This window comes from Aegilops tauschii, chromosome 5, assembly GCF_002575655.3.
Source record: "Aegilops tauschii subsp. strangulata cultivar AL8/78 chromosome 5, Aet v6.0, whole genome shotgun sequence".
In the NCBI taxonomy this organism is placed as follows: Eukaryota; Viridiplantae; Streptophyta; class Magnoliopsida; order Poales; family Poaceae; genus Aegilops; species Aegilops tauschii.
The window spans coordinates 563,813,978-563,948,693 of NC_053039.3; the positions used below are offsets into that span (position 1 = coordinate 563,813,978).

Consider the following 134,716-nt stretch of genomic DNA (forward strand, 5'->3'; position numbering starts at 1 on the left):
CGTACACGGCGCCGCACCAGAGGCGGTACTCTTTCGTATCTGCTCAACTTATTTATCGCAGCAAGAAAATAGATCGCCACTGCTTTACTCTGATTTCTTGCCTTGGTTGCGAAGTTGCCGTTGTCCGGTTTGCACCTTCAGATCCGCCATGGCACGCTCAACACTATACTCCCAATGCTTATGGTTTTCCCCTTTTATATTCCACACTAGTTAAATCACAGTAGACTAAATTTCAAAATTTGGTCAGTCGATTTTTCAGAGCTCGCTGGAGTTCGCCGGTGCAATCGAAGGGGCTCGGGTGGTTGTGGGGCCTCGTCGAACGAAGAAAACTCGACGCGGGTGGGGGTTGGGGCGGGGTTGGGGGGTGGGGGTGGCGGAGGAACATAGGCGGTGGGGGCCGGTGGTCCGGCCGGCGGCGCGTGCGGTGTTCTGTATGGGAAGAATCAAAGACGAGGAAGAAGAAGGGTTAGGAGACGTAGGATCTTCATCCAACCGCCTGAAATGGTCGAGAGACAGCTGGGAATTGCATTCTTAATGCGCTCTGGTTCATCATGTGTGGGCACCGCGCAACCAACATTTTATTATCCAAAATCTGCTTGCTCTTCTTTACCATGTTCCTCTTCCGTTCTTCTTTAATATGTACTCTCTCCGTTCCTAAATACAAGCCTTTGTATAGATTCCACCATGGACTAAATATGGAGAAAAATGAATGAATCTACACTCTAAAATGTATCTGGATACATCTGTATGTGATCCATAGTGGAAATCTCTACCAAGACTTATATTTTGGAACGGAGGGAGTATGATAGTAGTACAGTATGTTCCTTGTACTGAAGATGAGCAGGGACATTTGCAGTGTAGAGGTCTATACGGTCGGTTGTGATGGACACTTTGAGCCTCTTTGATTCGTAGGATCTTGTAAACATAGGAATATGATTTGTAGTGGCCTGCCCACTTGAATCCTATAAGCATAGCAAGGAAATGCGGGGAGTTGTGTCGTCTTTGAGAGTTACACTGATATTAACAGTACCGCACCTTCACTTGAAGAGGGCTGGTATCCGAAGCCTTTCTAGCTGTACCGGCAATACTAGCACATATATTCTAGCAAGTTCCACTTTGCTGATGTTACTCTGATGCTTAAGGTTTTCCCGTTATATCTACACTATGATCTGTGTAGCTGCTTTGTGTCGCACTAGCAGCAGTCCACTCTTGAAGCTAAACACTGCAATGACTTACAAAATTGGCACCAAGGCATTGAGTGCCATTCTGGATGCAATGAAACTCATAGGCTCCCCACCTGTTGATTCTTGTTCAGAATATGATCCTAATGACTATTCTAACCTCGAGGAGTGAAAGGCAGATGGCATGTCCTGTTCACCCATCAAGGTGCCTGTTCTAATTTGGCAATGTTTTATTGGTTGCGGGTATCTTGCATATGTTGTCTTGCATTTCTTCTACTTTGTTGCACCGCCATCTGCTTAGTTTACTCATCATATATGTCGAGATGCCATGCCCATCCATTATCAATACATATTCCATCTGTCATCATACCATGTTTTTCCACTCAAATGTTGTTCTTGTGCATCAGACATCAAAAAGGAAGAGGGTGATTGCCGAACTTGAAGGAGCACCAGCAAAGTCCTTGTGAAACGTGGTGGTGCCGGAGAAATCACACAGCACCCCACTTATATTGGCCATACAACAAGTGACACAAAACGTAGGACCGACTCCAGCAGACTGTACCCATACTTCACTGGCCACACCACTAGCCCCACCACACAGGACCTGCACTCCAGCAAAAGGTATACCGATTTCATTTGCCATAGCACCAGCTGTACCACAGAAAAATCCCACTCCAGCAAAAAGTATAGCAAGTCCACCGGCCGAAGACCTATCCCAACTGTAGAGATGGCCAATTCCTGCAGATTGGAACCCCATTCCATTTATTCCCAGTTTAAAAGACAATGCTTTCAATGTTGTTAGGGACTACGTGCATAAAATCCCATCATGGGAAGATTATTGTGAAGACAAACACCTTTTTCACATCTTCCTGTCCAACTTACGTGTAAGTGCTATTATTCATGGTTATTATTTTCCTGTTTTCTGCTGATTGAACACATCAATGATTTACATTACATTGTTGTAACTAGGCGAGGGTCAATCTGGATAGTCATGACGAGCAAAGCTTGCTTGTGCTTTTCACTGAAGCATTGCAGGAGTATCGGTGTTACCTGAGGAAATCACACTTTGATGGCAAGTCTATAAACGAATTTCTGGTGAAGTCTCCTGTGCTAAATTTAGAAGACATTGAATGGAAAAACCTTGTTATGCACTGGTCTCGTTCCCAGGATGAGGTACTGTCTATGAAATCACATGACAATTTGAACTTCTACTTTTCCGCATGTGCCTTATGGATCTTTTTTGCAGGAAATCTACTGGAAGAAGAATTCCGGTTTGACAAGAACAACTGGATATCACAAATATGCTGCCCGCTGCTTTGCTCTTGTTAGTACCTGTTGTGCTGTATCATTGTACTTGCATACATACCTGGTTCATTATGTGACAACATTATGGATGATAGCTTGCTTATCAATTGTTCGCTCCAAATTATCTGATCTGTATGAATGGTTACATTAGTATAGAATATATCCAATGCCAATGTTTTTTAGCTCTGCATTGTTCGTGTAAGTACATGTTGTCCTTTATTAGTGTACTTATAATGACAGGTAGTTGTTCATGTACCATCACTCTGCAGCTTATTTTCCTTTGCCCTCCATTTTCTACACATCAGATCTATATTTACTCTTACCATAAGGTTGGTACTGAAGAAGTTTAGCTGTGCATTGCTCTTGGCTGTACCTTTTGCCTGTATCGCCGCACTTACATTTATAGCTACTTGGTTATGTAGCATCACTCTTCATCTTATATTAAATATTCTCCATTTTTTCGTATATTATCACATCTATATTTACTCTTAACAAAATGTAGAATAAAGGCAATGCTTTTGAAGAAGATTCTGTGGTAAACTTCTTGAATTGCCCCCCCCATCAGCATGGACAATGCCTTTATAGAGCCTGTCTTCACCAATAATGTAAATTTGTCCATCTGAAGCCTTCAAACTATGTTGTATATATTTTGTTAGGCATGACTGCAACAGCTATTTATTTTTGGTGTTTGCATCAAATTGCTTGTTTAATGTTTATTATGTAGTTCATAAACAAAAGTTTGTCCTTTCTCAATTTAAGTTTTCAGTTGTACAACCAAGTTCCTTTTTCATACCATGTAAATTAAACTATATAGAGCAAGTGATCTTCTTTTGCACTGCATGTATGCTTCTGTTCTTCATCCGTAATCCAGTGGTGTGGTGAACCTACCCACTACAGCACAATGTCATATTCTGCAATGTCTTAACTATGAACAATGTCATATCATTCTACTATTATTTAAACTGTCTCTTTATTTGCCAATCTGAAATGGTATAAATTGACAGCACACTAACCATTGATACTTATGAGTTCTTGATCTGTAATCCAGTGGTGTCGTGAAGCTGCCAACTCCTTCACAATGTCATTTCCTGCCATGTCTTGACCTGAACAATACCATATTGTGTTAATGCAATTTTAAACTCTGTCACTTTATTCATCAGTAAGAAATGTGATGAATTGTCAGCACTGATAATTTTATGTGCAAAACCTGTCATCTGTCTGCTTGTTTATCTTTGAGAGTAAAGAAGATATAAGTGTTGAACAAGCGCAGTCTCATCATCTTGCTCAACTGCTTGCGCTGCAGCTCCCCAGCAGGGCTAACCTTTCTTGAACTCTATTGAAGTGCTGTCGGTTTTGTATATTATTTTGTCGGCGTGTTTATTTGCACTGGTGGCGATCTTTGATGCCCAGTGTATGTAATCTGCTGTCTGCTTGTGCTTTGTTATCATAGTGGCGAACTTTGATGCCCAGTGGATGTAATATGCCGTAATTTCTTTATTGTATAGTCTAGGTTTTTTCATATTCACGATGCTGCAGTTATTTTACTGTATATATCCTGCCTTCGCAGTAAACCGGCCAAACCGTAAAATTACGGTACATAATTGGGTCGTCATGCAATCACGATGTAGGTTGGGCCTGAAACGTGCCGAATAGCTCACGGGCCGGCAGCAGCCCGAAATGAACCCCGGCCCATGATTGTGCGAATCAAATCACGGGCTTTTAACAGGCCAAAATTGTCTCGGTCCTTGTTTGGCCCAATCAGATATCGGCTGCGAGCAGGCCGGATGCAAACCGGGCCGTAGTTAGGCCCAACTATATGACGGGCTTTTAACAGGCCAAAATTAATATAGGGCTAAAATGTTAAACGGGCCTTTAACATGCAAAAACTAATATCAGGCCGAATTACTAAGTGGGCCTTTAGCAAGTGGGCCCAAAAGCATAGTGTCCAGTTGACGGGCCGAATCTGATATGGGCCATAATTGAGCCCAAAGCCTCTTAAAGGGCCGGACCTGATCTGGGCCATAATTTGGCCCAGAACGTGGTAGGCTTTTAACGGGCCGGATCTCATATGGGCCACTATTAGGCGCGGAGCGTGGCAGGCCATTAATGGACCGGATCAAATATGGGCCGGCCCATTAATGTCGGTGAAATCTCGTCGGCCTACAGCTGGGCCGGCCCATTAATGTCGGCGAAATCTCGTCGGCCTTTAGCTGGGCCGGCCCATTATGATCCGCAAGAATCTTGTGGGCCTTTAACTGGGCCAGCCCATTATGCCACACAAAAATCTTGTGGGCCTTTACTTGGGCCGGCCCATTATGGCCCGCAAAATCTTGTGGGCCTTTAGCTGGGCCAGCCCATTATGGTCCGCAAAATCTCATGGGCCTTTAGCTGGGCCGGCCCATTATGGTCCGCAAAATCTTGTGGGCCTTCAGTTGGGCCTTCCCATTTAAACTTGATGGGTCAGCCCACGTGTCAACATATCATAGGCGCGTGTCGCCCATTGGATGAGTGACACCTGTGCCAACGCGGACCTGACACGTGTCTCCACCAGCCAATGATGATTTTACACGTGCAAAATCCCCATTGGTCGGGGCTGTTAACGGGTTATCGGATCCAAAACCCGACCCGATAGCTTGACGGTGTTCCGTTACGGTGGATGCCACGTGTCGGTCACCCTTGACGAAAGCACTTCTGTGACGCGCGATTTATCGTCATGGAAGTGGACACTTCCGTGATGATAATTTTGGTAATGTCATGGAACACTTCTACGACAGCATAGGTATGACTATCTTGATTCTGTCATAAATTTGTCATGGATGTACATGCATGACAAAAAACGCGACCTACTGCGACAAACACGTATCATCACGGAAGTGTATTTTTTTGTAGTGTAGATGAGTTTGTTAAGCGGTAACATGATAAAATTAGACTAATGAAGCATGTTTTTCTGCGTTATGACCAAACCACAGTTAAGTTTAAGGAACAAAGACAATAATAAATTGAAGGAATACACTACATGTAGAAGGACTGAAACAGAAAACTAATCCAGAAACGTGTAATAATAGATTAAAAAGGCTAAAAGTTACCACAGAAAGGTTGTATCTGCAATAACAAAGATGAGAAAGCGTGTGGATCTAAATTTAAAAAGGCAGTATTGAGGACCTGTTTGATAGAGAAGGGAAACTAACGGGCCTTTCTGTAAGAATAGCAGCACACAAGAGTGCAAGAAAGAAGGCTCCAGGGACTTGCGTGGAAAATCTTAAAAAATTGGACCATTTCTTGATTTGTGCATGTCATCCTTGCGCAGGGGCCATGCTAATCTTCTATGTATCGTTCCAATTTTATCAGATGTCCCCGAAGGGACGATTCTAGCCGCCGACTCTCCCTGGCTAGCCGATTCGGGACTAAACAAATGAGCGATTTTTTTGCCCACGGCGCTGTCCAGCCGAACCTAAACGCCATCGTGCGTGCGGTGGGCCGCCAGTTGCAAGCCGAATCTCTCTTGATGTGGCCCAAATTAATGGAAGAGCATAACGGGCCCTCGTATTTTTTCATGAAGGAATAACGAACAGTGCTTGGGCACTAAAAATAATACTATAGTTGTTGCCGCACGTGGGGGGAGGGCACATGCACGTTTAGGAAAGGAGGGATCAACAAATCCTTTTGGTTGTTCACAATTTATGAAAGGTGGATCATGCAAATCGACAAACCTTTTTAAAAAGCAAACTTGTGTGTGAAGGAGATTAGACGATCAAGTTGTTGCCACAAGCACACATTGCAAAGACCATAGTGCCAAAAGGTTCATGCTAAGCTAGCTTACTGAGTCTTTGGTGTGACTAGATATATAAAATGGTATGCAACATATATACTTTTCTACATGAAGATTGAGATTTCACCAGTAGTGACCTACGTAATTCACCAACCACTAGTTATTTTACACTAAAGATAGAAAGGTTTGAAGAAGGGATTCCTTCGGGTGATACCAGAATCCAACACTAGTGTCCGGGAGAGTTTTCTCACAAGTCTTAGATGAGTTTGTTAGGTGGTAACATGATCAAATTAGACTAATGAAACATGTTTTTTTGTGATATGACCAAATGACAATTAAGGTTAAGGAAGAAAGACAATAATAAATTGAAGGAATACACTACATGTAGGAGGGTTGAAACGGAAAACTAATCCAGAAACGTGTAATAATAGATTAACAAGGTTAAAAAGTTACTATAGAAAGGTTGTATCTGTAATAACAAAGAAGAGAAAGTGTGTGGATCTAAATTTTAAAAGGCAGTATTTAGGACCTCTCTGGTAGAGAAGGGAAACTAAAGGGCCTTTCTATCAGAATAGCAGCAGACACAAGTGCAAGAAAGAACGCTCCAGGGACTTGCGCGGAAAATCTCAAAAAAAATTGGACCATTTCTCGATTTGTGCGTGTCATCCTTCTGCAGGGGCCATGCTAATCTTCTCTGTATCGTTCCAATTTTATCGGATGTCCCCAAAGGGACGATGCTAGGTGCCGCGCAATGCCTTATAAACCAGTCCGACTCTCCCCGGCTGGCCGATGTGGGACTGAACCAACGAGCGTTTGTTTTGCCCACGGCGCTGTCCAGCGAAACCCAGATGCCATCGGGCGCGTGGTGGGCCGCCAGTTGCAAGCCTGATCTCTCTTGATGTGGCCCAAATTGATGGAAGAGCATAACGGGCCCTCGTGTTTTTTCATTAAGGAATAACAAACAGTGCTTGGGCACTAAAAATAATACTATAGTTGTTGCCGCACGTGGGGGGAGGGCACATGCACATTTAGGAAAGGAGGGATCAACAAATCCTTTTGGTTGTTCACAATTTATGAAAGGTGGATCATGCAAATCGACAAACCTTTTTAAAAAGCAAACTTGTGTGTGAAGGAGATTAGACGATCAAGTTGTTGCCACAAGCACACATTGCAAAGACCATAGTGCCAAAAGGTTCATTCTAAGCTAGCTTACTGAGTCTTTGGTGTGACTAGATATATAAAATGGAATGCAACATATATACTTTTCTACATGAAGATTGAGATTTCACCAGTAGTGACCTACGTAATTCACCAACCACTAGTTATTTTACACTAATGATAGAAAGGTTTGAAGAAGGGATTCCTTCGGGTGATACCAGAATCCAACACTAGTGTCCGTGAGAGTTTTCTCACAAGTCTTAGATGAGTTTGTTAGGTGGTAACATGATCAAATTAGACTAATGAAACATGTTTTTTTGTGATATGACCAAATGAAAATTAAGGTTAAGGAAGAAAGACAATAATAAATTGAAGGAATACACTACATGTAGGAGGATTGAAACGGAAAACTAATCCAGAAACGTGTAATAATAGATTAACAAGGTTAAAAAGTTACTACAGAAAGGTTGTATCTGTAATAACAAAGAAGAGAAAGTGTGTGGATCTAAATGTTAAAAGGCAGTATTGAGGACCTCTCTGGTAGAGAAGGGAAACTAAAGAGCCTTTCTGTAAGAATAGCAGCACACACAAGTGCAAGAAAGATCCCTCCAGCGACTTGCTCGGAAAATCTCAAAAAAAATTGGACCATTTCTCGATTTGTGCATGTCATCCTTGCGCAGGGGCCATGCTAATCTTCTCTCTATCATTCCGATTTTATCGGATGTCCCCAAAGGCACGATGCTAGCTGCCGCGCTCTGCCTTATAAACCAGTCCGACTCTCCCCGGCTGGCCGATGTGGGACTGAACCAACGAGCGTTTGTTTTGCCCACGACGCTGTCCAGCCAAACCCAGACGCCATCGGGCGCGTGGTGGGCCGCCAGTTGCAAGCCTGATCTCTCTTGATGTGGCCCAAATTAATGGAAGAGCATAACTGGCCCTCTTGTTTTTTCATTAAGGAATAACAAAAAGTGCTTGGGCACTAAAAATAATACTATAGTTGTTGCCGCATGTGGGGGGAGGGCACATGCACATTTAGGAAAGGAGGGATCAACAAATCCTTTTGGTTGTTCACAATTTATGAAAGGTGGATCATGCAAATCGACAAACCTTTTTAAAAAGCAAACTTGTGTGTGAAGGAGATTAGACGATCAAGTTGTTGCCACAAGCACACATTGCAAAGACCATAGTGCCAAAAGGTTCATGCTAAGCTAGCTTACTGAGTCTTTGGTGTGACTAGATATATAAAATGGTATGCAACATATATACTTTTCTACATGAAGATTGAGATTTCACCAGTAGTGACCTACGTAATTCACCAACCACTAGTTATTTTACACTAAAGATAGAAAGGTTTGAAGAAGGGATTCCTTCGGGTGATACCAGAATCCAACACTAGTGTCCGGGAGAGTTTTCTCACAAGTCTTAGATGAGTTTGTTAGGTGGTAACATGATCAAATTAGACTAATGAAACATGTTTTTTTGTGATATGACCAAATGACAATTAAGGTTATGGAAGAAAGACAATAATAAATTGAAGGAATACACTACATGTAGGAGGATTGAAACGGAAAACTAATACAGAAACGTGTAATAATAGATTAACAAGGTTAAAAAGTTACTATAGAAAGGTTGTATCTGTAAGAACAAAGAAGAGGAAGTGTGTGGATCTAAATTTTAAAAGGCAGTATTGAGGACCTCTCTGGTAGAGAAGGGAAACTAAAGGGCCTTTCTGTCAGAATAGCAGCACACACAAGTGCAAGAAAGAACGCTCCAGGGACATGCGCGGAAAATCTCAAAAATATTTGGACCATTTCTCGATTTGTGCGTGTCATCCTTGCGCAGGGGCCATGCTAATCTTCTCTGTATCGTTCCAATTTTATCGGATGTCCCCAAAGGGACGATGCTCGCTGCCGGGCTCTGCCTTATAAACCAGTCCGACTCTCCCCGGCTGGCCGATGTGGGACTGAACCAACGAGCGTTTGTTTTGCCCACGGCGCTGTCCAGCCAAACCAAGACGCCATCGGGCGCGTGGTGGGCCGCCAGTTGCAAGCCTGATCTCTCTTGATGTGGCCCAAATTAATGGAAGAGCATAACTGGCCCTCTTGTTTTTCATTAAGGAATAACAAACAGTGCTTGGGCACTAAAAATAATACTATAGTTGTTGCCGCATGTGGGGGGAGGGCACATGCACATTTAGGAAAGGAGGGATCAACAAATCCTTTTGGTTGTTCACAATTTATGAAAGGTGGATCATGCAAATCGACAAACCTTTTTAAAAAGTAAACTTGTGTGTGAAGGAGATTAGACGATCAAGTTGTTGCCACAAGCACACATTGCAAAGACCATAGTGCCAAAAGGTTCATGCTAAGCTAGCTTACTGAGTCTTTGGTGTGACTAGATATATAAAATGGTATGCAACATATATACTTTTCTACATGAAGATTGAGATTTCACCAGTAGTGACCTACGTAATTCACCAACCACTAGTTATTTTACACTAAAGATAGAAAGGTTTGAAGAAGGGATTCCTTCGGGTGATACCAGAATCCAACACTAGTGTCCGGGAGAGTTTTCTCACAAGTCTTAGATGAGTTTGTTAGGTGGTAACATGTTCAAATTAGACTAATGAAACATGTTTTTTTGTGATATGACCAAATGACAATTAAGGTTAAGGAAGAAAGACAATAATAAATTAAAGGAATACACTACCTGTAGGAGGATTGAAACGGAAAACTAATCCAGAAACGTGTAGTAATAGATTAATAAGGTTAAAAAGTTACTACAGAAAGGTTGTATCTGTAATAACAAAGAAGAGAAAGTGTGTGGATCTAAATTTTAAAAGGCAGTATTGAGGACCTCTCTGGTAGAGAAGGGAAACTAAAGGGCCTTTCTGTAAGAATAGCAGCACACACAAGTGCAAGAAAGAACACTCCAGGGACTTGCGCGGAAAATCTCAAAAAAATTTGGACCATTTCTCGATTTGTGCGTGTCATCCTTGCGCAGGGGCCATGCTAATCTTCTCCGCATTGTTCCAATTTTATCGGATGTCCCCAAAGGCACGATGCTAGCTGCCGCGCTCTGCCTTATAAACCAGTCCGACTCTCCCCGGCTGGCCGATGTGGGACTGAACCAACGAGCGTTTGTTTTGCCCACGGCGCTGTCCAGCCAAACCCAGACGCCATCGGGCGCGTGGTGGGCCACCAGTTGCAAGCCTGATCTCTCTTGATGTGGTCCAAATTAATGGAAGAGCATAACGGGCCCTCGTGTTTTTTCATTAAGGAATAACAAACAGTGCTTGGGCACTAAAAATAATACTATAGTTGTTGCCGCACGTGGGGGGAGGGCACAAGCACATTTAGGAAAGGAGGGACCAACAAATCCTTTTGGTTGTTCACAATTTATGAAAGGTGGATCATGCAAATCGACAAACCTTTTTAAAAAGAAAACTTGTGTGTGAAGGAGATTAGACGATCAAGTTGTTGCCACAAGCACACATTGCAAAGACCATAGTGCCAAAAGGTTCGTGCTAAGCTAGCTTATTGAGTCTTTGGTGTGACTAGATATATAAAATGGTATGCAACATATATACTTTTCTACATGAAGATTGAGATTTCACCAGTAGTGACCTACGTAATTCACCAACCACTAGTTATTTTACACTAAAGATAGAAAGGTTTGAAGAAGGGATTCCTTCGGGTGATACCAGAATCCAACACTAGTGTCCGGGAGAGTTTTCTCACAAGTCTTAGATGAGTTTGTTAGGTGGTAACATGATAAAATTAGACAAATGAAACATGTTTTTTTGTGATATGACCAAATGACAATTAAGGTTAAGGAAGGAAGACAATAATAAATTGAAGGAATACACTACATGTAGGAGGATAGAAACGGAAAACTAATCCAGAAACGTGTAATAATAGATCAACAAGGTTAAAAAGTTACTACAGAAAGGTTGTATCTGTAAGAACAAAGAAGAGAAAGTGTGTGGATCTAAATTTTAAAAGGCAGTATTGAGGACCTCTCTGGTAGAGAAGGGAAACTAAAGGGCCTTTCTGTAAGAATAGCAGCACACACAAGTGCAAGAAAGAACGCTCCAGGGACTTGCGCGGAAAATCTCAAAACAATTTGGACCATTTCTCGATTTGTGCGTGTCATCCTTGCGCAGGGGCCATGCTAATCTGCTCCGCATCGTTCCAATTTTATCGGATGTCCCGAAAGGCACGATGCTAGCTGCCGCGCTCTGCCTTATAAACCAGTCCGACTCTCCCCGGCTGGCCGATGTGGGACTGAACCAACGAGCGTTTGTTTTGCCCACGGCGCTGTCCAGCCAAACCCAGACGCCATCTGGCGCGTGGTAGGCCACCAGTTGCAAGCCTGATCTCTCTTGATGTGGTCCAAATTAATGGAAGAGCATAACGGGCCCTCGTGTTTTTTCATTAAGGAATAACAAACAGTGCTTGGGCACTCAAAATAATACTATAGTTGTTGCCGCACGTGGGGGGAGGGCACATGCACATTTAGGACAGGAGGGATCAACAAATCCTTTTGGTTGTTCACAATTTATGAAAGGTGGATCATGCAAATCGACAAACCTTTTTAAAAGCAAACTTGTGTGTGAAGGAGATTAGACGATCAAGTTGTTGCCACAAGCACACATTGCAAAGACCATAGTGCCAAAAGGTTCATGCTAAGCTAGCTTACGGAGTCTTTGGTGTGACTAGATATATAAAATGGTATGCAACATATATACTTTTCTACATGAAGATTGAGATTTCACCAGTAGTGACCTACGTAATTCACCAACCACTATTTATTTTACACTAAAGATAGAAAGGTTTGAAAGAAGGGATTCCTTCGGGTGATACCAGAATCCAACACTAGTGTCCGGGAGAGTTTTCTCACAAGTCTTAGATGAGTTTGTTAGGTGGTAACATGATCAAATTAGACTAATGAAACATGTTTTTTTGTGATATGACCAAATGACAATTAAGGTTAAGGAAGAAAGACAATAATAAATTGAAGGAATACACTACATGTAGGAGGATTGAAACGGAAAACTAATCCAGAAACGTGTAATAATAGATTAACAAGGTTAAAAAGTTACTACAGAAAGGTTGTATCTGTAATAACAAAGAAGAGAAAGTGTGTGGATCTAAAATTTAAAAGGCAGTATTGAGGACCTCTCTGGTAGAGAAGGGAAACTAAAGGGCCTTTCTCTAAGAATAGCAGCACACACAAGTGCAGGAAAGAACGCTCCAGGGACTTGCACGGAAAATCTCAAAATAATTTGGACCATTTCTCGATTTGTGCGTCTCATCCTTGCGCAGGGGCCATGCTAATCTTCTCTGTATCGTTCCAATTTTATCCGATGTCCCCAAAGGGACGATGCTAGCTGCAGCGCTCTGCCTTATAAACCAGTCCGACTCTCCCCGGCTGGCCGATGTGGGACTAAACCAACGAGCGTTTGTTTTGCCCACGGCGCTGTCCAGCCAAACCCAGACGCCATCAGGCGCGTGGTGGGCCGCCAGTTGCAAGCCTGAGCTCTCTTGATGTGGCCCAAATTAATGGAAGAGCATAACGGGCCCTCGTGTTATTTCATTAAGGAATAAGAAACAGTGCTTGGGCACTAAAAATAATACTATAGTTGTTGCCGCACGTCGGGGGAGGGCACATGCACGTTTAGGAAAGAAGGGATCAACAAATCCTTTTGGTTATTCACAATTTATGAAAGGTGGATTATGTAAATCGACAAACATTTTTAAGAAGAAAACTTGTGTGTGAAGGAGATTAGACGATCAAATTGTTGCCACAAGCACACATTGCAAAGACCATAGTGCCAAAAGGTTCATGCTAAGCTAGCTTACCGAGTCTTTGGTGTGACTAGATATATAAAATGGTATGCAACATATATACTTTTCTACATGAAGATTGAGATTTCACCAGTTGTGACCTACGTAATTCACCGACCACTAGTTATTTTACACTAAAGATAGAAAGGTTTGAAGAAGGGATTCTTTCGAGTGATACCAGAATCCAACACTAGTGTCCGGGAGAGTTTTGTCACAAGTCTTAGATGAGTTTGTTAGGTGGTAACATCATCAAATTAGACTAATGAAACATGTTTTTTTGCGATATGTCGGAATCACAGTTAAGCTTAAGGAACAAAGACAATAATAAATTGAAGGAATAAACTACATGTAGGAGGACTGAAACGGTAAACTAATCTAGAAACATGTAATAATATATTAGAAAGGCTAAAAAGTTACTACAGAAAGGTTGTATCTGCAATAACAAAGACGGGAAAGCACGTGGATCAAAATTTAAAAAGGCAGAACTGAGGACCTCTCTGATAGAGAAGGCAAATTAAAGGGCCTTTGTGTAAGAATAGCAGCACACACAAGTGAAAGAAAGAACGCTCCAGTGACTTGCGTGGAAAATCTCAAAAAAAATTGGACCATATCTCGATTTGTGCGTGTCATCCTTGCGCAGGGGCCATGCTAATATTCTCTGTATCATTCCAATTTTATCGGATGTCCCCGAAGGGAGCTGCCGTGCTCTGCCTTAAAAACTAGTCCGACTCTCCCCGGCTGGCCGGTGTGGGACTAATCCAACGAGCGTTTGTTTTGCCCATGGCGCTATCCAACCAAACCCAGACGCCATCGGGCGCGTGGTGGGCGCGAGTTGCAAGCCGGATCTCTCTTCATGTGGCCCAAATTAATGGAAGAGCATAACGGGCCCCCGTGTTTTTTCATTAGGGAATAACGAACGGTGCTTGGGCACTAAAACTAATACTATAGTTGTTGCCGCACGTGGGGGGAGGTCACAGGCACGTTTAGGAAAGGAGGGATCAACAAATCCTTTTGGTTGTTCACAATTTATGAAAGGTGGATCATGCAAATCGACAACCCTTTTTAAAAAGAAAACTAGTGCGTGAAGGAGATTAGACGGTCAAGTTGTTGCCACAAGCACACATTGCAAAGACCATAGTGCCAAAAGGTTCATGCTAAGATAGCTTACTGAGTCTTTGGTGTGACTAGATATATAAAATGGTATGCAACATATATACTTTTCTACATGAAGATTGAGATCTCACCACTAGTGACCTACGTAATTCACCAACCACTAGTTATTTTACACTAAAGATAGAAAGGTTTGAAGAAGGGATTCCTTCGGGTGATACCAGAATCCAACACTAGTGTCCGGGAGAGTTTTCTCACAAGTCTTAGATGAGTTTGTTAGGTGGTAACATGATCAAATTAGACTAATGAAACATGTTTTCTTGTGATATGAACAAATGACAATTAAGGTTAAGGAAGAAAGACAATAATAAATTGAAGGAATACACTACCTGTAGGAGGATTGAAACGGAAAACTAATCCAGAAACGTGTAATAATAGATTAATAAGGTTAAAAAGTTACTACAGAATGGTTGTATCTGTAATAACAAAGAAGAGAAAGTGTGTGGATCTAAATTTTAAAAGGCAGTATTGAGGACCTCTCTGGTAGCGAAGGGAAACTAAAGGGCCTTTCTGTAAGAATAGCAGCACACACAAGTGCAAGAAAGAACGCTCCAGGGACTTGCGCGGAAAATCTCAAAAAAATTGGACCATTTCTCGATTTGTGCGTGTCATCCTTGCGCAGGGGCCATGCTAATCTTCTCTATATCGTTCCAATTTTATCGGATGTCCCCAAAGGGACGATGCTAGCTGCCGCGCTCTGCCGTATAAACCAGTCCGACTCTCCCCGGCTGGCCGATGTGGGACTGAACCAACGAGCGTTTGTTTTGCCCACGGCGCTGTCCAGCCAAACCCAGACGCCATCGGGCGCGTGGTGGGCCGCCAGTTGCAAGCCTGATCTCTCTTGATGTGGCCCAAATTAATGGAAGAGCATAACGGGCCCTCGTGTTTTTTCATTAAGGAATAACAAACAGTGCTTGGGCACTAAAAATAATTCTATAGTTGTTGCCGCATGTGGGGGGAGGGCACATGCACATTTAGGAAAGGAGGGATCAACAAATCCTTTTGGTTGTTCACAATTTATGAAAGGTGGATCATGCAAATCGACAAACCTTTTTAAAAAGAAAACTTGTGTGTGAAGGAGATTAGACGATCAAGTTGTTGCCACAAGCACACATTGCAAAGACCATAGTGCCAAAAGGTTCATGCTAAGCTAGCTTACTGAGTCTTTGGTGTGACTAGATATATAAAATGGTATGCAACATATATACTTTTCTACATGAAGATTGAGATTTCACCAGTAGTGACCTACGTAATTCACCAACCACTAGTTATTTTACACTAAAGATAGAAAGGTTTGAAAGAAGGGATTCCTTCGGGTGATACCAGAATCCAACACTAGTGTCCGGGAGAGTTTTCTCACAAGTCTTAGATGAGTTTGTTAGGTGGTAACATGATCAAATTAGACTAATGAAACTTGTTTTTTTGTGATATGACCAAATGACAATTAAGGTTAAGGAAGAAAGACAATAATAAATTGAAGGACTACACTACATGTAGGAGGATTGAAACGGAAAACTAATCCAGAAACGTGTAATAATAGATTAACAAGGTTAAAAAGTTACTACAGAAAGGTTGTATCTGTAATAACAAAGAAGAGAAAGTGTGTGGATCTAAATTTTAAAAGGCAGTATTGAGGACCTCTCTGGTAGAGAAGGGAAACTAAAGGGCCTTTCTCTAAAAATAGCAGCACACATAACTGCAAGAAAGAACGCTCCAGGGACTTGCGCGGAAAATCTCAAAAAAAATTGGACCGTATCTCGATTTGTCCGTGTCATCCTTGCGCAGGGGCCATGCTAATCTTCTCTATATCGTTCCAATTTTATCGGATGTCCCCAAAGGGACGATGCTAGCTGCCGCGCTCTGCCTTATAAACCAGTCCGACTCTCCCCGGCTGGTCGATGTGGGACTAAACCAACGAGCGTTTGTTTTGCCCACGGCGCTGTCCAGCCAAACCTAGACGCCATCGGGCGCGTGGTGGGCCGCCAGTTGCAAGCCTGATCTCTGTTGATGTGGCCCAAATTAATGGAAGAGCATAACGGGCCCTCGTGTTTTTTCATTAAGGAATAACAAACAGTGCTTGGGCACTAAAAATAATACTATAGTTGTTGCCGCACGTGGGGGGAGGGCACATGCACGTTTAGGAAAGGAGGGATCAACAAATCCTTTTGGTTGTTCACAATTTATGAAAGGTGGATTATGTAAATCGACAAACCTTTTTAAGAAGCAAACTTGTGTGTGAAGGAGATTAGACGATCAAGTTGTTGCCACAAGCACACATTGCAAAGACCATAGTGCCAAAAGGTTCATGCTAAGCTAGCTTACCGAGTCATTGGTGTGACTAGATATATAAACTGGTATGCAACATATATACTTTTCTACATGAAGATTGAGATTTCACCAGTAGTGACCTACGTAATTCACCGACCACTAGTTATTTTACACTAAAGATAGAAAGGTTTGAAGAAGGGATTCTTTCGAGTGATACCAGAATCCAACACTAGTGTCCGGGAGAGTTTTCTCACAAGTCTTAAATGAGTTTGTTAGGTGGTAACATGATCAAATTAGACTAATGAAACATGTTTTTTTGCGATATGTCGGAATCACAGTTAAGCTTAAGGAACAAAGACAATAATAAATTGAAGGAATAAACTACATGTAGGAGGACTGAAACGGTAAACTAATCTAGAAACATGTAATAATATATTAGAAAGGCTAAAAAGTTACTACAGAAAGGTTGTATCTGCAATAACAAAGACGGGAAAGCACGTGGATCAAAATTTAAAAAGGCAGAACTGAGGACCTCTCTGATAGAGAAGGCAAATTAAAGGGCCTTTGTGTAAGAATAGCAGCACACACAAGTGAAAGAAAGAACGCTCCAGTGACTTGCGTGGAAAATCTCAAAACAAATTGGACCATATCTCGATTTGTGCGTGTCATCCTTGCGCAGGGGCCATGCTAATATTCTCTGTATCATTCCAATTTTATCGGATGTCCCCGAAGGGAGCTGCCGTGCTCTGCCTTAAAAACCAGTCCGACTCTCCCCGGCTGGCCGGTGTGGGACTAATCCAACGAGCGTTTGTTTTGCCCATGGCGCTATCCAACCAAACCCAGACGCCATCGGGCGCGTGGTGGGCGCGAGTTGCAAGCCGGATCTCTCTTCATGTGGCCCAAATTAATGGAAGAGCATAACGGGCCCCCGTGTTTTTTCATTAGGGAATAACGAACGGTGCTTGGGCACTAAAACTAATACTATAGTTGTTGCCGCACGTGGGGGGAGGTCACAGGCACGTTTAGGAAAGGAGGGATCAACAAATCCTTTTGGTTGTTCACAATTTATGAAAGGTGGATCATGCAAATCGACAACCCTTTTTAAAAAGAAAACTTGTGCGTGAAGGAGATTAGAAGGTCAAGTTGTTGCCACAAGCACACATTGCGAAGACCATAGTGCCAAAAGGTTCATGCTAAGATAGCTTACTGAGTCTTTGGTGTGACTAGATATATAAAATGGTATGCAACATATATACTTTTCTACATGAAGATTGAGATTTCACCAGTTGTAACCTACGTAGTTCACGGACCACTAGTTATTTTACACTAAAGATAGAAAAGTTTGAAGAAGGGATTCTTTCGGGTGATACCAGAATCCAACACTAGTGTCCGGGAGAGTTTTCTCACAAGTCTTAGATGAGTTTGTTAGGTGGTAACATAATCAAATTAGACTAATGAAACATGTTTTTTTGCGATATGACCAAATGACAATTAAGGTTAAGGAAGAAAGACAATAATAAATTGAAGGAATACACTACATGTAGGAGGATTGAAACAGAAAACTAATTCAGAAACGTGTCATAATAGATTAACAAGGCTAAGAAGTTACTACAGAAAGGTTGTATCTGTAATAACAAAGAAGAGAAAGTGTGTGGATCTAAATTTTAAAAGGCAGCACTGAGGACCTCTCTGATAGAGAAGGGAAACTAAAGGACCTTTCTGTAAGAATAGCAGCACACACAAGTGCAAGAAAGAACGCTCCAGGGACTTGCGCGGAAAATCTCAAAAAAAATTGGACCATTTCTCAATTTGTGCGTGTCATCCTTGTGCAAGGGCCAGGCTAATCTTCTCTGTATCGTTCCAATTTTATCGGATGCCCCCAAAGGGACCATGCTAGTTGCCGCGCTCTGCCTTATAAACCAGTCCGACTCTCCCCGGCTGGCCGATGTGGGACTAAACCAACGAGCGTTTGTTTTGCCCACGGCGCTGTCCAGCCAAACCCAGACGCCATTGGGCGCGTGGTGGGCGCCAGTTGCAAGCCGGATCTCTCTTCATGTGGCCCAAATTAATGGAAGAGCATAACGGGCCCTCATGTTTTTTCATTAGGGAATAACGAACGGTGCTTGGGCACTAAAAATAATACTATAGTTGTTGCCACACGTGGGGGGGGGGGGCACATGCACGTTTAGGGAAGGAGGGATCAACAAATCCTTTTGGTTGTTCACAATTTATGAAAGGTGGATTATGCAAATCGACAAACCTTTTTAAAAAGCAAACTTGTGCGTGAAGGAGACTAGACAATCAAGTCGTTGCCACAAGGACATATTGCAAAGACCATAGTGACAAAAGGTTCATGCTAAGCTAGCTTACCGTGTCTTTGGTGTGACTAGATGTATAAAATGGTATGCAACATATATACTTTGCTACATGAAGATTGAGATTTCACCAGTTGTGACCTACGTAATTCATCGACCACTAGTTATTGTACACTAAAGATAGAAAGGCTTGAAGAAGGGATTCATTTGGGTGATACCAGAATCCAACACTAGTGTCCGGGAGAGTTTTCTCACAAGTCTTAGATGTGTTTGTTAGGCGGTGACATGATAAAATTAGACTAATGAAACATGTTTTTTGCGCTATGACCAAACCACAGTTAAGGTTAAGGAACAAAGACAATAATAAATTGAAGGAATGCACTACCTGTAGAAGGACTGAAACAGAAAACTAATCCAGAAACGTCTAATAATAGTTTAAAAAGGCTAAAAAGTTGCCACAGAAAGGTTGTATCTTCAATAACAAAGTAGAGAAAGCGTGTGGATCTAAATTTAAAAAGGCAGTATTGAGGACCTCTCTGATAGAGAAAGGAAACTAAAGGGCCTTTCAGTAAGAATAGCAGCACACACAGGAGTGAAAGAAAGAAGGCTCCAGGTACTTGCGTCGAAAATCTCAAAAAAAATTGGACCATTTCTTGATTTGTGCGTGTCATCCTTGCGCAGGGGCCATGCTAATCTTCTCTGTATCGTTCCAATTTTATCGGATGTCCCAGAAGGGACGATGCTAGCTGCCGCACTCTGCCTTACAAACCAGTCCGACTCTCCCCGGCTGGCCGATGTGGGACTAAACCAACGAGCGTTTGTTTTGCCCATGGCGCTGTCCAGCCAAACCCAGACGCCATCGGGCGTGTGGTGGGCCGCCAGTCGCAAGTCGGATCTCTCTTCACGTGGCCCAAATTAACGGAAGAGCATAACGGGCCGTCGTGTTTTTTCATTAGGGAATAACGAACGGCGCTTGGGCACTAAAAATAATACTATAGTTCTTGCCGCACGTGGGGGGGGGGGCACATGCACGTTTAGGGAAGGAGGGATCAACGAATCCTTTTGGTTGTTCACAATTTATGAAAGGTGGATTATGCAAATCGACAAACCTTTTTTTAAAAGCAAACTTGTGCGTGAAGGAGACTAGACGATCAAGTCGTTGCCACAAGTACATATTGCAAAGACCATAGTGCCAAAAGGTTCATGCTAAGCTAGCTTACCGTGTCTTTGGTGTGACTAGATGTATAAAATGGTATGCAACATATATAGTTTACTACATGAAGATTGAGATTTCACCAGTTGTGACCTACGTAATTCATCGACCACTAGTTATTCTACACTAAAGATAGAAAGGCTTGAAGAAGGGATTCTTTTGGGTGATACCAGAATCCAACACTAGTGTCCGGGAGAGTTTTCTCACAAGTCTTAGATGAGTTTGTTAGGCGGTGACATGATAAAATTAGACTAATGAAACATGTTTTTTGCGCTATGACCAAACCACAGTTAAGGTTAAGGAACAAAGACAATAATAAATTGAAGGAATGCACTACCTGTAGAAGGACTGAAACAGAAAACTAATCCAGAAACGTGTAATAATAGATTAAAAAGGCTAAAAAGTTGCCATAGAAAGGTTATATCTGCAATAACAAAGATGAGAAAGCGTGTGGATCTAAATTTAAAAAGGCAGTATTGAGGACCTCTCTGATAGAGAAAGGAAACTAAAGGGCCTTTCAGTAAGAATAGAAGCACACACAGGAGTGCAAGAAAGAAGGCTCCAGGTACTTGCGTGGAAAATCTCAAAAAAAAATTGGACCATTTCTCGATTTGTGCTTGTCATCCTTGTGCAGGGGCCATGCTAATCTTCTCTGTATCGTTCCAATTTTATCGGATGTCCCAGAAGGGATGATGCTAGCTGCCGCGCTCTGCCTTATAAACCAGTCCGACTCTCCCCGGCTGGCCGATCTGGGACTAAACCAACGAGCGTTTGTTTTGCCCATGGCGCTATCCAGCCAAACCCAGACGCCATCGGGCGCGTGGTGGGCCGCCAGTTGCGTGCCGGATCTCTCTTCATGTGGCCCGAATTAATGGAAGAGCATAACGGGCCCTCGTGTTTTTTCATTAGGGAATAACGAACGGTGCTTGGGCACTAAAAATAATACTATAGTTCTTGCCGCACGTGGGGGGGGCACATGCACGTTTAGGGAAGGAGGGATCAACGAATCCTTTTGGTTGTTCACAATTTATGAAAGGTGGATTATGCAAATCGACAAACCTTTTTTAAAAAGCAAACTTGTGCGTGAAGGAGACTAGACGATCAAGTCGTTGCCACAAGTACATATTGCAAAGACCATAGTGCCAAAAGGTTCATGCTAAGCTAGCTTACCGTGTCTTTGGTGTGACTAGATGTATAAAATGGTATGCAACATATATAGTTTACTACATGAAGATTGAGATTTCACCAGTTGTGACCTACGTAATTCATCGACCACTAGTTATTCTACACTAAAGATAGAAAGGCTTGAAGAAGGGATTCTTTTGGGTGATACCAGAATCCAACACTAGTGTCCGGGAGAGTTTTCTCACAAGTCTTAGATGAGTTTGTTAGGCGGTGACATGATAAAATTAGACTAATGAAACATGTTTTTTGCGCTATGACCAAACCACAGTTAAGGTTAAGGAACAAAGACAATAATAAATTGAAGGAATGCACTACCTGTAGAAGGACTGAAACGGAAAACTAATCCAGAAACTTGTAATAATAGATTAAAAAGGCTATAAAGTTGACACAGAAAGGTTATATCTGCAATAACAAAGATGAGAAAGCGTGTGGATCTAAATTTAAAAAGGCAGTATTGAGGACCTCTCTGATAGAGAAAGGAAACTAAAGGGCCTTTCAGTAAGAATAGCAGCACACACAGGAGTGCAAGAAAGAAGGCTCCAGGTACTTGCGTGGAAAATCTAAAAAAAAATTGGACCATTTCTCGATTTGTGCGTGTCATCCTTGCGCAGGGGCCATGCTAATATTCTCTGTATCGTTCCAATTTTATCGGATGTCCCAGAAGGGACGATGCTAGCTGCCGCGCTCTGCCTTATAAACCAGTCCGACTCTCCCCGGCTGGCCGATGTGGGACTAAACCAACGAGCGTTTGCTTTGCCCATGGCGCTATCCAGCCAATCCCAGACGCCATCGGGCGCGTGGTGGGCCGCCAGTCGCAAGTCGGATCTCTCTTCACGTGGCCCAAATTAATGGAAGAGCATAACGGGCCGTCGTGTTTTTTCATTAGGGAATAACGAACGGCGCTTGGGCACTAAAAATAATACTATAGTTCTTGCCGCACGTGGGGGGGGGGCACATGCACGTTTAGGGAAGGAGGGATCAACGAATCCTTTTGGTTGTTCACAATTTATGAAAGGTGGATTATGCAAATCGACAAACCTTTTTTAAAAAGCAAACTTGTGCGTGAAGGAGACTAGACGATCAAGTCGTCGCCACAAGTACATATTGCAAAGACCATAGTGCCAAAAGGTTCATGCTAAGCTAGCTTACCGTGTCTTTGGTGTGACTAGATGTATAAAATGGTATGCAACATATATAGTTTACTACATGAAGATTGAGATTTCACCAGTTGTGACCTACGTAATTCATCGACCACTAGTTATTGTACACTAAAGATAGAAAGGCTTGAAGAAGGGATTCTTTTGGGTGATACCAGAATCCAACACTAGTGTCCGGGAGAGTTTTCTCACAAGTCTTAGATGAGTTTGTTAGGCGGTGACATGATAAAATTAGACTAATGAAACATGTTTTTTGCGCTATGACCAAACCACAGTTAAGGTTAAGGAACAAAGACAATAATAAATTGAAGGAATGCACTACCTGTAGAAGGACTGAAACAGAAAACTAATCCAGAAACGTGTAATAATAGATTAAAAAGGCTAAAAAGTTGCCACAGAAAGGTTATATCTGCAATAACAAAGATGAGAAAGCGTGTGGATCTAAATTTAAAAAGGCAGTATTGAGGACCTCTCTGATAGAGAAAGGAAACTAAAGGGCCTTTCAGTAAGAATAGAAGCACACACAGGAGTGCAAGAAAGAAGGCTCCAGGTACTTGCGTGGAAAATCTCAAAAAAAATTGGACCATTTCTCGATTTGTGCGTGTCATCCTTGCGCAGGGGCCATGCTAATCTTCTCTGTATCGTTCCAATTTTATCGGATGTCCCAGAAGGGATGATGCTAGCTGCCGCGCTCTGCCTTATAAACCAGTCCGACCCTCCCCGGCTGGCCGATGTGGGACTAAACCAACGAGCGTTTGTTTTGCCCATGGCGCTCTCCAGCCAAACCCAGACGCCATCGGGCGCGTGGTGGGCCGCCAATTGCGTGCCGGATCTCTCTTCATGTGGCCCAAATTAATGGAAGAGCATAACGGGCCCTCGTGTTTTTTCATTAGGGAATAACGAACGGCGCTTGGGCACTAAAAATAATACTATAGTTCTTGCCGCACGTGGGGGGGGGCACATGCACGTTTAGGGAAGGAGGGATCAATAGATCCTTTTGGTTGTTCAAAATTTATGAAAGGTGGATTATGCAAATCGACCAACCTTTTCAAAAAGCAAACTTGTGCGTGAAGGAGACTAGACGATCAAGTCGTTGCCACAAGTACATATTGCAAAGACCATAGTGCCAAAAGGTTCATGCTAAGCTAGATTACCGTGTCTTTGGTGTGACTAGATGTATAAAATGGTATGCAACATATATAGTTTACTACATGAAGATTGAGATTTCACCAGTTGTGACCTGCGTAATTCATCGACCACTAGTTATTGTACACTAAAGATAGAAAGGCTTGAAGAAGGGATTCTTTTGGGTGATACCAGAATCCAACACTAGTGTCCGGGAGAGTTTTCTCACAAGTCTTAGATGAGTTTGTTAGGCGGTGGAATGATAAAATTAGACTAATGAAACATGTTTTTTGCGCTATGACCAAACCACAGTTAAGGTTAAGGAACAAAGACAATAATAAATTGAAGGAATGCACTACCTGTAGAAGGACTGAAACAGAAAACTAATCCAGAAACGTGTAATAATAGATTAAAAAGGCTAAAAAGTTGCCACAGAAAGGTTATATCTGCAATAACAAAGATGAGAAAGCGTGTGGATCTAAATTTAAAAAGGCAGTATTGAGGACCTCTCTGATAGAGAAAGGAAACTAAAGGGCCTTTCAGTAAGAATAGCAGCACACACAGTTGTGCAAGAAAGAAGGCTCCAGGTACTTGCGTGGAAAATCTCAAAAAAAATTGGACCATTTCTCGATTTGTGCGTGTCATCCTTGCGCAGGGGCCATGCTAATCTTCTCTGTATCGTTCCAATTTTATCGGATGTCCCAGAAGGGACGATGCTAGCTGCCGCGCTCTGCCTTATAAACCAGTCCGACTCTCCCCGGCTGGCCGATGTGGGACTAAACGAACGAGCGTTTGCTTTGCCCATGGCACTATCCAGCCAATCCTTGACGCCATCGGGCGCGTGGTGGGCCGCCAGTCGCAAGTCGGATCTCTCTTCACGTGGCCCAAATTAATGGAAGAGCATAACGGGCCGTCGTGTTTTTTCATTAGGGAATAACGAACCGCGCTTGGGCACTAAAAATAATACTATAGTTCTTGCCGCACGTGGGGGGGGGGGCACATGCACGTTTAGGGAAGGAGGGATCAATAGATCCTTTTGGTTGTTCAAAATTTATGAAAGGTGGATTATGCAAATCGACAAACCTTTTTAAAAAGCAAACTTGTGCGTGAAGGAGACTAGACGATCAAGTCGTTGCCACAAGTACATATTGCAAAGACCATAGTGCCAAAAGGTTCATGCTAAGCTAGCTTACCGTGTCTTTGGTGTGACTAGATGTATAAAATGGTATGCAACATATATAGTTTACTACATGAAGATTGAGATTTCACCAGTTGTGACCTGCGTAATTCATCGACCACTAGTTATTGTACACTAAAGATAGAAAGGCTTGAAGAAGGGATTCTTTTGGGTGATACCAGAATCCAACACTAGTGTCCGGGAGAGTTTTCTCACAAGTCTTAGATGAGTTTGTTAGGCGGTGGAATGATAAAATTAGACTAATGAAACATGTTTTTTGCGCTATGACCAAACCACAGTTAAGGTTAAGGAACAAAGACAATAATAAATTGAAGGAATGCACTACCTGTAGAAGGACTGAAACAGAAAACTAATCCAGAAACATGTAATAATAGATTAAAAAGGCTAAAAAGTTGCCACAGAAAGGTTATATCTGCAATAACAAAGATGAGAAAGCGTGTGGATCTAAATTTAAAAAGGCAGTATTGAGGACCTCTCTGATAGAGAAAGGAAACTAAAGGGCCTTTCAGTAAGAATAGCAGCACACACAGTTGTGCAAGAAAGAAGGCTCCAGGTACTTGCGTGGAAAATCTCAAAAAAAATTGGACCATTTCTCGATTTGTGCGTGTCATCCTTGCGCAGGGGCCATGCTAATCTTCTCTGTATCGTTCCAATTTTATCGGATGTCCCAGAAGGGACGATGCTAGCTGCCGCGCTCTGCCTTATAAACCAGTCCGACTCTCCCCGGCTGGCCGATGTGGGACTAAACCAACGAGCGTTTGTTTTGCCCATGGCGCTGTCCAGCCAAACCCAGACGCCATCGGGCGCGTGGTGGGCCGCCAGTCGCAAGTCCGATCTCTCTTCACGTGGCCCAAATTAATGGAAGAGCATAACGGGCCCTCGTGTTTTTTTATTAGGGAATAACGAACGGCGCTTGGGCACTAAAAATAATACTATAGTTCTTGCCGCACGTGGGGGGGCACATGCACGGTTAGGGAAGGAGGGATCAACGAATCCTTTTGGTTGTTCACAATTTATGAAAGGTGGATTATGCAAATCGACAAACCTTTTTAAAAAGCAAACTTGTGCGTGAAGGAGACTAGACGATCAAGTCGTTGCCACAAGTACATTTGCAAAGACCATAGTGCCAAAAGGTTCATGCTAAGCTAGCTTACCGTGTCTTTGGTGTGACTAGATGTATAAAATGGTATGCAACATATATAGTTTACTACATGAAAATTGAGATTTCACCGGTTGTGACCTACGTAATTCATCGACCACTAGTTATTGTACACTAAAGATAGAAAGGCTTGAAGAAGGGATTCTTTTGGGTGATACCAGAATCCAACACTAGTGTCCGGGAGAGTTTTCTCACAAGTCTTAGATGAGTTTGTTAGGCGGTGACATGATAAAATTAGACTAATGAAACATGTTTTTTGCGCTATGACCAAACCACAGTTAAGGTTAAGGAACAAAGACAATAATAAATTGAAGGAATGCACTACCTGTAGAAGGACTGAAACAGAAAACTAATCCAGAAACGTGTAATAATAGATTAAAAAGGCTAAAAAGTTGCCACAGAAAGGTTATATCTGCAATAACAAAGATGAGAAAGCGTGTTGATCTAAATTCAAAAAGGCAGTATTGAGGACCTCTCCGATAGAGAAAGGAAACTAAAGGGCCTTTCAGTAAGAATAGCAGCACACACAGGAGTGCAAGAAAGAAGGCTCCAGGTACTTGCGTGGAAAATCTCAAAAAAAATTGGACCATTTCTCGATTTGTGCGTGTCATCCTTGCGCACGGGCCATGCTAATCTTCTCTGTATCGTTCCAATTTTATCGGATGTCCCAGAAGGGACGATGCTAGCTGCCACGCTCTGCCTTATAAACCAGTCCGACTCTCCCCGGCTGGCCGATGTGGGACTAAACCAACGAGCGTTTGTTTTGCCCATGGCGCTGTCCAGCCAAACCCAGACGCCATCGGGCGTGTGGTGGGCCGCCAGTCGCAAGTCGGATCTCTCTTCACGTGGCCCAAATTAATGGAAGAGCATAACGGGCCCTCGTGTTTTTTCATTAGGGAATAACGAACGGCGCTTGGGCACTAAAAATAATACTATAGTTCTTGCCGCACGTGGGGGGGGGGCACAAGCACGTTTAGGGAAGGAGGGATCAACGAATCCTTTTGGTTGTTCACAATTTATGAAAGGTGGATTATGCAAATCGACAAACCTTTTTTAAAAAGCAAACTTGTGCGTGAAGGAGACTAGACGATCAAGTCGTTGCCACAAGTACATATTGCAAAGACCATAGTGCCAAAAGGTTCATGCTAAGCTAGCTTACCGTGTCTTTGGTGTGACTAGATGTATAAAATGGTATGCAACATATATAGTTTACTACATGAAGATTGAGATTTCACCAGTTGTGACCTACGTAATTCATCGACCACTAGTTATTGTACACTAAAGATAGAAAGGCTTGAAGAAGGGATTCTTTTGGGTGATACCAGAATCCAACACTAGTGTCCGGGAGAGTTTTCTCACAAGTCTTAGATGAGTTTGTTAGGCGGTGACATGATAAAATTAGACTAATGAAACATGTTTTTTGCGCTATGACCAAACCACAGTTAAGGTTAAGGAACAAAGACAATAATAAATTGAAGGAATGCACTACCTGTAGAAGGACTGAAACAGAAAACTAATCCAGAAACGTGTAATAATAGATTAAAAAGGCTAAAAAGTGGCCACAGAAAGGTTATATCTGCAATAAAAAAGATGAGAAAGCGTGTGGATCTAAATTTAAAAAGGCAGTATTGAGGACCTCTCTGATAGAGAAAGGAAACTAAAGGGCCTTTCAGTAAGAATAGCAGCACACACAGGAGTGCAAGAAAGAAGGCTCCAGGTACTTGCGTGGAAAATCTCAAAAAAAAATTGGACCATTTCTCGATTTGTGCGTGTCATCCTTGCGCAGGGGCCATGCTAATCTTCTCTGTATCATTCCAATTTTATCGGATGTCCCAGAAGGGACGATGCTAGCTGCCGCGCTCTGCCTTATAAACCAGTCCGACTCTCCCCGGCTGGCCGATGTGGGACTAAACCAACGAGCGTTTGTTTTGCCCATGGCGCTGTCCAGCCAAACCCAGACGCCATCGGGCGTGTGGTGGGCCGCCAGTCGCAAGTCGGATCTCTCTTCACGTGGCCCAGATTAATGGAAGAGCATAACGGGCCCTCGTGTTTTTTCATTAGGGAATAACGAACGGCGCTTGGGCACTAAAAATAATACTATAGTTCTTGCCGCACGTGGGGGGTGGGCACATGCACGTTTAGGGAAGGAGGGATCAACGAATCCTTTTGGTTGTTCACAATTTATGAAAGGTGGATTATGCAAATCGACAAACCTTGTTTATAAAGCAAACTTGTGCGTGAAGGAGACTAGACGATCAAGTCGTTGCCACAAGTACATATTGCAAAGACCATAGTGCCAAAAGGTTCATGCTAAGCTAGCTTACCGTGTCTTTGGTGTGACTAGATGTATAAAATGGTATGCAACATATATATTTTACTACATGAAGACTGAGATTTCACCAGTTGTGACCTACGTAATTCATCGACCACTAGTTATTGTACACTAAAGATAGAAAGGCTTGAAGAAGGGATTCTTTTGGGTGATACCAGAATCCAACACTAGTGTCCGGGAGAGTTTTCTCACAAGTCTTAGATGAGTTTGTTAGGCGGTGACATGATAAAATTAGACTAATGAAACATGTTTTTTGCGCTATGACCAAACCACAGTTAAGGTTAAGGAACAAAGACAATAATAAATTGAAGGAATGCACTACCTGTAGAAGGACTGAAACAGAAAACTAATCCAGAAACGTGTAATAATAGATTAAAAAGGCTAAAAAGTTGCCACAGAAAGGTTATATCTGCAATAACAAAGATGAGAAAGCGTGTTGATCTAAATTCAAAAAGGCAGTATTGAGGACCTCTCTGATAGAGAAAGGAAACTAAAGGGCCTTTCAGTAAGAATAGCAGCACACACAGGAGTGCAAGAAAGAAGGCTCCAGGTACTTGCGTGGAAAATCTCAAAAAAAATTGGACCATTTCTCGATTTGTGCGTGTCATCCTTGCGCACGGGCCATGCTAATCTTCTCTGTATCGTTCCAATTTTATCGGATGTCCCAGAAGGGACGATGCTAGCTGCCACGCTCTGCCTTATAAACCAGTCCGACTCTCCCCGGCTGGCCGATGTGGGACTAAACCAACGAGCGTTTGTTTTGCCCATGGCGCTGTCCAGCCAAACCCAGACGCCATCGGGCGTGTGGTGGGCCGCCAGTCGCAAGTCGGATCTCTCTTCACGTGGCCCAAATTAATGGAAGAGCATAACGGGCCCTCGTGTTTTTTCATTAGGGAATAACGAACGGCGCTTGGGCACTAAAAATAATACTATAGTTCTTCCCGCACGTGGGGGGGGGGGGCACAAGCACGTTTAGGGAAGGAGGGATCAACGAATCCTTTTGGTTGTTCACAATTTATGAAAGGTGGATTATGCAAATCGACAAACCTTTTTTAAAAAGCAAACTTGTGCGTGAAGGAGACTAGACGATCAAGTCGTTGCCACAAGTACATATTGCAAAGACCATAGTGCCAAAAGGTTCATGCTAAGCTAGCTTACCGTGTCTTTGGTGTGACTAGATGTATAAAATGGTATGCAACATATATAGTTTACTACATGAAGATTGAGATTTCACCAGTTGTGACCTACGTAATTCATCGACCACTAGTTATTGTACACTAAAGATAGAAAGGCTTGAAGAAGGGATTCTTTTGGGTGATACCAGAATCCAACACTAGTGTCCGGGAGAGTTTTCTCACAAGTCTTAGATGAGTTTGTTAGGCGGTGACATGATAAAATTAGACTAATGAAACATATTTTTTGCGCTATGACCAAACCACAGTTAAGGTTAAGGAACAAAGACAATAATAAATTGAAGGAATGCACTACCTGTAGAAGGACTGAAACAGAAAACTAATCCAGAAACGTGTAATAATAGATTAAAAAGGCTAAAAAGTGGCCACAGAAAGGTTATATCTGCAATAAAAAAGATGAGAAAGCGTGTGGATCTAAATTTAAAAAGGCAGTATTGAGGACCTCTCTGATAGAGAAAGGAAACTAAAGGGCCTTTCAGTAAGAATAGCAGCACACACAGGAGTGCAAGAAAGAAGGCTCCAGGTACTTGCGTGGAAAATCTCAAAAAAAATTTGGACCATTTCTCGATTTGTGCGTGTCATCCTTGCGCAGGGGCCATGCTAATCTTCTCTGTATCATTCCAATTTTATCGGATGTCCCAGAAGGGACGATGCTAGCTGCCGCGCTCTGCCTTATAAACCAGTCCGACTCTCCCCGGCTGGCCGATGTGGGACTAAACCAACGAGCGTTTGTTTTGCCCATGGCGCTGTCCAGCCAAACCCAGACGCCATCGGGCGTGTGGTGGGCCGCCAGTCGCAAGTCGGATCTCTCTTCACGTGGCCCAGATTAATGGAAGAGCATAACGGGCCCTCGTGTTTTTTCATTAGGGAATAACGAACGGCGCTTGGGCACTAAAAATAATACTATAGTTCTTGCCGCACGTGGGGGGTGGGCACATGCACGTTTAGGGAAGGAGGGATCAACGAATCCTTTTGGTTGTTCACAATTTATGAAAGGTGGATTATGCAAATCGACAAACCTTGTTTATAAAGCAAACTTGTGCGTGAAGGAGACTAGACGATCAAGTCGTTGCCACAAGTACATATTGCAAAGACCATAGTGCCAAAAGGTTCATGCTAAGCTAGCTTACCGTGTCTTTGGTGTGACTAGATGTATAAAATGGTATGCAACATATATATTTTACTACATGAAGACTGAGATTTCACCAGTTGTGACCTACGTAATTCATCGACCACTAGTTATTGTACACTAAAGATAGAAAGGCTTGAAGAAGGGATTCTTTTGGGTGATACCAGAATCCAACACTAGTGTCCGGGAGAGTTTTCTCACAAGTCTTAGATGAGTTTGTTAGGCGGTGACATGATAAAATTAGACTAATGAAACATGTTTTTTGCGCTATGACCAAACCACAGTTAAGGTTAAGGAACAAAGACAATAATAAATTGAAGGAATGCACTACCTGTAGAAGGACTGAAACAGAAAACTAATCCAGAAACGTGTAATAATAGATTAAAAAGGCTAAAAAGTTGCCACAGAAAGGTTATATCTGCAATAACAAAGATGAGAAAGCGTGTTGATCTAAATTCAAAAAGGCAGTATTGAGGACCTCTCTGATAGAGAAAGGAAACTAAAGGGCCTTTCAGTAAGAATAGCAGCACACACAGGAGTGCAAGAAAGAAGGCTCCAGGTACTTGCGTGGAAAATCTCAAAAAAAATTGGACCATTTCTCGATTTGTGCGTGTCATCCTTGCGCACGGGCCATGCTAATCTTCTCTGTATCGTTCCAATTTTATCGGATGTCCCAGAAGGGACGATGCTAGCTGCCACGCTCTGCCTTATAAACCAGTCCGACTCTCCCCGGCTGGCCGATGTGGGACTAAACCAACGAGCGTTTGTTTTGCCCATGGCGCTGTCCAGCCAAACCCAGACGCCATCGGGCGTGTGGTGGGCCGCCAGTCGCAAGTCGGATCTCTCTTCACGTGGCCCAAATTAATGGAAGAGCATAACGGGCCCTCGTGTTTTTTCATTAGGGAATAACGAACGGCGCTTGGGCACTAAAAATAATACTATAGTTCTTCCCGCACGTGGGGGGGGGGGGGGGGCACAAGCACGTTTAGGGAAGGAGGGATCAACGAATCCTTTTGGTTGTTCACAATTTATGAAAGGTGGATTATGCAAATCGACAAACCTTTTTTAAAAAGCAAACTTGTGCGTGAAGGAGACTAGACGATCAAGTCGTTGCCACAAGTACATATTGCAAAGACCATAGTGCCAAAAGGTTCATGCTAAGCTAGCTTACCGTGTCTTTGGTGTGACTAGATGTATAAAATGGTATGCAACATATATAGTTTACTACATGAAGATTGAGATTTCACCAGTTGTGACCTACGTAATTCATCGACCACTAGTTATTGTACACTAAAGATAGAAAGGCTTGAAGAAGGGATTCTTTTGGGTGATACCAGAATCCAACACTAGTGTCCGGGAGAGTTTTCTCACAAGTCTTAGATGAGTTTGTTAGGCGGTGACATGATAAAATTAGACTAATGAAACATATTTTTTGCGCTATGACCAAACCACAGTTAAGGTTAAGGAACAAAGACAATAATAAATTGAAGGAATGCACTACCTGTAGAAGGACTGAAACAGAAAACTAATCCAGAAACGTGTAATAATAGATTAAAAAGGCTAAAAAGTGGCCACAGAAAGGTTATATCTGCAATAAAAAAGATGAGAAAGCGTGTGGATCTAAATTTAAAAAGGCAGTATTGAGGACTTCTCTGATAGAGAAAGGAAACTAAAGGGCCTTTCAGTAAGAATAGCAGCACACACAGGAGTGCAAGAAAGAAGGCTCCAGGTACTTGCGTGGAAAATCTCAAAAAAAATTTGGACCATTTCTCGATTTGTGCGTGTCATCCTTGCGCAGGGGCCATGCTAATCTTCTCTGTATCATTCCAATTTTATCGGATGTCCCAGAAGGGACGATGCTAGCTGCCGCGCTCTGCCTTATAAACCAGTCCGACTCTCCCCGGCTGGCCGATGTGGGACTAAACCAACGAGCGTTTGTTTTGCCCATGGCGCTGTCCAGCCAAACCCAGACGCCATCGGGCGTGTGGTGGGCCGCCAGTCGCAAGTCGGATCTCTCTTCACGTGGCCCAGATTAATGGAAGAGCATAACGGGCCCTCGTGTTTTTTCATTAGGGAATAACGAACGGCGCTTGGGCACTAAAAATAATACTATAGTTCTTGCCGCACGTGGGGGGTGGGCACATGCACGTTTAGGGAAGGAGGGATCAACGAATCCTTTAGGTTGTTCACAATTTATGAAAGGTGGATTATGCAAATCGACAAACCTTGTTTATAAAGCAAACTTGTGCGTGAAGGAGACTAGACGATCAAGTCGTTGCCACAAGTACATATTGCAAAGACCATAGTGCCAAAAGGTTCATGCTAAGCTAGCTTACCGTGTCTTTGGTGTGACTAGATGTATAAAATGGTATGCAACATATATATTTTACTACATGAAGACTGAGATTTCACCAGTTGTGACCTACGTAATTCATCGACCACTAGTTATTGTACACTAAAGATAGAAAGGCTTGAAGAAGGGATTCTTTTGGGTGATACCAGAATCCAACACTAGTGCCCGGGAGAGTTTTCTCACAAGTCTTAGATGAGTTTGTTAGGCGGTGAAATGATAAAATTAGACTAATGAAACATGTTTTTTTCGCTATGACCAAACCACGGTTGAGGTTAAGGAACAAAGACGATAATAAATTGAAGGAATGCACTACCTGTAGAAGGACTGAAACAGAAAACTAATCCAGAAACGTGTAATAATAGATTAAAAAGGCTAAAAAGTTGCCACAGAAAGGTTATATCTGCAATAACAAAGATGAGAAAGCATGTGGATCTAAATTCAAAAAGGCAGTATTGAGGACCTCTCTGATAGAGAAAGGAAACTAAAGGGCCTTTCAGTAAGAATAGCAGCACACATTGGAGTGCAAGAAAGAAGGCTCCAGGTACTTGCGTGGAAAATCTCAAAAAAAATTTGGACCATTTCTCGATTTGTGCGTGTCATCCTTGCGCAGGGGCCATGCTAATCTTCTCTGTATCGTTCCAATTTTATCGGATGTCCCAGAAGGGACGATGCTAGCTGCCGCGCTCTGCCTTATAAACCAGTCCGACTCTCCCCGGCTGGCCGATGTGGGACTAAACCAACGAGCGTTTGTTTTGCCCATGGCGCTGTCCAGCCAAACCCAGACGCCATCGGGCGTGTGGTGGGCCGCCAGTCGCAAGTCGGATCTCTCTTCACGTGGCCCAAATTAATGGAGGAGCATAACGGGCCCTCGTGTTTTTTCATTAGGGAATAACGAACGGCGCTTGGGCACTAAAAATAATACTATAGTTCTTGCCGCACGTGGGGGGGGGGGGGCACATGCACGTTTAGGGAAGGAGGGATCAACGAATCCTTTTGGTTGTTCACAATTTATGAAAGGTGGATTGTGCAAATCGACAAACCTTGTTTATAAAGCAAACTTGTGCGTGAAGGAGACTAGACGATCAAGTCGTTGCCACAAGTACATATTGCAAAGACCATAGTGCCAAAAGGTTCATGCTAAGCTAGCTTACCGTGTCTTTGGTGTGACTAGATGTATAAAATGGTATGCAACATATATATTTTACTACATGAAGACTGAGATTTCACCAGTTGTGACCTACGTAATTCATCGACCACTAGTTATTGTACACTAAAGATAGAAAGGCTTGAAGAAGGGATTCTTTTGGGTGATACCAGAATCCAACACTAGTGTCCGGGAGAGTTTTCTCACAAGTCTTAGATGAGTTTGTTAGGCGGTGACATGATAAAATTAGACTAATGAAACATGTTTTTTGCGCTATGACCAAACCACAGTTAAGGTTAAGGAACAAAGACAATAATAAATTGAAGGAATGCACTACCTGTAGAAGGACTGAAACAGAAAACTAATCCAGAAACGTGTAATAATAGATTAAAAAGGCTAAAAAGTGGCCACAGAAAGGTTATATCTGCAATAACAAAGATGAGAAAGCGTGTGGATCTAAATTTAAAAAGGCAGTATTGAGGACCTCTCTGATAGAGAAAGGAAACTAAAGGGCCTTTCAGTAAGAATAGCAGCACACACAGGAGTGCAAGAAAGAAGGCTCCAGGTACTTGCGTGGAAAATCTCAAAAAAAATTTGGACCATTTCTCGATTTGTGCGTGTCATCCTTGCGCAGGGGCCATGCTAATCTTCTCTGTATCATTCCAATTTTATCGGATGTCCCAGAAGGGACGATGCTAGCTGCCGCGCTCTGCCTTATAAACCAGTCCGACTCTCCCCGGCTGGCCGATGTGGGACTAAACCAACGAGCGTTTGTTTTGCCCATGGCGCTATCCAGCCAAACCCAGACGCCATCGGGCGCGTGGTGGGCCGCCAGTCGCAAGTCGGATATCTCTTCACGTGGCCCAAATTAATGGAAGAGCATAACGGGCCCTCGCGTTTTTTCATTAGGGAACAACGAACGGCGCTTGGGCACTAAAAAAAATACTATAGTTCTTGCCGCACGCGGGGGGGGGGGGGGGGGGCACATGCACGTTTAGGGAAGGAGGGATCAACGAATCCTTTTGGTTGTTCACAATTTATGAAAGGTGGATTATGCAAATCGACAAACCTTTTTTAAAAAGCAAACTTGTGCGTGAAGGAGACTAGACGATCAAGTCGTTGCCACAAGTACATATTGCAAAGACCATAGTGCCAAAAGGTTCATGCTAAGCTAGCTTACCGTGTCTTTGGTGTGACTAGATGTATAAAATGGTATGCAACATATATAGTTTACTACATGAAGATTGAGATTTCACCAGTTGTGACCTACGTAATTCATCGACCACTAGTTATTGTACACTAAAGATAGAAAGGCTTGAAGAAGGGATTCTTTTGGGTGATACCAGAATCCAACACTAGTGTCCGGGAGAGTTTTCTCACAAGTCTTAGATGAGTTTGTTAGGCGGTGACATGATAAAATTAGACTAATGAAACATGTTTTTTGCGCTATGACCAAACCACAGTTAAGGTTAAGGAACAAAGACAATAATAAATTGAAGGAATGCACTACCTGTAGAAGGACTGAAACAGAAAACTAATCCAGAAACGTGTAATAATAGATTAAAAAGGCTAAAAAGTTGCCACAGAAAGGTTATATCTGCAATAACAAAGATGAGAAAGCGTGTGGATCTAAATTTAAAAAGGCAGTATTGAGGACCTCTCTGATAGAGAAAGGAAACTAAAGGGCCTTTCAGTAAGAATAGCAGCACACACAGGAGTGCAAGAAAGAAGGCTCCAGGTACTTGCGTGGAAAATCTCAAAAAAAATTTGGACCATTTCTCGATTTGTGCGTGTCATCCTTGCGCAGGGGCCATGCTAATCTTCTCTGTATCATTCCAATTTTATCGGATGTCCCAGAAGGGACGATGCTAGCTGCCGCGCTCTGCCTTATAAACCAGTCCGACTCTCCCCGGCTGGCCGATGTGGGACTAAACCAACGAGCGTTTGTTTTGCCCATGGCGCTATCCAGCCAAACCCAGACGCCATCGGGCGCGTGGTGGGCCGCCAGTCGCAAGTCGGATATCTCTTCACGTGGCCCAAATTAATGGAAGAGCATAACGGGCCCTCGCGTTTTTTCATTAGGGAACAACGAACGGCGCTTGGGCACTAAAAATAATACTATAGTTCTTGCCGCACGTGGGGGGGGGCACATGCACGTTTAGGGAAGGAGGGATCAACGAATCCTTTTGGTTGTTCACAATTTATGAAAGGTGGATTATGCAAATCGACAAACCTTTTTTAAAAAGCAAACTTGTGCGTGAAGGAGACTAGACGATCAAGTCGTTGCCACAAGTACATATTGCAAAGACCATAGTGCCAAAAGGTTCATGCTAAGCTAGCTTACCGTGTCTTTGGTGTGACTAGATGTATAAAATGGTATGCAACATATATAGTTTACTACATGAAGATTGAGATTTCACCAGTTGTGACCTACGTAATTCATCGACCACTAGTTATTGTACACTAAAGATAGAAAGGCTTGAAGAAGGGATTCTTTTGGGTGATACCAGAATCCAACACTAGTGTCCGGGAGAGTTTTCTCACAAGTCTTAGATGAGTTTGTTAGGCGGTGACATGATAAAATTAGACTAATGAAACATGTTTTTTGCGCTATGACCAAACCACAGTTAAGGTTAAGGAACAAAGACAATAATAAATTGAAGGAATGCACTACCTGTAGAAGGACTGAAACAGAAAACTAATCCAGAAACGTGTAATAATAGATTAAAAAGGCTAAAAAGTTGCCACAGAAAGGTTATATCTGCAATAACAAAGATGAGAAAGCGTGTGGATCTAAATTTAAAAAGGCAGTATTGAGGACCTCTCTGATAGAGAAAGGAAACTAAAGGGCCTTTCAGTAAGAATAGCAGCACACACAGGAGTGCAAGAAAGAAGGCTCCAGGTACTTGCGTGGAAAATCTCAAAAAAAATTGGACCATTTCTCGATTTGTGCGTGTCATCCTAGCGCAGGGGCCATGCTAATCTTCTCTGTATCATTCCAATTTTATCGGATGTCCCAGAAGGGACGATGCTAGCTGCCGCGCTCTGCCTTATAAACCAGTCCGACTCTCCCTGGCTGGCCGATGTGGGACTAAACCAACGAGCGTTTGTTTTGCCCATGGCGCTATCCAGCCAAACCCAGACGCCATCGGGCGCGTGGTGGGCCGCCAGTCGCAAGTCGGATATCTCTTCACGTGGCCCAAATTAATGGAAGAGCATAACGGGCCCTCGCGTTTTTTCATTAGGGAACAACGAACGGCGCTTGGGCACTAAAAAAATACTATAGTTCTTGCCGCACGCGGGGGGGGGGGGGGGGGCACATGCACGTTTAGGGAAGGAGGGATCAACGAATCCTTTTGGTTGTTCACAATTTATGAAAGGTGGATTATGCAAATCGACAAACCTTTTTTAAAAAGCAAACTTGTGCGTGAAGGAGACTAGACGATCAAGTCGTTGCCACAAGTACATATTGCAAAGACCATAGTGCCAAAAGGTTCATGCTAAGCTAGCTTACCGTGTCTTTGGTGTGACTAGATGTATAAAATGGTATGCAACATATATAGTTTACTACATGAAGATTGAGATTTAAACCAGTTGTGACCTACGTAATTCATCGACCACTAGTTATTGTACACTAAAGATAGAAAGGCTTGAAGAAGGGATTCTTTTGGGTGATACCAGAATCCAACACTAGTGTCCGGGAGAGTTTTCTCACAAGTCTTAGATGAGTTTGTTAGGCGGTGACATGATAAAATTAGACTAATGAAACATGTTTTTTGCGCTATGACCAAACCACAGTTAAGGTTAAGGAACAAAGACAATAATAAATTGAAGGAATGCACTACCTGTAGAAGGACTGAAACAGAAAACTAATCCAGAAACGTGTAATAATAGATTAAAAAGGCTAAAAAGTTGCCACAGAAAGGTTATATCTGCAATAACAAAGATGAGAAAGCGTGTGGATCTAAATTTTAAAAGGCAGTATTGAGGACCTCTCTGGTAGAGAATGGGAAACTAAAGGGCCTTTCAATAAGAATAGCAGCACACACAGGAGTGCAAGAAAGAAGGCTCCAGGTACTTGCATGGAAAATCTCAAAAAAAAATTGGACCATTTCTCGATTTGTGCGTGTCATCCTTGCGCAGGGGCCATGCTAATCTTCTCTGTATCGTTCCAATTTTATCGGATGTCCCAGAAGGGACGATGCTAGCTGCCGCGCTCTGCCTTATAAACCAGTCCGACTCTCCCCGGCTGGCCGATGTGGGACTAAACCAACGAGCGTTTGTTTTGCCCATGGCGCTGTCCAGCCAAACCCAGACGCCATCGGGCGCGTGGTGGGCCGCCAGTTGCAAGTCGGATCTCTCTTCACGTGGCCCAAATTAATGGAAGAGCATAACGGGCCCTCGCGTTTTTTCATTAGGGAACAACGAACGGCGCTTGGGCACTAAAAAAAATACTATAGTTCTTGCCGCACGCGGGGGGGGGGGGGGCACATGCACGTTTAGGGAAGGAGGGATCAACGAATCCTTTTGGTTGTTCACAATTTATGAAAGGTGGATTATGCAAATCGACAAACCTTTTTTAAAAAGCAAACTTGTGCGTGAAGGAGACTAGACGATCAAGTCGTTGCCACAATTACATATTGCAAAGACCATAGTGCCAAAAGGTTCATGCTAAGCTAGCTTACCGTGTCTTTGGTGTGACTAGATGTATAAAATGGTATGCAACATATATAGTTTACTACATGAAGATTGAGATTTCACCAGTTGTGACCTACGGAATTCATCGACCACTAGTTATTGTACACTAAAGATAGAAAGGCTTGAAGAAGGGATTCTTTTGGGTGATACCAGAATCCAACACTAGTGTCCGGGAGAGTTTTCTCACAAGTCTTAGATGAGTTTGTTAGGCGGTGACATGATAAAATTAGACTAATGAAACATGTTTTTTGCGCTATGACCAAACCACAGTTAAGGTTAAGGAACAAAGACAATAATAAATTGAAGGAATGCACTACCTGTAGAAGGACTGAAACAGAAAACTAATCCAGAAACGTGTAATAATAGATTAAAAAGGCTAAAAAGTTGCCACAGAAAGGTTATATCTGCAATAACAAAGATGAGAAAGCGTGTGGATCTAAATTTTAAAAGGCAGTATTGAGGACCTCTCTGGTAGAGAATGGGAAACTAAAGGGCCTTTCAGTAAGAATAGCAGCACACACAGGAGTGCAAGAAAGAAGGCTCCAGGTACTTGCATGGAAAATCTCAAAAAAAAATTAGACCATTTCTCGATTTGTGCGTGTCATCCTTGCGCAGGGGCCATGCTAATCTTCTCTGTATCGTTCCAATTTTATCGGATGTCCCAGAAGGGACGATGCTAGCTGCCGCGCTCTGCCTTATAAACCAGTCCGACTCTCCCCGGCTGGCCGATGTGGGACTAAACCAACGAGCGTTTGTTTTGCCCATGGTGTTGTCCAGCCAAACCCAGACGCCATCGGGCGTGTGGTGGGCCGCCAGTCGCAAGTCGGATCTCTCTTCACGTGGCCCAAATTAATGGAAGAGCATAACGGGCCCTCGTGTTTTTTCATTAGGGAATAGCGAACGGCGCTTGGGCACTAAAAATAATACTATAGTTCTTGCCGCACGTGGGGGGGGGCACATGCACGTTTAGGGAAGGAGGGATCAACGAATCCTTTTGGTTGTTCACAATTTATGAAAGGTGGATTATGCAAATCGACAAACCTTTTTAAAAAGCAAACTTGTGCGTGAAGGAGACTAGACGATCAAGTCGTTGCCACAAGTACATTTGCAAAGACCATAGTGCCAAAAGGTTCATGCTAAGCTAGCTTACCGTGTCTTTGGTGTGACTAGATGTATAAAATGGTATGCAACATATATAGTTTACTACATGAAAATTGAGATTTCACCAGTTGTGACCTACGTAATTCATCGACCACTAGTTATTGTACACTAAAGATAGAAAGGCTTGAAGAAGGGATTCTTTTGGGTGATACCAGAATCCAACACTAGTGTCCGGGAGAGTTTTCTCACAAGTCTTAGATGAGTTTGTTAGGCGGTGACATGATAAAATTAGACTAATGAAACATGTTTTTTGCGCTATGACCAAACCACAGTTAAGGTTAAGGAACAAAGACAATAATAAATTGAAGGAATGCACTACCTGTAGAAGGACTGAAACAGAAAACTAATCCAGAAACGTGTAATAATAGATTAAAAAGGCTAAAAAGTTGCCACAGAAAGGTTATATGTGCAATAACAAAGATGAGAAAGCGTGTGGATCTAAATTCAAAAAGGCAGTATTGAGGACCTCTTCGATAGAAGAAGGAAACTAAAGGGCCTTTCAGTAAGAATAGCAGCACACACAGGAGTGCAAGAAAGAAGGCTCCAGGTACTTGCGTGGAAAATCTCAAAAAAATTGGACCATTTCTCGATTTGTGCGTGTCATCCTTGCGCACGGGCCATGCTAATCTTCTCTGTATCGTTCCAATTTTATCGGATGTCCCAGAAGGGACGATGCTAGCTGCCGCGCTCTGCCTTATAAACCAGTCCGACTCTCCCCGGCTGGCCGATGTGGGACTAAACCAACGAGCGTTTGTTTTGCCCATGGTGCTGTCCAGCCAAACCCAGACGCCATCGGGCGTGTGGTGGGCCGCCAGTCGCAAGTCGGATCTCTCTTCACGTGGCCCAAATTAATGGAAGAGCATAACGGGCCCTCGTGTTTTTTCATTAGGGAATAACGAACGGCGCTTGGGAACTAAAAATAATACTATAGTTCTTGCCGCACGTGGGGGGGGGGCACATGCACGTTTAGGGAAGGAGGGATCAACGAATCCTTTTGGTTGTTCACAATTTATGAAAGGTGGATTATGCAAATCGACAAACCTTTTTTAAACAGCAAACTTGTGCGTGAAGGAGACTAGACGATCAAGTCGTTGCCACAAGTACATATTGCAAAGACCATAGTGCCAAAAGGTTCATGCTAAGCTAGCTTACCGTGTCTTTGGTGTGACTAGATGTATAAAATGGTATGCAACATATATAGTTTACTACATGAAGATTGAGATTTCACCAGTTGTGCCCTACGTAATTCATCGACCACTAGTTATTGTACACTAAAGATAGAAAGGCTTGAAGAAGGGATTCTTTTGGGTGATACCAGAATCCAACACTAGTGTCCGGGAGAGTTTTCTCAGTAGTCTTAGATGAGTTTGTTGGGCGGTGACATGATAAAATTAGTCTAATGAAACATGTTTTTTGCGCTATTACCAAACCACAGTTAAGGTTAAGGAACAAAGACAATAATAAATTGAAGGAATGCACTACCTGTAGAAGGACTGAAACAGAAAACTAATCCAGAAACGTGTAATAATAGATTAAAAAGGCTAAAAAGTTGCCACAGAAAGGTTATATCTGCAATAACAAAGATGAGAAAGCGTGTGGATCTAAATTTAAAAAGGCAGTATTGAGGACCTCTCTGATAGAGAAAGGAAACTAAAGGGCCTTTCAGTAAGAATAGAAGCACACACAGGAGTGCAAGAAAGAAGGCTGCAGGTACTTGCGTGGAAAATCTCAAAAAAAAAATTGGACCATTTCTCGATTTGTGCGTGTCATCCTTGCGCACGGGCCATGCTAATCTTCTCTGTATCGTTCCAATTTTATCGGATGTCCCAGAAGGGACGATGCTAGCTGCCGCGCTCTGCCTTATAAACCAGTCCGACTCTCCCCGGCTGGCCGATGTGGGACTAAACCAACGAGCGTTTGTTTTGCCCATGGCGCTGTCCAGCCAAACCCAGACGCCATCGGGCGTGTGGTGGGCCGCCAGTCGCAAGTCGGATCTCTCTTCACGTGGCCCAAATTAATGGAAGAGCATAACGGGCCCTCGTGTTTTTTCATTAGGGAATAACGAACGGCGCTTGGGCACTAAAAATAATACTATAGTTCTTGCCGCACGTGGGGGGCACATGCACGTTTAGGGAAGGAGGGATCAACGAATCCTTTTGGTTGTTCACAATTTATGAAAGGTGGATTATGCAAATCGACAAACCTTTTTAAAAAGCAAACTTGTGCGTGAAGGAGACTAGACGATCAAGTCGTTGCCACAAGTACATTTGCAAAGACCATAGTGCCAAAAGGTTCATGCTAAGCTAGCTTACCGTGTCTTTGTTGTGACTAGATGTATAAAATGGTATGCAACATATATAGTTTACTACATGAAAATTGAGATTTCACCAGTTGTGACCTACGTAATTCATCGACCACTAGTTATTGTACACTAAAGATAGAAAGGCTTGAAGAAGGGATTCTTTTGGGTGATACCAGAATCCAACACTAGTGTCCGGGAGAGTTTTCTCACAAGTCTTAGATGAGTTTGTTAGGCGGTGACATGATAAAATTAGACTAATGAAACATGTTTTTTGCGCTATGACCAAACCACAGTTAAGGTTAAGGAACAAAGACAATAATAAATTGAAGGAATGCACTACCTGTAGAAGGACTGAAACAGAAAACTAATCCAGAAACGTGTAATAATAGATTAAAAAGGCTAAAAAGTTGCCACAGAAAGGTTATATCTGCAATAACAAAGATGAGAAAGCGTGTGGATATAAATTTTAAAAGGCAGTATTGAGGACCTCTCTGGTAGAGAATGGGAAACTAAAGGGCCTTTCAGTAAGAATAGCAGCACACACAGGAGTGCAAGAAAGAAGGCTCCAGGTACTTGCATGGAAAATCTCAAAAAAAAATTAGACCATTTCTCGATTTGTGCGTGTCATCCTTGCGCAGGGGCCATGCTAATCTTCTCTGTATCGTTCCAATTTTATCGGATGTCCCAGAAGGGACGATGCTAGCTGCCGCGCTCTGCCTTATAAACCAGTCCGACTCTCCCCGGCTGGCCGATGTGGGACTAAACCAACGAGCGTTTGTTTTGCCCATGGTGCTGTCCAGCCAAACCCAGACGCCATCGGGCGTGTGGTGGGCCGCCAGTCGCAAGTCGGATCTCTCTTCACGTGGCCCAAATTAATGGAAGAGCATAACGGGCCCTCGTGTTTTTTCATTAGGGAATAGCGAACGGCGCTTGGGCACTAAAAATAATACTATAGTTCTTGCCGCACGTGGGGGGGGGGGCACATGCACGTTTAGGGAAGGAGGGATCAACGAATCCTTTTGGTTGTTCACAATTTATGAAAGGTGGATTATGCAAATCGACAAACCTTTTTAAAAATCAAACTTGTGCGTGAAGGAGACTAGACGATCAAGTCGTTGCCACAAGTACATTTGCAAAGACCATAGTGCCAAAAGGTTCATGCTAAGCTAGCTTACCGTGTCTTTGGTGTGACTAGATGTATAAAATGGTATGCAACATATATAGTTTACTACATGAAAATTGAGATTTCACCAGTTGTGACCAACGTAATTCATCGACCACTAGTTATTGTACACTAAAGATAGAAAGGCTTGAAGAAGGGATTCTTTTGGGTGATACCAGAATCCAACACTAGTGTCCGGGAGAGTTTTCTCACAAGTCTTAGATGAGTTTGTTAGGCGGTGACATGATAAAATTAGACTAATGAAACATGTTTTTTGCGCTATGACCAAACCACAGTTAAGGTTAAGGAACAAAGACAATAATAAATTGAAGGAATGCACTACCTGTAGAAGGACTGAAACAGAAAACTAATCCAGAAACGTGTAATAATAGATTAAAAAGGCTAAAAAGTTGCCACAGAAAGGTTATATGTGCAATAACAAAGATGAGAAAGCGTGTGGATCTAAATTCAAAAAGGCAGTATTGAGGACCTCTTCGATAGAAGAAGGAAACTAAAGGGCCTTTCAGTAAGAATAGCAGCACACACAGGAGTGCAAGAAAGAAGGCTCCAGGTACTTGCGTGGAAAATCTCAAAAAAAATTGGACCATTTCTCGATTTGTGCGTGTCATCCTTGCGCACGGGCCATGCTAATCTTCTCTGTATCGTTCCAATTTTATCGGATGTCCCAGAAGGGACGATGCTAGCTGCCGCGCTCTGCCTTATAAACCAGTCCGACTCTCCCCGGCTGGCCGATGTGGGAATAAACCAACGAGCGTTTGTTTTGCCCATGGTGCTGTCCAGCCAAACCCAGACGCCATCGGGCGTGTGGTGGGCCGCCAGTCGCAAGTCGGATCTCTCTTCACGTGGCCCAAATTAATGGAAGAGCATAACGGGCCCTCGTGTTTTTTCATTAGGGAATAACGAACGGCGCTTGGGAACTAAAAATAATACTATAGTTCTTGCCGCACGTGGGGGGGGGCACATGCACGTTTAGGGAAGGAGGGATCAACGAATCCTTTTGGTTGTTCACAATTTATGAAAGGTGGATTATGCAAATCGACAAACCTTTTTTAAACAGCAAACTTGTGCGTGAAGGAGACTAGACGATCAAGTCGTTGCCACAAGTACATATTGCAAAGACCATAGTGCCAAAAGGTTCATGCTAAGCTAGCTTACCGTGTCTTTGGTGTGACTAGATGTATAAAATGGTATGCAACATATATAGTTTACTACATGAAGATTGAGATTTCACCAGTTGTGCCCTACGTAATTCATCGACCACTAGTTATTGTACACTAAAGATAGAAAGGCTTGAAGAAGGGATTCTTTTGGGTGATACCAGAATCCAACACTAGTGTCCGGGAGAGTTTTCTCACTAGTCTTAGATGAGTTTGTTGGGCGGTGACATGATAAAATTAGACTAATGAAACATGTTTTTTGCGCTATTACCAAACCACAGTTAAGGTTAAGGAACAAAGACAATAATAAATTGAAGGAATGCACTACCTGTAGAAGGACTGAAACAGAAAACTAATCCAGAAACGTGTAATAATAGATTAAAAAGGCTAAAAAGTTGCCACAGAAAGGTTATATCTGCAATAACAAAGATGAGAAAGCATGTGGATCTAAATTTAAAAAGGCAGTATTGAGGACCTCTCTGATAGAGAAAGGAAACTAAAGGGCCTTTCAGTAAGAATAGAAGCACACACAGGAGTGCAAGAAAGAAGGCTCCAGGTACTTGCGTGGAAAATCTCAAAAAAAATTTGGACCATTTCTCGATTTGTGCGTGTCATCCTTGCGCACGGGCCATGCTAATCTTCTCTGTATCGTTCCAATTTTATCGGATGTCCCAGAAGGGACGATGCTAGCTGCCGCGCTCTGCCTTATAAACCAGTCCGACTCTCCCCGGCTGGCCGATGTGGGACTAAACCAACGAGCGTTTGTTTTGCCCATGGCGCTGTCCAGCCAAACCCAGACGCCATCGGGCGTGTGGTGGGCCGCCAGTCGCAAGTCGGATCTCTCTTCACGTGGCCCAAATTAATGGAAGAGCATAACGGGCCCTCGTGTTTTTTCATTAGGGAATAACGAACGGCGCTTGGGCACTAAAAATAATACTATAGTTCTTGCCGCACGTGGGGGGCACATGCACGTTTAGGGAAGGAGGGATCAACGAATCCTTTTGGTTGTTCACAATTTATGAAAGGTGGATTATGCAAATCGACAAACCTTTTTAAAAAGCAAACTTGTGCGTGAAGGAGACTAGACGATCAAGTCGTTGCCACAAGTACATTTGCAAAGACCATAGTGCCAAAAGGTTCATGCTAAGCTAGCTTACCGTGTCTTTGTTGTGACTAGATGTATAAAATGGTATGCAACATATATAGTTTACTACATGAAAATTGAGATTTCACCAGTTGTGACCTACGTAATTCATCGACCACTAGTTATTGTACACTAAAGATAGAAAGGCTTGAAGAAGGGATTCTTTTGGGTTATACCAGAATCCAACACTAGTGTCCGGGAGAGTTTTCTCACAAGTCTTAGATGAGTTTGTTAGGCGGTGACATGATAAAATTAGACTAATGAAACATGTTTTTTGCGCTATGACCAAACCACAGTTAAGGTTAAGGAACAAAGACAATAATAAATTGAAGGAATGCACTACCTGTAGAAGGACTGAAACAGAAAACTAATCCAGAAACGTGTAATAATAGATTAAAAAGGCTAAAAAGTTGCCACAGAAAGGTTATATCTGCAATAACAAAGATGAGAAAGCGTGTGGATCTAAATTTTAAAAGGCAGTATTGAGGACCTCTCTGGTAGAGAATGGGAAACTAAAGGGCCTTTCAGTAAGAATAGCAGCACACACAGGAGTGCAAGAAAGAAGGCTCCAGGTACTTGCATGGAAAATCTCAAAAAAAAATTAGACCATTTCTCGATTTGTGCGTGTCATCCTTGCGCAGGGGCCATGCTAATCTTCTCTGTATCGTTCCAATTTTATCGGATGTCCCAGAAGGGACGATGCTAGCTGCCGCGCTCTGCCTTATAAACCAGTCCGACTCTCCCCGGCTGGCCGATGTGGGACTAAACCAACGAGCGTTTGTTTTGCCCATGGTGCTGTCCAGCCAAACCCAGACGCCATCGGGCGTGTGGTGGGCCGCCAGTCGCAAGTCGGATCTCTCTTCACGTGGCCCAAATTAATGGAAGAGCATAACGGGCCCTCGTGTTTTTTCATTAGGGAATAGCGAACGGCGCTTGGGCACTAAAAATAATACTATAGTTCTTGCCGCACGTGGGGGGGGGGGCACATGCACGTTTAGGGAAGGAGGGATCAACGAATCCTTTTGGTTGTTCACAATTTATGAAAGGTGGATTATGCAAATCGACAAACCTTTTTAAAAATCAAACTTGTGCGTGAAGGAGACTAGACGATCAAGTCGTTGCCACAAGTACATTTGCAAAGACCATAGTGCCAAAAGGTTCATGCTAAGCTAGCTTACCGTGTCTTTGGTGTGACTAGATGTATAAAATGGTATGCAACATATATAGTTTACTACATGAAAATTGAGATTTCACCAGTTGTGACCTACGTAATTCATCGACCACTAGTTATTGTACACTAAAGATAGAAAGGCTTGAAGAAGGGATTCTTTTGGGTGATACCAGAATCCAACACTAGTGTCCGGGAGAGTTTTCTCACAAGTCTTAGATGAGTTTGTTAGGCGGTGACATGATAAAATTAGACTAATGAAACATGTTTTTTGCGCTATGACCAAACCACAGTTAAGGTTAAGGAACAAAGACAATAATAAATTGAAGGAATGCACTACCTGTAGAAGGACTGAAACAGAAAACTAATCCAGAAACGTGTAATAATAGATTAAAAAGGCTAAAAAGTTGCCACAGAAAGGTTATATGTGCAATAACAAAGATGAGAAAGCGTGTGGATCTAAATTCAAAAAGGCAGTATTGAGGACCTCTTCGATAGAAGAAGGAAACTAAAGGGCCTTTCAGTAAGAATAGCAGCACACACAGGAGTGCAAGAAAGAAGGCTCCAGGTACTTGCGTGGAAAATCTCAAAAAAAATTGGACCATTTCTCGATTTGTGCGTGTCATCCTTGCGCACGGGCCATGCTAATCTTCTCTGTATCGTTCCAATTTTATCGGATGTCCCAGAAGGGACGATGCTAGCTGCCGCGCTCTGCCTTATAAACCAGTCCGACTCTCCCCGGCTGGCCGATGTGGGACTAAACCAACGAGCGTTTGTTTTGCCCATTGTGCTGTCCAGCCAAACCCAGACGCCATCGGGCGTGTGGTGGGCCGCCAGTCGCAAGTCGGATCTCTCTTCACGTGGCCCAAATTAATGGAAGAGCATAACGGGCCCTCGTGTTTTTTCATTAGGGAATAACGAACGGCGCTTGGGAACTAAAAATAATACTATAGTTCTTGCCGCACGTGGGGGGGGGGGGCACATGCACGTTTAGGGAAGGAGGGATCAACGAATCCTTTTGGTTGTTCACAATTTATGAAAGGTGGATTATGCAAATCGACAAACCTTTTTTAAACAGCAAACTTGTGCGTGAAGGAGACTAGACGATCAAGTCGTTGCCACAAGTACATATTGCAAAGACCATAGTGCCAAAAGGTTCATGCTAAGCTAGCTTACCGTGTCTTTGGTGTGACTAGATGTATAAAATGGTATGCAACATATATAGTTTACTACATGAAGATTGAGATTTCACCAGTTGTGCCCTACGTAATTCATCGACCACTAGTTATTGTACACTAAAGATAGAAAGGCTTGAAGAAGGGATTCTTTTGGGTGATACCAGAATCCAACACTAGTGTCCGGGAGAGTTTTCTCACTAGTCTTAGATGAGTTTGTTGGGCGGTGACATGATAAAATTAGACTAATGAAACATGTTTTTTGCGCTATTACCAAACCACAGTTAAGGTTAAGGAACAAAGACAATAATAAATTGAAGGAATGCACTACCTGTAGAAGGACTAAAACAGAAAACTAATCCAGAAACGTGTAATAATAGATTAAAAAGGCTAAAAAGTTGCCACAGAAAGGTTATATCTGCAATAACAAAGATGAGAAAGCATGTGGATCTAAATTTAAAAAGGCAGTATTGAGGACCTCTCTGATAGATAAAGGAAACTAAAGGGCCTTTCAGTAAGATGAGAAGCACACACAGGAGTGCAAGAAAGAAGGCTCCAGGTACTTGCGTGGAAAATCTCAAAAAAAATTTGGACCATTTCTCGATTTGTGCGTGTCATCCTTGCGCACGGGCCATGCTAATCTTCTCTGTATCGTTCCAATTTTATCGGATGTCCCAGAAGGGACGATGCTAGCTGCCGCGCTCTGCCTTATAAACCAGTCCGACTCTCCCCGGCTGGCCGATGTGGGACTAAACCAACGAGCGTTTGTTTTGCCCATGGCGCTGTCCAGCCAAACCCAGACGCCATCGGGCGTGTGGTGGGCCGCCAGTTGCAAGTCGGATCTCTCTTCACGTGGCCCAAATTAATGGAAGAGCATAACGGGCCCTCGTGTTTTTTCATTAGGGAATAACGAACGGCGCTTGGGAACTAAAAATAATACTATAGTTCTTGCCGCACGTGGGGGGGGGGGGCACATGCACGTTTAGGGAAGGAGGGATCAACGAATCCTTTTGGTTGTTCACAATTTATGAAAGGTGGATTATGCAAATCGACAAACCTTTTTTAAACAGCAAACTTGTGCGTGAAGGAGACTAGACGATCAAGTCGTTGCCACAAGTACATATTGCAAAGACCATAGTGCCAAAAGGTTCATGCTAAGCTAGCTTACCGTGTCTTTGGTGTGACTAGATGTATAAAATGGTATGCAACATATATAGTTTACTACATGAAGATTGAGATTTCACCAGTTGTGACCTACGTAATTCATCGACCACTAGTTATTGTACACTAAAGATAGAAAGGCTTGAAGAAGGGATTCTTTTGGGTGATACCAGAATCCAACACTAGTGTCCGGGAGAGTTTTCTCACTAGTCTTAGATGAGTTTGTTGGGCGGTGACATGATAAAATTAGACTAATGAAACATGTTTTTTGCGCTATTACCAAACCACAGTTAAGGTTAAGGAACAAAGACAATAATAAATTGAAGGAATGCACTACCTGTAGAAGGACTGAAACAGAAAACTAATCCAGAAACGTGTAATAATAGATTAAAAAGGCTAAAAAGTTGCCACAGAAAGGTTATATCTGCAATAACAAAGATGAGAAAGCGTGTGGATCTAAATTTAAAAAGGCAGTATTGAGGACCTCTCTGATAGAGAAAGGAAACTAAAGGGCCTTTCAGTAAGAATAGAAGCACACACAGGAGTGCAAGAAAGAAGGCTCCAGGTACTTGCGTGGAAAATCTCAAAAAAAAAATTGGACCATTTCTCGATTTGTGCGTGTCATCCTTGCGCACGGGCCATGCTAATCTTCTCTGTATCGTTCCAATTTTATCGGATGTCCCAGAAGGGACGATGCTAGCTGCCGCGCTCTGCCTTATAAACCAGTCCGACTCTCCCCGGCTGGCCGATGTGGGACTAAACCAACGAGCGTTTGTTTTGCCCATGGCGCTGTCCAGCCAAACCCAGACGCCATCGGGCGTGTGGTGGGCCGCCAGTCGCAAGTCGGATCTCTCTTCACGTGGCCCAAATTAATGGAAGAGCATAACGGGCCCTCGTGTTTTTTCATTAGGGAATAACGAACGGCGCTTGGGAACTAAAAATAATACTATAGTTCTTGCCGCACGTGGGGGGGGGGGGCACATGCACGTTTAGGGAAGGAGGGATCAACGAATCCTTTTGGTTGTTCACAATTTATGAAAGGTGGATTATGCAAATCGACAAACCTTTTTTAAACAGCAAACTTGTGCGTGAAGGAGACTAGACGATCAAGTCGTTGCCACAAGTACATATTGCAAAGACCATAGTGCCAAAAGGTTCATGCTAAGCTAGCTTACCGTGTCTTTGGTGTGACTAGATGTATAAAATGGTATGCAACATATATAGTTTACTACATGAAGATTGAGATTTCACCAGTTGTGCCCTACGTAATTCATCGACCACTAGTTATTGTACACTAAAGATAGAAAGGCTTGAAGAAGGGATTCTTTTGGGTGATACCAGAATCCAACACTAGTGTCCGGGAGAGTTTTCTCACTAGTCTTAGATGAGTTTGTTGGGCGGTGACATGATAAAATTAGACTAATGAAACATGTTTTTTGCGCTATTACCAAACCACAGTTAAGGTTAAGGAACAAAGACAATAATAAATTGAAGGAATGCACTACCTGTAGAAGGACTAAAACAGAAAACTAATCCAGAAACGTGTAATAATAGATTAAAAAGGCTAAAAAGTTGCCACAGAAAGGTTATATCTGCAATAACAAAGATGAGAAAGCATGTGGATCTAAATTTAAAAAGGCAGTATTGAGGACCTCTCTGATAGATAAAGGAAACTAAAGGGCCTTTCAGTAAGATGAGAAGCACACACAGGAGTGCAAGAAAGAAGGCTCCAGGTACTTGCGTGGAAAATCTCAAAAAAAATTTGGACCATTTCTCGATTTGTGCGTGTCATCCTTGCGCACGGGCCATGCTAATCTTCTCTGTATCGTTCCAATTTTATCGGATGTCCCAGAAGGGACGATGCTAGCTGCCGCGCTCTGCCTTATAAACCAGTCCGACTCTCCCCGGCTGGCCGATGTGGGACTAAACCAACGAGCGTTTGTTTTGCCCATGGCGCTGTCCAGCCAAACCCAGACGCCATCGGGCGTGTGGTGGGCCGCCAGTTGCAAGTCGGATCTCTCTTCACGTGGCCCAAATTAATGGAAGAGCATAACGGGCCCTCGTGTTTTTTCATTAGGGAATAACGAACGGCGCTTGGGAACTAAAAATAATACTATAGTTCTTGCCGCACGTGGGGGGGGGGGCACATGCACGTTTAGGGAAGGAGGGATCAACGAATCCTTTTGGTTGTTCACAATTTATGAAAGGTGGATTATGCAAATCGACAAACCTTTTTTAAACAGCAAACTTGTGCGTGAAGGAGACTAGACGATCAAGTCGTTGCCACAAGTACATATTGCAAAGACCATAGTGCCAAAAGGTTCATGCTAAGCTAGCTTACCGTGTCTTTGGTGTGACTAGATGTATAAAATGGTATGCAACATATATAGTTTACTACATGAAGATTGAGATTTCACCAGTTGTGACCTACGTAATTCATCGACCACTAGTTATTGTACACTAAAGATAGAAAGGCTTGAAGAAGGGATTCTTTTGGGTGATACCAGAATCCAACACTAGTGTCCGGGAGAGTTTTCTCACTAGTCTTAGATGAGTTTGTTGGGCGGTGACATGATAAAATTAGACTAATGAAACATGTTTTTTGCGCTATTACCAAACCACAGTTAAGGTTAAGGAACAAAGACAATAATAAATTGAAGGAATGCACTACCTGTAGAAGGACTGAAACAGAAAACTAATCCAGAAACGTGTAATAATAGATTAAAAAGGCTAAAAAGTTGCCACAGAAAGGTTATATCTGCAATAACAAAGATGAGAAAGCGTGTGGATCTAAATTTAAAAAGGCAGTATTGAGGACCTCTCTGATAGAGAAAGGAAACTAAAGGGCCTTTCAGTAAGAATAGAAGCACACACAGGAGTGCAAGAAAGAAGGCTCCAGGTACTTGCGTGGAAAATCTCAAAAAAAAAATTGGACCATTTCTCGATTTGTGCGTGTCATCCTTGCGCACGGGCCATGCTAATCTTCTCTGTATCGTTCCAATTTTATCGGATGTCCCAGAAGGGACGATGCTAGCTGCCGCGCTCTGCCTTATAAACCAGTCCGACTCTCCCCGGCTGGCCGATGTGGGACTAAACCAACGAGCGTTTGTTTTGCCCATGGCGCTGTCCAGCCAAACCCAGACGCCATCGGGCGTGTGGTGGGCCGCCAGTCGCAAGTCGGATCTCTCTTCACGTGGCCCAAATTAATGGAAGAGCATAACGGGCCCTCGTGTTTTTTCATTAGGGAATAACGAACGGCGCTTGGGCACTAAAAATAATACTATAGTTCTTGCCGCACGTGGGGGGCACATGCACGTTTAGGGAAGGAGGGATCAACGAATCCTTTTGGTTGTTCACAATTTATGAAAGGTGGATTATGCAAATCGACAAACCTTTTTAAAAAGCAAACTTGTGGGTGAAGGAGACTAGACGATCAAGTCGTTGCCGCAAGTACATTTGCAAAGACCATAGTGCCAAAAGGTTCATGCTAAGCTAGCTTACCGTGTCTTTGTTGTGACTAGATGTATAAAATGGTATGCAACATATATAGTTTACTACATGAAGATTGAGATTTCACCAGTTGTGACCTACGTAATTCATCGACCACTAGTTATTGTACACTAAAGATAGAAAGGCTTGAAGAAGGGATTCTTTTGGGTGATACCAGAATCCAACACTAGTGTCCGGGAGAGTTTTCTCACAAGTCTTAGATGAGTTTGTTAGGCGGTGACATGATAAAATTAGACTAATGAAACATGTTTTTTGCGCTATGACCAAACCACAGTTAAGGTTAAGGAATAAAGACAATAATAAATTGAAGGAATGCACTACCTGTAGAAGGACTGAAACAGAAAACTAATCCAGAAACGTGTAATAATAGATTAAAAAGGCTAAAAAGTTGCCACAGAAAGGTTATATCTGCAATAACAAAGATGAGAAAGCGTGTGGATCTAAATTCAAAAAGGCAGTATTGAGGACCTCTTCGATAGAAGAAGGAAACTAAAGGGCCTTTCAGTAAGAATAGCAGCACACACAGGAGTGCAAGAAAGAAGGCTCCAGGTACTTGCGTGGAAAATCTCAAAAAAAATTGGACCATTTCTCGATTTGTGCGTGTCATCCTTGCGCACGGGCCATGCTAATCTTCTCTGTATCGTTCCAATTTTATCGGATGTCCCAGAAGGGACGATGCTAGCTGCCGCGCTCTGCCTTATAAACCAGTCCGACTCTCCCCGGCTGGCCGATGTGGGACTAAACCAACGAGCGTTTGTTTTGCCCATGGTGCTGTCCAGCCAAACCCAGACGCCATCGGGCGTGTGGTGGGCCGCCAGTCGCAAGTCGGATCTCTCTTCACGTGGCCCAAATTAATGGAAGAGCATAACGGGCCCTCGTGTTTTTTCATTAGGGAATAACGAACGGCGCTTGGGAACTAAAAATAATACTATAGTTCTTGCCGCACGTGGGGGGGGGGCACATGCACGTTTAGGGAAGGAGGGATCAACGAATCCTTTTGGTTGTTCACAATTTATGAAAGGTGGATTATGCAAATCGACAAACCTTTTTTAAACAGCAAACTTGTGCGTGAAGGAGACTAGACGATCAAGTCGTTGCCACAAGTACATATTGCAAAGACCATAGTGCCAAAAGGTTCATGCTAAGCTAGCTTACCGTGTCTTTGGTGTGACTAGATGTATAAAATGGTATGCAACATATATAGTTTACTACATGAAGATTGAGATTTAAACCAGTTGTGACCTACGTAATTCATCGACCACTAGTTATTGTACACTAAAGATAGAAAGGCTTGAAGAAGGGATTCTTTTGGGTGATACCAGAATCCAACACTAGTGTCCGGGAGAGTTTTCTCACAAGTCTTAGATGAGTTTGTTAGGCGGTGACATGATAAAATTAGACTAATGAAACATGTTTTTTGCGCTATGACCAAACCACAGTTAAGGTTAAGGAACAAAGACAATAATAAATTGAAGGAATGCACTACCTGTAGAAGGACTGAAACAGAAAACTAATCCAGAAACGTGTAATAATAGATTAAAAAGGCTAAAAAGTTGCCACAGAAAGGTTATATCTGCAATAACAAAGATGAGAAAGCATGTGGATCTAAATTTAAAAAGGCACTATTGAGGACCTCTCTGATAGAGAAAGGAAACTAAAGGGCCTTTCAGTAAGAATAGAAGCACACACAGGAGTGCAAGAAAGAAGGCTCCAGGTACTTGCGTGGAAAATCTCAAAAAAAATTTGGACCATTTCTCGATTTGTGCGTGTCATCCTTGCGCACGGGCCATGCTAATCTTCTCTGTATCGTTCCAATTTTATCGGATGTCCCAGAAGGGACGATGCTAGCTGCCGCGCTCTGCCTTATAAACCAGTCCGACTCTCCCCGGCTGGCCGATGTGGGACTAAACCAACGAGCGTTTGTTTTGCCCATGGCGCTGTCCAGCCAAACCCAGACGCCATCGGGCGTGTGGTGGGCCGCCAGTTGCAAGTCGGATCTCTCTTCACGTGGCCCAAATTAATGGAAGAGCATAACGGGCCCTCGTGTTTTTTCATTAGGGAATAACGAACGGCGCTTGGGAACTAAAAATAATACTATAGTTCTTGCCGCACGTGGGGGGGGGGGCACATGCACGTTTAGGGAAGGAGGGATCAACGAATCCTTTTGGTTGTTCACAATTTATGAAAGGTGGATTATGCAAATCGACAAACCTTTTTTAAACAGCAAACTTGTGCGTGAAGGAGACTAGACGATCAAGTCGTTGCCACAAGTACATATTGCAAAGACCATAGTGCCAAAAGGTTCATGCTAAGCTAGCTTACCGTGTCTTTGGTGTGACTAGATGTATAAAATGGTATGCAACATATATAGTTTACTACATGAAGATTGAGATTTCACCAGTTGTGACCTACGTAATTCATCGACCACTAGTTATTGTACACTAAAGATAGAAAGGCTTGAAGAAGGGATTCTTTTGGGTGATACCAGAATCCAACACTAGTGTCCGGGAGAGTTTTCTCACTAGTCTTAGATGAGTTTGTTGGGCGGTGACATGGTAAAATTAGACTAATGAAACATGTTTTTTGCGCTATTACCAAACCACAGTTAAGGTTAAGGAACAAAGACAATAATAAATTGAAGGAATGCACTACCTGTAGAAGGACTGAAACAGAAAACTAATCCAGAAACGTGTAATAATAGATTAAAAAGGCTAAAAAGTTGCCACAGAAAGGTTATATCTGCAATAACAAAGATGAGAAAGCGTGTGGATCTAAATTTAAAAAGGCAGTATTGAGGACCTCTCTGATAGAGAAAGGAAACTAAAGGGCCTTTCAGTAAGAATAGAAGCACACACAGGAGTGCAAGAAAGAAGGCTCCAGGTACTTGCGTGGAAAATCTCAAAAAAAAAATTGGACCATTTCTCGATTTGTGCGTGTCATCCTTGCGCACGGGCCATGCTAATCTTCTCTGTATCGTTCCAATTTTATCGGATGTCCCAGAAGGGACGATGCTAGCTGCCGCGCTCTGCCTTATAAACCAGTCCGACTCTCCCCGGCTGGCCGATGTGGGACTAAACCAACGAGCGTTTGTTTTGCCCATGGCGCTGTCCAGCCAAACCCAGACGCCATCGGGCGTGTGGTGGGCCGCCAGTCGCAAGTCGGATCTCTCTTCACGTGGCCCAAATTAATGGAAGAGCATAACGGGCCCTCGTGTTATTTCATTAGGGAATAACGAACGGCGCTTGGGCACTAAAAATAATACTATAGTTCTTGCCGCACGTGGGGGGCACATGCACGTTTAGGGAAGGAGGGATCAACGAATCCTTTTGGTTGTTCACAATTTATGAAAGGTGGATTATGCAAATCGACAAACCTTTTTAAAAAGCAAACTTGTGGGTGAAGGAGACTAGACGATCAAGTCGTTGCCACAAGTACATTTGCAAAGACCATAGTGCCAAAAGGTTCATGCTAAGCTAGCTTACCGTGTCTTTGTTGTGACTAGATGTATAAAATGGTATGCAACATATATAGTTTACTACATGAAAATTGAGATTTCACCAGTTGTGACCTACGTAATTCATCGACCACTAGTTATTGTACACTAAAGATAGAAAGGCTTGAAGAAGGGATTCTTTTGGGTGATACCAGAATCCAACACTAGTGTCCGGGAGAGTTTTCTCACAAGTCTTAGATGAGTTTGTTAGGCGGTGACATGATAAAATTAGACTAATGAAACATGTTTTTTGCGCTATGACCAAACCACAGTTAAGGTTAAGGAACAAAGACAATAATAAATTGAAGGAATGCACTACCTGTAGAAGGACTGAAACAGAAAACTAATCCAGAAACGTGTAATAATAGATTAAAAAGGCTAAAAAGTTGCCACAGAAAGGTTATATCTGCAATAACAAAGATGAGAAAGCGTGTGGATCTAAATTCAAAAAGGCAGTATTGAGGACCTCTTTGATAGCAGAAGGAAACTAAAGGGCCTTTCAGTAAGAATAGCAGCACACACAGGAGTCCAAGAAAGAAGGCTCCAGGTACTTGCGTGGAAAATCTCAAAAAAAATTGGACCATTTCTCGATTTGTGCGTGTCATCCTTGCGCACGGGCCATGCTAATCTTCTCTGTATCGTTCCAATTTTATCGGATGTCCCAGAAGGGACGATGCTAGCTGCCGCGCTCTGCCTTATAAACCAGTCCGACTCTCCCCGGCTGGCCGATGTGGGACTAAACCAACGAGCGTTTGTTTTGCCCATGGTGCTGTCCAGCCAAACCCAGACGCCATCGGGCGTGTGGTGGGCCGCCAGTCGCAAGTCGGATCTCTCTTCACGTGGCCCAAATTAATGGAAGAGCATAACGGGCCCTCGTGTTTTTTCATTAGGGAATAACGAACGGCGCTTGGGCACTAAAAATAATACTATAGTTCTTGCCGCACGTGGGGGGGGCACATGCACGTTTAGGGAAGGAGGGATCAACGAATCCTTTTGGTTGTTCACAATTTATGAAAGGTGGATTATGCAAATCGACAAACCTTTTTTAAAAAGCAAACTTGTGCGTGAAGGAGACTAGACGATCAAGTCGTTGCCACAAGTACATATTGCAAAGACCATAGTGCCAAAAGGTTCATGCTAAGCTAGCTTACCGTGTCTTTGGTGTGACTAGATGTATAAAATGGTATGCAACATATATAGTTTACTACATGAAGATTGAGATTTCACCAGTTGTGACCTACGTAATTCCTCGACCACTAGTTATTGTACACTAAAGATAGAAAGGCTTGAAGAAGGGATTCTTTTGGGTGATACCAGAATCCAACACTAGTGTCCGGGAGAGTTTTCTCACAAGTCTTAGATGAGTTTGTTAGGCGGTGACATGATAAAATTAGACTAATGAAACATGTTTTTTGCGCTATGACCAAACCACAGTTAAGGTTAAGGAACAAAGACAATAATAAATTGAAGGAATGCACTACCTGTAGAAGGACTGAAACAGAAAACTAATCCAGAAACGTGTAATAATAGATTAAAAAGGCTAAAAAGTTGCCACAGAAAGGTTATATCTGCAATAACAAAGATGAGAAAGCGTGTGGATCTAAATTTAAAAAGGCAGTATTGAGGACCTCTCTGATAGAGAAAGGAAACTAAAGGGCCTTTCAGTAAGAATAGCAGCACACACAGGAGTGCAAGAAAGAAGGCTCCAGGTACTTGCGTGGAAAATCTCAAAAAAAAATTGGACCATTTCTCGATTTGTGCGTGTCATCCTTGCGCAGGGGCCATGCTAATCTTCTCTGTATCGTTCCAATTTTATCGGATGTCCCAGAAGGGACGATGCTAGCTGCCGCGCTCTGCCTTATAAACCAGTCCGACTCTCCCCGGCTGGCCGATGTGGGACTAAACCAACGAGTGTTTGTTTTGCCCATGGCGCTGTCCAGCCAAACCCAGACGCCATCGGGCGCGTGGTGGGCCGCCAGTCGCAAGTCGGATCTCTCTTCACGTGGCCCAAATTAATGGAAGAGCATAACGGGCCCTCGTGTTTTTTCATTAGGGAATAACGAACGGGGCTTGGGCACTAAAAATAATACTATAGTTCTTGCCGCACGTGGGGGGCACATGCACGTTTAGGGAAGGAGGGATCAACGAATCCTTTTGGTTGTTCACAATTTATGAAAGGTGGATTATGCAAATCGACAAACCTTTTTAAAAAGCAAACTTGTGCGTGAAGGAGACTAGACGATCAAGTCGTTGCCACAAGTACATTTGCAAAGACCATAGTGCCAAAAGGTTCATGCTAAGCTAGCTTACCGTGTCTTTGGTGTGACTAGATGTATAAAATGGTATGCAACATATATAGTTTACTACATGAAAATTGAGATTTCACCAGTTGTGACCTACGTAATTCATCGACCACTAGTTATTGTACACTAAAGATAGAAAGGCTTGAAGAAGGGATTCTTTTGGGTGATACCAGAATCCAACACTAGTGTCCGGGAGAGTTTTCTCACAAGTCTTAGATGAGTTTGTTAGGCGGTGACATGATAAAATTAGACTAATGAAACATGTTTTTTGCGCTATGACCAAACCACAGTTAAGGTTAAGGAACAAAGACAATAATAAATTGAAGGAATGCACTACCTGTAGAAGGACTGAAACAGAAAACTAATCCAGAAACGTGTAATAATAGATTAAAAAGGCTAAAAAAGTTGCCACAGAAAGGTTATATCTGCAATAACAAAGATGAGAAAGCGTGTGGATCTAAATTCAAAAAGGCAGTATTGAGGACCTCTTTGATAGCAGAAGGAAACTAAAGGGCCTTTCAGTAAGAATAGCAGCACACACAGGAGTGCAAGAAAGAAGGCTCCAGGTACTTGCGTGGAAAATCTCAAAAAAAAATTGGACCATTTCTCGATTTGTGCGTGTCATCCTTGCGCACGGGCCATGCTAATCTTCTCTGTATCGTTCCAATTTTATCGGATGTCCCAGAAGGGACGATGCTAGCTGCCGCGCTCTGCCTTATAAACCAGTCCGACTCTCCCCGGCTGGCCGATGTGGGACTAAACCAACGAGCGTTTGTTTTGCCCATGGTGCTGTCCAGCCAAACCCAGACGCCATCGGGCGTGTGGTGGGCCGCCAGTCGCAAGTCGGATCTCTCTTCACGTGGCCCAAATTAATGGAAGAGCATAACGGGCCCTCGTGTTTTTTCATTAGGGAATAACGAACGGCGCTTGGGCACTAAAAATAATACTATAGTTCTTGCCGCACGTGGGGGGGGGCACATGCACGTTTAGGGAAGGAGGGATCAACGAATCCTTTTGGTTGTTCACAATTTATGAAAGGTGGATTATGCAAATCGACAAACCTTTTTTAAAAAGCAAACTTGTGCGTGAAGGAGACTAGACGATCAAGTCGTTGCCACAAGTACATATTGCAAAGACCATAGTGCCAAAAGGTTCATGCTAAGCTAGCTTACCGTGTCTTTGGTGTGACTAGATGTATAAAATGGTATGCAACATATATAGTTTACTACATGAAGATTGAGATTTCACCAGTTGTGACCTACGTAATTCATCGACCACTAGTTATTGTACACTAAAGATAGAAAGGCTTGAAGAAGGGATTCTTTTGGGTGATACCAGAATCCAACACTAGTGTCCGGGAGAGTTTTCTCACAAGTCTTAGATGAGTTTGTTAGGCGGTGACATGATAAAATTAGACTAATGAAACATTTTTTTGCGCTATGACCAAACCACAGTTAAGGTTAAGGAACAAAGACAATAATAAATTGAAGGAATGCACTACCTGTAGAAGGACTGAAACAGAAAACTAATCCAGAAACGTGTAATAATAGATTAAAAAGGCTAAAAAGTTGCCACAGAAAGGTTATATCTGCAATAACAAAGATGAGAAAGCGTGTGGATCTAAATTTAAAAAGGCAGTATTGAGGACCTCTCTGATAGAGAAAGGAAACTAAAGGGCCTTTCAGTAAGAATAGCAGCACACACAGGAGTGCAAGAAAGAAGGCTCCAGGTACTTGCGTGGAAAATCTCAAAAAAAAATTGGACCATTTCTCGATTTGTGCGTGTCATCCTTGCGCAGGGGCCATGCTAATCTTCTCTGTATGGTTCCAATTTTATCGGATGTCCCAGAAGGGACGATGCTAGCTGCCGCGCTCTGCCTTATAAACCAGTCCGACTCTCCCCGGCTGGCCGATGTGGGACTAAACCAACGAGTGTTTGTTTTGCCCATGGCGCTGTCCAGCCAAACCCAGACGCCATCGGGCGCGTGGTGGGCCGCCAGTCGCAAGTCGGATCTCTCTTCACGTGGCCCAAATTAATGGAAGAGTATAACGGGCCCTCGTGTTTTTTCATTAGGGAATAACGAACGGCGCTTGGGCACTAAAAATAATACTATAGTTCTTGCCGCACGTGGGGGGGCACATGCACGTTTAGGGAAGGAGGGATCAACGAATCCTTTTGGTTGTTCACAATTTATGAAAGGTGGATTATGCAAATCGACAAACCTTTTTAAAAAGCAAACTTGTGCGTGAAGGAGACTAGACGATCAAGTCGTTGCCACAAGTACATTTGCAAAGACCATAGTGCCAAAAGGTTCATGCTAAGCTAGCTTACCGTGTCTTTGGTGTGACTAGATGTATAAAATGGTATGCAACATATATAGTTTACTACATGAAAATTGAGATTTCACCAGTTGTGACCTACGTAATTCCTCGACCACTAGTTATTGTACACTAAAGATAGAAAGGCTTGAAGAAGGGATTCTTTTGGGTGATACCAGAATCCAACACTAGTGTCCGGGAGAGTTTTCTCACAAGTCTTAGATGAGTTTGTTAGGCGGTGACATGATAAAATTAGACTAATGAAACATGTTTTTTGCGCTATGACCAAACCACAGTTAAGGTTAAGGAACAAAGACAATAATAAATTGAAGGAATGCACTACCTGTAGAAGGACTGAAAAAGAAAACTAATCCAGAAACGTGTAATAATAGATTAAAAAGGCTAAAAAGTTGCCACAGAAAGGTTATATCTGCAATAACAAAGATGAGAAAGCGTGTGGATCTAAATTCAAAAAGGCAGTATTGAGGAACTCTTTGATAGAAGAAGGAAACTAAAGGGCCTTTCAGTAAGAATAGCAGCACACACAGGAGTGCAAGAAAGAAGGCTCCAGGTACTTGCGTGGAAAATCTCAAAAAAAATTGGACCATTTCTCGATTTGTGCGTGTCATCCTTGCGCACGGGCCATGCTAATCTCCTCTGTATCGTTCCAATTTTATCGGATGTCCCAGAAGGGACGATGCTAGCTGCCGCGCTCTGCCTTATAAACCAGTCCGACTCTCCCCGGCTGGCCGATGTGGGACTAAACCAACGAGCGTTTGTTTTGCCCATGGTGCTGTCCAGCCAAACCCAGACGCCATCGGGCGTGTGGTGGGCCGCCAGTCGCTAGTCGGATCTCTCTTCACGTGGCCCAAATTAATGGAAGAGCATAACGGGCCCTCGTGTTTTTTCATTAGGGAATAACGAACGGCGCTTGGGCACTAAAAATAATACTATAGTTCTTGCCGCACGTGGGGGGGGGGGCACATGCACGTTTAGGGAAGGAGGGATCAACGAATCCTTTTGGTTGTTCACAATTTATGAAAGGTGGATTATGCAAATCGACAAACCTTTTTTAAAAAGCAAACTTGTGCGTGAAGGAGACTAGACGATCAAGTCGTTGCCACAAGTACATATTGCAAAGACCATAGTGCCAAAAGGTTCATGCTAAGCTAGCTTACCGTGTCTTTGGTGTGACTAGATGTATAAAATGGTATGCAACATATATAGTTTACTACATGAAGATTGAGATTTCACCAGTTGTGACCTACTTAATTCATCGACCACTAGTTATTGTACACTAAAGATAGAAAGGCTTGAAGAAGGGATTCTTTTGGGTGATACCAGAATCCAACACTAGTGTCCGGGAGAGTTTTCTCACAAGTCTTAGATGAGTTTGTTAGGCGGTGACATGATAAAATTAGACTAATGAAACATTTTTTTGCGCTATGACCAAACCACAGTTAAGGTTAAGGAACAAAGACAATAATAAATTGAAGGAATGCACTACCTGTAGAAGGACTGAAACAGAAAACTAATCCAGAAACGTGTAATAATAGATTAAAAAGGCTAAAAAGTTGCCACAGAAAGGTTATATCTGCAATAACAAAGATGAGAAAGCGTGTGGATCTAAATTTAAAAAGGCAGTATTGAGGACCTCTCTGATAGAGAAAGGAAACTAAAGGGCCTTTCAGTAAGAATAGCAGCACACACAGGAGTGCAAGAAAGAAGGCTCCAGGTACTTGCGTGGAAAATCTCAAAAAAAAATTGGACCATTTCTCGATTTGTGCGTGTCATCCTTGCGCAGGGGCCATGCTAATCTTCTCTGTATCGTTCCAATTTTATCGGATGTCCCAGAAGGGACGATGCTAGCTGCCGCGCTCTGCCTTATAAACCAGTCCGACTCTCCCCGGCTGGCCGATGTGGGACTAAACCAACGAGTGTTTGTTTTGCCCATGGCGCTGTCCAGCCAAACCCAGACGCCATCGGGCGCGTGGTGGGCCGCCAGTCGCAAGTCGGATCTCTCTTCACGTGGCCCAAATTAATGGAAGAGCATAACGGGCCCTCGTGTTTTTTCATTAGGGAATAACGAACGGCGCTTGGGCACTAAAAATAATACTATAGTTCTTGCCGCACGTGGGGGGGGCACATGCACGTTTAGGGAAGGAGGGATCAACGAATCCTTTTGGTTGTTCACAATTTATGAAAGGTGGATTATGCAAATCGACAAACCTTTTTAAAAAGCAAACTTGTGCGTGAAGGAGACTAGACGATCAAGTCGTTGCCACAAGTACATTTGCAAAGACCATAGTGCCAAAAGGTTCATGCTAAGCTAGCTTACCGTGTCTTTGGTGTGACTAGATGTATAAAATGGTATGCAACATATATAGTTTACTACATGAAAATTGAGATTTCACCAGTTGTGACCTACGTAATTCCTCGACCACTAGTTATTGTACACTAAAGATAGAAAGGCTTGAAGAAGGGATTCTTTTGGGTGATACCAGAATCCAACACTAGTGTCCGGGAGAGTTTTCTCACAAGTCTTAGATGAGTTTGTTAGGCGGTGACATGATAAAATTAGACTAATGAAACATGTTTTTGCGCTATGACCAAACCACAGTTAAGGTTAAGGAACAAAGACAATAATAAATTGAAGGAATGCACTACCTGTAGAAGGACTGAAACAGAAAACTAATCCAGAAACGTGTAATAATAGATTAAAAAGGCTAAAAAGTTGCCACAGAAAGGTTATATCTGCAATAACAAAGATGAGAAAGCGTGTGGATCTAAATTCAAAAAGGCAGTATTGAGGAACTCTTTGATAGAAGAAGGAAACTAAAGGGCCTTTCAGTAAGAATAGCAGCACACACAGGAGTGCAAGAAAGAAGGCTCCAGGTACTTGCGTGGAAAATCTCAAAAAAAATTGGACCATTTCTCGATTTGTGCGTGTCATCCTTGCGCACGGGCCATGCTAATCTCCTCTGTATCGTTCCAATTTTATCGGATGTCCCAGAAGGGACGATGCTAGCTGCCGCGCTCTGCCTTATAAACCAGTCCGATTCTCCCCGGCTGGCCGATGTGGGACTAAACCAACGAGCGTTTGTTTTGCCCATGGTGCTGTCCAGCCAAACCCAGACGCCATCGGGTGTGTGGTGGGCCGCCAGTCGCAAGTCGGATCTCTCTTCACGTGGCCCAAATTAATGGAAGAGCATAACGGGCCCTCGTGTTTTTTCATTAGGGAATAACGAACGGCGCTTGGGCAGTAAAAATAATACTATAGTTCTTGCCGCACGTGGGGGGGGGCACATGCACGTTTAGGGAAGGAGGGATCAACGAATCCTTTTGGTTGTTCACAATTTATGAAAGGTGGATTATGCAAATCGACAAACCTTTTTTAAAAAGCAAACTTGTGCGTGAAGGAGACTAGACGATCAAGTCGTTGCCACAAGTACATATTGCAAAGACCATAGTGCCAAAAGGTTCATGCTAAGCTAGCTTACCGTGTCTTTGGTGTGACTAGATGTATAAAATGGTATGCAACATATATAGTTTACTACATGAAGATTGAGATTTCACCAGTTGTGACCTACTTAATTCATCGACCACTAGTTATTGTACACTAAAGATAGAAAGGCTTGAAGAAGGGATTCTTTTGGGTGATACCAGAATCCAACACTAGTGTCCGGGAGAGTTTTCTCACAAGTCTTAGATGAGTTTGTTAGGCGGTGACATGATAAAATTAGACTAATGAAACATTTTTTTGCGCTATGACCAAACCACAGTTAAGGTTAAGGAACAAAGACAATAATAAATTGAAGGAATGCACTACCTGTAGAAGGACTGAAACAGAAAACTAATCCAGAAACGTGTAATAATAGATTAAAAAGGCTAAAAAGTTGCCACAGAAAGGTTATATCTGCAATAACAAAGATGAGAAAGCGTGTGGATCTAAATTTAAAAAGGCAGTATTGAGGACCTCTCTGATAGAGAAAGGAAACTAAAGGGCCTTTCAGTAAGAATAGCAGCACACACAGGAGTGCAAGAAAGAAGGCTCCAGGTACTTGCGTGGAAAATCTCAAAAAAAAATTGGACCATTTCTCGATTTGTGCGTGTCATCCTTGCGCAGGGGCCATGCTAATCTTCTCTGTATCGTTCCAATTTTATCGGATGTCCCAGAAGGGACGATGCTAGCTGCCGCGCTCTGCCTTATAAACCAGTCCGACTCTCCCCGGCTGGCCGATGTGGGACTAAACCAACGAGTGTTTGTTTTGCCCATGGCGCTGTCCAGCCAAACCCAGACGCCATCGGGCGCGTGGTGGGCCGCCAGTCGCAAGTCGGATCTCTCTTCACGTGGCCCAAATTAATGGAAGAGCATAACGGGCCCTCGTGTTTTTTCATTAGGGAATAACGAACGGCGCTTGGGCACTAAAAATAATACTATAGTTCTTGCCGCACGTGGGGGGGCACATGCACGTTTAGGGAAGGAGGGATCAACGAATCCTTTTGATTGTTCACAATTTATGAAAGGTGGATTATGCAAATCGACAAACCTTTTTAAAAAGCAAACTTGTGCGTGAAGGAGACTAGACGATCAAGTCGTTGCCACAAGTACATTTGCAAAGACCATAGTGCCAAAAGGTTCATGCTAAGCTAGCTTACCGTGTCTTTGGTGTGACTAGATGTATAAAATGGTATGCAACATATATAGTTTACTACATGAAAATTGAGATTTCACCAGTTGTGACCTACGTAATTCCTCGACCACTAGTTATTGTACACTAAAGATAGAAAGGCTTGAAGAAGGGATTCTTTTGGGTGATACCAGAATGCAACACTAGTGTCCGGGAGAGTTTTCTCACAAGTCTTAGATGAGTTTGTTAGGCGGTGACATGATAAAATTAGACTAATGAAACATGTTTTTTGCGCTATGACCAAACCACAGTTAAGGTTAAGGAACAAAGACAATAATAAATTGAAGGAATGCACTACCTGTAGAAGGACTGAAACAGAAAACTAATCCAGAAACGTGTAATAATAGATTAAAAAGGCTAAAAAGTTGCCACAGAAAGGTTATATCTGCAATAACAAAGATGAGAAAGCGTGTGGATCTAAATTCAAAAAGGCAGTATTGAGGACCTCTTTGATAGAAGAAGGAAACTAAAGGGCCTTTCAGTAAGAATAGCAGCACACACAGGAGTGCAAGAAAGAAGGCTCCAGGTACTTGCGTGGAAAATCTCAAAAAAAATTGGACCATTTCTCGATTTGTGCGTGTCATCCTTGCGCACGGGCCATGCTAATCTTCTCTGTATCGTTCCAATTTTATCGAATGTCCCAGAAGGGACGATGCTAGCTGCCGCGCTCTGCCTTATAAACGAGTCCGATTCTCCCCGGCTGGCCGATGTGGGACTAAACCAACGAGCGTTTGTTTTGCCCATGGTGCTGTCCAGCCAAACCCAGACGCCATCGGGCGTGTGGTGGGCCGCCAGTCGCAAGTCGGATCTCTCTTCACGTGGCCCAAATTAATGGAAGAGCATAACGGGCCCTCGTGTTTTTTCATTAGGGAATAACGAACGGCGCTTGGGCACTAAAAATAATACTATAGTTCTTGCCGCACGTGGGGGGGGGCACATGCACGTTTAGGGAAGGAGGGATCAACGAATCCTTTTGGTTGTTCACAATTTATGAAAGGTGGATTATGCAAATCGACAAACCTTTTTTAAAAAGCAAACTTGTGCGTGAAGGAGACTAGACGATCAAGTCGTTGCCACAAGTACATATTGCAAAGACCATAGTGCCAAAAGGTTCATGCTAAGCTAGCTTACCGTGTCTTTGGTGTGACTAGATGTATAAAATGGTATGCAACATATATAGTTTACTACATGAAGATTGAGATTTCACCAGTTGTGACCTACGTAATTCATCGACCACTAGTTATTGTACACTAAAGATAGAAAGGCTTGAAGAAGGGATTCTTTTGGGTGATACCAGAATCCAACACTAGTGTCCGGGAGAGTTTTCTCACAAGTCTTAGATGAGTTTGTTAGGCGGTGACATGATAAAATTAGACTAATGAAACATGTTTTTTGCGCTATGACCAAACCACAGTTAAGGTTAAGGAACAAAGACAATAATAAATTGAAGGAATGCACTACCTGTAGAAGGACTGAAACAGAAAACTAATCCAGAAACGTGTAATAATAGATTAAAAAGGCTAAAAAGTTGCCACAGAAAGGTTATATCTGCAATAACAAAGATGAGAAAGCGTGTGGATCTAAATTTAAAAAGGCAGTATTGAGGACCTCTCTGATAGAAAAAGGAAACTAAAGGGCCTTTCAGTAAGAATAGCAGCACACACAGGAGTGCAAGAAAGAAGGCTCCAGGTACTTGCGTGGAAAATCTCAAAAACAATTTGGACCATTTCTCGATTTGTGCGTGTCATCCTTGCGCACGGGCCATGCTAATCTTCTCTGTATCGTTCCAATTTTATCGGATGTCCCAGAAGGGACGATGCTAGCTGCCACGCTCTGCCTTATAAACCAGTCCGACTCTCCCCGGCTGGCCGAATTGGGACTAAACCAACGAGCGTTTGTTTTGCCCATGGCGCTGTCCAGCCAAACCCAGACGCCATCGGGCGTGTGGTGGGCCGCCAGTTGCAAGTCGGATCTCTCTTCACGTGGCCCAAATTAATGGAAGAGCATAATGGGCCCTCGTGTTTTTTCATTAGGGAATAACGAACGGCGCTTGGGCACTAAAAATAATACTATAGTTCTTGCCGCAGGTGGGGGGGGCACATGCACGTTTAGGGAAGGAGGGATCAACGAATCCTTTTGGTTGTTCACAATTTATGAAAGGTGGATTATGCAAATCGACAAACCTTTTTTAAAAAGCAAACTTGTGCGTGAAGGAGACTAGACGATCAAGTCGTTGCCACAAGTACATATTGCAAAGACCATAGTGCCAAAAGGTTCATGCTAAGCTAGCTTACCGTGTCTTTGGTGTGACTAGATGTATAAAATGGTATGCAACATATATAGTTTACTACATGAAGATTGAGATTTCACCAGTTGTGACCTACGTAATTCATCGACCACTAGTTATTGTACACTAAAGATAGAAAGGCTTGAAGAAGGGATTCTTTTGGGTGATACCAGAATCCAACACTAGTGTCCGGGAGAGTTTTCTCACAAGTCTTAGATGAGTTTGTTAGGCGGTGACATGATAAAATTAGACTAATGAAACATGTTTTTTGTGCTATGACCAAACCACAGTTAAGGTTAAGGAACAAAGACAATAATAAATTGAAGGAATGCACTACCTGTAGAAGGACTGAAACAGAAAACTAATCCAGAAACGTGTAATAATAGATTAAAAAGGCTAAAAAGTTGCCACAGAAAGGTTATATCTGCAATAACAAAGATGAGAAAGCGTGTGGATCTAAATTTAAAAAGGCAGTATTGAGGACCTCTCTGATAGAGAAAGGAAACTAAAGGGCCTTTCAGTAAGAATAGCAGCACACACAGGAGTGCAAGAAAGAAGGCTCCAGGTACTTGCGTGGAAAATCTCAAAAAAAAATTGGACCATTTCTCGATTTGTGCGTGTCATCCTTGCGCACGGGCCATGCTAATCTTCTCTGTATCGTTCCAATTTTATCGGATGTCCCAGAAGGGACGATGCTAGCTGCCGCGCTCTGCCTTATAAACCAGTCCGACTCTCCCCGGCTGGCCGATGTGGGACTAAACCAACGAGCGTTTGTTTTGCCCATGGCGCTGTCCAGCCAAACCCAGACGCCATCGGGCGTGTGGTGGGCCGCCAGTTGCAAGTCGGATCTCTCTTCATGTGGCCCAAATTAATGGAAGAGCATAACGGGCCCTCGTGTTTTTTCATTAGGGAATAACGAACGGCGCTTGGGCACTAAAAATAATACTATAGTTCTTGCCGCACGTGGGGGGGGGCGCACATGCACGTTTAGGGAAGGAGGGATCAACGAATCCTTTTGGTTGTTCACAATTTATGAAAGGTGGATTATGCAAATCGACAAATCTTTTTTAAAAAGCAAACTTGTGCGTGAAGGAGAGTAGACGATCAAGTCGTTGCCACAAGTACATATTGCAAAGACCATAGTGCCAAAAGGTTCAGGCTAAGCTAGCTTACCGTGTCTTTGTTGTGACTAGATGTATAAAATGGTATGCAACATATATAGTTTACTACATGAAGATTGAGATTTCACCAGTTGTGACCTACGTAATTCATCGACCACTAGTTATTGTACACTAAAGATAGAAAGGATTGAAGAAGGGATTCTTTTGGGTGATACCAGAATCCAACACTAGTGTCCGGGAGAGTTTTCTCACAAGTCTTAGATGAGTTTGTTAGGCGGTGACATGATAAAATTAGACTAATGAAACATGTTTTTTGCGCTATGACCAAACCACAGTTAAGGTTAAGGAACAAAGACAATAATAAATTGAAGGAATGCACTACCTGTAGAAGGACTGAAACAGAAAACTAATCCAGAAACGTGTAATAATAGATTAAAAAAGCTAAAAAGTTGCCACAGAAAGGTTATATCTGCAATAACAAAGATGAGAAAGCGTGTGGATCTAAATTTAAAAAGGCAGTATTGAGGACCTCTCTGATAGAGAACGGAAACTAAAGGGCCTTTCAGTAAGAATAGCAGCACACACAGGAGTGCAAGAAAGAAGGCTCCAGGTACTTGTGTGGAAAATCTCAAAAAAAAATTGGACCATTTCTCGATTTGTGCGTGTCATCCTTGCGCTGGGGCCATGCTAATCTTCTCTGTATCATTCCAATTTTATCGGATGTCCCAGAAGGGACGATGCTAGCTGCCGCGCTCTGCCTTATAAACCAGTCCGACTCTCCCCGGCTGGCCGATGTGGGACTAAACCAACGAGCGTTTGTTTTGCCCATGGCGCTATCCAGCCAAACCCAGACGCCATCGGGCGCGTGGTGGGCCGCCAGTCGCAAGTCGGATATCTCTTCACGTGGCCCAAATTAATGGAAGAGCATAACGGGCCCTCGCGTTTTTTCATTAGGGAACAACGAACGGCCCTTGGGCACTAAAAATAATACTATAGTTCTTGCCACACGTGGGGGGGGGCACATGCACGTTTAGGGAAGGAGGGATCAACAAATCCTTTTGGTTGTTCACAATTTATGAAAGGTGGATTATGCAAATCGACAAACCTTTTTTAAAAAGCAAACTTGTGCGTGAAGGAGTCTAGACGATCAAGTCGTTGCCACAAGTACATATTGCAAAGACCATAGTGCCAAAAGGTTCATGCTAAGCTAGCTTACCGTGTCTTTGGTGTGACTAGATGTATAAAATGGTATGCAACATATATAGTTTACTACATGAAGATTGAGATTTCACCAGTTGTGACCTACGTAATTCATCGACCACTAGTTATTGTACACTAAAGATAGAAAGGCTTGAAGAAGGGATTCTTTTGGGTGATACCAGAATCCAACACTAGTGTCCGGGAGAGTTTTCTCACAAGTCTTAGATGAGTTTGTTAGGCGGTGACATGATAAAATTAGACTAATGAAACATGTTTTTTGCGCTATGACCAAACCACAGTTAAGGTTAAGGAACAAAGACAATAATAAATTGAAGGAATGCACTACCTGTAGAAGGACTGAAACAGAAAACTAATCCAGAAACGTGTAATAATAGATTAAAAAGGCTAAAAAGTTGTCACAGAAAGGTTATATCTGCAATAACAAAGATGAGAAAGCGTGTGGATCTAAATTTAAAAAGGCAGTATTGAGGACCTCTCTGATAGAGAAAGGAAACTAAAGGGCCTTTCAGTAAGAATAGCAGCACACACAGGAGTGCAAGAAAGAAGGCTCCAGGTACTTGCGTGGAAAATCTCAAAAAAAAATTGGACCATTTCTCGATTTGTGCGTGTCATCCTTGCGCAGGGGCCATGCGAATCTTCTCTGTATCGTTCCAATTTTATCGGATGTCCCAGAAGGGACGATGCTAGCTGCCGCGCTCTGCCTTATAAACCAGTCCGACTCTCCCCGGCTGGCCGATGTGGGACTAAACCAACGAGCGTTTGTTTTGCCCATGGCGCTGTCCAGCCAAACCCAGACGCCATCTGGCGCGTGGTGGGCCACCAGTCGCAAGTCGGATCTCTCTTCACGTGGCCCAAATTAATGGAAGAGCATAACGGGCCGTCGTGTTTTTTCATTAGGGAATAACGAACGGCGCTTGGGCACTAAAAATAATACTATAGTTCTTGCCGCACGTGGGGGGGGGGGGGGCACATGCACGTTTAGGGAAGGAGGGATCAACAAATCCTTTTGGTTTTTCACAATTTATGAAAGGTGGATTATGCAAATCGACAAACCTTTTTTAAAAAGCAAACTTGTGCGTGAAGGAGACTAGACGATCAAGTCGTTGCCACAAGTACATATTGCAAAGACCATAGTGCCAAAAGGTTCATGCTAAGCTAGCTTACTGTGTCTTTGGTGTGACTAGATGTATAAAATGGTATGCAACATATATAGTTTACTACATGAAGATTGAGATTTCACCAGTTGTGACCTACGTAATTCATCGACCACTAGTTATTGTACACTAAAGATAGAAAGGCTTGAAGAAGGGATTCTTTTGGGTGATACCAGAATCCAACACTAGTGTCCGGGAGAGTTTTCTCACAAGTCTTAGATGAGTTTGTTAGGCGGTGACATGATAAAATTAGACTAATGAAACATGTTTTTTGCGCTATGACCAAACCACAGTTAAGGTTAAGGAACAAAGACAATAATAAATTGAACGAATGCACTACCTGTAGAAGGACTGAAACAGAAAACTAACCCAGAAACGTGTAATAATAGATTAAAAAGGCTAAAAAGTTGCCACAGAAAGGTTATATCTGCAATAACAAAGATGAGAAAGCGTGTGGATCTAAATTTAAAAAGGCAGTATTGAGGACCTATCTGATAGAGAAAGGAAACTAAAGGGCCTTTCAGTAAGAATAGCAGCACACACAGGAGTGCAAGAAAGAAGGCTCCAGGTACTTGCGTGGAAAATCTCAAAAAAAAATTGGACCATTTCTCGATTTGTGCGTGTCATCCTTGCGCAGGGGCCATGCTAATCTTCTCTGTATCAATCCAATTTTATCGGATGTCCCAGAAGGGACGATGCTAGCTGCCGCGCTCTGCCTTATAAACCAGTCCGACTCTCCCCGGCTGGCCGATGTGGGACTAAACCAACGAGCGTTTGTTTTGCCCATGGCGCTATCCAGCCAAACCCAGACGCCATCGGGCGCGTGGTGGGCCGCCAGTCGCAAGTCGGATATCTCTTCACGTGGCCCAAATTAATGGAAGAGCATAACGGGCCGTCGTGTTTTTTCATTAGGGAATAACGAACGGCGCTTGGGCACTAAAAATAATACTATAGTTCTTGCCGCACGTGGGGGGGGGGCACATGCACGTTTAGGGAAGGAGGGATCAACGAATCCTTTTGGTTGTTCACAATTTATGAAAGGTGGATTATGCAAATCGACAAACCTTTTTAAAAAGCAAACTTGTGCGTGAAGGAGACTAGATGATCAAGTCGTTGCCACAAGTACATATTGCAAAGACCATAGTGCCAAAAGGTTCATGCTAAGCTAGCTTACCGTGTCTTTGGTGTGACTAGATGTATAAAATGGTATGCAACATATATAGTTTACTACATGAAGATTGAGATTTCACCAGTTGCGACCTACGTAATTCATCGACCACTAGTTATTGTACACTAAAGATAGAAAGGCTTGAAGAAGGGATTCTTTTGGGTGATACCAGAATCCAACACTAGTGTCCGGGAGAGTTTTCTCACAAGTCTTAGATGAGTTTGTTAGGCGGTGACATGATAAAATTAGACTAATGAAACATGTTTTTTGCGCTATGACCAAACCACAGTTAAGGTTAAGGAACAAAGACAATAATAAATTGAAGGAATGCACTACCTGTAGAAGGACTGAAACAGAAAACTAACCCAGAAACGTGTAATAATAGATTAAAAAGGCTAAAAAGTTGCCACAGAAAGGTTATATCTGCAATAACAAAGATGAGAAAGCGTGTGGATCTAAATTTAAAAAGGCAGTATTGAGGACCTATCTGATAGAGAAAGGAAACTAAAGGGCCTTTCAGTAAGAATAGCAGCACACACAGGAGTGCAAGAAAGAAGGCTCCAGGTACTTGCGTGGAAAATCTCAAAAACAAATTGGACCATTTCTCGATTTGTGCGTGTCATCCTTGCGCAGGGGCCATGCGAATCTTCTCTGTATCGTTCCAATTTTATCGGATGTCCCAGAAGGGACGATGCTAGCTGCCGCGCTCTGCCTTATAAACCAGTCCGACTCTCCCCGGCTGGCCGATGTGGGACTAAACCAACGAGCGTTTGTTTTGCCCATGGCGCTGTCCAGCCAAACCCAGACGCCATCTGGCGCGTGGTGGGCCGCCAGTCGCAAGTCGGATCTCTCTTCACGTGGCCCAAATTAATGGAAGAGCATAACGGGCCGTCGTGTTTTTTCATTAGGGAATAACGAACGGCGCTTGGGCACTAAAAATAATACTATAGTTCTTGCCGCACGTGGGGGGGGGGGCACATGCACGTTTAGGGAAGGAGGGATCAACGAATCCTTTTGGTTGTTCACAATTTATGAAAGGTGGATTATGCAAATCGACAAACCTCTTTAAAAAGCAAACTTGTGCGTGAAGGAGACTAGACGATCAAGTCGTTGCCACAAGTACATATTGCAAAGACCATAGTGCCAAAAGGTTCATGCTAAGCTAGCTTACCGTGTCTTTGGTGTGACTAGATATATAAAATGGTATGCAACATATATAGTTTAGTACATGAAGATTGAGATTTCACCAGTTGTGACCTACGTAATTCATCGACCACTAGTTATTGTACACTACAGATAGAAAGGCTTGAAGAAGGGATTCTTTTGGGTGATACCAGAATCCAACACTAGTGTCCGGGAGAGTTTTCTCACAAGTCTTAGATGAGTTTGTTAGGCGGTGACATGATAAAATTAGACTAATGAAACACGTTTTTTGCGCTATGACCAAACTACAGTTAATGTTAAGGAACAAAGACAATAATAAATTGAAGGAATGCACTATCTGTAGAAGGACTGAAACAGAAAACTAATCCAGAAACGTGTAATAATAGATTAAAAAGGCTAAAAAGTTGCCACAGAAAGGTTATATCTGCAATAACAAAGATGAGAAAGCGTGTGGATCTAAATTTAAAAAGGCAGTATTGAGGACCTCTCTGATAGAGAAAGGAAACTAAAGGGCCTTTCAGTAAGAATAGCAGCACACACAGGAGTGCAAGAAAGAAGGCTCCAGGTACTTGCGTGGAAAATCTCAAAAAAAAAATTGGACCATTTCTCGATTTGTGCGTGTCATCCTTGCGCAGGGGCCATGCTAATCTTCTCTGTATCGTTCCAATTTTATCGGATGTCCCAGAAGGGACGATGCTAGCTGCCGCGCTCTGCCTTATAAACCAGTCCGACTCTCCCCGGCTGGCCGATGTGGGACTAAACCAACGAGCGTTTGTTTTGCCCATGGCGCTGTCCAGCCAAACCCAGACGCCATCTGGCGCGTGGTGGGCCGCCAGTCGCAAGTCGGATCTCTCTTCACGTGGCCCAAATTAATGGAAGAGCATAACGGGCCGTCGTGTTTTTTCATTAGGGAATAACGAACGGCGCTTGGGCACTAAAAATAATACTATAGTTCTTGCCGCACGTGGGGGGGGGGGGCACATGCACGTTTAGGGAAGGAGGGATCAACGAATCCTTTTGGTTGTTCACAATTTATGAAAGGTGGATTATGCAAATCGACAAACCTTTTTAAAAAGCAAACTTGTGCGTGAAGGAGACTAGACGATCAAGTCGTTGCCACAAGTACATATTGCAAAGACCATAGTGCCAAAAGGTTCATGCTAAGGTAGCTTACCGTGTCTTTGGTGTGACTAGATGTATAAAATGGTATGCAACATATATAGTTTACTACATGAAGATTGAGATTTCACCAGTTGCGACCTACGTAATTCATCGACCACTAGTTATTGTACACTAAAGATAGAAAGGCTTGAAGAAGGGATTCTTTTGGGTGATACCAGAATCCAACACTAGTGTCCGGGAGAGTTTTCTCACAAGTCTTAGATGAGTTTGTCAGGCGGTGACATGATAAAATTAGACTAATGAAACATGTTTTTTGTGCTATGACCAAACCACAGTTAAGGTTAAGGAACAAAGACAATAATAAATTGAAGGAATGCACTACCTGTAGAAGGACTGAAACAGAAAACTAATCCAGAAACGTGTAATAATAGATTAAAAAGGCTAAAAAGTTGCCACAGAAAGGTTATATCTGCAATAACAAAGATGAGAAAGCGTGTGGATCTAAATTTCAAAAGGCAGTATTGAGGACCTCTCTGATAGAGAAAGGAAACTAAAGGGCCTTTCAGTAAGAATAGCAGCACACACAGGAGTGCAAGAAAGAAGGCTCCAGGTACTTGCGTGGAAAATCTCAAAAAAAAATTGGACCATTTCTCGATTTGTGCGTGTCATCCTTGCGCAGGGGCCATGCTAATCTTCTCTGTATCGTTCCAATTTTATCGGATGTCCCAGAAGGGACGATGCTAGCTGCCGCGCTCTGCCTTATAAACCAGTCCGACTCTCCCCGGCTGGCCGATGTGGGACTAAACCAACGAGCGTTTGTTTTGCCCATGGCGCTATCCAGCCAAACCCAGACGCCATCGGGCGCGTGGTGGGCCGCCAGTCGCAAGTCGGATCTCTCTTCACGTGGCCCAAATTAATGGAAGAGCATAACGGGCCCTCGCGTTTTTTCATTAGGGAATAACGAACGGCGCTTGGGCACTAAAAATAATACTATAGTTCTTGCCGCACGTGGGGGGGGGGGGGGCACATGCACGTTTAGGGAAGGAGGGATCAACGAATCCTTTTGGTTGTTCACAATTTATGAAAGGTGGATTATGCAAATCGACAAACCTTTTTAAAAAGCAAACTTGTGCGTGAAGGAGACTAGACGATCAAGTCGTTGCCACAAGTACATATTGCAAAGACCATAGTGCCAAAAGGTTCATGCTAAGCTAGCTTACCGTGTCTTTGGTGTGACTAGATGTATAAAATGGTATGCAACATATATAGTTTACTACATGAAGATTGAGATTTCACCAGTTGTGACCTACGTAATTCATCGACCACTAGTTATTGTACACTAAAGATAGAAAGGCTTGAAGAAGGGATTCTTTTGGGTGATACCAGAATCCAACACTAGTGTCCGGGAGAGTTTTCTCACAAGTCTTAGATGAGTTTGTTAGGCGGTGACATGATAAAATTAGACTAATGAAACATGTTTTTTGCGCTATGACCAAACCACAGTTAATGTTAAGGAACAAAGACAATAATAAATTGAAGGAATGCACTACCTGTAGAAGGACTGAAACAGAAAACTAATCCCGAAACGTGTAATAATAGATTAAAAAGGCTAAAAAGTTGCCACAGAAAGGTTATATCTGCAATAACAAAGATGAGAAAGCGTGTGGATCTAAATTTAAAAAGGCAGTATTGAGGACCTCTCTGATAGAGAAAGGAAACTAAAGGGCCTTTCAGTAAGAATACCAGCACACACAGGAGTGCAAGAAAGAAGGCTCCAGGTACTTGCGTGGAAAATCTCAAAAAAAAATTGGACCATTTCTCGATTTGTGCGTGTCATCCTTGCGCAGGGGCCATGCTAATCTTCTCTGTATCATTCCAATTTTATCGGATGTCCCAGAAGGGACGATGCTAGCTGCCGCGCTCTGCCTTATAAACCAGTCCGACTCTCCCCGGCTGGCCGATGTGGGACTAAACCAACGAGCGTTTGTTTTGCCCATGGCGCTATCCAGCCAAACCCAGAAGCCATCGGGCGCGTGGTGGGCCGCCAGTCGCAAGTCGGATATCTCTTCCCGTGGCCCAAATTAATGGAAGAGCATAACGGGCCCTCGCGTTTTTTCATTAGGGAATAACGAACGGCGCTTGGGCACTAAAAATAATACTATAGTTCTTGCCGCACGTGGGGGGGGCACATGCACGTTTAGGGAAGGAGGGATCAACGAATCCTTTTGGTTGTTCACAATTTATGAAAGGTGGATTATGCAAATCGACAAACCTCTTTAAAAAGCAAACTTGTGCGTGAAGGAGACTAGACGATCAAGTCGTTGCCACAAGTACATATTGCAAAGACCATAGTGCCAAAAGGTTCATGCTAAGGTAGCTTACCGTGTCTTTGGTGTGACTAGATATATAAAATGGTATGCAACATATATAGTTTAGTACATGAAGATTGAGATTTCACCAGTTGTGACCTACGTAATTCATCGACCACTAGTTATTGTACACTAAAGATAGAAAGGCTTGAAGAAGGGATTCTTTTGGGTGATACCAGAATCCAACACTAGTGTCCGGGAGAGTTTTCTCACAAGTCTTAGATGAGTTTGTTAGGCGGTGACATGATAAAATTAGACTAATGAAACATGTTTTTTGCGCTATGACCAAACCACAGTTAATGTTAAGGAACAAAGACAATAATAAATTGAAGGAATGCACTATCTGTAGAAGGACTAAAACAGAAAACTAATCCAGAAACGTGTAATAATAGATTAAAAAGGCTAAAAAGTTGCCACAGAAAGGTTATATCTGCAATAACAAAGATGAGAAAGCGTGTGGATCTAAATTTAAAAAGGCAGTATTGAGGACCTCTCTGATAGAGAAAGGAAACTAAAGGGCCTTTCAGTAAGAATACCAGCACACACAGGAGTGCAAGAAAGAAGGCTCCAGGTACTTGCGTGGAAAATCTCAAAAAAAATTGGACCATTTCTCGATTTGTGCGTGTCATCCTTGCGCAGGGGCCATGCTAATCTTCTCTGTATCATTCCAATTTTATCGGATGTCCCAGAAGGGACGATGCTAGCTGCCGCGCTCTGCCTTATAAACCAGTCCAACTCTCCCCGGCTGGCCGATGTGGGACTAAACCAACGAGCGTTTGTTTTGCCCATGGCGCTATCCAGCCAAACCCAGAAGCCATCGGGCGCGTGGTGGGCCGCCAGTCGCAAGTCGGATATCTCTTCCCGTGGCCCAAATTAATGGAAGAGCATAACGGGCCCTCGCGTTTTTTCATTAGGGAATAACGAACGGCGCTTGGGCACTAAAAATAATACTATAGTTCTTGCCGCACATGGGGGGGGCACATGCACGTTTAGGGAAGGAGGGATCAACGAATCCTTTTGGTTGTTCACAATTTATGAAAGGTGGATTATGCAAATCGACAAACCTCTTTAAAAAGCAAACTTGTGCGTGAAGGAGACTAGACGATCAAGTCGTTGCCACAAGTACATATTGCAAAGACCATAGTGCCAAAAGGTTCATGCTAAGCTAGCTTACCGTGTCTTTGGTGTGACTAGATGTATAAAATGGTATGCAACATATATAGTTTAGTACATGAAGATTGAGATTTCACCAGTTGTGACCTACGTAATTCATCGACCACTAGTTATTGTACACTAAAGATAGAAAGGCTTGAAGAAGGGATTCTTTTGGGTGATACCAGAATCCAACACTAGTGTCCGGGAGAGTTTTCTCACAAGTCTTAGATGAGTTTGTTAGGCGGTGACATGATAAAATTAGACTAATGAAACATGTTTTTTGCGCTATGACCAAACCACAGTTAAGGTTAAGGAACAAAGACAATAATAAATTGAAGGAATGCACTACCTGTAGAAGGACTGAAACAGAAAACTAATCCAGAAACGTGTAATAATAGATTAAAAAGGCTAAAAAGTTGCCACAGAAAGGTTATATCTGCAATAACAAAGATGAGAAAGCGTGTGGATCTAAATTTAAAAAGGCAGTATTGAGGACCTCTCTGATAGAGAAAGGAAACTAAAGGGCCTTTCAGTAAGAATAGCAGCACACACAGGAGTGCAAGAAAGAAGGCTCCAGGTACTTGCGTGGAAAATCTCAAAAAAATTGGACCATTTCTCGATTTGTGCGTGTCATCCTTGCGCAGGGGCCATGCTAATCTTCTCTGTATCGTTCCAATTTTATCGGATGTCCCAGAAGGGACGATGCTAGCTGCCGCGCTCTGCCTTATAAACCAGTCCGACTCTCCCCGGCTGGCCTATGTGGGACTAAACCAACGAGCGTTTGTTTTGCCCATGGCACTGTCCAGCCAAACCCAGACGCCATCGGGCGCGTGGTGGGCCGCCAGTCGCAAGTCGGATCTCTCTTCACGTGGCCCAAATTAATGGAAGAGCATAACGGGCCCTCGTGTATTTTCATTAGGGAATAACGAACGGCGCTTGGGCACTAAAAATAATACTATAGTTCTTGCCGCACGTGGGGGGGGCACATGCACGTTTAGGGAAGGAGGGATCAACGAATCCTTTTGGTTGTTCACAATTTATGAAAGGTGGATTATGCAAATCGACAAACCTCTTTAAAAAGCAAACTTGTGCGTGAAGGAGACTAGACGATCAAGTCGTTGCCACAAGTACATATTGCAAAGACCATAGTGCCAAAAGGTTCATGCTAAGCTAGCTTACCGTGTCTTTGGTGTGACTAGATGTATAAAATGGTATGCAACATATATAGTTTACTACATGAAGATTGAGATTTCACCAGTTGTGACCTACGTAATTCATCGACCACTAGTTATTGTACACTAAAGATAGAAAGGCTTGAAGAAGGGATTCTTTTGGGTGATAACAGAATCCAACACTAGTGTCCGGGAGAGTTTTCTCACAAGTCTTAGATGAGTTTGTTAGGCGGTGACATGATAAAATTAGACTAATGAAACATGTTTTTTGCGCTATGACCAAACCACAGTTAAGGTTAAGGAACAAAGACAATAATAAATTGAAGGAATGCACTACCTGTAGAAGGACTGAAACAGAAAACTAATCCAGAAACGTGTAATAATAGATTAAAAAGGCTAAAAAGTTTCCACAGAAAGGTTATATCTGCAATAACAAAGATGAGAAAGCGTGTGGATCTAAATTTAAAAAGGAAGTATTGAGGACCTCTCTGATAGAGAAAGGAAACTAAAGGGCCTTTCAGTAAGAATAGCAGCACACACAGGAGTGCAAGAAAGAAGGCTCCAGGTACTTGCGTGGGAAATCTCAAAAAAAAATTGGACCATTTCTCGATTTGTCCGTGTCATCCTTGCGCAGGGGCCATGCTAATCTTCTCTGTATCGTTCCAATTTTATCGGATGTCCCAGAAGGGACGATGCTAGCTGCCGCGCTCTGCCTTATAAACCAGTCCGACTCTCCCCGGCTGGCCGATGTGGGACTAAACCAACGAGCGTTTGTTTTGCCCATGGCGCTATCCAGCCAAACCCAGACGCCATCGGGCGCGTGGTGGGCCGCCAATCGCAAGTCGGATCTCTCTTCACGTGGCCCAAATTAATGGAAGAGCATAACGGGCCCTCGTGTTTTTTCATTAGGGAATAACGAACGGCGCTTGGGCACTAAAAATAATACTATAGTTCTTGCCGCACGTGGGGGGGGGCACATGCACGTTTAGGGAAGGAGGGATCAACGAATCCTTTTGGTTGTTCACAATTTATGAAAGGTGGATGATGCAAATCGACAAATCTTTTTAAAAAGCAAACTTGTGCGTGAAGGAGACTAGACGATCAAGTCGTTGCCACAAGTACATATTGCAAAGACCATAGTGCCAAAAGGTTCATGCTAAGCTAGCTTACCGTGTCTTTGGTGTGACTAGATGTATAAAATGGTATGCAACATATATAGTTTACTACATGAAGATTGAGATTTCACCAGTTGTGACCTACGTAATTCATCGACCACTAGTTATTGTACACTAAAGATAGAAAGGCTTGAAGAAGGGATTCTTTTGGGTGATACCAGAATCCAACACTAGTGTCCGGGAGAGTTTTCTCACAAGTCTTAGATGAGTTTGTTAGGCGGTGACATGATAAAGTTAGACTAATGAAACATGTTTTTTGCGCTATGACCAAACCACAGTTAAGGTTAAGGAACAAAGACAATAATAAATTGAAGGAATGCACTACCTGTAGAAGGACTGAAACAGAAAACTAATCCAGAAACGTGTAATAATAGATTAAAAAGGCTAAAAAGTTGCCACAGAAAGGTTATATCTGCAATAACAAAGATGAGAAAGCGTGTGGATCTAAATTTAAAAAGGCAGTATTGAGGACCTCTCTGATAGAGAAAGGAAACTAAAGGGCCTTTCAGTAAGAATAGCAGCACACACAGGAGTGCAAGAAATAAGGCTCCAAGTACTTGCGTGGAAAATCTCAAAAAAAAATTGGACCATTTCTCGATTTGTGCGTGTCATCCTTGCGCAGGGGCCATGCTAATCTTCTCTGTATCGTTCCAATTTTCTCGGATGTCCTAGAAGGGACGATGCTAGCTGCCGCGCTCTGCCTTATAAACCAGTCCGACTCTCCCCGGCTGGCCGATGTGGGACTAAACCAACGAGCGTTTGTTTTGCCCATGGCGCTATCCAGCCAAACCCAGACGCCATCGGGCGCGTGGTGGGCCGCCAGTCGCAAGTCGGATCTCTCTTCACGTGGCCCAAATTAATGGAAGAGCATAACGGGCCGTCGTGTTTTTTCATTAGGGAATAACGAACGGCGCTTGGGCACTAAAAATAATTCTATAGTTCTTGCCGCACGTGGGGGGGGGGGCACATGCACGTTTAGGGAAGGAGGGATCAACGAATCCTTTTGGTTGTTCACAATTTATGAAAGGTGGATTATGCAAATCGACAAACCTTTTTAAAAAGCAAACTTGTGCGTGAAGGAGACTAGACGATCAAGTCGTTGCCACAAGTACATATTGCAAAGACCATAGTGCCAAAAGGTTCATGCTAAGCTAGCTTACCGTGTCTTTGGTGTGACTAGATGTATAAAATGGTATGCAACATATATAGTTTACTACATGAAGATTGAGATTTCACCAGTTGTGACCTACGTAATTCATCGACCACTAGTTATTGTACACTAAAGATAGAAAGGCTTGAAGAAGGGATTCTTTTGGGTGATACCAGAATCCAACACTAGTGTCCGGGAGAGTTTTCTCACAAGTCTTAGATGAGTTTGTTAGGCGGTGACATGATAAAATTAGACTAATGAAACATGTTTTTTGCGCTATGACCAAACCACAGTTAAGGTTAAGGAACAAAGACAATAATAAATTGAAGGAATGCACTACCTGTAGAAGGACTGAAACAGAAAACTAATCCAGAAACGTGTAATAATAGATTAAAAAGGCTAAAAAGTTGCCACAGAAAGGTTATATGTGCAATAACAAATATGAGAAAGCGTGTGGATCTAAATTTAAAAAGGCAGTATTGAGGACCTCTCTGATAGAGAAAGGAAACTAAAGGGCCTTTCAGTAAGAATAGCAGCACACACAGGAGTGCAAGAAAGAAGGCTCCAGGTACTTGCGTGGAAAATCTCAAAAAAATTGGACCATTTCTCGATTTGTGCATATCATCCTTGCGCAGGGGCCATGCTAATCTTCTCTGTATCGTTCCAATTTTATCGGATGTCCCAGAAGGGACGATGCTAGCTGCCGCGCTCTGCCTTATAAACCAGTCCGACTCTCCCCGGCTGGCCGAATTGGGACTAAACCAACGAGCGTTTGTTTTGCCCATGGCGCTATCCAGCCAAACCCAGACGCCATCGGGCGCGTGGTGGGCCGCCAGTTGCATGTCGGATCTCTCTTCATGTGGCCCAAATTAATGGAAGAGCATAACGGGCCCTCGTGTTTTTTCATTAGGGAATAACGAACGGCGCTTGGGCACTAAAAATAATACTATAGTTCTTGCCGCACGTGGGGGGGGCACATGCACGTTTAGGGAAGGAGGGATCAACGAATCCTTTTGGTTGTTCACAATTTATGAAAGGTGGATGATGCAAATCGACAAATCTTTTTAAAAAGCAAACTTGTGCGTGAAGGAGACTAGACGATCAAGTCGTTGCCACAAGTACATATTGCAAAGACCATAGTGCCAAAAGGTTCATGCTAAGCTAGCTTACCGTGTCTTTGGTGTGACTAGATGTATAAAATGGTATGCAACATATATAGTTTACTACATGAAGATTGAGATTTCACCAGTTGTGACCTACGTAATTCATCGACCACTAGTTATTGTACACTAAAGATAGAAAGGCTTGAAGAAGGGATTCTTTTGGGTGATACCAGAATCCAACACTAGTGTCCGGGAGAGTTTTCTCACAAGTCTTAGATGAGTTTGTTAGCCGGTGACATGATAAAATTAGACTAATGAAACATGTTTTTTGCGCTATGACCAAACCACAGTTAAGGTTAAGGAACAAAGAAAATAATAAATTGAAGGAATGCACTACCTGTAGAAGGACTGAAACAGAAAACTAATCCAGAAACGTGTAATAATAGATTAAAAAGGCTAAAAAGTTGCCACAGAAAGGTTATATCTGAAATAACAAAGATGAGAAAGCGTGTGGATCTAAATTTAAAAAGGCAGTATTGAGGACTTCTCTGATAGAGAAAGGAAACTAAAGGGCCTTTCAGTGAGAATAGCAGCACACACAGGAGTGCAAGAAAGAAGGCTCCAGGTACTTGTGTGGAAAATCTCAAAAAAAATTGGACCATTTCTCGATTTGTGCGTGTCATCCTTGCGCAGGGGCCATGCTAATCTTCTCTGTATCGTTCCAATTTTATCGGATGTCCCAGAAGGGACGATGCTAGCTGCCGCGCTCTGCCTTATAAACCAGTCCGACTCTCCCCGGCTGGCCGATGTGGGACTAAACCAACGAGCGTTTGTTTTGCCCATGGCGCTATCCAGCCAAACCCAGACGCCATCGGGCGCGTGGTGGGCCGCCAGTTGCATGTCGGATCTCTCTTCATGTGGCCCAAATTAATGGAAGAGCATAACGGGCCCTCGTGTTTTTTCATTAGGGAATAACGAACGGCGCTTGGGCACTAAAAATAATTCTATAGTTCTTGCCGCACGTGGGGGGGGGGGCACATGCACGTTTAGGGAAGGAGGGATCAACGAATCCTTTTGGTTGTTCACAATTTATGAAAGGTGGATTATGCAAATCGACAAATCTTTTTAAAAAGCAAACTTGTGCGTGAAGGAGACTAGACGATCAAGTCGTTGCCACAAGTACATATTGCAAAAGACCATAGTGCCAAAAGGTTCATGCTAAGCTAGCTTACCGTGTCTTTGGTGTGACTAGATGTATAAAATGGTATGCAACATATATAGTTTACTACATGAAGATTGAGATTTCACCAGTTGTGACCTACGTAATTCATCGACCACTAGTTATTGTACACTAAAGATAGAAAAGCTTGAAGAAGGGATTCTTTTGGGTGATACCAGAATCCAACACTAGTGTCCGGGAGAGTTTTCTCACAAGTCTTAGATGAGTTTGTTAGGCGGTGACATGATAAAATTAGACTAATGAAACATGTTTTTTGCGCTGTGACCAAACCACAGTTAAGGTTAAGGAACAAAGACAATAATAAATTGAAGGAATGCACTACCTGTAGAAGGACTGAAACAGAAAACTAATCCAGAAACGTGTAATAATAGATTAAAAAGGCTAAAAAGTTGCCACAGAAAGGTTATATCTGCAATAACAAAGATGAGAAAGCGTGTGGATCTAAATTTAAAAAGGCAGTATTGAGGACCTCTCTGATAGAGAAAGGAAACTAAAGGGCCTTTCAGTAAGAATAGAAGCACACACAGGAGTGCAAGAAAGAAGGCTCCAGGTACTTGCGTGGAAAATCTCAAAAAAAAAATTGGACCATTTCTCGATTTGTGCGTGTCATCCTTGCGCAGGGGCCATGCTAATCTTCTCTGTATCGTTCCAATTTTATCGGATGTCCCAGAAGGGACGATGCTAGCTGCCGCGCTCTGCCTTATAAACCAGTCCGACTCTCCCCGGCTGGCCGATGTGGGACTAAACCAACGAGCGTTTGTTTTGCCCATGGCGCTATCCAGCCAAACCCAGACGCCATCGGGCGCGTGGTGGGCCGCCAGTTGCGTGCCGGATCTCTCTTCATGTGGCCCAAATTAATGGAAGAGCATAACGGGCCCTCGTGTTTTTTCATTAGGGAATAACGAACGGCGCTTGGGCACTAAAAATAATACTATAGTTCTTGCCGCACGTGGGGGGGGCACATGCACGTTTAGGGAAGGAGGGATCAACGAATCCTTTTGGTTGTTCACAATTTATGAAAGGTGGATTATGCAAATCGACAAATCTTTTTAAAAAGCAAACTTGTGCGTGAAGGAGACTAGACGATCAAGTCGTTGCCACAAGTACATATTGCAAAGACCATAGTGCCAAAAGGTTCATGCTAAGCTAGCTTACCGTGTCTTTGGTGTGACTAGATGTATAAAATGGTATGCAACATATATAGTTTACTACATGAAGATTGAGATTTCACCAGTTGTGACCTACGTAATTCATCGACCACTAGTTATTGTACACTAAAGATAGAAAGGCTTGAAGAAGGGATTCTTTTGGGTGATACCAGAATCCAACACTAGTGTCCGGGAGAGTTTTCTCACAAGTCTTAGATGAGTTTGTTAGGCGGTGACATGATAAAATTGGACTAATGAAACATGTTTTTTGCGCTGTGACCAAACCACAGTTAAGGTTAAGGAACAAAGACAATAATAAATTGAAGGAATGCACTACCTGTAGAAGGACTGAAACAGAAAACTAATCCAGAAACGTGTAATAATAGATTAAAAAGGCTAAAATGTTGCCACAGAAAGGTTATATCTGCAATAACAAAGATGAGAAAGCGTGTGGATCTAAATTTAAAAAGGCAGTATTGAGGACTTCTCTGATAGAGAAAGGAAACTAAAGGGCCTTTCAGTAAGAATAGCAGCACACACAGGAGTGCAAGAAAGAAGGCTCCACGTACTTGCGTGGAAAATCTCAAAAAAAATTTGGACCATTTCTCGATTTGTGCGTGTCATCCTTGCGCAGGGGCCATGCTAATCTTCTCTGTATCGTTCCAATTTTATCGGATGTCCCAGAAGGGACGATGCTAGCTGCCGCGCTCTGCCTTATAAACCAGTCCGACTCTCCCCGGCTGGCCGATGTGGGACTAAACCAACGAGCGTTTGTTTTGCCCATGGCGCTATCCAGCCAAACCCAGACGCCATCGGGCGCGTGGTGGGCCGCCAGTTGCATGCCGGATCTCTCTTCATGTGGCCCAAATTAATGGAAGAGCATAACGGGCCCTCGTGTTTTTTCATTAGGGAATAACGAACGGCGCTTGGGCACTAAAAATAATACTATAGTTCTTGCCGCACGTGGGGGGGCACATGCACGTTTAGGGAAGGAGGGATCAACGAATCCTTTTGGTTGTTCACAATTTATGAAAGGTGGATTATGCAAATCGACAAATCTTTTTAAAAAGAAAACTTGTGCGTGAAGGAGACTAGACGATCAAGTCGTTGCCACAAGTACATATTGCAAAGACCATAGTGCCAAAAGGTTCATGCTAAGCTAGCTTACCGTGTCTTTGGTGTGACTAGATTTATAAAATGGTATGCAACATATATAGTTTACTACATGAAGATTGAGATTTCACCAGTTGTGACCTACGTAATTCATCGATCACTAGTTATTGTACACTAAAGATAGAAAAGCTTGAAGAAGGGATTCTTTTGGGTGATACCAGAATCCAACACTAGTGTCCGGGAGCATTTTCTCACAAGTCTTAGATGAGTTTGTTAGGCGGTGACATGATCAAATTAGACTAATGAAACATGTTTTTTGCGCTGTGACCAAACCACAGTTAAGGTTAAGGAACAAAGACAATAATAAATTGAAGGAATGCACTACCTGTAGAAGGACTGAAACAGAAAACTAATCCAGAAACGTGTTATAATAGATTAAAAAGGCTAAAAAGTTGCCACAGAAAGGTTATATCTGCAATAACAAAGATGAGAAAGCGTGTGGATCTAAATTTAAAACGGAAGTATTGAGGACCTCTCTGATAGAGAAAGGAAACTAAAGGGCCTTTCAGTAAGAATAGCAGCACACACAGGAGTGCAAGAAAGAAGGCTCCGCGTACTTGCGTGGAAAATCTCAAAAAAAAATTGGACCATTTCTCGATTTGTGCGTGTCATCCTTGCGCATGGGCCATGCTAATCTTCTCTGTATCATTCCAATTTTATCGGATGTCCCAGAAGGGACGATGCTAGCTGCCGCGCTCTGCCTTATAAACCAGTCCGACTCTCCCCGGCTGGCCGATGTGGGACTAAACCAACGAGCGTTTGTTTTGCCCATGGCGCTATCCAGCCAAACCCAGACGCCATCGGGCGCGTGGTGGGCCGCCAGTTGCGTGCCGGATCTCTCTTCATGTGGCCCAAATTAATGGAAGAGCATAACGGGCACTCGTGTTTTTTCATTAGGGAATAACGAACGGCGCTTGGGCACTAAAAATAATACTATAGTTCTTGCCGCACGTGGGGGGGGGCACATGCACGTTTAGGGAAGGAGGGATCAATAAATCCTTTTGGTTGTTCACAATTTATGAAAGGTGGATTATGCAAATCAACAAACCTTCTTAAAAAGCAAACTTGTGCGTGAAGGAGACTAGATGATCAAGTCGTTGCCACAAGTACATATTGCAAAGACCATAGTGCCAAAAGGTTCATGCTAAGCTAGCTTACCGTGTCTTTGGTGTGACTAGATGTATAAAATGGTATGCAACATATATAGTTTACTACATGAAGATTGAGATTTCACCAGTTGTGACCTACGTAATTCATCGACCACTAGTTATTGTATACTAAAGATAGAAAGGCTTGAAGAAGGGATTCTTTTGGGTGATACCAGAATCCAGCACTAGTGTCCGAGAGAGTTTTCTCACAAGTCTTAGATGAGTTTGTTAGGCTGACATGATAAAATTAGACTAATGAAACATGTTTTTGCGCTATGACCAAACCACAGTTAAGGTTAAGGAACAAAGACAATAATAAATTGAAGGAATGCACTACCTGTAGAAGGACTGAAACAGAAAACTAATCCAGAAACGTGTAATAATAGATTAAAAAGGCTAAAAAGTTGCCACAGAAAGGTTATATCTGCAATAAGAAAGATGAGAAAGCGTGTGGATCTAAATTTAAAAAAGCAGTATTGAGGACCTCTCTGATAGAGAAAGGAAACTAAAGGGCCTTTCAGTAAGAATAGCAGCACACACAGGAGTGCAAGAAAGAAGGCTCCACGTACTTGCGTGGAAAATCTCAAAAAAAAATTGGACCATTTCTCGATTTGTGCGTGTCATCCTTGCGCAGGGGCCATGCTAATCTTCTCTGTATCGTTCCAATTTTATCGGATGTCCCAGAAGGGACGATGCTAGCTGCCGCGCTCTGCCTTATAAACCAGTCCGACTCTCCCCGGCTGGCCGATGTGGGACTAAACCAACGAGCGTTTGTTTTGCCCATGGCGCTATCCAGCCAAACCCAGACGCCATCGGGCGCGTGGTGGGCCGCCAGTTGCGTGCCGGATCCCTCTTCATGTGGCCCAAATTAATGGAAGAGCATAACGGGCCCTCGTGTTTTTTCATTAGGGAATAACGAACGGCGCTTGGGCACTAAAAATAATACTATAGTTCTTGCCGCACGTGGGGGGGGCACATGCACGTTTAGGGAAGGAGGGATCAACGAATCCTTTTGGTTGTTCACAATTTATGAAAGGTGGATTATGCAAATCGACAAATCTTTTTAAAAAGCAAACTTGTGCGTGAAGGAGACTAGACGATCAAGTCGTTGCGACAAGTACATATTGCAAAGACCATAGTGCCAAAAGGTTCATGCTAAGCTAGCTTACCGTGTCTTTGGTGTGACTAGATGTATAAAATGGTATGAGACATATATAGTTTACTACATGAAGATTGAGATTTCACCAGTTGTGACCTACGTAATTCATCGACCACTAGTTATTGTACACTAAAGATAGAAAGGCTTGAAGAAGGGATTCTTTTGGGTGATACCAGAATCCAACACTAGTGTCCGGGAGAGTTTTCTCACAAGTCTTAGATGAGTTTGTTAGGCGGTGACATGATAAAATTAGACTAATGAAACATGTTTTTTGCGCTATGACCAAACCACAGTTAATGTTAACGAACAAAGACAATAATAAATTGAAGGAATGCACTACCTGTAGAAGGACTGAAACAGAAAACTAATCCCGAAACGTGTAATAATAGATTAAAAAGGCTAAAAAGTTGCCACAGAAAGGTTATATCTGCAATAAGAAAGATGAGAAAGCGTGTGGATCTAAATTTAAAAAGGCAGTATTGAGGACCTCTCTGATAGAGAAAGGAAACTAAAGGGCCTTTCAGTAAGAATACCAGCACACACAGGAGTGCAAGAAAGAAGGCTCCAGGTACTTGCGTGGAAAATCTCAAAAAAAAATTGGACCATTTCTCGATTTGTGCGTGTCATCCTTGCGCAGGGGCCATGCTAATCTTCTCTGTATCGTTCCAATTTTATCGGATGTCCCAGAAGGGACGATGCTAGCTGCCGCGCTCTGCCTTATAAACCAGTCCGACTCTCCCCGGCTGGCCGATGTGGGACTAAACCAACGAGCGTTTGTTTTGCCCATGGCGCTATCCAGCCAAACCCAGACGCCATCGGGCGCGTGGTGGGCCGCCAGTTGGATGCCGGATCTCTCTTCATGTGGCCCAAATTAATGGAAGAGCATAACGGGCCCTCGTGTTTTTTCATTAGGGAATAACGAACGGCGCTTGGGCACTAAAAATAATACTATAGTTCTTGCCGCACGTGGGGGGGGCACATGCACGTTTAGGGAAGGAGGGATCAACGAATCCTTTTGGTTGTTCACAATTTATGAAAGGTGGATTATGCAAATCGACAAATCTTTTTAAAAAGCAAACTTGTGCGTGAAGGAGACTAGACGATCAAGTCGTTGCCACAAGTACATATTGCAAAGACCATAGTGCCAAAAGGTTCATGCTAAGCTAGCTTACCGTGTCTTTGGTGTGACTAGATTTATAAAATGGTATGCAACATATATAGTTTACTACATGAAGATTGAGATTTCACCAGTTGTGACCTACGTAATTCATCGACCACTAGTTATTGTACACTAAAGATAGAAAAGCTTGAAGAAGGGATTCTTTTGGGTGATACCAGAATCCAACACTAGTGTCCGGGAGAATTTTCTCACAAGTCTTAGATGAGTTTGTTAGGCGGTGACATGATAAAATTAGACTAATGAAACATGTTTTTTGCGCTGTGACCAAACCACAGTTAAGGTTAAGGAACAAAGACAATAATAAATTGAAGGAATGCACTACCTGTAGAAGGACTGAAACAGAAAACTAATCCAGAAACGTGTTATAATAGATTAAAAAGGCTAAAAAGTTGCCACAGAAAGGTTATATCTGCAATAACAAAGATGAGAAAGCGTGTGGATCTAAATTTAAAACGGAAGTATTGAGGACCTCTCTGATAGAGAAAGGAAACTAAAGGGCCTTTCAGTAAGAATAGCAGCACACACAGGAGTGCAAGAAAGAAGGCTCCACGTACTTGCGTGGAAAATCTCAAAAACAAATTGGACCATTTCTCGATTTGTGCGTGTCATCCTTGCGCAGGGGCCATGCTAATCTTCTCTGTATCGTTCCAATTTTATCGGATGTCCCAGAAGGGACGATGCTAGCTGCCGCGCTCTGCCTTATAAACCAGTCCGACTCTCCCCGGCTGGCCGATGTGGGACTAAACCAACGAGCGTTTGTTTTGCCCATGGCGCTATCCAGCCAAACCCAGACGCCATCGGGCGCGTGGTGGGCCGCCAGTTGGATGCCGGATCTCTCTTCATGTGGCCCAAATTAATGGAAGAGCATAACGGGCACTCGTGTTTTTTCATTAGGGAATAACGAACGGCGCTTGGGCACTAAAAATAATACTATAGTTCTTGCCGCACGTGGGGGGGGGGGGCACATGCACGTTTAGGGAAGGAGGGATCAATAAATCCTTTTGGTTGTTCACAATTTATGAAAGGTGGATTATGCAAATCGACAAACCTTCTTAAAAAGCAAACTTGTGCGTGAAGGAGACTAGATGATCAAGTCGTTGCCACAAGTACATATTGCAAAGACCATAGTGCCAAAAGGTTCATGCTAAGCTAGCTTACCGTGTCTTTGGTGTGATTAGATGTATAAAATGGTATGCAACATATATAGTTTACTACATGAAGATTGAGATTTCACCAGTTGTGACCTACGTAATTCATCGACCACTAGTTATTGTATACTAAAGATAGAAAGGCTTGAAGAAGGGATTCTTTTGGGTGATACCAGAATCCAGCACTAGTGTCCGAGAGAGTTTTCTCACAAGTCTTAGATGAGTTTGTTAGGCTGACATGATAAAATTAGACTAATGAAACATGTTTTTTGCGCTATGACCAAACCACAGTTAAGGTTAAGGAACAAAGACAATAATAAATTGAAGGAATGCACTACCTGTAGAAGGACTGAAACAGAAAACTAATCCAGAAACGTGTAATAATAGGTTAAAAAGGCTAAAAAGTTGCCACAGAAAGGTTATATCTGCAATAACAAAGATGAGAAAGCGTGTGGATCTAAATTTAAAAAGGCAGTATTGAGGACCTCTCTGATAGAGAAAGGAAACTAAAGGGCCTTTCAATAAGAATAGCAGCACACACACGAGTGCAAGAAAGAAGGCTCCAGGTACTTGCGTGGAAAATCTCAAAAAAAATTGGACCATTTCTCGATTTGTGCGTGTCATCCTTGCGCAGGGGCCATGCTAATCTTCTCTGTATCGTTCCAATTTTATCGGATGTCCCAGAAGGGACGATGCTAGCTGCCGCGCTCTGCCTTATAAACCAGTCCGACTCTCCCCGGCTGGCCGATGTGGGACAAAACCAACGAGCGTTTGATTTGCCCATGGCGCTATCCAGCCAAACCCAAACGCCATCGGGCGCGTGGTGGGCCGCCAGTTGCGTGCGGGATCTCTCTTCATGTGGCCCAAATTAATGCAAGAGCATAACGGGCCCTCGTATTTTTTCATTAGGGAATAACGAACGGCGCTTGGGCACTAAAAATAATACTATAGTTCTTGCCGCACGTGGGGGAGGGCACATGCACGTTTAGGAAAGGAGGGATCAACAAATCCTTTTGGTTGTTCACAATTTATGAAAGGTGGATTATGCAAATCGACAAACCTTTTTAAAAAGCAAACTTGTGCGTGAAGGAGATTAGACGATCAAGTTGTTGCCACAAGCACACATTGCAAAGACCATAGTGCCAAAAGGTCCATGCTAAGCTAGCTTACCGTGTCTTTGGTGTGACTAGATGTATAAAATGGTATGCAACATATATAGTTTACTACATGAAGATTGAGATTTCACCAGTTGTGACCTACGTAATTCATCGACCACTAGTTATTGTACACTAAAGATAGAAATGCTTGAAGAACGGATTCTTTTGGGTGATACCAGAATCCAACACTAGTGTCCGAGAGAATTTTCTCACAAGTCTTAGATGAGTTTGTTAGGCGGTAACATAATCAAATTAGACTAATGAAACATGTTTTTTGCGTTATGACCAAACCACAGTTATGGTCAAGGAAGAAAGACAATAATAAATTGAAGGAATACACTACATGTCGAAGGACTGAAACAGAAAACTAATCCAGAAAAGTGTAATAATAGATTAACAAGGCTAAAAGGTTACCACAGAAAGGTTGTATCTGCAATAACAAAGATGAGAAAGCGTGTGGATCTAAATTTTAAAAGGCAGCATTGAGGACCTCTCTAGTAGAGAAGGGAAAAAGGGCCTTTCTGTAAGAATAGAAGCACACACAAGTGCAAGAAAGAACGCTCCAGGGACTTGCGTGGAAAATCTAAAAAAATTGGACCATTTCTCGATTTGTGCGTGTCATCCTTGCGCAGGGGCCATGCTAATCTTCTCTGTATCGTTCCAATCTTATCGTATGTCCCCGAAGGGACGATGCTAGCTGCCGCGCTTTTCCTTATAAACCAGTCCGACTCTCCCCGGCTGGCCGATGTGGGACTAAACCAACGAGCGTTTCTTTTGCCCACGGAGCTGTCCAGCCAAACCCAGACGCCATCGGGCACGTGGTGGGCTGCCAGTTGCAAGCCGGATCTCTCTTCATGTGGCCCGACTTAATGGAAGAGCATAACGGGCCCTTGTGTTTTTTCATTATGGAATAACAAACGGTGCTTGGGCACAAAAAATAATACTATAGTTGTTGCCCCACCTGGGGGGGAGGGCACTTGCACGTTTAGGAAAGGAGGGATCAACAAATCCTTTTGGTTGTTCACAATTTATGAAAGGTGGATTATGCAAATCGACAAACATTTTTAAAAAGTAAACTTGTGCGTGAAGGAGATTAGACGATCAAGTTGTTGCCACAAGCACACATTGCAAAGACCATAGTGCCAAAAGGTTCATGCTAAGCTAGCTTACCGAGTCTTTGGTGTGACTAGATATATAAAATGGTATGCAACATACATACTTTTCTACATGAAGATTGAGATTTCAGCAGTTGTAACCTATGTAATTCACTGACCACTAGTTATTTTACACTAAAGATAGAAAGGTTTGAAGAAGGGATTCTTTCGGGTGATACCAGAATCCAACACTAGTGTCCGGGAGGGTTTTCTCACAAGTCTTAGATGAGTTTGTTAGGTGGTAACGTGGTCAAATTAGACTAATGAAACATGTTTTTTCGCGATATGACCAAATGACAATTAAGGTTAAGGAAAAAAGACAATAATAAATTGAAGGAATACACTACATGTAGGAGGACTGAAACAGAAAACTAATCCAGAAACGTGTAACAAGGCTAAAAAGTTACTGCAGAAAGGTTGTATCTGTAATAACAAAGAAAAGAAAGCGTATGGATCTAAATTTTAAAAGGCAGTATTGAGGACCTCTCTGATAGAGAAGGGAAACTAAAGGGCCTTTCTGTAAGAATAGCAGCACACACAAGTGCAAGAAAGAACGCTCCAGGGACTTGTGTAGAAAATCTCAAAAAAATTGGACCATTTCTCGATTTGTGCGTGTCATCCTTGCGCAGGGGCCATGCTAATCTTCTCTGTATCGTTCCAATTTTATCGGATGTCCCCGAAGGGACGATGCTAGCTGCCATGCTCTGCCTTATAAACCAGTCCGACTCTCCCCGACTGGCCGATGTGGGATTAAACCAACGAGCGTTTGTTTTCCCCACGGCGCTGTCCAGCCAAACCCAGACGCCATCGAGCGCCTGGTGGGCCGCCAGTTCCAAGCCGGATCTCTCTTCATGTGGCCCAAATTAATGGAAGAGCATAACGGGCCCTCGTTACTATGGAAAGGTTGTATCTGTAATAACAAAGAAAGGAAAGCGTGTGGATCTAAATTTTAAAAGGCAGTATTGAGGACCTCTCTGATAGAGAAGGAATACTAAAGGGCCTTTCTGTAAGAATAGCAGCACACACAAGTGCAAGAAAGAACGCTCCGGGGACTTGCGCTGAAAATCTCAAAAAAAAATTGGACCTTTTCTCGATTTGTGCGTGTCATCCTTGCGCAGGGGCCATGCTAATCTTCTCTGTATCATTCCAATTTTATCGGATGTCCCCTAAGGGACGATGCTAGGTGCCGTGCTCTGCCTTATAAACCAGTCCGACTCTCCCTGGCTGGCCGATGTGGGACTAAACCAACGAGCGTTTGTTTAGCCCACGGCGCTGTCCAGCCAAACCCAGACGCCATCAGGCGCGTGGTGAGCCGCCAGTTGCAAGCCGGATCTCTCTTCTTGTGGCCCAAATTAATGGAAGAGCATAACGGGCCCTCGTGTTCTTTCATTAGGGAATAACGAACGTTGTTTGGGCACTAAAAATAATACTATCGTTGTTGCCGCTCGTGGGGGGAGGGCACAAGCACGATTAGGAAAGGAGGGATCAACAAATCCTTTTCGTTGTTCACAATTTATGAAAGGTGGATTATGCAAATCCGCAAACCTTTTTAAAAAAGCAAACTTGTGCGTGAAGGAGATTAGACGATCAAGTTGTTGCCACAAGCACACATTGCAAAGACCATAGTGCCAAAAGGTTCATGCTAAGCTAGCTTACCGAGTCTTTGGTGTGACTAGATATATAAAATGGTATGCAACATATATACCTTTCTACATGAGGATTGAGATTTCACCAGTTGTAACCTACGTAATTCACCGACCAGTAGTTATTTTACACTAATGTAGAAAGGTTTGAAGAAGGGATTCTTTCGGGTGATACTAGTATCCAACACTAGTGTCCGGGAGAGTTTTCTCACAAATCTTAGATGAGCTTGTTAGGTGGTAACATGATCAAATTAGACTAATGAAACATTTTTTTGCGATATGACCAAATGACAATTAAGGTTAAGGAAGAAAGACAATAATAAATTGAAGAAATACACTACATGTAGGAGGACTGGAACAGAAAACTAATCCTGAAACTTGTAATAATAGATTAATAAGGCAAAAAAGTTACAACGGAAAGGTTGTATCTGTAATAACAAAGAAGAGAAAGCGTTTGGATCTAAATTTTAAAAGGCAGTATTGAGGACCTCTCTGATAGAGAAGGGAAACTAAAGGGCCTTTCTGTAAGAATAGCAGCACACACAAGTGCAAGAAAGAACGCTCCAGGGACTTGCGCAGAAAATCTTTAAAAAAATTGGACCATTTGTCGATTTGTGCATGAGATCCTTGCGCAGGGGCCTTGCTAATCTTCTCCGCATCGTTCCAATTTTATCGGATGTCCCCGAAGGGACGATGCTAGCTGTCGCGCTCTGCCTTATAAACCAGTCCGACTCTCCCCGACTGGCCGATGTGGGACTAAACCAACGAGTGTTTGTTTTGGCCACCACGTTGTCCAGCCAAACCCAGACGCCATCGGGCGCATGGTGGGCCGCCAGGTGCAAGCCGGATCTCTCTTCATGTGGCCCAAATTAATGGCAGAGCATAACGGGCCCTCATGTTTTTTTCATTAGCGAATAACGAACGGTTCTTGGGCACTAACAATAATACTATAGTTGTTGCCGCACGTGGGGGAGGGCACATGCACGTTTAGGAAAGGAGGGATCAACAAATCCTTTTGGGTTTTTCACAATTTATAAAAGGTGGATTATGCAAATCGACAAACCTTTTTAAAAAACAAACTTGTGCGTGAAGGAGATTAGACGATTAAGTCGTTGCCAGAAGTACACATTGCAAAGACCATAGTGCCAAAAGGTTTATGCTAAGCTAGCTTACCGTGTCTTTGGTGTGATTTGATATATAAACTGGTATGCAACATATATAATTTTCTACATGAAAATTGAGATTTCAGCAGTTGTAACCTATGTAATTCACCGACCACTAGTTATTTTATACTAAAGATAGAAACGCTTGAAGAAGGGATTCTTTCGGGTTATACCAGAATCCAACACTAGTGTCCGGGAGAGTTTTCTCACAAGTCTTAGATGAGTTTGTTAGGTGGTAACATGATCAAATAAGACTAATGAAACATGTTTTTTTGCGTTATGACCAAATGAGAATTAAGGTTAAGAAACAAAGAAAATAATAAATTGAAGGAATACACTACATGTAGGAGGACTGAAACACAAAACTAATCCAGAAACATGTAATAATACATTAAAAAGGCTAAAAAGTTACTACAGAAAGCTTGTATCTGCAATAACAAAGAAGACAAAGCATGTGGATCCAAATTCAAAAATGCAGTATTGAGGACCTCTCTGATAGAGAAGGGAAACTAAAGGGCCTTTCTTTAAGAATAGCAGCACACACAAGTGCAAGAAAGAAGGCTCCAGGTACTTGCGTGGAAAATCTAAAAAAATTGGACCATTTCTCGATTTGTGCGTGTCATCCTTGCGCAGGGGCCATGCTAATCTTCTCTGTATCGTTCCAATTTTATCGGATGTACCCGAAGGGACGATGCTAGCTGCTGCGCTCTGCCTTATAAACCAGTCCGACTCTCCCCGGCTGGCCGATGTGGGACTAAACAACCGAGCGTTTGTTTCGCCAACGGCGCTGTCCAGCCAAACCCAGACGCCATCGGGCGCGTGGTGGGCTGCCAGTTGCAAGCCGGATCTCTCTTCATGTGGCCCAAATTAATGGAAGAGCATAACGGGCCCTTGTGTTTTTTCATTAGGGAATAACAAACGGTGCTTGGGCACTAAAAATAATACTATAGTTCTTGCAGCACGTGGGGGGAGGGCACATGCACGTTTAGGAAAGGAGGTATCCACAAATCCTTTTGGTTGTTCACAATTTATGAAAGGTGGATTATGCAAATCGACAAACATTTATAAAAAGTAAACTTGTGCGTGAAGGAGATTAGACGATCAAGTTGTTGCCACAATCACACATCGCAAAGACCATAGTGCCAAAAGGTTCATGCTAAGCTAGCTTACCGAGTCTTTGGTGTGACTAGATATATAAAATGGTATGCAACATATATACTTTTCTACATGAAGATTGAGATTTCAGCAGTTGTAACCTACGTAGTTCACTGACCACTAGTTATTTTACACTAAAGATAGAAAGGTTTGAAGAAGGGATTCTTTCGGGTGATACCAGAATCCAACACTAGTGTCCGGGAGAGTTTTCTCACAAGTCTTAGATGGGTTTGTTAGGTGGTAACATGATCAAATTAGACTAATGAAACATGGTTTTTTTTGTAATGACCAAATCACATTTAAGGTTAAGGAACAAAGACAATAATAAATTGAAGGAATACTATACATGTAGGAGGACTGAAACGGAAAACTAATCCAGAAACATGTAATAATATATTAAAAAGGCTAAAAAGTTACTACAGAAAGGATGTGTCTGCAATAACCAAGAAGAGAAAGCATGTGGATCCAAATTTAAAAAGGCAGTATTGAGGAGCTCTCTCATAGAGAAGGGAAACTAAAGGGCCTTTCTGTAAGAGTAGCAGCACACACAAGTGCAAGAAAGAATCCACCAGGGACTTGCGCGGAAAATCTCAAAAAAATTGGACCATTTCTCGATTTGTGCGTGTCATCCTTGCGGAGGGGCCATGCTAATCTTCTTTGTATCGTTCCAATTTTATCGGATGTCCTTGAAGGGACGATGCTAGCTGTCGCGCTCTGCCTTATAAACCAGTCCGACTCTCCCTGGCTTGCCGATATGGGACTAAACAAACGAGCGTTTGTTTTAGCCACGGCGCTGTCCAGCCAAACCCAGACGCCATCGGGAACGCGGTGGGCCGCCAGTTTCAAGCCGGATCTCTCTTGATGTGGCCCAAATTAATGGAAGAGCATAACGGGCCCTCGTGTTTTTTCATTAGGGAATAACGAATGATGCTTGGACACTAGAAAGAATACTATAGTTGTTGCCGCACGTGGGGGGAGGGCACATGCACGTTTAGGAAAGGAGGGATCAACAAATCCTTTTGGTTGTTCACAATTTATGAAAGGTGGATTATGCAAATCGACAAACCTTTTTAAAAAGCAAACTTGTGCGTGAAGGAGATTAGACGATCAAGTTGTTGCCACAAGTACACATTGCAATGGCCATAGTGCCAAATGGTTCATGCTAATCTAGCTTACCGTGTCTTTGGTGTGACTACATATATAAAATGGTATGTAACATATATACTTTTCTACATCAAGATTGAGATTTCACCAGTTGTGACCTAGGTAATTCATCGACCACTAGTTATTGTACACAAAGCATAGAAAGGTTTGAAGAAGGGTTTCTTTCGGGTGATACCAGAATCCAACACTAGCTAGTGTCCGGGTGAGTTTTCTCACAAGTCTTAGATGAGTTTTTTAGGTGGTAACATGATCAAATTAGACTAATGAAACATGTTTTTTTTGCGTTATGACCGAATCACTAAGGTTAAGCAACAAAGACTATAATAAATTGAAGGAATACACTACATGTAGGAGGACTGAAACGGAAAACTAATCCAGAAACGTGTAATAATAGATTAAAAAGGCTAAAAAGTTACTACAGAAAGGTTGTATCTGCAATAACAAAGATGAGAAAGCGTGTGGAACTAAATTTAAAAAGGCAGTATTGAGGACCTCTCTGATAGAGAAGGGAAACTAATGGGCCTTTCTGTAAGAATAGAAGCACACACAAGTGCAAGAAAGAATGCTCCCAGGACTTGCGCCGAAAATCTCAAAAAAAATTGGACCATTTCTCGATTTGTGCGTATCATCCTTGTGCAGGGGCCATGCTAATCTTCTCTGTATCGTTCCAATTTTATCGGATGTCCCCGAAGGGACGATGCTAGCTACCGCGCTCTGCCTTATAAACCCGATCGACTCTCCCCGGCTGGCCGATGTGGGACTAAACCAACGAGCACTTGTTACGCCCACGGCGCTATCCAGCCAAACCCAGACGCAATCGGGCGCGTGGTGGGCCGCCAGTTGCAAGCCGGACCTCTCTTCATGTGGCCCAAATTAATGGAAGAGCATAACGGGCCCTCGTGTTTTTTCATTAAGGAATAACGAAGGGTGCTTGGGCACTAAAAATAATACTATAGTTGTTGCCGCACGTGGGGGGAGGGAATACTATAGTTGTTGCCGCACTTGGGGGGAGGGCACATGCACCTTTAGGAAAGGACGGATCAACAAATCCTTTTGGTTGTTCACAATTTATGAAAGGTGGATTATGCAATTCGACAAACCTTTCTAAAAAGAAAACTGGTGCGTGAAGGAGATTAGACGATCAAGTTGTTGCCACAAGTACACATTGCAAAGGCCATAGTGCCAAAAGGTTCATGCTAAGCTAGCTTACCGTGTCTTTGGTGTGACTAGATATATAAAATGGTATGCAACATATATACTTTTCTACATGAAGATTGAGATTTCACCAGTTGTGACCTACGTAATTCATCGACCACTAGTTATTGTACACTAAAGATGGAATGGTTTGAAGAAGGGATTCTTTCAGGTGATACTAGAATCCAACGCTAGTGTCATGGTTTTGTCACGGCAGATATCCTTAGTGTGAGGACTTAGTCGTGAGGCCAACGCATTTAACTAGTAGCTTGAGAGGGGTTGACCGGGACGAGAGACGCGAGCTTTTACCCAGGTTCTCCCCCTCACGGTGGAGGTAAAAGCCTACATCCTGCTTGATTGATATTTACTATCATGACGATCTCGGTTACAAGGGCGAGGTTTCGCTACCTCTATATTGAGAGCATCTACTTTGACAATGTCTAAGACCTGTCTATTGAGACCCGTCTATTAAGACGTCTAAAAAACTTGACCCTCTTGGGGCGCCCCACCCCTCCTTACATAAGTTGAAGGGGCGGGTTACATGTAGAGTCCAAGTCGGACTAAGACTTAAACTATTCTAACTTCTCACCGTGGGCTTCTTAACGCCTTGGGCTTCTCTCTGTGGGCTTCTTAACATCTTGATATTCTTAACCCCAGGTGACAAATCTCTGAGAATCATCTCCGTGACTCCATGCATCTGCAGGGTCGCAATCTGTCTGTCGGGTTATAACTGTCTTCCGGGTCATGACTGTCTGCCGGGTCATAACTGTCTGCCGGGTCAGAGACTATCTGCCGGCTTACAACTATCTACCGTGTCAGAGACTGTCTACCGGCTTACAACTGTCTACCGGGTCAGAGACTGTTTGCCGGCTTACAACTGTCTACCGGGTCTCACCAACCGGGTCTTACCAGCCAGGTTAGGATATGAAATGACTTAACGTCAGGGCGACTTAAACCTAGAGATGACATTAAGCCTTAGGGAGACTTATCCTTATGACCCGGGTCTTAGTCGTGGGGAATACCGCCAACATTAGCCCCCAGTTTAGCTTTGAATTTATTCATACTAAACTCTTAAAATAAGAATATGTAAAAGGACCGGCTCACTCAAAAAATTCCAGTTGACCACTGTAATATCAATAAACTGACGTTGGCTTCTTGGATAAAAATTAACCCTTATTATCTTGAACTGCCTTGACTTGATAAAATTCGTCCGACGTTGTGCCAACTTTCAATACTTCAGACTTCGATGAAAAATCCATATGATGTTAAGTTGTCTGAATTGCCCGGAGGAGATAACCTTTGCAAACTTCTTCATCAAAAAATATAAGACCTGGTTCACTCATAACCGAGAATTTAAAGGCATACCTTCCTCATATCCATATTACCTGTAGCCCCCAAGTCTTAAGAGGGGAACGTAGTGATAGCTTTAAGACTTGCTTCAATACAAATATTGCAACTCTAGATAAATCCAGTTTGTTCATCTAAGTCACCAGTCATAAGTTGAATGTTCCACATATGTAGCCCCCAAGTACCGGGTTGTCTCGCCTGCAGCAACCTGGGACTTGTAAATGTCTTATGCTCATAAAACTTCAGCCAGTGTAGCCCCCAAGGGCCGGGTCATTATGTAATAATGAGAAGGGCCTTTGTAGATATAATCATATAGAATAGACGAGCAATGTGTAGGCCCCAAGTGCCAACTCAGTAAGATAATACTGGGCTGGGACTTAGAAAAAAGATAGAAGGCCGGCTCATCTTCCTGAGATATCCAGGTCTATTGATAATGTGATGATTTGAAAAGCAACTTGCATTAGCCCCCAAGTACCATGGTACATGCTTGCAGTGACATGGGACTTGCATACTTGATATAATCTTGATCTAAATAATCTAGCCCCCAAGTGCCGGGTCGTATGCCTGCAGCGACTTGGGACTATTCCTTCCATTGTAGAATAAATCATATCCTCTGTTCTGGATGATATTGCTAAATGCTCTGCATATCAATATTGAACCTTGCTCTCTATTCTGAGCTGGTATTCTTGAATGAAGAAATAATAACCATTACTCTGGAGCGGCTTTGAAAACCTCAATAATAATACTGGCTATTGATAACCATAGAAATCCAGCCATTTTGGCTATTAAAGATTTGAATAATATAACCCGGTTCCTGCAATATAAACCAGTATATCCATGTATATATGATGCATGCTATGATGATGCAATGTATGATGCAATGCATGATGATGTATGTGCATGATAACAAAGTATAAAAAAATGTCGACTTTCGAAGCTCGAGTCTTACTTCAATGAAACTAGCATGATAGCCACTGGTTTATCCTCGCTTTCTGTAAGCCGGCTCTCTCACGACAAACCGCCATTTTAACTTTAACGAGTTCAGGGTCTTATTTAAAAGATTGACTGTTAAGAGTACGATGGGTCATTCAGGATTACCTGGTGGAGTAGCATCTTGCATACAGGCAGGATAACCCGGAATTCGGCGTTTTATGCCCGGTCAAGAGGGTATGAAAGCTAAACCCGTTGGGTTGGAAGCCCCCAAGTGACCTTATGAGCAAATAATAAAGACTCGGATGTTTTGGAAATGAAATGACAGAGGCCCTGAATTATCAGGGTGTGCCGGCTTTATTATATTGAACATAATAAGATAAGCCATAAAGCAGGATGCCCATGTTTGAACCGCGCTTCATGGCAGCAAGTTCTCTTTGTCAACCTTTAATTTTTCTGATAACTCGAACTTGCGAGAGATGTCCACCTCCTGAACTGGATGTTGAGCCGGATATTGAGAGTCATAGTCACAAAATCCATCACTGTGACTGCATGTCAAATTTTTTAGTCTTGATGACCTTCACTTCATCCTCATCTTCTCGAGGCGGCTTCTTGGCAGTAGTATTTTGGATTCTTCTCCGATTCCTTGTGCTCGTGCGCAAGCCAAGGTGGCCTTTTATCATCGTCCCTTCTGGATTCGGCTATGGGCTATCCATCCTGTTGCCTCCGAGAGCTGCTCCCCTCCCTGGCCCGGGAATACTAGGTCGAGCCCCAGGTGATCTGATCTAGTCGAAAAACGGAGTTAAGCTCCCAACACAAGGCCCGCTTCTCCCGACGCCATCCCAAGAAACATCCGCCGATATGCGTCGCTCGGGCAGTGGTGAAGATGGGCAGCTCCAGCACAACGAGCGGAGGATGATGGTGCCTTTGAAAGCCAGGAGATGAAGGTCGCACACGGTCTAGGAATGGGGTTTTAGCTTACTGTTCTTTGTGCAAATGCCTTTTGGGTTTCAACATGTATCCTTGGTGTCATTTTAAATGCATTTGTTTTGCGAAAGGTGTCATTGTAAATGTTGGATTGAATGAAAACTTGTAGCTCTCCTATATGTTCGTTCTTGTGTTTTGTTGATCTATGTTGGTTTTGGTTTCGGTTGATAGTGATTCTACCCGCTGAATATAGTGCCGTGGTTCCCATTAATATGTTCCTTCTTTAACCGCATGGCTTTGAGTATGACCTTTTAACTAATAACTACTCATCTATGCGTATGCCGCTAGTAATCTAAGAATTGAAAAGTGTGTGTGTGTGTCTGTGCAAAACCCCAAGAATTTGTGTCTTGTGTAGCTCACATCTTAAATCATTTTCATCATGAATATTATGCACATGTAGAATGCATCCCGAGCTCCAAAATGACATTTTTTTTTCAGAATTTGTGTCTTGTGTAGCTCACATCTTAAATCATTTTCATCATGAATATGCCTATACGTGTGGATGTTTTTCAGAATTTTTTTAAACTTGAAAAGTGCGATTTCCAAAGTTTTAGTTGGTTTTTGTCTCCTCTTTATGTCCCCTTGTGTGTTCATAGTTGCTTTTAACGCTAAGTCAGTGTACTGTATTAGTTTCTTTTACTTCATGTTGCTTCACGTGGCATCAAAAACTACCATATCTATCTATCTATCTATCTATCTATCATGAGCACCTCAGGAGTAGAACAAACTTGTCATAACCTGAAGCATCACCCAATGGCCACACTTACAGCGCGACTTTTGGCCGCACTCATCGGTTGTCTCCACCCAAGAAACAGGTACAATGGGCTCAATGTTTGATGAAAAAAAAATCATAACAGGATCGTGTTTGGAAAAATATTAGTTGCATTCATTGGGCCAATTTTTCTTTGGAAGTAACCTATATTTTATAACATCCACTTTAGTGTAGCAGTGGAAGGAGAATGTGATCTGTCAGTAGACTTGCCTAAGCATGTCAAGTGGCTTCCACATTTATGTGTTACTTATTAGGTCACTTAGTCATTGACTGTGAGTTCTCCATGCTGACTGATATTGTATAAACTGAAGCACCACCAAGATGATGTGCCAATTGATGGTGACACGATTGTTAACGTTGCTGCGGCGAGACGTGCCACCTCGTTGTTTGGATATGGGTTACTAACGGTTTTCCAATTCACGCACATGAAATGTGAGGAACTTGTTATTGTTGGCCCACTACGAAGTGTGCTAGGATCGACCACTTAGCTGATGCATGTTGCTCCACGGAGGGGTTTGCACATGGGGTTTTAGCGGCATGTTGCCTCTTCTGAGCTGGAGAAGCTATAGCGTTCGTGGACTCAATCGCTTTTGTGGTTTAGGTTTGTAATGCCGCCGCCGAGGCGTGTGAGCACGCAGGCAGCGGAGGGGCGCGACCTGCAGGAGTGGGCTGCAGCGATGAGTGGCCGGCGGCATCCGCAGAGGAGGAGGCGTGGAGGAGTGACTGGGCCAGGTTTTTCGTAGAGTGGCAGCAGCAGCGTTCAAGTTTTGTTCAATACATATGCAATTGTGAAGAACAAATTTGTGCAGCTGGTCTATTTTTACATCACCTGTTGGAGCGGCGCCGCGCGGTTGCTGTTTTTACATCATCTGTTGGAGTTGAGATTTTTTGATGATGTGAAAACCACTTTTTGGTGATGTAAATTTTACATCTAGCACTTTTTTGATGATGTATTTTACATCATCTATTGAAGATGCTCTAAGGTTTCATTCAGAAGACGAACGTCGTCGGTGAGAACTGCTCGGTTTATTAGAGGAAAATCGGGTGAAAACCTGTAGAAAGGCAACAACACCTAGCTATGCATTTCAACAACACCACAAGACATATAAAGATGCCGGAAAAACTAAACATGATATAGTAGGGCACAACGCCGCCCTGCGGTTATGTCATCGTACATCACCCATCGCGGTCACAGCCCGTTGAATCCAACTTCACTGCAACAACAACTTCGCTGCAAGAGAGAAAGACATATCTGAAGGGAGGCGGACATGTGCCGCTCTGATCCCGAGAGAAGGACAAACAAGACTTGCCCGACGCTCCTTGCATGTCGGTAGATTTGCCTATGCATATCAAGGGGCTTCAACATTTAGCTGTAAACATTAAGTATTGAATAAATTGAAGCACCACTTAGTCATTGACCCTAAGTTCTCAATGCCGACTGATATTGTATAAACTGAAGCACGACCAACATGATGCATCAACTGATGAGGACACGATTGTTAAGATTGTTGTGGCGAAACGTGCCACCTTCCTTGCTCGGATATGGGTTGCTGATAGTTTAACTGTTGCCGTTGGCGCACTAGTGAGGTGTGCTAGGGATGTCCCCGACGCTTGATGATTAGCTGATGCGTCTTGCACCACCGAGGTTTTTCGCATGGGGTTTAGCAGTGTGTCGCCTCTTCCGAGTCGGAGAAGCTCTAGCGTTCGTGGATTCAATCATTTTTATGCTTCATGTATGTAATGTTGTATCGTGGGGAAAACAAAGGTAATTAAGTTAAATCATGGAACTGTATAGTATGCAGAATGATTGCATAAATACTAGTGGTATGACGGATCACATATAATTTTGATTTTGCATTAACTGCCAATATATAGGATATTCAGTATGTACTGATTCCAGTGAAATGTCATATATCTTGGGAACCAACGTTGCTATGACTGGTGGATCCGCTAGCTGGCGGACAGCAGTTTCTTCCTGCTTTGGCAACCAAGAGCACGAGATGGCTGAAAGATGGAGGCGCGAAATCCCAGGGAAGCGTCGGGGCAGCAGGACTCGCGGCTCGCTGCTGCTGCTCACGTCGATGCCGATGAGGTGGCATCCTCTTGCAGACTTCTCATCGGCCAGCGGCAGCAGGAAGTAGAGGACGCCGGCGTCCTGCTCCCTCAGGAACGGCGACCATGGAACCCTCCTCGGCAGACCCGCCTCCACGAAGCCCTGCATCGCCCAGATGCTCAGGAGGCTCAGCTCCCGGTGCCTCTCCCACCGCCGCTCGGCGCCGTCGGACAGGTCCAGGCTCCACACCACCACCGTGGTGTCGCCGGGGTGCTCGTACGACTCGATGACGACGAACCAGACGATGTCCCCGACGCCTCCGCCCATGGCCCGGCCGTTGTAGTTTAGCTCCTCCACCCCGTACTCCTCCGGCAGCGCGACGTAGGTGAACTCCATGTCGTCGTCGCCATCGTTGAGGTGGTCGGCGCAGTCGCAGTACAGGACGCCTTGCTTGAGATCGGCCCAGAAAGCCTTCCCCTTGCACGTGAAACCTGCGCGCTTATTTCGAACCAGATAGGCACGGGACAAAGCTGGCGCACCTGGCGCGTCTTCCACGCGCAGACGCCGTCGCCCTTGTCATGGTCATCACGGGACAGCGACTGCGGCGTCGGCGGTGACCACGGGCAGATCACGGGCCGAACTAACGGGTCGTCGGTCCATTGCTGGGAGCTGATCGCCATGAGCACCAGCGAGTAGCAGCCGTCATCGTGGCGCACCAGGAGAGGGCGCTTGTCGTAGACGGCCGGGCAGTGCCGAGGCAGCTGCGGGAGCAGGGAGAGCGAGGCGGCGGCGGAGTCATAGACGAGGTAGTACGATCGCAGATTACCGACGTATTGGTCGGCGGCTCGGCGCCCACGAAGTGCAGGCTGAAGACCACGAGACCCCGCTCGCCGTCCACGGTATCGACACGGGCGTAGAACCGGACACGGGTCCCAATGATCTCCGTCAGCTCGTCGGCGATCTCGCTGTGGCCGCAGATCCTCGCCACCTCGCCGGGCACCATCTCGCTGAAGAGGCGGAGCACGTCGTCGTCGGGTGTCACAAGCAGAGCTCGGTCTGATCGCCGTCTCCACCGTCCAGGCGCGCGAGGAGGGCAAGGCCGTCGTCCAGTCCGCCCATTCGTAGTAGCCAGCACCGGCGTTCAGGAGCGGCCAGGAAGGCGGCGCCGCCATGGCCAAGGGTTGGCAGATCGATCGGGTGTCAAGGATGGTTTCGTCCGAGTCCGGGGATCAATCATGGTGATCCCGATCCTCTACCTATATATAGTAGGAGTAGAGATCTCTTCTCTGTAGATATATACCGCCTGATCCTCTTCCTACAAATACTGAAGTAATCGATGGTTGAGCCGCGCAAGGAAGGCATCGCTGATTGATTCCATGCATGAGTTTAGTCCCACACTGCTTAGTTATGCATGGAAGGCCCGGTTGAAATAGAGGAGCACCCCGTCAGCTCATAGCCGGGCCAAGCAGCGGAGGCCTGTAACCCTAGCGGGGGCATCAAAGGTGGAGGGATAACCGGGGGCTTGCGGCACTCCTGAAGCGGCGGGTGTCACAAGCTTGCCGGCATGCCGAAGCAGCAACGACACCCGCTTCCCGATGGGTGGAATCGGCTTGGTCCTTGCGCCTCATCCCCGGCAAAACCACCAATCTTTTTTGCCTTCTGCCCTTTTCCCATTTCTTCTTTCTTTTAGTGCACACAAACATCAGCAACATGTATCTTTCCTGGCCAAAATGGATTTCAATTTCTAGTTGTGGTATTGCCTTGTACTCTTCACACCCCCTAGTGTACCCATATTAGGGTCACATGTAAAATGATGAGTTTTTCTCACCTAATTCACACGATTTGATGAGTCCCAAGTAAGCCCAGATTCGTCTACCCCTAGCTTATTCATTGTTAGAAGGGAGAGAGAGATCTGGTGGAATGTTCGTTCATTGTATTGCTTGAGCCTCATGTGCATATACATAGGAGTACAAGGTCATCTTCGAGTACAAGGCAAGGTGGAATAAATCCTACGCTATCTATGTTTCCATATTAACAATGATACTCAACATCCCCCCGCAGTCACAATGCTAACGGCGTAGATGGTGAGACTGGAGAAGAATCCGAAGGCAAGCTGATGGACACCCCCCACAGTCGTAACGGTCGATGCATCACAGAGTAGTGGCTGGAGTGGGAACCGACGAGTTTGCTCAAGCAAGGTGTGTCGTTTGACGAAGTAGCCGAGAGCGTACGTGGTGTAGCCGTGGTCGAGGTTGCCGTGCGAAGAACGCCGTGGTCGATGTCGAGTCTGGGTAGCCGGTGTCGAGGAAGTCGCCGTGGAAGCGCGGAAGAAGAGCGACGGTGGCGGCGCCCTGAGGAGGCGGCGGCGGTGGTGAGGAGGGAGTGCGGCGGCGATGCTTGAAGTAGGCGAGAAAGAACCCAACAGCGTGATGAAGACCAGCGCGGACAGTGGCATTCCCGCGCCAAGGGAGCAGCGCGGCGCATACCACTTGAAGTCGACACGCGGGGACGGCGGTGGACCACGGGCCGCAGCGCTACGGCCCGAAGGGGCGACGCAGCGGCGGCGGGCAGGTCGGGGCAACGACAGGGAAGACCTCAGATCCGGTCGTCGAAGCACCCCCTTCTCCGGCGTCGGGCGACGAGATGCCCGACAAGTTCGTCGATGCAAACAGAGGTAACTAATTAATTACCTTTCTCTTCTCCGCACAACAGATCTGACTAATGTGCAGTGCACGTATGTGTTTCTGTCCAAATGATTCCAACTTCTGGATGTACTATGCGCTACTCCCTCTAATCCATATATACAGTCCGCTGCGGAGCTTCCCTAGTAAGACTAGGCATAGCGCGAGTAACTTAGACTAATAACATGCATGTGTTAGTATCTCTATAGTGAGGAGTAACATATGTATAGTACACTTCATTTATTAGGTTGTAAACTTATCTTGTCTTTATTACTCATAGCATCTCTCTTCTTATTAAATTATTGTCACATAAGTAAATTTACTGAGTTGGACCCTTTGTAAGTGCGACTATGGGCAGTCTAACAAACTGAGTCATGCCCCCCTACCCTAGAAAGTTCCTCTAGAATAGGTTAAATTGTTACTTAGGCTTAAATTTTAAAGATTACTCAAGTTTAAGCACAATTAAGTTGTCTTTTTGGCCCCCTCAATACTGCTTTGCTCCTCAGCAATCTCGGTCAAGCTCCACCACCGTGTATAGCATATGAAAATGTATACTACTAGTATACAACATTTACAATGCCAAAATTACTTTTCATCATAAAATATGTTTGTGTACTATATTTATTTGATGGTGTAGATATTAGCACATTTATCTGCAGACTTGGCCAAACAATAGGGAATTTTAGTTAGCACAAAGCTTGAACTTCAATTAATTTGGAGTTGAGGGAGTGCTACTATTCAGTGGTAAACCCTTACAGTATGATTTATGTTTTGTGGTATGCTATTATAATGAAATGAAATAGATCCAAGCTTTGGGAAAGCTGGTATTGATGATCATTGATTCATTGTTATCTGCTGCAGCTCTCAAAAATGGGAAGGGGTTCCTGGCCACGAACGTGGGAATGGATGGTTCTTTGATAAAATCAGGTAGATACAAAGTAGTATACTGAATATATATTGAATCATTATTTGAATTCATAATTTGTTTGGGCCACTCAGCTAACAGGCAAAGAGTACATTTAAATTGCTGGCGATACTAGAATTTGGTAGCAAACCAAACTAATTATATCAGACTTTGCGTTGGTTGTACAGTACCAACATGGTTTTTTCTTCCAAAAGGAGGATATCCCATAATGGTAGAATTCAGTAGCAAATTTAATTCCTCCAATTAAGAGTTACAGAAAAATGTAAAGAGACGTTTTTAACCAATTACGTTATAACTATTGTGTGCATGCAGATGCTGACGTAGCCGCACCAAGGAGCAAGTTAAGTTGCAACTTCAGCAGTTATCGCACGAACATGTGTGCCATGCAAGGTGACGTCCGTCTGCACGGCAAAACCGCCACTGTCTACGTGGTCTCAGCGTCCGATGACAACCGGCCAGACAATGGGACGGTCGTGATCCGCCCGTACCCGCGCAAATGGGAGACACCGACGATGCAGCTGGTCCGTGGGGTGACCATCCGTTGGAGAGCCCCACCGGGACCGGGTGCGCCACGGTGCACGGTGACCTACGACATCCCAGCGGTTGTCTTCTCCACCGGTGGCTACGGCGTCAACATCTTCCACGCCATTACCGACATCATCATGCCTCTCTACAACACAGCGCGGGAGTACGATGGCCGCGTCCGGCTCGTGGCCACTAACTACGACCGCAAATGGATCACCAAGTACCGTCACGCCCTCTCCATGCTCTCCATCTACCCGATCATCGACTTCGACACCGACAACGAGGTGCGCTGCTTCCCGTCGGTGCATGTCGGAACGGAGAGCCATAAGGAGCTAGGGATTGACTCGGCTCTCTCCGGCAAGGGCTACACAATGCTGGGCTTCCGGGGCCTGCTCCGGTCGGCTTACTCTCTGAAGCGTGAGTGGGTGACCCCCAAAAACGGTGTCAGACCTCGTCTCGTGATGGTGCTGCGAAGGAACTCGAGGGCGCTGACGAACGAGGCGGAAGTTCTGGCAGCTGGCACCGAGGTTGGCTTCGAGGTGGTAGCTGCGGGGCCGGAGGTGGTGCGCGACCTGGCCAAGTTCGCACAGACGGTGAACTCGTGTGACGTGTTGGTGGGCGTGCACGGTGCGGGGCTCAGCAACATGGTGTTCCTCCCGCACAACGACACGGTGGTGCAGATCGTCCCTTGGGGCGAGATGAAGTGGCCGGCCTGGACCTCCTACGGCGAGCCGGTGGCTCCCATGGGGCTTCGGTACGTCGAGCAGGAGACCACCGCCGAGGAGACCACGCTCAAGTACGTGTACCCGAGGAACCACACCGTCTTCACCGATCCCGTCTCCCTACACAAACAGGGATTCAACATGTTGTGGGAGACCTTCCTCAATGGGCAGAACGTCACCCTCGACGTCGACCGCTTCAGAGGGGTCCTGCAACAGATCTACCGGTCCGTTACCATCACATAAGTAGATTATACGTCCGGGGTTTTTGAATTTTCTATTCTGAAATGTAATAACACGTCGATCCCACACCTCACACTGGTTCAGCAATGGCTCTGGCCCTCACAACGCTTACATCGTCCACTTTAGCTATATTTCAGTCAGCTGACTTTTCACTTTGTGGTCAATCGATTTTCTGTTCGTTGGATGTGCTTTGAGATGTGTGTTGCTTTCATTTTCTGCTGTTTAATTCTGTTGTTGGGTTGGGCTGTGTGAAATCGATTGACCCCTATTTTGGGTCAGTCGAATTGCTTCTTGGGATCGTTTTTGTTCTTCTGGGTTGTGTTTTTCTTTTTTCTTTTTGTTATTGGTTATTTTTTGGTTTTGTTGGTTTTGGCTGCGTGTAATTATATACATACAAATACTACATAACATGTGATCAAATTTCGTAATTATATGATAATTTTTGCATATTACGATGAATTCAACTTCGGTCAAAGTTGTGCCGATTTTTTTTAATTTTCTCTCTTCTTAAAGGAAATACCAATGCCACTAATTCATTCCATTTTAGAAAAAAAATATTATTTTGATATTGTTTGTCTTTATTTCATTTCATTCTACTTTAAGGTTACTACCAATGCCACTATTCATTTGTTTTGAGATTTTGTTTTTGCAAAAGTTCCACTTTTATATGCTTATTATTGAATATTTTTAAAAAGCGCAATTTTTATGTATATTTCGTGCAAATTTTGTCAGAGTTTGTTATAGATTTTTTCCCATTTTCTTTGTTCTTAAATGGTAATACCAATGCCTCATATTCATTCTTTCTTTTGTGGGTAGTTTTGCTTTATTTTTTATTCTAGTTTTTGTTTTTTGTTTTTTGTTGACTTTTACTTTTTCTTTATGCTTTTTTGGATGTTGAGTGTGTGTAAATATATGCACACACATGTACTACATGTATACATTATATTAGTGTCTGGAAATTTCACCACTATATGTTTCTTCCTACATATTATAAAAAGTACAATTTTTGTACTAATCTTGACGAAATTTTAGTTTTAAGTTTTTATTTCACTTCTCTCTTATTTAAGGGTAATACAAATTACACTAATTCATTTCTTCTTTGAAACTTAATTTTTATGTATATTCTACTAGTATATGTTAGTTCTTGCATAGCTATAAAAAGTGCAATTTATGTGTAAATTATGTGCAAATTTGATCATGATTTAATTTTCCATTCCTTTTTTCTTAAAGGGTGGTACCAATGCTACTACTTCATTTTTTTAGAAAATGTTATACTTTTGTGTGTTTAAATAAGTATACACACAAGTATTATACAACATGTGTGTAAATTGTAGTAGAGTGCGAAATTGCAATATTATATGTTCTTTGCTTGCATATTACTAAAAGTGCAATTTCAGGCCAAACTTGTGTGCAAATTTTTCCTTTTTTTCTTTTTTCTTAAAGGGTTTCATTCTTCCATAGAAAACTTCATTATTTTGATTTTGTTTTTGTTTTTATTTTCATTTTATTACATTTTCTTTCTTTAGAGGCAATACCATCATTCCACTATTTATGTTTTTTGTTGCGTATAACACATCGTAAAAATGATATATGTATTGTATGCACTAACAATTGCGTTGTGTATAGCACATCGTGTTGTCGTTCGGATAATGGTTGTGACGGGTGTTTTGCTTGTGATTAATTACATGCTAATGGCCGGTGCTTAATTAAATTAGCCGGTTGGCTGTGCATGCATGTGTCCCACCCAGGGGATCGATATGTGGGCAGCAAATCGACTGAAATAAAATTTGTGGTCAGTCTATTGACACAAATTTTGTTTCAGTTGACTGATCTATAGCCTGTCCCTACATCGTCAGGTAAGGCTTGGGTCCATCCATAGGTGTCTAACAGGTGGCCTCTTAGACCCCGTCGCAGCCAACGCCGCCAAGGAGACAACGCTTCAGGACGTATAACTGAGCGACCACGCCGTCTTCACTGACCCCCTCTCCATCCACACGCGGGGGTTCGACATGCTATGCGCAACCAGTCCGTTACGTCCGAGATTAAGCGCATGCGATTTTTGTCTTGGCTGTTTTGTATCTAGTACCTCCATCTTGAATTACTACTTATCGTAGAAATGAAAACAAATGGATGTATCTAGAAATAAAAATAGGTTTAGATACATCATTTTCCCGATAAGTAAATCTGGACGAAGGGAGTGCTCCACGTCCTACGTCCCCCTCGACCTCATCAAGGTCGCCGTCCGCTACGCCCTCAGCGGCGAGGCCTGGTGTCCAACGTCCCCCTATTAGCTGTGAGAGGGTGCAGCACGTTTTCGGCTGATCCAACCGCTATAATGCCAAATATCTCCGCTTGTGCAGCATACTCACTTCGTCCGCGAATAAGTATACATCTAACTTGTGTTCTAAGTTAAAGTTTTAAAATTTTGACAAACTTTATAGGAAAAAGTAGCAGCATTTATGGTACTAAATTAGTATCATTAGATTTGTTCTTAAATGTACCTTGAAAATATATCAATTTGATGTCACGTATGCTACTACTCTTTTCTATAAAATTTGTCAAAATTATAAAACTTTGTTGGCGCCGCCTCTCCTCACGGCGCCTCTTCTTCTCCCTTGAACTCTCTCAGCTCAAGGTTTCTCTCAAGAACACACACAGACACATGATGAAACTCTACACACACACGCACACATACAACCAAGGAGAAGACCAACTGCCGCTTTGCCGAGAGGCTCTCTCCTTGGTAACACACTGGCTACATCTTTGGCGCTCAGCCCTCACGGCCTCGCCTTTTCTCATTCACTCAATGCAATGCTTATATAAACAAGTGATTGACTGACCTGCCAAGCCAGCCGCCGCACCCGGTCAGACTAACCCACTAACCCATGTACTCACGCACTAACCCAGGCCACTAACACATGACCTTCTCCTACGGCCAGTAGTGCACGGACGATCCCATCTTTCCTGGAATATCTCCAGGACCTGCACCACCGGCTAACAAACTCATGCATGCAGCCTAATCTCTACTACATGCACGTCTATGCCCGGGCCCTGCTCAACCTCCTCTTAACGGCCAAAAGACTAGGCCAACTCAACATGCATGACAAAAGCAAACTAAAGTGCAGATACATGAACCAAGATTAAGTCTAACAAACTTAATTAGACTTAAAACAAAAGCTAGAAGTTTCGCGGAGAGGGAGTAGGAGCACCACCAGGCTGAAAATGCAACTCCTCACCTACTTTCGTTGTTCGCATGCCACGCCGGTCTGTGCATGCATGCTCATGCATTCAATTCCGGCAAAATTCAGGATACTACATGCATTAATTTCAGCCATAATTCAACATGAGCATAATTCAGGCTCATGTGTTTTGTTTCGTGGTTCTGGCCTGATATGCAGGCTCATGCATTAATTTCAGCCATAATTCAACATGAGCATAATTCAGGCTCATGTGTTTTGTTTCGTGGTTCTGGCCTTCCTGTTCGTCGTCTATGAGATCCGATCACATGGGGATAAAGTACTTGACCGGGCAGTGGCGGCGCCGTATGGTACGAGCATCGATACTAGCGCGGGATGCTCATATCGTGCACCATCTTCTGTTCTGGATATCTCCGCGTCGCTGGTTTTTTCCCACATGATCTCCTCTTCATATGGTAGGTTATTATGACGTTAATTACCACAATTTTCACCTACAAAAAGTTGTTTTCTAATCAATGCTCAAAATCTCTTGCTGCTTTCGGATCCTGGAAAAAAAACAGACAATAAAAAGGCAAGCCAACGCGATTAAATTCTGACAATCCAATGACTATGATGCAAAACAATGGATAAAAGTGATGCGAAAACGCACTCATCACAAAGCCAATTCCCAATGAGATACTTGAGAATTCTGATTCACCTTCGGCGCCTCTCAAATGTGACGTAGAAATATGTTCAGGAGCGTTAAGAGATACGTCTAGGGTAGTTGGAAATGCAAGTTGCTAATTGTTGGAAGATAACTTGTTTGAATAAACTAAGTAGGAGTACTGAAATATATGGTTCTCTGCGTGCCATAATTTTTCTAGCTGCCGAAGGGGGTGCTGAAAAGGCTGAATTACTTTAGGTCCATATTTTTTTCTTGTTAGGTGAATTCAAAAATGAAAGAAATATAGATATCTCAAATGGTACATGGTTTGCCACCCAAAGGATCATTGATGATTAGGCATGGATGATCTTTAGGTAAAAGATGATGCCTTAGTCAGTAAAAGGATGTATAAGCTTCTAACAGAGAAAGGGATCTAACAAGCTATGCTCCGCAACAAGTATCTAGGCTCAAAAGAAGTATCTCCGTCTTACTGATAACCTGGGTCTGCATACTTTAGGGTCGGTCTAGTGGAGGCAAAGAGACACCTTTTCTGATTTGAATCCCTCGCAGTCAAGGGTGGCTCTGAGATTCGTCTCTGGGAGGATAAATGATTGTGAAACACCACCCTCCTGGAACAGTATCCACCCTTATACCTAATTTCTGCTCCACTCCAACTCAAAGGAAAACATATAGGGAGAGCCAACCATGAAAATCAATAGCTATAAGGGCATCCAACATACTTCACTGGTAAGCACAGACCCCTTTAACAGCCCCCCCCCCCCCCCCCCAAAGCCATGCCCCCTCAAGACCTCAAGAAGACTTCACGCATCACTTGGGCAATCCTCCTAGACACTTTGAGCACATAGAGAAAAAACTCACAATAGTGAGGTCTCCGATCCATGCAAAATACCTTGGAAGCAATATTTGTTTCTTATCTTTCATATAGTCCATAAAAGAGCAGCAACATCTATAGATACTATAGCTATATCCTTGCCGGTATAGCTGGGAAGTCAATTCAGGCATAAATCTAGAAGAGAGGTTGTATATATGACTTCATTGTGTCTGACAATTTATTTTTGTATACGTACACTGTTGTTGGTTGTGTGCATTCTAGTCATGTAGAGGCTTGATATATGTTTATTGTGCTCTATATCCCCTTGATACTACATTTTAAGTTAATCAAAATGTTCTTTATATAAAATCATCGAACCAAAGAAATAAAATTTTAGTACCATTATGTCTGAGTACTTTACGACTCTATACAGTGATCTCTCTGAGTGTGGATTTTTTTGAGGTCCCATGTACCTGCAGCTGCTATCCTGGTTGTTGGCTCCTGCAAACTTGCAATGGGATGCGTGCAATGTGTATGTGTATAATGCCAGTCATTCAAAGATTCATAGGAGAGATTCCTGCTATACGGTACTAGTTCTAAAAGAGCATGGAAACAAAAAAAAAGTGCAAGGATACTTGTACGAATTTGTCCTGTTCATTGAAAGAAAAAATAAGGGTAAAAAATTATGATGGATACTCAAATATAAATAAACTGGGTATTTCATATCTTTATCTTTACCTAATAATAAAGCGAGGATGATTTCATGGTTCTCCATATGTCACCCTCTTCTATCCCTTAATTTTTGTATTGACTAGAGAGATTGATGGCTGAGATTTATGGTTCTCCTTCCACGCACAACTATCACTAATAAAAGTCCTGACCGGCCACACCATCCATCATACCTGCCCCATATTTCCTAGCAAATGGATTAGGAAGAAGAGTTACGAGCACGGGACTCCATGGTCACCTTGATCGAATTGTCAACAACACTAGAGAGGTAAAAGCAGGTCCTTCCGGTCACCATCAAACAAGACACTCCTGCGGGTGCAGCGCCAAACTCGGCGAGTCGGAGTTCTCTCAACGAAACATCACGATTAACCCCTTCTCGCCTCCCGATCGGACCTCCTCCTCTTACCCGATCCACCCCTCGATCCCGATCCATCCCTTCTCTCTGCGTGGCATAGGGGAGACCTCAATGCTGCGGTGGCGAGCTGGGAGGCAGCGTGGTAGACGCCCTTGCTGGCGAGGTTCGGGGTCATAGATGCAGTGTGTTGGGCTCACGCAGCCACAATAGAGGAGCAGGAAGTTGCAGCAGCATGTGACGAGGATGCGATGACAACAACCGAGGTATGGCTTCCTCTCCTCGCCATTCAGACTATCACCGATAATGCCACATAATCTTTTGTCTTTCACAAGTATGTTTTGCTTCATGTTCTCTGATCAGGTTGTAATCTACTGGTGCGGTGCTTCTCTGTTCATCTGGATCTAACTTTGACTGGTCAAAGTTGGTTTCTTGGTTGCCGATTGGTTTCACATGATGGTAGTGTGCTATGGAGAGAGATGTTTTTTAGCAATAGAAGTAGCTGATTAGTTAAGTTGAGGCTCTATGCCTTGTGTTCTTCAAACTATAGTTTTTGGTTTCATTAGCTAAAAGTTGTATTGGCTTGGAAAGCTTCACGTGACTGGACCAGTAGGGGACGATTATTTCATATGGAAAGTAAACCTTTATGGTAGTAAAAACTATTATTTGACATGATCCATACTAATCTAGGGGTATAGTTAGCAGTGTTTATAATGGGATCAACCTATGGAACCTATGTGTGTCCTCGTGCAATGCTGAAGTTGCTCTGGGAGGCACTGGTTGGCGCAAGATGAAGCGTTGGCTGATTGCCAATGCACCACACCATCACCAGCACCGATGGTATCACCAAGGTATGTTGGTACAGGTTCACACGTCATTTGAAATCAGAGACATAGTTGTGTGCTTGGTATATTGGAGTGACCCATGACTATTATTTTTCTAGGTGTCCTTCTTTGCATATACTTAGTATTTCTCAAGCAGGTATGATCCAATCAAACTCTCATGTTTATCTTCCTCACCAAGCTTTGATCCCAATTTCCAAGTTCTAACCTTGCTAGGGCCTACAGAATTGCATGGAGTACATCTTGGTGAGGTGATGGCTATTCATGAAGTTACAATAGTAGGCAGGGGTGGATGAATGTGAATTCCAGACTAGCACTTTGCATGAGTTATGGCTCTCCCTGATTGGTGACAGAAAGCGTTGACCGAATAGTGCATCCATAATGTTTTTGTTCAGTGTTCATCAATCCTTCTGCCATGGCCAGTGCTTCAGTTCATCAAGATATCTGTCCATGCGCATCTTCTTGATGAAGAGACATAAAACCTTGGATGCCCATCAATATGCTAGAAAAACATGGATGGTGGTAATCACCTGGTTTATTGAACATATATATGCATCAACTGCCAGCTGGGTGTGAGTTCGTCGTGGTGACAAGAGTGCAATTAGACCGGCTGATAAGAAGATGTACCGATAGATTTTATTCATTCAAAAGAATTCTAACTTCATCAAGTGAATTAGTTGACGAAGGTTTCATGGACGTGTGAATTAGTGCATAAGTCTCATTATTCTTGTATATTCGCGTCAAACAAAAAATGTACAACAGAGAGCAAACCAATATACTTGGCTTCTCAGTGAAATCCATAGATCATCTAGGAAAGTCTACTAATTTTCATGTAGCTATATGAGTTTTGTTATGTTCTCCTCATGTTTCCTTATGACAATAGAAGCATCCTACTTTTCAGTTTATAAGTTGATCGAGTTCTGAACACGATTCAATTGAACATGTTTGGTCCAACATTTTAGGAAGCATTCACGTCTATATGCATTTTTTTAAGAAAGTACATGTGCAGTTTGATTCCATGTGAAGTCAATGATTGGATTTTTAAGAAATTCATCAGGTTTATTGCATTCGTCAAAGAAGAAATGTTTAATTAAGGGGAATTTCTGCAGGTAATATACATCCATGGATGTTCTCAATCTCTTGCTTGGAGAACCATTTCTTTTGCCCCCATTGGTTGCATGTAAACATCAACCTGAAAATGTAGTCATGTTGTCAGAATATTGAACAGAAAAAAATGGTCCTACAATACTTTAAAAAGCTGATGTTACTTGTGAAATTAATGATGCCTTTGTTCGATGCAAAGAATTTGATTGTTAAGAGAAGGCTGGGACATCTATTGTTGTTTGTATCTTAGTGTTACACTACAAATCATTTGTGGTAGAAAACATCTATTGTTGTATGTGATTTATGGTGTGTTGTGTGTGGTAGCAAATAATTAATCAGTTTTTTATAGTCCATAAAACTAACGACATGCTTGATTTCGTTTTGAGTGTTTTTTTTGCTTTTTTCTCTGTTACGGAGCTCAATGTGAGTTTTGATATGAAACATCTCGAGTCGGAAGTCCGAAATGTGCAGTCTCTTCTTGGACTATGAAAATATGAGCCATTGGGCTTCCTCCCAATGGGTCGGTGCCTCAACAAGGCTCAAATGGGGTAAACGACTGATTTGAGTTTTTGTTTTGTTGGCATCAAGGGAAGGAGGAACGGCGAAGAAACCAAGTCATGCAGAGAAGGTTCAATCCTAGGCCCCATAGCCTTGAGTTATATGCATATGGTGTGCGACAAATTGGCGCACATTAGGAGGCTATCAGACACTAAGTGGTCGTGACATGTGAGGGACCCGTCCTCCCTCAGTGGAACAAGTCTATGGCATTTCAAGTCAAAAGCAAGAGGTAGTATGAGGAACGATATGTATGAACGGCTGGTGTCCTTCACTCCAAGCTCGACGAGATTTGTTAACATTTGATTGCGCTTGCCTTGTTCAATGGCATGTGTGTCGTGCGGTGCCCGAGCTCATCCCCTTGGCTCATATTCAAACACAATGTGATTAGTTGCAAATTGCAACCAATATCGGCGAGAGGAGAATAATCGGCAACACGGGTGAGGCACCATGTTGAAATCAAGGACGTCGATCAGTAGGGGCCCTTGAGCTATGCTTTTCGGGCTAGATGCATATGTTGTTTTTTCCTCCCGTTGCAACACATAGGCATTTTGCTAGTGATTGTTAAAACGCCATTCTCTCCATTTGTATTTGCTAGACGTCACGCTGAATAGTAGTGTATATGCCATGTCATGTATATCTTCTTTACTAAAAGTATTTCTCATTTGTGTGTGAGTACAAGAACAATAGTACAAGTAGTCAGAAATTATTTTGGTTGACAAAACGATGGGCTGGGTATGAGAAAGGAGATAAGACTTTCTCTTTGTCTTTTCTGCTGCACAAGGTCACATGCACATAGCGGCACAACCGGATAAAACGGTCTCATACAGTCTGACCTACATTAGCATATGGCATGCATATCATTAATGCTCGGAAGAAAGTCTAAGGCTGGTCACAATGGGCAAGAACATAAGCTAGTAACTTACACACTTCCCTAGACTATGTTACTACCTCCATAGTGGGTAGGAACATCTATGTAGTGTCATGCAACGATGTATTTATTAGGTTAGAGACTCATTGTTTCTTGGAGTGTGTGATGTTTCGGTAACTTAACTAGTTACCACAAGCACCTCTCTCTTCATTAAATATGTGCCACATAAGCAAAGTTGTATTGGATTGTGTGATGTTACTCCTAAGTTCCTCCCCATTGTGACCAGCCTAACCACGCATGGCCTGATAATCATCTGACATGCAACAGGTCCAATGCATCTGTCCGGAGACAATGCACACTCAGTTGCAACTTTCTCAATCTTCTATTGTGGTTCACACTACCTTATTTACAACTACCCCGTCCTGATACACTAGTTTATTTCGTAATTTGGGTCATATTTTGAGCATAATTTTAGCTAATGAAATATAAGTTATATATAGGAAAAACAATATGATAGCTAGATCGTCCAAGGAGATGATAATACACAGTTTTTTCATATGATAGCTAATGGGAAACATAGAAAGAAGAAGATAATACAACTCGAACAAGATGAAGGTACAATTGTAGGGCACCAGAACCTAAAATTGTACATCTCTGAATATTATAAGAAGCATTTTGGAGCACCAGAAGAAAGTTTGGTAGCTCTAGATGAGAGTTCGATCGGGGACATACCTCAGCTTAACTTAGAAGAGAATGAGTTGTTGTCTGCTCCGTTCACTCAGAAAGAGGTGTTTGATGAAATAACGCAAATGAAGCATAATAAAGCCCCTGGGCCGGATGGGTTCCCGGCGGAATTTTATCATAAATGCTGGCATATCATAAAGGGAGATCTTATGCCTATGTTCCATGATTTGTTCGATGGCCACTTAAACCTCTTTCACCTCAATTTTGGAACAATCACGTTGTTGCCAAAGAGGGTTGAGGCTATTCGCATTGAGCAATTCAGACCGATCTGTCTTCTCAATGTAAGCTTTAAGATTTTTACAAAGGTTGGCACGAACAGGTTGATGCAGATTGCCCATTCGGTTGTGCAACGAACACAAACTGCTTTCATGCCAGGACGACACATCCTTGAAGGGGTTGTGGTCTTACATGAAACACTGCATGAAATCCATACGAAGAAATTAGATGGTGTTATCTTCAGAGTGGATTTCGAAAAAGCGTATGATAAGGTCAAATGGCCCTTTTTGCAGCAAGCCTTGCGTATGAAGGGGTTCAATGAGTCTTGGAGATCTCAGGTGGATTGATTCATACAGAAAGGTAGTGTCGGAATAAAAGTCAACGATGATAGAGGACATTTTCCAGACACGGAAGGGGTTACGACAAGGAGATTATATGTCTCCGGTGCTGTTTAACATTGTAGCGGATATGTTGGCAGTACTAATTGGCCGGGCTAAAGAGAGCGGCCAAGTAGGAGGACTCGTCCCGCACCTAGTAGAGGGGGGAGTCTCCGTCCTACAATACGCGGATGACACAATTATATTCATGGAACATGATCTTGCAAAAGCTAGGAATATGAAGCTTGTATTGTGTCTTTTTGAGCTACTGTCTGGGCTCAAAATCAACTTCAATAAAAGCGAATTGTTCTGTTTTGAGAGAGCCAAAGAGGAACAAGATGATTATAGAAATTTGTTCGGTTGTGAAATGGGATCCTTACCTTTTAGTTATCTAGGGATCCCAATTCATCATAGACGTTTAACGAACAAGGAATGGAAATGTATAGAAGATCGATTTGAAAAGAAACTGAGCTGCTGGAAGGGCAAGCTCATGTCATATGGAGGTCAGTTGGTTTTGATAAATTCGGTTTTGACAAGTCTGCCAATGTTCCTTCTATCCTTCTTTGAGGTACCGGTAGGGGTACAAAAAAGACTTGACTTTTATAGATCCCGATTCTTTTGGCGAAGTGATGAGCAAAAGAAGAAGTAGAGGTTGGCTAGATGGGATATTATTTGCAGACCAAAAGACCAGGGTGGGTTACGGATAGAAAATTTAAAGGTCAAAAATAGATGTTTGCTTAGCAAGTGGCTATACAGAATATCTACTGAGACCGAGGGTATGTGGATACAAATCTTGCGGAATAAATACTTACACTCTAAGACTTTGGCCCAAGTCACCGTTAGGCCAACGGACTCACCCTTCTGGAAGGGATTAATGAGGACAAAAGCAACTTTCTTCCAACGAGTGAAATTCCTAGTTGGTAATGGTAATACTACTAGATTTTGGGAGGATACATGTCTTGGGGTGACGTCTTTGGCTTTGCAATATACATCCTTATATAATATTGTGCAAAGTAAGGAGCATTATGTTGCCACAGTATTAAACTTGATACTGCTTAATATCCAATTTCGGAGATCCCTAGTAGGGGAACGTTGGACTGCTTGGTTGCACCTGGTTCGTAGGTTGATGGAAGTTCACCTATCTGATCAGGCGGATACAATTCGCTGGAAGTTAACCACGAATGAAATCTTCTCAGTGAAATCCATGTATTTGGACCTAATTGATTACGGGCCATTGTCGAGGTCGTTGCACATTTGGAAGATTAAAGTTCCGCTTCGTATTAAAATATTTATGTGGTTTGTCCATGTTGGGAATCGTAGCATAATTTTAAAAAATTTCCTACGCTCACCAAGATGCATCTATGGAGTATACTAGCAACGAGGGGAAAGGAGTGCATCTACATACCCTTGTAGATCGCGAGCGAAAGCTGGCACTAAATAACAATTATTGAGGTTTAAAACTAATCCCATAGGGAGATGCAGAGGTAGCGTGCCGACGGCGATCACATCGACCTTGGAACCATTCCCGACGCGCATCGTCACCTCGTCCTTCGCCAGTCTCCGTTCAAGAAGGGCAAGGGTAAGAAGAACTTCAAGAAGGACGGCAAGGGAGTTGTTCCAAGGTCGATGTGATCGCCGTCGGCACGCTACCTCCGCATCTCCCTACGGGATTAGTTTTAAACCTCAATAATTGTTATTTAGTGCCAGCTTTGAGCATGAACATTGTATCTGGATCTCGTTTAATTCGAGATGGCTACTCATTTAAATCCGAGAATAATGGTTGTTCTATTTATTTGAGAGATATGTTTTATGGTCATGCCCCGCTGGTCAATGGTTTATTCTTGATGAATCTCGAACGTGATGTTACACATGTTCATAGTGTGAATACCAAAAGATGTAAAGTTGATAACGATAGTCCCACATACTTGTGGCACTGCTGCCTTGGTCACATTGGTGTCAAGCGTATGAAGAAGCTCCATGCAGATGGACTTTTGGAGTCTCTTGATTACGAATCATTTGACACGTGCGAACCATGCCTCATGGGTAAGATGACCAAGACTCCGTTCTCCGGAACAATGGAGCGAGCAACCAACTTATTGGAAATCATACATACCGATGTGTGCGGTCCAATGAGTGTTGAGGCTCGCGGAGGATATCGTTATGTTCTCACTCTCACTGATGACTTAAGTAGATATGGGTATGTCTACCTAATGAAACACAAGTCTGAAACCTTTGAAAAGTTCAAGGAATTTCAGAGTGAGGTCGAGAATCAACGTGATAGGAGAATAAAATTCTTACGATCAGATCGTGGTGGAGAATATTTAAATCACGAGTTTGGTGCACACTTAAGGAAATGTGGAATAGTTTCACAACTCACACCGCCTGGAACACCTCAGAGAAATGGTGTGTCCGAACGTCGTAATCGCACTCTATTGGATATGGTGTGATCTATGATGTCTCTTACCGATTTACCGCTCTCATTTTGGGGTAATGCTTTAGAGACTGCCGCATTCACTTTAAATAGGGCTCCGTAGAAATCCGTTGAGACGACAACGTATGAATTATGGTTTGGGAAGAAACCTAAGCTGTCGTTTCTAAAAGTTTGGGGATGCGATGCTTATGTCAAGAAACTTCAACCTGAAAAGCTCGAACCCAAATCGGAGAAATGCGTCTTCATAGGATACCCTAAGGAAACTATTGGGTATACCTTCTACCTCAGATCCGAAGGCAAGATCTTCGTTGCCAAGAACGGGTCCTTTCTAGAGAAGGAGTTTCTCTTGAAAGAATTGAGTGGGAGGAAAGTGGAACTTGATGAGGTGATAGTCACCCCTTCCGAACCGGAAAGTAGCGCAGCGCGGGAAAATGTTCCCGTGGTGCCTACACCGACTGGGGAGGAAGTTAATGATGATGATCATGAAGCTTCGAATCAAGTTACTGAACTTCGTAGGTCCACAAGGACACGTTCCGCACGAGAGTGGTACGACAACCCTGTCCTGGAAATTATGTTGTTAGACAACAGTGAACCTTCGAACTATGAAGAAGCGATGGCGGGCCCGGATTCCGACAAATGGCTAGAAGCCATGAAATCCGAGATAGAATCCATGTATGAAAACAAAGTATGGACTTTGACTGACTTGCCCGTTGAGCGGCGAGCCATAGAAAACAAATGGATCTTTAAGAAGAAGACGGACGCAGATGGTAATGTGACCATCTACAAAGCTCGACTTGTCGCTAAGGGTTATCGACAAGTTCAAGGGGTTGACTACGATGAGACTTTCTCACCCGTAGCGAAGCTGAAGTCCGTCCGAATCATGTTAGCAATTGAAGCATACTATGATTATGAGATATGGCAGATGGACGTCAAAACGGCATTCCTTAACGGCTTCCTTAAGGAAGAGTTGTATATGATGCAGCCGGAAGGTTTTGTCGATCCTAAGAATGCTAACAAAGTGTGCAAGCTCCAGCGCTCAATCTATGGGCTGGTGCAAGCATCTTGGAGTTGGAACATTCGCTTTGATGAGATGATCAAAGCGTTTGGGTTTACACAGACTTATGGAGAAGCCTGTGTTTACAAGAAAGTGAGTGGGAGCTCTGTAGCATTTCTCATATTATATGTGGATGACATATTATTGATGGGAAATGATATAGAATTCTTGGAAAGTATAAAGGCCTATTTGAATAAGTGTTTTTCAATGAAGGACCTTGGAGAAGCTGCTTTTATATTAGGCATCAAGATCTATAGAGATAGATCAAGACGCCTCATTGGTCTTTCACAGAGTACATACCTTGACAAGATATTGAAGAAGTTCAGTATGGATCAGTCCAAGAAGGGGTTCTTGCCTGTATTGCAAGGTGTGCAATTGAGCACGGCTCAGTGCCCGACCACGGCAGAAGATACAGAAGAGATGAGTGTCATCCCCTATGCCTCGGCCATAGGGTCTATTATGTATGCCATGCTGTGTACCAGACCTGATGTAAACCTTGCCGTAAGTTTGGTAGGAAGGTACCAAAGTAATCCCGGCAAGGAACACTGGACGGCGGTCAAGAATATCCTGAAGTACCTGAAGAGGACTAAGGATATGTTTCTCGTTTATGGAGGTGACGAAGAGCTCGTCGTAAAGGGTTACGTCGACGCTAGCTTCGACACAGATCTGGATGACTCGAAGTCACAGACCGGATACGTGTATATTTTGAATGGAGGAGCAGTAAGCTGGTGCAGTTGCAAGCAAAGCGTCGTGGCGGGATCTACATGTGAAGCGGAGTACATGGCAGCCTTGGAGGCAGCACAGGAAGCAGTCTGGATGAAGGAGTTCATTACCGACCTAGGGGTGATTCCCAATGCGTCGGGCCCAATGACTCTCTTCTGTGACAACACTGGAGCTATTGCCCTTGCGAAGGAGCCCATGTTTCACAGGAAGACCAGGCATATCAAGCGTCGCTTCAACTCCATTCGTGAAAGTGCTCAAAATGGAGACATAGATATTTGTAAAGTACACACGAACCTGAATGTAGCAGATCCGTTGACTAAACCTCTCCCTAGGGAAAAACATGATCAACACCAGGACGCAATGGGTGTTCGATTCATCACAATGTAACTAGATTATTGACTCTAGTGCAAGTGGGAGACTGTTGGAAATATGCCCTAGAGGCAATAATAAAAGGTTATTATTATATTTCTTTGTTCATGATAATCGTCTATTATTCATGCTATAATTGTATTGTCCGGAAATCGTAATACATGTGTGAATACATAGACCACAACGTGTCCCTAGTAAGCCTCTAGTTGACTAGCTCGTTGATCAACAGATAGTCATGGTTTCCTGACTATGGACATTGGATGTCATTGATAACGGGATCACATCATTAGGAAAATGATGTGATGGACAAGACCCAATCCTAAGCATAGCATAAAAGATCGTGTAGTTTCGTTTGTAGAGCTTTTCCAATGTCAAGTATCTTTTCCTTAGACCATGAGATCGTGCAACTCCCGGATACCGTAGGAGTGCTTTGGGTGTGCCAAACGTCACAACGTAACTGGGTGACTATAAAGGTGCATTACGGGTATCTCCGAAAGTGTCTGTTGGGTTGGCACGGATCGAGACTGGGATTTGTCACTCCGTGTGACGGAGAGGTATCTCTGGGCCCACTCGGTAATGCATCATCATAATGAGCTCAATGTGACTAAGGCGTTAGTCACGGGATCATGCATTGCGGTACGAGTAAAGAGACTTGCCGGTAACGAGATTGAACAAGGTATTGGGATACCGACTATCGAATCTCGGGAAAGTAACATACCGATTGACAAAGGGAATTGCATACGGATTGATTGAATCCTCGACACCGTGGTTCATCCGATGAGATCATCGTGGAACATGTGGGAGCCAACATGGGTATCCAGATCCCGCTGTTGGTTATTGACCGGAGAGGCGTCTCGGTCATGTCTGCATGTCTCCCGAACCCGTAGAGTCTACACACTTAAGGTCCGGTGACGCTAGGGTTGTAGAGATATATGTATGCGGAAACCCGAAAGTTGTTCGGAGTCCCGGATGAGATCCCGGACGTCACGAGAGGTTCCGGAATGGTCCGGAGGTGAAGAATTATATATAGGAAGTCATGTTTCGGCCACCGGGAAAGTTTCGGGGGTTACCGGTATTGTACCGGGACCACCGGATGGGTCCCGGGGGTCCACCGGGTGGGGCCACCTGTCCCGGAGGGCCCCGTGGGCTGAAAGTGGAAGGGAACCAGCCCTTAGTGGGCTGGGGCGCCCCCCTTGGGCCTCCCCCCATGCGCCTAGGGTTGGGAACCCTGGGGGGGGGGAGCTTCCCCCTTGCCTTGGGGGGCAAGGCAACCCCTTCCTCCCCTGGCCGCCGCCCCCCCTTGGAGATCCCATCTCCCAGGGCTGGCGCACCCCCCAGGGGCCTATATAAAGGGGGGGAGGGAGGGCAGCAACCTACAGCCTTGGGCGCCTCCCTCCTCCCCTGCAATACCTCTCTCTCTCTCGCAGAAGCTTGGCGAAGCCCTGCCGGAGACCCGCTACATCCACCACCACGCCGTCGTGCTGTTGGATCTCCATCAACCTCTCCTTCCCCCTTGCTGGATCAAGAAGGAGGAGACGTCGCTGCACCGTACGTGTGTTGAACGCGGAGGTGCCGTCCGTTCGGCACTCGGTCATCGGTGATTTGGATCACGGCGAGTACGACTCCGTCATCCACGTTCATTGGAACGCTTCCGCTCACGATCTACAAGGGTATGTAGATGCACTCCTTTCCCCTCGTTGCTAGTACACTCCATAGATGCATCTTGGTGAGCGTAGGAAAATTTTAAATTATGCTACGATTCCCAACATATATATGCGAGGTCATGTATGTCTTTTTTATTGAAACTTTTTGTTGACAAATCCGACGGGGAGGGTCCCCTCGATCTCCACCGCCAGGCCCCGTTCTCCTTCCTCTCGCGGGAAGCGGCGGCACGGGGCGGTCCCCTCGGGCCTGAGCGCGGTGCTTGCGTGGGGTTCTGTGGCATGACAGCTCACCGGCATGCCCTTGGCGTGCTGGGGCGGCAGTGGTGTGTTGGGCTTCATGAAGGACCGAAGGGTGGAGCACGCCTGGGCTGCAGCGGCCGGATCTGGCCGGCAGGCGGCGCGGGCTGGTCGATGTTGTGCCGCGTTCCGCCAATGGTGGCCAATGGTGGCGGTGGTTCCCTATTCCTCGTATGGCTGCTCTTGGTCCTGACGGGGCGGGGCAAGCTTGTCGTGATTGTGGTGGTGCGGCGGCCGGGGTCCAGCAGGCGGTGCAGGGGATGGTGGCCATCTCCTCTCTTCTGGATCCAAGCCAACGGTGCGCGGGGCTGGGTGGGTGCCGGTAGTGCCGGCCGCAAGCGCGACAGGCGAGGCAAAGATCTATGGTTCGTGCTTGGGCAGGCTAGATCTGGGCTCGAGGTGGATCGGAGTTGTGCTCTAGGTAGGTGAGGTGGGGCTCGGCCTGGGATGTGACTGTGGTTCCTTGCGAGCGAGGTGGTCCTTGGTGGTGGTGCGGGACATCACTTCTCTGTCGGGGCAGATCAGCGTCAAGACCATGGGCATGGCATCGTGTGAGCTTGCTCGCTGACGATCATATCTCATTACTTTTTATTACTCCCTCCTTTTCGGTTTATATGGCTCAACTTGAAAATCTCCTCAACCAAGGTAGATGATGAGTGGTGGAATAAATTTCGTAGTTCGCATAAGTACTCAATTAGTATGCTTGTTTCTCTTAAAAAGTTGTGTTTACCCATGAACTAATTACAGTATATGCATGCATGGCCACTAAATGACCAGGGACTTCTACATGCATTGGTGAGTTTTTTCTTGATCATTGGATGTAGTGATTTAATGTACCTTGAAATCCGAACAAGTTATGCTAAGTAGTAGATTTGAGACTTATAAAATGGAAAAACAATTTTTTTGAGATGAGCTCTATAAACCGGAAATGAGGAAGTAAAAAGTATTTCTCATTTATGTGTGAGTACAAGAACAATAGTACAAGTAGTCAGAAATTATTTTGGTTGACTTCGATTGGCTGGGTATGAGAAAGGAGATAAGACTTTCTCTTTGTCTTTTCTGCTCCACAAGGTCACATCTCACATGCACAGAGCGGCACAACCGGATAAAATGGTCTCGTATAGTCTGACCTACAGTAGCATATCATTAATGCCCGAAAGAAAGTTTAACCACATATGGCCTGACAATCATCTGACATGCAACAGGCCTAGTGCATCTATCCCGAGACAATGCGCACTCGACTTCAACTTTCCCAATCTTTTATACCCAGAACACTATATCCAGCAAGGTTTATGCTCCAATATTCATCCACTTGGATGAAAATGACCCATGGTGAATTTTGAATATGGCACGTGCCCTTTTTTTAGTACCTGGCTGTGTAGAAATGAGTGGTGTGTTCAGTTTTTTGTTTGAAATTTTTTGAACGTGCGTTGTCTTCGTGTTGGTGTGCGTAGCATTTTTTGTTGCATGTGGGCCACCGCGGTCGGTTGACTTCGCCGCCCGAGAATTCTTCCGTCGTACGTGTCCCGCTTTGTGCATGTGCTTTGACTGGCCGCCGGATTGCCTGATTCGTGGATACTTCTCCCTTTGTGGGTCCCATTTTGTTGCTTTGTGCAGCTGCCACGTTGTAGATTGTTTTTGTGTGTTGCTGAAGGATTAACACGTATGCATGTTCCTGAGACTACCGGCGGTGCCGCTGTTGCCGCGTATTCTAGAGATCGTTCTGTTGCATCTTCTTTTTTTCTTCCTGCTTCTGGTATTCTCAGAAGCCTATAAATACGTGCTTTGTTACATTTAGCATTCCATCTGCCTTTCGAGCATCTCCACTTATATAGAAGGTTCGTTTCTGTGGCTTGCCGGAACGGTCCCATTGTCCGGGTCGTCCTCCTGGGATTCGTGGTGCCGTTGCTGGTCGCCGTGATGTGCTAGGCCCTGCTAGAGGTGGCGGCGACGTGCAGGGTGGTCCTGCATTCACGGCGGATGCCGCTGCCCATGGCCAATTGCAGGCCACTGTCAGTCCCTCGCCTGGCCCGCCGACTCTGCATCGACGGCTTTCTCCGGCGCGGCCAAGCGGTTGACATCGCCGCGGCGGACCACGACGCGGGGTAGCGGGCGGCGTGGTCGATTCTGTCCAGCTGGTGGTGTGCGCTGCCGCGCAGGGCCAAAAGCTGGCACAAAACGGCTGTGCCGGCGACGCGCAAGAGAGATCTACGGTCTAATGAGGCTACTATGAAATATTTACTCATGGGTGGGGCAAGTTCTTCTATTCTGGTTCATGGTTTCTCTTCCGAAGGGCACCAAGCTCCTTGACCGTCTCGATCGCAACCATGTCGCAACCGTCATGCTATCGTCGGACACGCAACAACAAGAATCGAGGAAACACGACGATAGGATAGCCCATTCCCAGCGCCGCCCGCAGGAAGCTCCGACGACGGCTCTACGCGCTTCAATCACGTGGAGATACCCATCAACGGACCGTCCGACGACGCGTGGGTGTAGTCGCGCGCCGCCTGCCCTCAAGGAACAGCACGCACGGAGTCCAGAGCTCCCAGGGAGCATGCCTTCACCAAGTGCCTGGGCGGCCTGGTCAGCGTTGTCATGCAGAAGGTGATCCGCCGCCTCTGGCCGGCGTCATTGCTGTAGGAAACCGACACCTCGGGTAGGTTCGCGCCAACCGACGTGAGGAGGTGCTCCGGCTCATGTCGCTCGGTTGTTTCCTCCTGCCTTGCCGCCTTGTGTGCGTGCTTGCGGTTTGCGCATGAGCCCGCTACTGCGTTGCGTGTGGGCGTGGCTTGCATGATACTGCTGCTGCGTGTGTTGGCTAGCTGGGTGCTAGATTTATTCATTTGATACTTCCGTATTTTATTTGAAGTGTTTAATCTCCGGTTGACCTTCTGGTAATCATTTGCTAAAAAGGCTGACGTTATATTTAGTAGTACTCCTACTATTTAGATTAGACTGTACAGCAATAGTGAATGTAGGATCGGAGCCGGCTGCTCGCCGGCAATGACGGCAACATAAACGCAATCCGCCCTTGCTATGGCGACCAAGCCAGGATGCACTGGGAGATGCAGTTGGGTACGTCGATCGTTCACTCTGCCGATCTTGCCAACGACGTCTGCGTCTGGTTCATCTACAACCAGTCTCTGATGGTGAGTTCCTTGACGTCTGGGCCGATCTAATGACCAGCTCTCTACGTACGCACGTGAAGTAATAGCTGCGAGAAAATAATACTATACGTGGTAGAGTAGGGTAGAACGGAGGATGCTTGGGGACTCCAGTAATCACGTGGCCACCCCACATGCGCCTTTCTCAGTCTTTTTTTTTCTCTCGGTCGCATGCACGTAGTCACACCGAGATTCATGCCCTGGGAAAATATGACAAGGCCAAAGAAAGATGGCGAGTTGGGATTCAGAGGTGTGCATTCTTTCAACGTCGCCATGCTAGCAAGGAAGCCCGTAGAATTCTAAATTCTAAAGAATCACACATCCGTCGTTTTTCCTCCCTTTTTATTACAATTCCTATTTGCCACTTTGTTTTCTTTTTCGTCGCATTTTAAAGTTTTTGTCGAAGGGTAAATCTGTCCAATGGGAATGGGATACGTGAATTAGTAGGGCATATGGCTGGGTATGTTTGTTAGGTGGGCTTAGCGGTTTTGTATGGCATGGACAATAATCTCTTTGCATGGTTGCTGCATATGATTTGACCACGTGACCGGGTTGATTGCTTTGATTGAATTCTTGGCAGTTTGCATGGGATGGCGGTGTTCAGGATTTGCTTGCATGCGAGTTGTGTATGTTGTCTTCTGTTTTTTTTTCTTCAATCGTGATTTTCGTGGCCGGTTGTGTGGATAGGAGAAGCAAATATTTTGGTGTATATACATGTGTTGGCTGTTAGAGGCACAGTTAGCCAAATTTATGATCAAAATCCAAAATCCAAATATATGGCAGTTCATGTGGGACATTGAACTGGGACTAGATCAACTGGACGAATTTTACATATGCATTGTCTATGTATTCCTACGGCTTGATATGCAGATATTGTAATGTTCTACTAAAAAGTATACACACAAAGGAGAGGTGACCAACCTAGATGCAATGGCCAGAAACAAGGCCTCATCTTACAAAAATTGTTCATCTATGGTAGATATCTACTTCTCCTTTTTTGATCATACATAATAAGTTGTCGCAAGTAATAGCGTACCTATCCTCAAGGATTTACTTCGAAGAGTACAACTTGGTGAATCTAATTAGATGTTGTAGCATCGAGTTTTTTTTACTCTTTTGAATAAAAAAATGATACTTCCTCTGTGAAGTACGAAATCTTGGCCATAAGAGGGAGCATAATGTAGGAATAGTACGAGATCTTGACCAGATAGGTGATATATGTATGTATAATGAACTAGGAGTATTTCTTTTAGCTATTTGTAATGCAAGAAGTATGAAATCTTGGCTACATAGTTGAGATCTGCATTGAAGTATTTGTTTTTGCTAACTATAAATAGTTTTTCCAACTGACTTTTAGCAACTTTTCGACCATAAGTTGTTTGTTGTAGTATGTGAAATTGTCGTTGTCAAATGAAAATGAATTGCACAGTGGTTTGGCAGAGGGTGCATGCTTTGTTGTTTGGTGCTGGCGCGGGTGCAAATACAATGATGGGTGTAGGGAAGAGCCATTGGTAGTTATATTAATAATCTGACAAAGGTGTGTAAAATTTAGCCAAGGTTTTCTTCCGTACTTCCTATCCTTAGACAAAGAATGGCATGCAACCGATACATGCATTGTTCATCTTTGATTAGTTGGCAAGTTAGCGATCAATATGATGTCAAGTAGTTCAAATACAAGTGGGTTTTTTCTTTCAAAAATTTCCATCAAATGCGCATTAAAGATTTTGTGGTGATCAAATAGTTGATTCTTTTACCATGTCAGTGGTTGTACTTGGGATCAGATGTAAGTTTTAATTAGTTTTTTTGGTTATGGAATGTGAATGTTTTTAAATGTTAGCTATGGAAAGCACTCTTTTTGAGATCTTTACTTTTGACTGTATTGAAGTGTTTCTTTCAACTTGGTGGATGGTCCCTTACTATGTAGATACCAATCTAAAAGTTTACATAAAAGATACATATTTGCTTATCTAAATTTCCATGACCAAAACAATTTGCTTGTGAGAGCCTCAAGTTATACAACAAATTTTATCCTGAGGTATCAAATATGCGCATATGCAACGACTTCTCTGATGTGGTGCCCCTCCGTATGTACCCACAACGTCCATTTACTGAAGATCGTATCATCAGTTACACGGGTGGACGCCCATCGATGGGACGACCGGAACATTTTGCAAAAGCTCCTTATCATTTAATTATTGTTACTAATCCCGCGGGGGGTTACACTAGGATGATTTGATTTCAAACCCCGATGTCACTTACGCTCCATCTTGCCAAAATGGAGCTATCTCATGTCGTCAGGCGCTGCCAGTTAGATCATGTTTGGACTGTTGTGGTATCTTGTGTGTGTCTTGCCACCGTAGGGATTTCCGTCGTGTCTGTTTCTTTTCAGTAGAACCATGTTCAGTGAAAATAAGAGAACTCTCTCCAGAATGTAGTACTATCCCTTTTTCATCTTACATGTATGTTATATGTAAGGTAGTTATGAATGAAAGCTTTTCCCCCTTATTTGCCTTCTGATATAAATGGTATGCATGCAAAAAATTCCAATGCCGACAATACGTCCTTCTCAACGGGCGTGGCGTGCCGCCGCGCGGGGTTCACTAGTAGTACCTTATTACAACTACTCTCTTTGTTTCGTAATATAATGCATATAGATTTTTTGGAAAGTCAAACTAAGCAAATTTTGATCGAGTTTACAGAGAAAACTATTTTTATATACAATTTCAAACATATACAACATAAGATACAACGGATGATGTATCCAATTGTATGCATCTGGTGTTTCAAATGTACATATTTTTGTCTATAAACATGGTCAATGTTTGTAATGTTTGACTTTTGAAAAAATCTATACGCACTACATTATGGGACGCAGAGAGTACTCCATTCCTTTGGTAATTTGGGCCATATTTTGACAATGATTTTAACTAATAAGATATAACTTATACTTAGGAAAAACAATAGCATTGAAAACAACATTTAAATACGAATCCAACAACATAAATTACGATGACAGGCATTAATATTTTGCTAGTCAAATACGATGGCGACTAATATACACATACAGAGGTAGTACTGGCGAGAGAACCGAGGAGGCAGCCGAGGACACGAGAGATTAATGCGTAACGGGAGATCCGATTTTCATGTGCAATATAGGAAAGATTCCACATTCCTGTCCTCTCCTTGGGGAAATGGCAAAGAATTTACGACTTGTCCAAAGGAACCGAGGGAGTATATCCTAATGCGAGTATGCTCGATTAGCGCAGTGGTGCCATTAAGACACTCGAGGTCGAGGTCAACTCAAAGACTTAAGACCCACTCTAGAGTATAGACCCTGTACAAATGCATGGAGAGAGAGAGAGAGTATAGGAGTAGCGTATATACTCCTATATGCTAATGGCAGTATAGTATGCTCGATTAGTGCAGTTGTGCCATTATGACACCCGACGTCGAAGTCAACTAAAAGACTAGAGACCCAGTCTGGATTAGTATGAGAAGCCCGTTCACTTGTAA

The 134,716-nt window shown here is 43.5% G+C and overlaps 1 protein-coding gene and 82 non-coding genes across 83 annotated transcripts; 1 reads left to right on the forward strand and 82 right to left on the reverse strand.

Annotated features, from left to right (window-relative positions):
• Window positions 1-5,747: 5,747 nt before the first annotated feature.
• On the reverse strand, window positions 5,748-5,850 carry LOC120965564 (U6 spliceosomal RNA). The gene has a single exon (XR_005758609.1). It is a non-coding gene; the product is annotated as a U6 spliceosomal RNA (small nuclear RNA).
• A 1,035-nt stretch (window positions 5,851-6,885) lies between these two features.
• On the reverse strand, window positions 6,886-6,988 carry LOC120965558 (U6 spliceosomal RNA). Its single transcript, XR_005758603.1, has one exon. It is a non-coding gene; the product is annotated as a U6 spliceosomal RNA (small nuclear RNA).
• Window positions 6,989-8,047: 1,059 nt separating this feature from the next.
• On the reverse strand, window positions 8,048-8,150 carry LOC120965598 (U6 spliceosomal RNA). The gene has a single exon (XR_005758643.1). It is a non-coding gene; the product is annotated as a U6 spliceosomal RNA (small nuclear RNA).
• A 1,059-nt stretch (window positions 8,151-9,209) lies between these two features.
• On the reverse strand, window positions 9,210-9,312 carry LOC120965552 (U6 spliceosomal RNA). The gene has a single exon (XR_005758597.1). It is a non-coding gene; the product is annotated as a U6 spliceosomal RNA (small nuclear RNA).
• A 1,058-nt stretch (window positions 9,313-10,370) lies between these two features.
• LOC120965559 (U6 spliceosomal RNA) lies at window positions 10,371-10,473 on the reverse strand. Its single transcript, XR_005758604.2, has one exon. It is a non-coding gene; the product is annotated as a U6 spliceosomal RNA (small nuclear RNA).
• A 1,059-nt stretch (window positions 10,474-11,532) lies between these two features.
• On the reverse strand, window positions 11,533-11,635 carry LOC120965596 (U6 spliceosomal RNA). Its single transcript, XR_005758641.2, has one exon. It is a non-coding gene; the product is annotated as a U6 spliceosomal RNA (small nuclear RNA).
• A 1,059-nt stretch (window positions 11,636-12,694) lies between these two features.
• On the reverse strand, window positions 12,695-12,797 carry LOC120965560 (U6 spliceosomal RNA). Its single transcript, XR_005758605.2, has one exon. It is a non-coding gene; the product is annotated as a U6 spliceosomal RNA (small nuclear RNA).
• A 1,059-nt stretch (window positions 12,798-13,856) lies between these two features.
• Window positions 13,857-13,960, reverse strand: LOC120965602 (U6 spliceosomal RNA). Its single transcript, XR_005758647.2, has one exon. It is a non-coding gene; the product is annotated as a U6 spliceosomal RNA (small nuclear RNA).
• Window positions 13,961-15,008: 1,048 nt separating this feature from the next.
• On the reverse strand, window positions 15,009-15,111 carry LOC120965581 (U6 spliceosomal RNA). The gene has a single exon (XR_005758626.2). It is a non-coding gene; the product is annotated as a U6 spliceosomal RNA (small nuclear RNA).
• A 1,060-nt stretch (window positions 15,112-16,171) lies between these two features.
• LOC141024772 (U6 spliceosomal RNA) lies at window positions 16,172-16,274 on the reverse strand. Its single transcript, XR_012186269.1, has one exon. It is a non-coding gene; the product is annotated as a U6 spliceosomal RNA (small nuclear RNA).
• Window positions 16,275-17,333: 1,059 nt separating this feature from the next.
• On the reverse strand, window positions 17,334-17,437 carry LOC141024779 (U6 spliceosomal RNA). The gene has a single exon (XR_012186276.1). It is a non-coding gene; the product is annotated as a U6 spliceosomal RNA (small nuclear RNA).
• Window positions 17,438-18,486: 1,049 nt separating this feature from the next.
• On the reverse strand, window positions 18,487-18,589 carry LOC120965579 (U6 spliceosomal RNA). The gene has a single exon (XR_005758624.2). It is a non-coding gene; the product is annotated as a U6 spliceosomal RNA (small nuclear RNA).
• Window positions 18,590-19,650: 1,061 nt separating this feature from the next.
• On the reverse strand, window positions 19,651-19,753 carry LOC120970747 (U6 spliceosomal RNA). Its single transcript, XR_005765347.2, has one exon. It is a non-coding gene; the product is annotated as a U6 spliceosomal RNA (small nuclear RNA).
• Window positions 19,754-20,816: 1,063 nt separating this feature from the next.
• Window positions 20,817-20,919, reverse strand: LOC120965542 (U6 spliceosomal RNA). Its single transcript, XR_005758587.2, has one exon. It is a non-coding gene; the product is annotated as a U6 spliceosomal RNA (small nuclear RNA).
• A 1,059-nt stretch (window positions 20,920-21,978) lies between these two features.
• On the reverse strand, window positions 21,979-22,081 carry LOC120970729 (U6 spliceosomal RNA). The gene has a single exon (XR_005765337.2). It is a non-coding gene; the product is annotated as a U6 spliceosomal RNA (small nuclear RNA).
• Window positions 22,082-23,142: 1,061 nt separating this feature from the next.
• On the reverse strand, window positions 23,143-23,245 carry LOC141024757 (U6 spliceosomal RNA). Its single transcript, XR_012186254.1, has one exon. It is a non-coding gene; the product is annotated as a U6 spliceosomal RNA (small nuclear RNA).
• Window positions 23,246-24,304: 1,059 nt separating this feature from the next.
• LOC141024743 (U6 spliceosomal RNA) lies at window positions 24,305-24,407 on the reverse strand. The gene has a single exon (XR_012186240.1). It is a non-coding gene; the product is annotated as a U6 spliceosomal RNA (small nuclear RNA).
• A 1,061-nt stretch (window positions 24,408-25,468) lies between these two features.
• On the reverse strand, window positions 25,469-25,571 carry LOC141024744 (U6 spliceosomal RNA). The gene has a single exon (XR_012186241.1). It is a non-coding gene; the product is annotated as a U6 spliceosomal RNA (small nuclear RNA).
• A 1,056-nt stretch (window positions 25,572-26,627) lies between these two features.
• Window positions 26,628-26,730, reverse strand: LOC120965540 (U6 spliceosomal RNA). Its single transcript, XR_005758585.2, has one exon. It is a non-coding gene; the product is annotated as a U6 spliceosomal RNA (small nuclear RNA).
• A 1,062-nt stretch (window positions 26,731-27,792) lies between these two features.
• LOC120970710 (U6 spliceosomal RNA) lies at window positions 27,793-27,895 on the reverse strand. Its single transcript, XR_005765323.1, has one exon. It is a non-coding gene; the product is annotated as a U6 spliceosomal RNA (small nuclear RNA).
• Window positions 27,896-28,956: 1,061 nt separating this feature from the next.
• LOC120965570 (U6 spliceosomal RNA) lies at window positions 28,957-29,059 on the reverse strand. Its single transcript, XR_005758615.1, has one exon. It is a non-coding gene; the product is annotated as a U6 spliceosomal RNA (small nuclear RNA).
• Window positions 29,060-30,123: 1,064 nt separating this feature from the next.
• LOC120965531 (U6 spliceosomal RNA) lies at window positions 30,124-30,226 on the reverse strand. Its single transcript, XR_005758576.2, has one exon. It is a non-coding gene; the product is annotated as a U6 spliceosomal RNA (small nuclear RNA).
• Window positions 30,227-31,287: 1,061 nt separating this feature from the next.
• On the reverse strand, window positions 31,288-31,390 carry LOC120965533 (U6 spliceosomal RNA). Its single transcript, XR_005758578.2, has one exon. It is a non-coding gene; the product is annotated as a U6 spliceosomal RNA (small nuclear RNA).
• A 1,068-nt stretch (window positions 31,391-32,458) lies between these two features.
• On the reverse strand, window positions 32,459-32,561 carry LOC120971041 (U6 spliceosomal RNA). Its single transcript, XR_005765538.2, has one exon. It is a non-coding gene; the product is annotated as a U6 spliceosomal RNA (small nuclear RNA).
• Window positions 32,562-33,623: 1,062 nt separating this feature from the next.
• Window positions 33,624-33,726, reverse strand: LOC120971037 (U6 spliceosomal RNA). Its single transcript, XR_005765534.2, has one exon. It is a non-coding gene; the product is annotated as a U6 spliceosomal RNA (small nuclear RNA).
• Window positions 33,727-34,791: 1,065 nt separating this feature from the next.
• On the reverse strand, window positions 34,792-34,894 carry LOC120971039 (U6 spliceosomal RNA). Its single transcript, XR_005765536.2, has one exon. It is a non-coding gene; the product is annotated as a U6 spliceosomal RNA (small nuclear RNA).
• A 1,070-nt stretch (window positions 34,895-35,964) lies between these two features.
• LOC120965541 (U6 spliceosomal RNA) lies at window positions 35,965-36,067 on the reverse strand. Its single transcript, XR_005758586.2, has one exon. It is a non-coding gene; the product is annotated as a U6 spliceosomal RNA (small nuclear RNA).
• A 1,060-nt stretch (window positions 36,068-37,127) lies between these two features.
• On the reverse strand, window positions 37,128-37,230 carry LOC120971042 (U6 spliceosomal RNA). The gene has a single exon (XR_005765539.2). It is a non-coding gene; the product is annotated as a U6 spliceosomal RNA (small nuclear RNA).
• A 1,070-nt stretch (window positions 37,231-38,300) lies between these two features.
• On the reverse strand, window positions 38,301-38,403 carry LOC120971038 (U6 spliceosomal RNA). The gene has a single exon (XR_005765535.2). It is a non-coding gene; the product is annotated as a U6 spliceosomal RNA (small nuclear RNA).
• A 1,067-nt stretch (window positions 38,404-39,470) lies between these two features.
• Window positions 39,471-39,573, reverse strand: LOC141024750 (U6 spliceosomal RNA). The gene has a single exon (XR_012186247.1). It is a non-coding gene; the product is annotated as a U6 spliceosomal RNA (small nuclear RNA).
• A 1,057-nt stretch (window positions 39,574-40,630) lies between these two features.
• Window positions 40,631-40,733, reverse strand: LOC141024765 (U6 spliceosomal RNA). Its single transcript, XR_012186262.1, has one exon. It is a non-coding gene; the product is annotated as a U6 spliceosomal RNA (small nuclear RNA).
• A 1,063-nt stretch (window positions 40,734-41,796) lies between these two features.
• LOC141024761 (U6 spliceosomal RNA) lies at window positions 41,797-41,899 on the reverse strand. The gene has a single exon (XR_012186258.1). It is a non-coding gene; the product is annotated as a U6 spliceosomal RNA (small nuclear RNA).
• Window positions 41,900-42,956: 1,057 nt separating this feature from the next.
• LOC141024751 (U6 spliceosomal RNA) lies at window positions 42,957-43,059 on the reverse strand. Its single transcript, XR_012186248.1, has one exon. It is a non-coding gene; the product is annotated as a U6 spliceosomal RNA (small nuclear RNA).
• A 1,060-nt stretch (window positions 43,060-44,119) lies between these two features.
• On the reverse strand, window positions 44,120-44,222 carry LOC120965539 (U6 spliceosomal RNA). Its single transcript, XR_005758584.2, has one exon. It is a non-coding gene; the product is annotated as a U6 spliceosomal RNA (small nuclear RNA).
• A 1,061-nt stretch (window positions 44,223-45,283) lies between these two features.
• LOC141024758 (U6 spliceosomal RNA) lies at window positions 45,284-45,386 on the reverse strand. Its single transcript, XR_012186255.1, has one exon. It is a non-coding gene; the product is annotated as a U6 spliceosomal RNA (small nuclear RNA).
• A 1,057-nt stretch (window positions 45,387-46,443) lies between these two features.
• LOC120965591 (U6 spliceosomal RNA) lies at window positions 46,444-46,546 on the reverse strand. Its single transcript, XR_005758636.2, has one exon. It is a non-coding gene; the product is annotated as a U6 spliceosomal RNA (small nuclear RNA).
• Window positions 46,547-47,606: 1,060 nt separating this feature from the next.
• On the reverse strand, window positions 47,607-47,709 carry LOC141024766 (U6 spliceosomal RNA). The gene has a single exon (XR_012186263.1). It is a non-coding gene; the product is annotated as a U6 spliceosomal RNA (small nuclear RNA).
• A 1,064-nt stretch (window positions 47,710-48,773) lies between these two features.
• On the reverse strand, window positions 48,774-48,876 carry LOC141024759 (U6 spliceosomal RNA). The gene has a single exon (XR_012186256.1). It is a non-coding gene; the product is annotated as a U6 spliceosomal RNA (small nuclear RNA).
• Window positions 48,877-49,941: 1,065 nt separating this feature from the next.
• Window positions 49,942-50,044, reverse strand: LOC141024763 (U6 spliceosomal RNA). The gene has a single exon (XR_012186260.1). It is a non-coding gene; the product is annotated as a U6 spliceosomal RNA (small nuclear RNA).
• Window positions 50,045-51,108: 1,064 nt separating this feature from the next.
• Window positions 51,109-51,211, reverse strand: LOC120965593 (U6 spliceosomal RNA). The gene has a single exon (XR_005758638.2). It is a non-coding gene; the product is annotated as a U6 spliceosomal RNA (small nuclear RNA).
• A 1,064-nt stretch (window positions 51,212-52,275) lies between these two features.
• LOC141024764 (U6 spliceosomal RNA) lies at window positions 52,276-52,378 on the reverse strand. The gene has a single exon (XR_012186261.1). It is a non-coding gene; the product is annotated as a U6 spliceosomal RNA (small nuclear RNA).
• A 1,055-nt stretch (window positions 52,379-53,433) lies between these two features.
• Window positions 53,434-53,536, reverse strand: LOC141024767 (U6 spliceosomal RNA). The gene has a single exon (XR_012186264.1). It is a non-coding gene; the product is annotated as a U6 spliceosomal RNA (small nuclear RNA).
• Window positions 53,537-54,599: 1,063 nt separating this feature from the next.
• Window positions 54,600-54,702, reverse strand: LOC141024760 (U6 spliceosomal RNA). The gene has a single exon (XR_012186257.1). It is a non-coding gene; the product is annotated as a U6 spliceosomal RNA (small nuclear RNA).
• Window positions 54,703-55,766: 1,064 nt separating this feature from the next.
• Window positions 55,767-55,869, reverse strand: LOC120965569 (U6 spliceosomal RNA). Its single transcript, XR_005758614.2, has one exon. It is a non-coding gene; the product is annotated as a U6 spliceosomal RNA (small nuclear RNA).
• A 1,055-nt stretch (window positions 55,870-56,924) lies between these two features.
• Window positions 56,925-57,027, reverse strand: LOC141024769 (U6 spliceosomal RNA). The gene has a single exon (XR_012186266.1). It is a non-coding gene; the product is annotated as a U6 spliceosomal RNA (small nuclear RNA).
• Window positions 57,028-58,087: 1,060 nt separating this feature from the next.
• LOC141024745 (U6 spliceosomal RNA) lies at window positions 58,088-58,190 on the reverse strand. Its single transcript, XR_012186242.1, has one exon. It is a non-coding gene; the product is annotated as a U6 spliceosomal RNA (small nuclear RNA).
• Window positions 58,191-59,247: 1,057 nt separating this feature from the next.
• On the reverse strand, window positions 59,248-59,350 carry LOC120970439 (U6 spliceosomal RNA). Its single transcript, XR_005765128.2, has one exon. It is a non-coding gene; the product is annotated as a U6 spliceosomal RNA (small nuclear RNA).
• Window positions 59,351-60,410: 1,060 nt separating this feature from the next.
• Window positions 60,411-60,513, reverse strand: LOC141024754 (U6 spliceosomal RNA). Its single transcript, XR_012186251.1, has one exon. It is a non-coding gene; the product is annotated as a U6 spliceosomal RNA (small nuclear RNA).
• Window positions 60,514-61,569: 1,056 nt separating this feature from the next.
• LOC141024776 (U6 spliceosomal RNA) lies at window positions 61,570-61,672 on the reverse strand. The gene has a single exon (XR_012186273.1). It is a non-coding gene; the product is annotated as a U6 spliceosomal RNA (small nuclear RNA).
• A 1,062-nt stretch (window positions 61,673-62,734) lies between these two features.
• LOC141024747 (U6 spliceosomal RNA) lies at window positions 62,735-62,837 on the reverse strand. The gene has a single exon (XR_012186243.1). It is a non-coding gene; the product is annotated as a U6 spliceosomal RNA (small nuclear RNA).
• Window positions 62,838-63,893: 1,056 nt separating this feature from the next.
• On the reverse strand, window positions 63,894-63,996 carry LOC141024777 (U6 spliceosomal RNA). The gene has a single exon (XR_012186274.1). It is a non-coding gene; the product is annotated as a U6 spliceosomal RNA (small nuclear RNA).
• Window positions 63,997-65,056: 1,060 nt separating this feature from the next.
• LOC141024748 (U6 spliceosomal RNA) lies at window positions 65,057-65,159 on the reverse strand. Its single transcript, XR_012186244.1, has one exon. It is a non-coding gene; the product is annotated as a U6 spliceosomal RNA (small nuclear RNA).
• A 1,056-nt stretch (window positions 65,160-66,215) lies between these two features.
• On the reverse strand, window positions 66,216-66,318 carry LOC141024756 (U6 spliceosomal RNA). Its single transcript, XR_012186253.1, has one exon. It is a non-coding gene; the product is annotated as a U6 spliceosomal RNA (small nuclear RNA).
• A 1,061-nt stretch (window positions 66,319-67,379) lies between these two features.
• On the reverse strand, window positions 67,380-67,482 carry LOC141024775 (U6 spliceosomal RNA). The gene has a single exon (XR_012186272.1). It is a non-coding gene; the product is annotated as a U6 spliceosomal RNA (small nuclear RNA).
• A 1,060-nt stretch (window positions 67,483-68,542) lies between these two features.
• LOC141024770 (U6 spliceosomal RNA) lies at window positions 68,543-68,645 on the reverse strand. Its single transcript, XR_012186267.1, has one exon. It is a non-coding gene; the product is annotated as a U6 spliceosomal RNA (small nuclear RNA).
• Window positions 68,646-69,708: 1,063 nt separating this feature from the next.
• On the reverse strand, window positions 69,709-69,811 carry LOC141024773 (U6 spliceosomal RNA). Its single transcript, XR_012186270.1, has one exon. It is a non-coding gene; the product is annotated as a U6 spliceosomal RNA (small nuclear RNA).
• Window positions 69,812-70,872: 1,061 nt separating this feature from the next.
• Window positions 70,873-70,975, reverse strand: LOC120965561 (U6 spliceosomal RNA). The gene has a single exon (XR_005758606.2). It is a non-coding gene; the product is annotated as a U6 spliceosomal RNA (small nuclear RNA).
• A 1,066-nt stretch (window positions 70,976-72,041) lies between these two features.
• On the reverse strand, window positions 72,042-72,144 carry LOC141024771 (U6 spliceosomal RNA). The gene has a single exon (XR_012186268.1). It is a non-coding gene; the product is annotated as a U6 spliceosomal RNA (small nuclear RNA).
• A 1,061-nt stretch (window positions 72,145-73,205) lies between these two features.
• LOC120965585 (U6 spliceosomal RNA) lies at window positions 73,206-73,308 on the reverse strand. Its single transcript, XR_005758630.2, has one exon. It is a non-coding gene; the product is annotated as a U6 spliceosomal RNA (small nuclear RNA).
• Window positions 73,309-74,371: 1,063 nt separating this feature from the next.
• On the reverse strand, window positions 74,372-74,474 carry LOC120965571 (U6 spliceosomal RNA). Its single transcript, XR_005758616.2, has one exon. It is a non-coding gene; the product is annotated as a U6 spliceosomal RNA (small nuclear RNA).
• A 1,063-nt stretch (window positions 74,475-75,537) lies between these two features.
• LOC120965580 (U6 spliceosomal RNA) lies at window positions 75,538-75,640 on the reverse strand. The gene has a single exon (XR_005758625.2). It is a non-coding gene; the product is annotated as a U6 spliceosomal RNA (small nuclear RNA).
• A 1,065-nt stretch (window positions 75,641-76,705) lies between these two features.
• LOC120965575 (U6 spliceosomal RNA) lies at window positions 76,706-76,808 on the reverse strand. The gene has a single exon (XR_005758620.2). It is a non-coding gene; the product is annotated as a U6 spliceosomal RNA (small nuclear RNA).
• A 1,058-nt stretch (window positions 76,809-77,866) lies between these two features.
• LOC120965537 (U6 spliceosomal RNA) lies at window positions 77,867-77,969 on the reverse strand. The gene has a single exon (XR_005758582.2). It is a non-coding gene; the product is annotated as a U6 spliceosomal RNA (small nuclear RNA).
• A 1,057-nt stretch (window positions 77,970-79,026) lies between these two features.
• Window positions 79,027-79,129, reverse strand: LOC120965562 (U6 spliceosomal RNA). The gene has a single exon (XR_005758607.2). It is a non-coding gene; the product is annotated as a U6 spliceosomal RNA (small nuclear RNA).
• A 1,059-nt stretch (window positions 79,130-80,188) lies between these two features.
• LOC120965555 (U6 spliceosomal RNA) lies at window positions 80,189-80,291 on the reverse strand. The gene has a single exon (XR_005758600.2). It is a non-coding gene; the product is annotated as a U6 spliceosomal RNA (small nuclear RNA).
• Window positions 80,292-81,351: 1,060 nt separating this feature from the next.
• Window positions 81,352-81,454, reverse strand: LOC120965535 (U6 spliceosomal RNA). Its single transcript, XR_005758580.2, has one exon. It is a non-coding gene; the product is annotated as a U6 spliceosomal RNA (small nuclear RNA).
• A 1,060-nt stretch (window positions 81,455-82,514) lies between these two features.
• On the reverse strand, window positions 82,515-82,617 carry LOC120965544 (U6 spliceosomal RNA). Its single transcript, XR_005758589.2, has one exon. It is a non-coding gene; the product is annotated as a U6 spliceosomal RNA (small nuclear RNA).
• Window positions 82,618-83,675: 1,058 nt separating this feature from the next.
• On the reverse strand, window positions 83,676-83,778 carry LOC120965574 (U6 spliceosomal RNA). The gene has a single exon (XR_005758619.2). It is a non-coding gene; the product is annotated as a U6 spliceosomal RNA (small nuclear RNA).
• Window positions 83,779-84,842: 1,064 nt separating this feature from the next.
• LOC120965572 (U6 spliceosomal RNA) lies at window positions 84,843-84,945 on the reverse strand. The gene has a single exon (XR_005758617.2). It is a non-coding gene; the product is annotated as a U6 spliceosomal RNA (small nuclear RNA).
• Window positions 84,946-86,004: 1,059 nt separating this feature from the next.
• Window positions 86,005-86,107, reverse strand: LOC120965586 (U6 spliceosomal RNA). Its single transcript, XR_005758631.2, has one exon. It is a non-coding gene; the product is annotated as a U6 spliceosomal RNA (small nuclear RNA).
• Window positions 86,108-87,165: 1,058 nt separating this feature from the next.
• On the reverse strand, window positions 87,166-87,268 carry LOC120965577 (U6 spliceosomal RNA). Its single transcript, XR_005758622.1, has one exon. It is a non-coding gene; the product is annotated as a U6 spliceosomal RNA (small nuclear RNA).
• Window positions 87,269-88,325: 1,057 nt separating this feature from the next.
• On the reverse strand, window positions 88,326-88,428 carry LOC120965538 (U6 spliceosomal RNA). The gene has a single exon (XR_005758583.1). It is a non-coding gene; the product is annotated as a U6 spliceosomal RNA (small nuclear RNA).
• Window positions 88,429-89,487: 1,059 nt separating this feature from the next.
• On the reverse strand, window positions 89,488-89,590 carry LOC120965545 (U6 spliceosomal RNA). The gene has a single exon (XR_005758590.1). It is a non-coding gene; the product is annotated as a U6 spliceosomal RNA (small nuclear RNA).
• A 1,059-nt stretch (window positions 89,591-90,649) lies between these two features.
• On the reverse strand, window positions 90,650-90,752 carry LOC120965563 (U6 spliceosomal RNA). Its single transcript, XR_005758608.1, has one exon. It is a non-coding gene; the product is annotated as a U6 spliceosomal RNA (small nuclear RNA).
• Window positions 90,753-91,812: 1,060 nt separating this feature from the next.
• Window positions 91,813-91,915, reverse strand: LOC120965546 (U6 spliceosomal RNA). Its single transcript, XR_005758591.1, has one exon. It is a non-coding gene; the product is annotated as a U6 spliceosomal RNA (small nuclear RNA).
• A 1,052-nt stretch (window positions 91,916-92,967) lies between these two features.
• LOC120965547 (U6 spliceosomal RNA) lies at window positions 92,968-93,070 on the reverse strand. The gene has a single exon (XR_005758592.1). It is a non-coding gene; the product is annotated as a U6 spliceosomal RNA (small nuclear RNA).
• Window positions 93,071-94,118: 1,048 nt separating this feature from the next.
• On the reverse strand, window positions 94,119-94,221 carry LOC120965526 (U6 spliceosomal RNA). The gene has a single exon (XR_005758570.1). It is a non-coding gene; the product is annotated as a U6 spliceosomal RNA (small nuclear RNA).
• Window positions 94,222-94,607: 386 nt separating this feature from the next.
• LOC120965553 (U6 spliceosomal RNA) lies at window positions 94,608-94,710 on the reverse strand. Its single transcript, XR_005758598.1, has one exon. It is a non-coding gene; the product is annotated as a U6 spliceosomal RNA (small nuclear RNA).
• Window positions 94,711-95,767: 1,057 nt separating this feature from the next.
• LOC120965601 (U6 spliceosomal RNA) lies at window positions 95,768-95,870 on the reverse strand. Its single transcript, XR_005758646.1, has one exon. It is a non-coding gene; the product is annotated as a U6 spliceosomal RNA (small nuclear RNA).
• A 1,058-nt stretch (window positions 95,871-96,928) lies between these two features.
• Window positions 96,929-97,031, reverse strand: LOC120965556 (U6 spliceosomal RNA). Its single transcript, XR_005758601.1, has one exon. It is a non-coding gene; the product is annotated as a U6 spliceosomal RNA (small nuclear RNA).
• Window positions 97,032-98,089: 1,058 nt separating this feature from the next.
• LOC120965594 (U6 spliceosomal RNA) lies at window positions 98,090-98,192 on the reverse strand. Its single transcript, XR_005758639.1, has one exon. It is a non-coding gene; the product is annotated as a U6 spliceosomal RNA (small nuclear RNA).
• Window positions 98,193-99,253: 1,061 nt separating this feature from the next.
• Window positions 99,254-99,356, reverse strand: LOC120965529 (U6 spliceosomal RNA). The gene has a single exon (XR_005758573.1). It is a non-coding gene; the product is annotated as a U6 spliceosomal RNA (small nuclear RNA).
• A 7,757-nt stretch (window positions 99,357-107,113) lies between these two features.
• LOC109763819 (alpha-1,3-arabinosyltransferase XAT3-like) lies at window positions 107,114-111,039 on the forward strand. Its single transcript, XM_020322681.1, has 4 exons — window positions 107,114-107,181; window positions 108,439-108,617; window positions 109,486-109,551; window positions 109,862-111,039. Exons 1-4 carry the CDS (start codon window positions 107,114-107,116, stop codon window positions 111,037-111,039), a joined length of 1,491 nt encoding a protein of 496 aa, XP_020178270.1.
• The last annotated feature ends 23,677 nt before the right edge of the window (window positions 111,040-134,716 follow it).

What these genes read in the sequence shown, in the direction of transcription:
- LOC109763819 (XM_020322681.1), top strand. Translation starts at nt 107,114, where the DNA reads ATGGCCAAGGGTTGGCAGATCGATCGGGTGTCAAGGATGGTTTCGTCC. An exon ending in GTTCGTCGATGCAAACAGAG is followed by an intron (nt 108,618 to 109,485) that starts GTAACTAATTAA and finishes TATCTGCTGCAG; the next exon opens with CTCTCAAAAATGGGAAGGGG. An exon ending in TGGTTCTTTGATAAAATCAG is followed by an intron (nt 109,552 to 109,861) that starts GTAGATACAAAG and finishes GTGTGCATGCAG; the next exon opens with ATGCTGACGTAGCCGCACCA.